The sequence below is a fragment of the Crocuta crocuta genome, unplaced genomic scaffold (genome assembly GCF_008692635.1).
Source record: "Crocuta crocuta isolate KB4526 unplaced genomic scaffold, BGI_CrCroc_1.0 scaffold126, whole genome shotgun sequence".
Taxonomy (NCBI): Eukaryota; Metazoa; Chordata; class Mammalia; order Carnivora; family Hyaenidae; genus Crocuta; species Crocuta crocuta.
This window is the reverse complement of record NW_027531000.1, coordinates 6,749,903-6,894,081: the sequence shown is the minus strand read 5'-3', so window position 1 is coordinate 6,894,081 and position 144,179 is coordinate 6,749,903. Positions and strand designations below refer to the sequence as shown.

General features: G+C 40.7%; 2 protein-coding genes across 2 annotated transcripts in view; both read right to left on the bottom strand.

Annotated features, from left to right (window-relative positions):
• Window positions 1-26,375: 26,375 nt before the first annotated feature.
• On the bottom strand, window positions 26,376-79,882 carry PPP4R2 (protein phosphatase 4 regulatory subunit 2). Its single transcript, XM_077770642.1, has 9 exons — window positions 79,862-79,882; window positions 79,479-79,560; window positions 42,583-42,753; window positions 32,572-32,665; window positions 30,732-30,769; window positions 29,788-29,862; window positions 29,396-29,539; window positions 28,393-28,682; window positions 26,376-28,138 (listed from the first exon to the last, which is right to left on the bottom strand). Coding segments are annotated over exons 2-9 (1,134 nt in total). The 5' UTR covers window positions 79,481-79,560; window positions 79,862-79,882; the 3' UTR covers window positions 26,376-27,818.
• Window positions 79,883-102,588: 22,706 nt separating this feature from the next.
• Window positions 102,589-144,179, bottom strand: part of GXYLT2 (glucoside xylosyltransferase 2) — a 103,816-nt gene continuing 62,225 nt past the window's right edge. Inside the window, exons 7-10 of the mRNA XM_077770648.1 lie at window positions 122,335-122,586; window positions 121,097-121,220; window positions 110,488-110,660; window positions 102,589-104,832 (exon numbers count right to left, since the gene is read on the bottom strand). Coding sequence (XP_077626774.1) covers window positions 104,650-104,832; window positions 110,488-110,660; window positions 121,097-121,220; window positions 122,335-122,586 — 732 coding nt within the window. The 3' untranslated portion in view covers window positions 102,589-104,649. The remainder of the gene's footprint in view (window positions 104,833-110,487; window positions 110,661-121,096; window positions 121,221-122,334; window positions 122,587-144,179) is intronic.

The window sequence follows — 144,179 nt, the reverse complement described above, 5'->3', positions numbered from 1 at the left end:
GAAGAAATACTAAATTAGGATAAAGAGTATTTATAATAGTTTCCATTCATTGAGGCATTAACGATGTGCCTGGAATTGTGCCAGGCAGCTTACATGCGTGACCTCACTCGTTTTCACAACAACTGCACAAGGAAGAAACTGCTGTTACAGTCAGATAAAAAGCGGAGGCTCAGAGAGGTTAAGTACCTTGAGCAACAACACACAGCTACAAAGGCAGGTGTGGACGGATAAATGGATAAACAAATTGCAGAACTTACATATGATGGAATATTCAGCCATACAAAGGACTGAGTAATGATACATCTGACAATGTGGGTGAACATCAAAATCATCATGCTAAGTGAAAACACCAAAAAGTCACAAGTAGTGCGATTCCATTTATATGAAATACCCAGAACAGATAAACTCATTGATTCAGAACTCAAATAGGTAGCTGCCGGGGGCCAAGGAGAGGGAGGAGTGGAGAGAAACTTCTCAGTGGGTATGAGGTTTTACTTTGGAGAGATGGAAATGCTTTGAAATTAGAGAGAGACACAAACCACTGTGAATAAACCAAATGCCACCAAACCGTTCACTTTCAGAGGGTACAATTTATACTATTTGAGAAAATGGGACTTTCCCATTATTATTTTTTTAACGGCACAGCTGGGAGTTTAAACCAGAGGACTCAGACCGAGAAGGTCTTACATCAGTGATTCTCAAAGTGGTCCAGGGACGTTGGTGGTATTGATAGAAATGCACAATCCCAGGCCCCAGCCCAGAGGCCCTAAGGCAGGGGCCCTGGGGACAGGCTCAGCAGTCTGGGTTTAACGAGGCCTCCAGGTGATTCAGACGTGGTGTGCAGGGCACTGCGTGGCTCAGTCAGCTGGGCGTCTGACTCCTGGTTTCAGTGCAGGCCATGATCTCTAGGTTTGTGAGTTCGAGCCCCACATCCGGCTGTGCGCTGACCGTGTGGAGCCTGCTTGGGGTTCTCTCTCTCCCCGACTCATGCATGTGTGCTCTCTCCTCTCTCTCTCTCAAAATAAACAAGCAGTAAAAACCAGAAAGACATGGTGCAGTTTCAAAACCAGCAGCTTATGTCCAGAATTTAAAACAAGTCTTATTCTTAGCGACACTGAGCCGATCTCCGTCTGAACACTTCACACGAAAACGAAGTATGAGCCGATCGCGCTGAAATCAGGATTTCAAGGGCTTGTGCACGTGGGTTTGAATGTACCTAAGTCGTCACGTGCACCCAGCCAAGTTAGGGTCAGAGTGTCCTTTCCTTCGAGGTGAGTGGATGCTACCCAAGCACAAACCAGAGCTGGGCACGGGGGTCCTGGCAGCAAGGTGGCCTCAGCCAGCACGTCTGTCCTCAGCTGCCCGCCAGGAGGTCCGGGACGGGCTGGGGCGTGTGCTCAGCAGACAGCTGAGACCCAACTGGCAAGCCTTTCTCCAAGAAAACACAGAGGACACTGTCAGGGCGTGCCAGAACTCATTCTCATAAACATCCCCAGGCTCCCGGGAGTTCCAAATCCGTTCCTTTCTCAGGACCAGAAAAGCACACGCAGTGAATTTACTAACAAAAACTGTTAGGTATGAAACCAAAATTATTTCGTTTTTAAATTGGTTTATAATTGTACTTCAGTTCTGCTGGGAGCCCTTCATCGATGTGTCCGTTCTTCCTGTTTTCCATAATATTCCTCTGGATACAGGTGCTCTTTAGAACGGTTCCCCCCAAATGCACAGAGGCAAAAAGATAGGAAGTTAAAAGCAAAGACTCTCAATGAAGAGTCCGAATCGAATTCATTAGGCCAAAGAGAAGGAGACAAGGAGTTTGCCCACAGACGACGAGATCAAAGGAACGCCCAGAGATCGGGCCATGACATGGCAGCAGAGTGTGGCCCTTTGGCCTTGAGCAACAGGAGGCGAGGAAGAAAAGCTCCAGTCACAAGAGGCTCCATCTCAGGGGGCCAGACGGAAACACATCGTCTCAGGCAACCAACCCAGTGCCACTCAGGCATGTCACCCAGGACTGCCGCTCCCCAGACCCAAAGGGCAAAACTCCCTTTTCTACATCCACAGGTACGACCTCGAGATTTGCTGCTTCTAAAATAAGCAGAGCAAAGAAACAATAAGCCTCTTCCCCACTTCTGCAGCCTGACAGAATGGCGTAAAGCTGAACCAGCATCTCAGGAGGCACGGGAACTTCTGAATGTCTACCCCGGACACTTGGGACCATTACAAGTGTTAGGTCCCACCCTAGTTCTCGGCTCATGGCAGGGAACAAAACTGTGTCTGTTTTCCTGGCATTTTCAAATGATCAACGCTCCTATAGCCTTCACAATACTCTGTAGCCTGCACACTATTACTCTCTCCACTTAGTATGTGAATCGAGAAATCAGAGAAGTATGGCCACTTGCCCAAGTTCACACAGCTGGTCAAAACTGGGGCCGGGCGGGGGCAAATTTCAGGCAGTCTGACTCGACAGCCCACACTACCCACACCGCAGCCTTCGAGAAAGGAAGGGATAGGGTAATGGCTTACCTCTGCTTCTTTCCTTCTTCCCCCCAAACTAAAAAAGTTCTAGTGTTCTAAAGGCAAAAATGATGTAACAGAGGTAAGTTAACATTCTCTGAATTATCTTACATTCTTGCGATGATCGTGTATTGGCAGGAAGGACGTTCTCATTTTTTATGATTTTTTTTTCTCAAAGGAAGGACAGGGGCTGATTCTAAGAATGCAGGCAGGACAGGCAGGTATTTGCATCATTCATTCAACAGAGCCCTGAGCAGCTGCTGTGAGCATGGGACACACAGTGGACACAGGAATGAGGCTGACCCCGTCCCCACGTTCTTGGAACTGGTCATTCCAGCGGGGGAAGGACTGGGCATTTCTCTCAGCTGGCGAGGGCCCGAGCAGAGGGGTTCAGGAACAGGGCAGCCTGGCAGCCCCGGGGAAGCAGGGGGAGGGGGGTGTCCTGTGCAAGTGACGACGGAGCCCACAGAGGAAGCTGAGGCCACAAAGGTAAAGTGGGTAAGGCAGGTCGTCAGGGAAGAGGATTCCCGACCAAGGGAAGAGCCTGTTCAACGTCCTTGAGAAAGGATGGGGCAAGACTGGCTGGAGAAAGGAAGGTGGCCCACAGGCTCCAATATCAGGGCCCACGGGTGAAGCCGAGCCAAACAGCAGACAGCCTCGTAAGCATGTCCCGTGAGAAGTGTGGAAAGCTTCATCCTTAGAACAGCAGGCAAAACAGGGCTTGATCGCCGCAGCATCACCCAAACCCCACCACCCAGACAGAAGAGCAGCTCATCCTGTCCTGTGAATCCTCTTAACACTTGTCCCTGGCACCCATCGTCACAAGGATGGAGCTAAAACCTCTTCAAATGTGGAGGCCGACGACAGTCTATTCTCCAGTCTTTTTTCTCTTAATNTTTTTTTTTTTTTAATTTTTTTTTAATGTTTTATTTATTTCTAGGAGAGAGAGAAAAAGACAGCGGAGCAGGGGAGGGTCAGAGAGAGAGGGAGTGATAGACTCTGAAATAGGCTCCAGGCTCTGAGCTGGCAGTCAGCACAGAGCCCGACGCGGGGCTCGAACCCACGAACCGCGAGATCATGACCTAAGCGAAAGTCGGACACTCAACCGACTAAGCCACCCAGGCGCCCCTCCAGGACTTTATTTTAATGGCAGCTTGATATTCCATTATATGAAGAGATCACACGTTAGTTAACCAGCTTCTGCACGTGGACGCCTAAGTTGTTTCCATTCCTCCACATCTGTGGACGAACCATGAAGCCCATCCTCACACATGCATCACCTCGGATGCTTCCTTCAAAGTCAGCCGCGCCGTCTTTTCCCTCCAGTCAACCCAAAGGCCTGGCTTGCCCTCGATCTGAAGATTGGGTGTGTGGGCACCAGTTCGGTTAACAAAGATGTAGGGCTTGATTTGGCAGGGGTGACAATGACAGTTTCTACCCTGATCCAAAGCAGATGGAGGAACCCGGAGAGATATTAAAATAAAGAGGGAACTGGCAGCTGGGTCTTCCTTTGGGAATCAGAGGGGCCAGGAAGGATGAATTAAGTGTTTAAAAAAAAAAAAGGTGAAATGAGCTGGAATCCAGCCACAGGCTCATCTTGCATCTGACAGCAGCACATATGTCTGGGAGCTGGACTCTCATGTGGGGACGGTTGAGAGGAGCCATGGGGTGGTGGCGAAGGGCGTGGCATCCACAGGTCCAGCCCGCTCGCCTCCTATGCCGCCTGGGTCCCTCATCCTCCCTCCCTGAGCTCCAGCCTCATTGGCCACCCCTCTCTTACACTGTTGAGCCAGGCCCTTCTCAGAGCTTCTGCCTTGGCTGAGCCTTCCTCCTCCCCAGATCTGGCCACAGATGGAAACTTCTCATCACTCACTCCTGTGTGTGTTTATGTCTGTATGTGTGTGTGTGTGTATATATATACACACACCTCAAAAGTATGTTTTTCATTAGTTTATTTAGAGTCTGCCCTTCCTTCCTAGGGTGTCAGCTGTGTAAGGGCAGGGGTCTCATCTTCCTTATTTCTTACTGTATCCTCAGCACCTAGCACAGAGCCTCGAGCAAAGGGTACAAAACATGTATCTGATGAGTGAATGAATGAATGAATGACTGGAGGCACACACACATGGGTCCATATTCCAGCCCCGCCACTCTATGACCCTGGGTAAATATTACCCATTCTGAGCCAGTTCCTTACTTTCCCAGGGCTCCCACCTCACTAGATGATCATGAGAGGGGCACAGGAATACCCATGAGGCCCAGCGCCCACACCACAGCAAGCATCGGGGGCAGGGGAGGTGGAAGAAGTCTTTCCAGAGGAATCCCAGCTGTGCCGGGCACTGCTGTTACCACCTTCAGTTCTTCCCTGGGCTTTCAAACCCATCCTTTTACCTCGAACACAGCACAGGTCTCTTTACAGCTGCACGAGACAGCTGAAGATAATTATTAAACAGGTTCTGGGGACCAAAATGTTATTGTCCCTTATTTACAACCTTGCTCAAAGATCAGTTTTTAACAATTAACAGGGCCTCCGAGGCAGGTTCTGATTACTCATTAAGGCAGGAAATAAGCTTGTATGCACTGTCCACTCTCAGTTGTAAATACCAGTGATTACAGCCAACCTGGTCCACACGCATGAGATGACAGTGGTATTAATTATTGACACAATTTAATATTTGCATTATTGGACATGTCTCTCCCTAAATTCCCAAATTCCCAGCAAGAAACCGCTTGCTTTATCTCATTAGCTGTTCCACATGTGGAGGGGAGATGACGACTCCTATATTACACAGGATTTGGTTCTCCTACATGACTAACAGCCTCTTTTTCTGGAATGGAGAGGAGGGACCAGGTAGTTTTCAAGTATAGCGCGCCCTCTGGTGGCCATTAGTAACACTGCAGCACCAGCATTCATACTGGCCTGCTCCCAGCCACAATGGGAAGAGGTCTTTGGGATTTGAAGATGACCTTTTACTCCAGATGAATGAAAGATAATTCCTTCTCACACATGACTTTTATTAAATTACACGTGGGAGGGAGAGGGTAATGGGTACAGTTCTCTTAAGATAATGGGAATTAGAGCTTTTGCCAAAAGGCCACACCTCGAATCCTTTGCTGTGGATTTCAAAGCAAACTTGAACCTTGAGGGCAAGGGATGTGGGGGGTTTGGTGCTTGGGTTTGTTTATGCTGAGAAAGAAAGGGCTTCCTGTTGCCAAGAAAACCGGATCTGAAGCGCTCAAAGCCTCAATGGGCTGCCAACATTTCTTATGCAATCCCCTTTGATGACTCTGGTGCAAATTTATGGAAATATGTCGAGGTGATTTCCCCGGGAAATCCACCCAGGAGGGGAGAGATGGGAGAAGAGTAGTCAAGGTTTGGGGCTGGATTCGGTCAAGCCTAAAACAGATGGCAAATGCGGGATNCACCGCTACTGGAAATCAGATCACTGGAGAAGCCCTATCAGGTTCATTCCTCTTAACCTTTTTTTAATCTGTAGGACTTTCCCAAAGAAAAACCAGTATCTTCCACCACTTTCTTTTAAAAAGAAAATTTTTTTCAACATTTATTCATTTTTGAGACACAGATCTCAAGCGGGGGTGGGGCAGAGAGAGAGGGAGACACAGAATTGGAAGCAGATTCCAAGCTGTCAGCACAGAGCCTGACGCCGGGCTCAAATTCAGGAACTGTAAGATCATGACCTGAGCTGAAGGTGGACGCTTAACTGACTGAGCCACCAAACTGAGGCCCCTCTTCCACCATTTTCTTGGAACAAGTGTTTTCTCCTGCTCAAGTTGAAGAGTGCCGGACGTTCTTACCCTCTCTGAACAATAAGTGGCCTCCTCCGACCATCCCAACCCGTCAGAATGACCCCTTGTTTGTCCTAAGTGGCCCCACACACTATGCCAAAGCCCATCGGAGCCACAACAGAATAAATGAGGTGTTCCGCACTATGGAACACTGGACGCTATTAGAACAAGCGTAAGGCACGTCCACAGGCCTGCAGGGATGGTGCGTAGACATTTGGGAAAGCCGTGCCCGTGGTAAGGACACGGTGAGACATATGCGGGCGTGTGTGTGTGATGGACTCTTGGTTTTGGTTCAGGTCATGAACTCATGGTTCATGAGTGTGAGCCCCACACTGGGCTCTGTGCTGATCGTGCGAAGCCTCCTTGGGATTCTCTCTCTTCTTCTCTCTCTGCCCTTCCCCTGCTCACTCTTTCTCTCTCTCTCTTTCTGTCAAAATAAATAAATAAACTTCAAAACAATTCAACATTCATGACCGAAGACTGTCCACCATGTTGTTATGCTCCTGAGTTTTCGTGGGTCAGTAATTCCTGTCGGGCAGGGCGGGGACAGCTTGTGTCTGTCGCAGTGTCTGGGGCTGAGGCTTGGGGTGATTGAGGGCTGGGCACTGGAATCATCTGGAGGCAACATTCACATGCCTGGTGGTTGAAGCTGCCCGTTGGCAAGGGGGTATCCCTGAGACACCTGCATGTGGCCATCACCAAGCCATTTGCACAGGCTGGGCTGCGCTTCCTCACAGCATGGGGGCTATGCTCCAAGAGGAGGCATCTCAGTGGGCGGAAGTGGGTGGCATGTTTATAATCCAGCCTCAGAAGTGCCAGCACACCACTTCTGTCACACCGGAACCCCGGGCCACATTCAAGGAAACTGGGCCTGGGCGCCATCTCTTGTTGGAAGGACTCTTGGGCTCACATTAAATGAGAAGCATGTGCAATGGGAGACCACGCTGCTGCAATACTAGGAAAACCCAATCCGCCACCACAACCCCCAAAAGTAGATTATATTTTTCTCCATTTTAAAATTAGGAGAACTAAGATGCAGGGAAATGAAATGACCTGTCCGGGGTCAGTCGGCTCATCAATGGCAAGGGGAAGACTTCATCTAGGGTCTCCCAGACCTTAGTCACATGAAAAATAGATGGATGCTCATTTACATCCTGGCTTATTGTTAAAAATAATTTAAGATAGATAAATACAAAATCACAGGGCGCCTGGGTGGCTCAGTCAGTTGAGCATCTGGCTCTTGATTTGAGTTCAGGTCGTGATCTCACGGTTCATAGGATCGAGCCCTGCATCGGGCTCTGTGCTGACAGCTCAGTGCCTGCTTGAGATTCTCTCTCGTCCTCTCTCTCTACCCCTCCCCTGCACCCTCTGTCTCTCCCTCCCTGCCCCCTCTCTCAAAACAAACAAATGGACTTTGAAAAAAAGAAAAAGAAAAGAAAATACAAAATCATAGCACCTCATATTTAGGAAACAATTTGCATAACCCCTTCATCCACTACTAGTATTTTAGGGAGCTGAGAAAGGGACACTCTTTAAGTTTCATCTCCCCTGGAGGAGGCTGCGGTTTTTTGTTTCATGAAGTCATGAGAAAGAAAGAACTATTAAACAAGAATCAACCAACTTTGCAAGATACCTTTGGTTCCTCCCTTATTGGTTTGGGCTGCTGTGGGGGCGACAGACGCCCTCCCCTCTGCCCACAGAGCTGCCCTGGGCGATGCCGGTATACCCCCAGCCAGCCTGATGGTCTGGAAACTACCCAGAGGTCACGGACTAGATCCCAGACTAGCCAGGTGCGCCTACCCTTCTTCTCTCCCCTCCCCAGCCTGAGGAACAAAACTAACACCCGCTCCGCGTCCACGTGTGGCCGGAACCCCAAGCACAGGGGGTCACATCACCAAGCTCCTTCTGGAGCCCACACACGGCTCATTTCCAAGATTCCCCTCAATTGCTGGATAGGAAAGGCGGGGGGTGGGGGGCAGAGACACCCTGATCTAGTGGCGCTCTGGCTGGTGGTGGGACCGGAACACCTGGGAGCCCTCACCTACGACCCAGATTGCCAGGTCCTCCACCAGAGCCTCGGATCCTCCGGCTAGGGACTGAGCGTGGATGCTCCAACTCTCTACGTGGGCCCGAGGCACACCCCTGGGCAAGACCCTCCACTTTATCTTACCCCGCATCATACAGCTGGGGAACAGAGACCCCAGGGGAGCGAGTGGCCTGCACACAGCGACCAAGCAGGGTTCTACTAACAGGGTTGGCGCTGAACCTCAAGGGTGGGGCCGCTCACCCAGCAGCCTCACTAGGATATTGTGAAAGTGCCCTCTGTCTGCTTGTACCTCTGACCCAGTCGGTTTCTCAGGCTGAGCTGTTTGAACTAAATGAACAGCGACGACAGACTGCCAGGCTGGAGTCATAAAGGCCACCGGATCTTGGGGCAGGCTGACCTCTCCCGAGAACACGTGTTTGATCCTTACGATGAGGCCAAAAAGCAAAATTACCATCGGGCCCATTTCACAGACTGGGAGAAAGAGACTTTGAGAGGACGCTTGGTTTGGCTCACACAGAACAAGCCACCAACGTGGCTGTGGCCTCCAGTGAGTGGCCCGAGAGCTAAGCCCACCAGCTGCTTATAGCCCTTTACAGGGACTAAAGCATTTAAGCATCAGAGTAACCCTGGGAGGTAGGAGTTGCCATTATGCCTGTGTAACTGATGATTCGCTAACCATCACCCGTACTGGGGTTATGCAGCAGGTGGCTTGCCAGGCGCTGATGCCTGGTGATTTAATTCTTTCAACAGCAAGTCCTGTTTCTCTACCCATTTTAGTGACCAGGAGACTGAGGCCTGGAAAAGTGAGGAGCCTATTCATGTTTGCATAGCTGCTACATGGCATTGTGGCCTACGCTTTGATGCTCTGCATCTGGAAAATGCAAACTCCCTGAAGCCACGGTGCTGGCTTTGCAGTTTTCCGCAGAACCATGCCCAGTAAAAGGCACACAGTAGGTCTTCAAATAATCCAATTCGGTGCAATGAAATCTAATGCAGTGGGACAAAGACTGAAACGATAAACCTCTCCTGGACACCGAGAGTACCTGCTACCCACACCTTGGGAGGCACCCAGGGCCTGGCACCCAGTAGGAACTGGGATTCAGCCAGCGAACGGTGCCGGTGGCTTCTAAGGAAAGATGCTCTGATATCCGCCGTGTCCTTGGAGAGGGTCTGCAGGGAGCCTTCTGCGTTGGCTCCACAGCCAGCCGCCAGCAGGCATGGGGCCCTCGGGGGAAAGCAGAGCGAGAGCAGGCACGTTATTTTGCAAGGGTGGAGGTGGAGGCCCGCTCCCCCCTGCCCCAGGGTCACCCTCCCACGCTACCGGCTCCCTCCCCAGAGCCAGCTACCCAGGGGGCTTCCCACAGTCCATCCTGCCAAGCCGGGGCACGAAGCTGGCTTCTGGCTGGGTATTCTTCAGACTCAGAGCTCTGTGCCCTCAAGGACTTGGTCTCAACCTATGTGGTGCTTTCCACTAAGCCTTTTAATGGGCTGCTGCCTGTCACGCAGTCTCACGGTCCACAGTAAGAATTTACCGTGTGAAGGTGCCATTTTTTTTGCCAGGCAGGGAAATCCAACAAGGATTAGTATTTTTCCTTTCCTTCGGATAAATAGCCAGAAGTGAAATTGCTGGATCGTAGGGTCATTCTATTTCTGTTTCTCTGAGGATCTTCATAAGCTGTTTTTGTTTGATGATGATGTCCTATGATGTGTCCAATTCACTCAGGGACGGAGTCCCCACACTCGGTGTTGTGAATGCATGTTTTGCCCATCAGGGGAAAGGATACGTGAATAATGGTCCTGATAGAAACACTTGGAAAAAGAGCGTTCAGGATCCCACAGGGCCTTCGAGTTAGAATTCAGGATTGTTGCGTTGTCTTCTCCAAAAGGAGACAGAAGCCGGCCACGCTTTGGATCGTGACTGGACAGAGAAACTTAAACATTCTCCATACTCCGTATGCGCTCCAAGTGTTCTTGCACAGGATCCCAGGCCGCTCCCAGGAAGGAGGAAGGAAGGGAGAAAGACAGGAAAAGGGAGAGGCAAGACAGAGCCTGTGACAGGCAGACAAACAGACCAAGGCGAAGGGGGAGAGAGGAGGAGGGGAAGGTAATAGTTATTTCAAAAGCAAATAGCACAACCACTTTGAGCCCGAATTCCTACTTCTAGGACTTTGTCTTACAAATATGGTCGTCTACTTGTGAAATGGTACCTATGCACGGTTATTACTGGAAGGATTCTCTGTATTAGCAAAGAAAAAAATGTTAAGAGCCTAAAAGCCAATTGAAAGGAGATGAATTACACATATTCCGGATTAAATTCATAATAGTAGAGGTAAACTCGTATAATGGAATGACTCAGCAGTTGCGAAAAACAAAAAGATCTTTAGCAAATATTGTGGGAGAAATCAAGATACACTCTTGGGTGTAATTAAAAAAAAAATTACAGCCTGAAGAGTTCTTTCAAATACTTCCATTTGTATGTATAAGAATGAAGTAGAGGGTGCCTGGGTGGCTTAGTCAGTCAGGTCGTGATCTCATAGTTTGTGAGTTCGAGCCCCACATCGGGCCCTCTGTTATCAGAGCAGAGCCTAGTTTGGATCCTCTATCCCCACGTGTCCGTCTCTGCCTCTCCCCTGCTTGCTCTCTCTCTCTCTCTCAAAAACAAATAAACATGAAAAAATTTTTTTTAAAAGAATGAAGCAGAAAGCTATGGGCTCTGGTTATTTGGTTATATCTCCATAAATTTATCTGCAAGGACATAGAAGCCACAGGTAGTCTTCACAGAGTGGCTCAGGAGTGGGATTGTTTTCATGTCTTGAAAATCTTAAATCCTGTGATTGTATGAGCCTTCCAATATAAAGATGAAGACAAATTTTTAAGATCGTAAAGGCAAAAGGAATTCGGGATTACGCTGTGGCAAGGGTTGGAAAAGTTCTTAAAGAACCAAGATAGTGAACACTGTGGGTTCTGCCTTGTGGCCTCTGAGCCATCCCTTCACCCTGTCCCTAACGTGCGAAAGCACCATGGGGTGATACAAAGGGTGCGGCTATGTTCTAATGACACTCTATTTGTGGACATTAATTTCGTACAATTTTCACACAATCTGAAACAATTTCCTTTTGATTTTTTCAATTATTTAAAAATGCAGGGGTGCCCCTAGGACCCAGCAATAGCACTGCTAGGAATTTACCCAAAGGATACAGGAGTGCTGATGCATAGGAGCACATGTACCCCAATGTTCATAGCAGCACTCTCCACAATAGCTAAAACATGGAAAGAGCCTAAGTGTCCATCAACAGATGAATGGATCAAGAAGATGTGGTTTATCTATACCATGGAATACTACATGGCAATGAGAAACAATGAAATCTGGCCATGTGTAGCAGCATGGATGGACCTTGAGGGTGTTATGCTGAGCGAAATAAGTCAGGCAGAGAAGGACAAATATCATATGTTTGCACGTATAGGAGGATTAGGAGGAACTTGACGGAGGAACAAGGGGGAGAAGAAGGGCAGAAATGGTGGGGGAAAGGGAGAGAGGCAAACCATGAGAGACTCTTGAATGCTGACAAAAACTGAGGACTGATGGATGTGGGGGGGAGGGGGGATGGGCATGGAGGAGGACACTTGTGGGGATGAGCACTGAGTGTTATGTGGAAACTAATTTGACAATAAACTATTTGTAAAAAAAATAAAAAAAATGTAAAAAAAAAAACAAACTGACCTGGGTGGCTCGGTCAGTTGAATGACCAACTTTCGATTTAGGCTCAAATCACGATCTTGGGGTTGTGGGATAGAGGCTCCCGAATGGGCTGTGCACTGAGGCTGGAGTCTGCTTAAGATGGTCTCTCATGCTCGCTCTCGCTCACTCTCTCTCAAAAAAAAAAAAGGAACTCTAGAAGCAAAAAAAAACAAAAACAAAAACAAAAACAAAAAAAACCCCATAAATAAAATTTAAAAAACAAAAACAAGCAAACAAAAAACCACAAGCTGTAATTTGCTCACAGTGTCTTTGGCTGATCCTGCTCCGAAGTCGGGAATGGGTGGCTGTCTCTTGACTTGAGCGATTTCACTCTGCTGGGCTGTTGTGTCCAACGCGGGAACCGGGTTGAGAAATAGTAACCAGNCGTCGGGCTCTGTGCTGACTGCCAGCTCAGAGCCTGGAGCCTGTTTCAGTCTGTGACTCCCTCCCTCTCTGACCCTCCCCTGCTCACGCTGTCTCTCTCTCTCTCTCCTAGAAATAAATAAAAAAGAAAAAGAAAAAAATCACACAGGTTTACGATCAAGTGTGTAAATTCTTTTTCTTTTTTAACTTTTTGGAAAGAAATCATAACCTGAGCCTGCGAGCCCTCCCGCCCGCGAGAAGACAGCTTAACCAGCGCGCAGGTGCAGCGGTCAGCAGGTGGGTCAGCCTGGGCATCGCGCCTCGCGGGTGCCCAGTGGGCGCTGCCGCAGCTCCTGGTGCGCAAGACGCGACCGCCGACGGCGGCCCCCGTGGGAGGCTCCGCGTCTCAGATCCCGTGGCGTCACCCTCGCTCCTTCTCTGGTCAGTGTCCATACGCACTCTGTCCACACATCAGGTCGGCAGTTGAGCCACTTCTTCCACCCGGAAGTCTCTCCCCTCCTATGTCTCAGTTTCTGCTGTCTCGTCTCCTCCGCGGGACTGTCACGTCTGGTGCGCGTTTCCTTGTCTGCGTCCTGCGCCTCGGCCTCCCCCGCGCACACACGCACGAATGTGCCTGGATGGAGGAGTTAACAAGAAGGAACCAGGAACTTCCCGCGTTCTTTTTTTTTTTTTTAAATGTTTTATTTATTTCTAGGAGAGAGAGAGAGAGAGAGACAGCGTGAGCAGGGGAGGGTCAGAGAGAGAGGGAGTGACAGACTCCGAAACAGGCTCCAGGCTCTGAGCCGGCAGTCAGCACAGAGCCCGACGCGGGGCTCGAACTCACGAACCGCGAGATCGTGACCTGAGCGAAAGTCGGACGCTTGACCGACTAAGCCCCCCAGGCGCCCCCCGCATTCTTAAAACACGGGCAGCAAGCGGAGCTTTGCCACAGCCGAGAACCGAACATGGAAGCCTGGTTTCGCCTTCCCTTGCATGCTGTGCCTCTCTCTCTCTCTCTCTCTCTCTCTCTCTCTCTCAGCTGGTTTTCTCCCGGCCCCCGTCCGAACGGCCACACACCTGAGTGTAACTTACCCCACTTCTCTTTCCCATCGTATTGGTTTGTCCTTCAAAATGGTTGCGGCACATTTTTCAGCGGGGCTCTGTCACGAGGCTCCAAAATGTGTGTACACATCTTCTGTTGTGGTTCCTTTGAGGTTTGTTGAATTGTTTTGTTTTGACAGGACTGTCACATCTCAAAACTTGTCGCTGACTAAAAACATATGCAAGACCTTTTTTCCTTCCCTTTTTCTTTATTCATATTTGCAAAGAAGAAAGCCACCACTGTCTTGCAATTAAACACATGACCACAAGAGGGCACCATGAGGCCACACTTCCGCTGCATGCAGCCGGGACAGAAATTTAGACTTCAAGGGAGGGAGATAGCAGGAAACCTGGGATAGGGGCGCCTGGGTGGCTTAGTCGGTTGAGCGTCCGACTTTCGCTTAGGTCACGATCTCACGGTTCGTGGGTTCGAGCCCCGCGTCGGGCTCTGTGCTGACTGCCAGCTCAGAGCCTGGAGCCTGTTTCAGTCTGTGACTCCCTCTCTCTCTGACCCTCCCCTGCTCACGCTGTCTCTCTCTCTCTCTCTCCTAGAAATAAATTAAAAATATTAAAAAAAAAAAAACGCGGGATATACTTCATCTCTTTCTTCAAGATCTGCATCTCCTACTGCTAACACACCTGCCGCCCTTTGCCCTTCGGGAGCAGGCTTGGAAAACTAAATCTCGGTACAACGTTGGTAACAGTAATAATAACAAGCTGCAGAACTTCTAGTTAATAGAAAATTAAAAGTGACATATTGGTTCAAATATGCTTCTAAGTTCTTTTATCAGCATTGAAAGTGTATAGATCAACAGCTATAAGCATAAACAGAAGAGATCTGAGACCTCTGTAAATTACAGCCTTCAGAAAAATTGCCTCTGAAATAAAATCTCCAGAGAAGGCAGGGAGAGTAGTTGAAAAGAATAAAGAACACACTGGGACTCTCACCATAGAACCATTCATCTCTATCGCCATCTTAGAGAGCGGCAGCCTCAGGGGAACCTTTTGACCTTGTGTGATCCTGTAAATGGGAGAGTTTGGTTTGGAAGTGGCAGGGTGAGGGGGGATAGAGGAAAAGGTTTTTAACAAGCAGGTAAATGTTATGAGTTGCCTTTACATAGAGTTGAGACGGAGAAAAACTAAGGTTCTGACATGTCGGAGAATCCCTTTCAAAACTGCACTAGCTGTGTGTCATTGGAGAGATTAATTTACCTCTCTGAGAAACTGTTTCTTTTTTTAATCTCTACAAGAAGCATAATAATGGTACTTACTTCCAGGTTGCAAAGATCAGGAAAAGTACATCTAAATCACTCCATGCATAACAGATGCCAAAATGACCACACTAGTGACTGTTTATTTCACATGCCCAGGCCGGAAAGGTGGCATGACTAGAGAAATGCCACTTCTGAGTGTCAGTTTAAAGAGAAATGTCTCTCTTGCTATTAATAATTGGCTCCCTTTTGAAATTCCTCAAGAAATACCAGGAAATATTTCAGTAGTTCTTAATTCAAATAAATTCATGAAAATGATAACCTGTTGCCATTTGCTTCAGACATTCCTGGGGATCAAGATGTACTTAAGGATCTACTTTAAAAATTTTTTTAATGTTTTATTTATTTCTGAGAGAGAAAGAGAGACAGCATGAGTGGGTGGAGGGTCAGAGAGAGAGGGAGACACATAATCTGAAAGAGGCTCCAGGATCTGAGCTAGCTGTCAGCACAGAGCCCGATGTGGGGCTCGAACCCACAAATCGTGAGATCATGACCTGAGCCGAAGTCGGACACTTAACCGACTGAGCCACCCAGGCACGCCCTAAGGATCTACTTTTAGATGGTGATGATATCAGCACCAGGCCAATGGCTGAAATACTTTCGAAAACATTTGAATGACACAGGTGTCATGAGGCTGCTTAGTGCCACGTCTAGGGGCGGACGGGGAGTAGAGGGTGAGGAGGAGTTGCAAAAAGCCCACCCTCTGCCCTAAAGGAGACTCTCTCTATATAAAAAAGACAGGATTTTTAACCAGCAGACACTCAAAAATTCACTTGAAGATCACATCCGCAACATTCCATTTCAGTTTCTAGCAATCACAAGATTTTGTGGCCCAGGCTTACAAGATGCTACTTGGCAAATTTAGTCACCGATACACCATGGTATGGTTCCCAAACTTCTGGATTTTATTTCTGGTTTCTGCCCTGCCAAGCCGTACACACTGGTTTTCACTCTCAGGCTGGTCTCCTCCGAGGAGGTAGGTGGCTTCCAGACGTGGATCTGAGTCACGTGTAGAACAGAAGGTCAGGGGACAGAAGAGAAAGAGCAAAAGGGAAATGACAAAGGGTCCAGAGGCAAAGAACAAAGTACTTCCTCCTAGCGAGGAATGCTACCTGTGAATTTCCGCCTCTGTCGCGGTGGGCTGAGCTGCACAACGCGGCTGAGGGCCAGCGGTCACCTTTCTCCAGCCTTGATGGTACAGGCAGGCAAGAGAAGAGCAAACAATAATAACTCTGGGATACTGACCAACCACCTGCCCAGGGGCCCAACCAAGAGCTCTCAACGTTTTATTTTGCCAAAGATACACACACCACCAACACTCACCTCCGCCACGTTTCGTAAAAGTAAGATTTTAACACTGCAAAGAGAGGAAGAAGAACCTCAGCATAACAATGTGTTCTAGTCATTGCATCCATGTAGGTACGTGAAAAATTCCCCACATCGTCCTTTCCAACCCAGGCCCGGGTTGTGTGTGCGGTACTACATGTACACCAGAGACAATCTGTTTCGGACGGATTCACATACATGACCGTGGAATGAAGTTCACACATGCTACTGGAATGAAGTCTGGGTACAAGCTTTTACAGGCTGTCATGAATGCAGGTATATGTTATTAGGCCAAATCACACATCTGTTTCTCCTCCAGATCGTGATTCAAATTCTATTAATAGAATTCGGGACCTAGATTCGACTCCTGAATGAGAAGGAAGAGCTGGGCTGAGATGAGGGGAGATGTTTCCGGGAAAGGACACAGGAGCAGCCAGCGGGCAGTCGTCCGAAAGCCTCCACAGGAGAAGACGAGACTGTGTGGAGTCGTGACAAAAAGCAAGCAGACACAGAGCTGGTCCTCAGCGCTGGGGAACCCCTGACTTGAGGCTCCTGGCTCAGCCTCCACGGGGGACACAAATGACAACAAAAACATGTGGTGGGGTGGGGGATGGTTGTCATTTCTCCTCTGTGAAGAAGGTCACCTGGTCTCTTTCCTGCCTTTCCCCAAAGATTCTATACCTTTCAAAAGAAATATTCCCATTGACAGAAAAAAACCAAACATCACCTGGAAGACGCAATAGATTTTAAATCTTTTTTTTAACATTAAACAAATTTTTTAATGTTTATTTATTTTTGAGAGAGACAGGGTGTGAGCGGGGGAGGGGCAGCAAGAGAGGGAGACACAGAATCCGAAGCAGGCTCCAGGCTCTGAGCTGTCAGCACAGAGCCCGACGCGGGGTTCAAGTTCAAACTCAAGAACTGTGAGATCATGACCAAGCCTAAGTCAGATGCTTAACCGACTGAGGCACCCAGGCACCCCCAGACTTTTCATCTTTTGTCAGTGGTATTATAGGTATCAATTTTGGTCAAGTGCTCAATTGTCTTAAATGGAAGATGAGGCTAGTCCTGAGTGATCACATGTCTGGAGGATGCAAGTATGCAAGACAATGACCACTAAGGATAGAAGTCAGCAGACGTTCTGCGATGGGTCAAACCTTAAATATTTTAGACTTTGGGGGCCATACAGTTTTCGTTGCCACTTGTCCACTCTACCCTCATGTTGAGGAAGGAGCTGGAGACGGTACATAAAGTGAATGGGCGTGGCTGTATTCCAATAAAACTTTATTACAGACGCTGAAATTCCATTTCAAATCATTTTTCAAACGTTACAAAGTATTACATTTCTTTTTAATTTTTTTCAACCCTTAAAAATGTAAAAACTGCTTTTACCCCATGGGCCATACAGAAACAGGCAGCGGGTCTGAAGCCGACCCACCCTTGAGTTAGAAAAATAAAACAGATGATGTACTCAGGAGCAAGCTTAACTAGAAAAACACACAAACCTGTATGGAGAAATTAAAAAATAACTTTAAGGCACAAAAGTCAATGTAAACAGAAAGATAAACCATGTTCTTTATCTTTCAACATAAGTGTACTCTTTCATCCCCATCATCTGTCACTCCCCCAACCCACCTCCCCTCTGGAGACCACCAGTTTGTTCTGTGTAGTTAAGAGTTTCTTGCTTGTTTCCCTCTCTTGTTCTTGTTTTCCCTTTGCTCGTTTTTGTTTTGTTTCTTAAATTCTACATACGAGTGAGATCATAGGGAAGTTGTCCCTCTCTGACTTATTTTGCATAGCATTATACCCTCTAGTTATGTCTGTGTTGTTGCAAACGGCAAGATCGCATTCTTTTTTATGGCTACTTTTTCATTGTATGTATATGTGTGTGTGTGCACCACATCTTCTTTATCCATTCATCTATCGATGGACACTTGGGCCGCTTCCATAGTTTGGCTACTGTAATGCTGCAATAAACCTAAGGGTGCATGAATCCCTTTGAATCAGTATTTTTGTATTTGGGGGATAAATACACAGTAGTGCCATATTTGGATGGTACGGCAGTTCTATTTTTCACTTTTTGAGGCAACTCTATACTGTTTTCCACAGTGGCTGCACCAATTGACGTCCCCACGAGCAGTACGAGAGGGTTCATTTTTCTCCACAACCTTGCCAACACTTGCCTCTTGTGTTTTTTATTTTAGCCACTCTGACACGGGTGAGATGTTATCTCACTGTAGATTTTATTTGAATTTCCCTGATGAGGAGTGATATTGAGCATCTTTTCATGTGTCTGTTGGCCATCTGGATGTTTTCTTTGGAGAAATGTCTGTTCATGTCTTCTGCCCATTTTTACTTGGAATACTTGTTTTTTTGTGTGTGTTGAGTTGTATCAGTTCTTTATATACTTTGGATATTAATCCTTATCAGATATGTCATTTGCAAGTATCTTCTCCCATTCAATAGTTTGCCTTTTAGTTTTATTGTTTCTTTTGCTGTGCAGAAACCTCTTATTTTGATGTAGTCCCAGTAGTTAATTTTTTCTTTTACTCCCCTTGCCTCAGGAGACAGAACAAAAAAAATATTGCTATAGCTGATGTCAGAGAGATTATTGACTATGCTCTCTTCAAAGATTTTTATGGTTTCAGGTCTCACATTTAGGTCTTTGATCCATTTTGAGTTTATTTTTGTGTATGGTGAAAGAAAGTGGTCCAGTTTCATTCTTTTGCATGTGGCTGTCTAGTTTTCTGTGGATGATACAAGTCTTTTTTCCACTGTATACTCATTCCTCCTTTGTCAAAGATTAATTTACCATGTATTTGTGGGTTTAGTTCTGGGCTTTCTGTTCTATTCCATTCATCTATGTGCCTTTTATGCCAGTACCGTGCTGTTTTAATTACTAACACTTTGTAATACAACTTGAAATCTGAGATTGTGATACCTCCACTTTTGTTTTTCTTTTTCAAGATTGCTTTGGCTATTCGAGGTCTTTTGTGGTTCCATACAAATGTTTGGATTCTTTGTTTTAGCTCTGTGAAAAATGGTGATGGTATTCTGATAGGGATTGCACTGAATCTGTACATTTGCTTTGGGTAGTATAGACATTTTAACAGTATTTGTTCTTCTAATCCACAACCATGGAATGTCTTTCTGTTTCTTTGTATTGTCTTGAGTTTCTTTCATCAGTGTTTTATAGTTTTCAGAATATAGGTCTTTCACCTCTTTGGTTAAGTTTATTCCTAGATATTTTATTGTTTACAGTGCAATTGTAAAGGGACTGTTTTCTTAATTTCATTTTCTGTTGTTTCATTATTAGTGTCTAGGAAAGCAACAGATTTCTGTACATTGATTTTGTATCCTGTGACGGCACTGAATTCATTTATCAGCTCTACACCATGTTCTTACCTGGAAAGATTCAACATCATAAAGATGCCCTTCATTCCACAGTTAATTTTAAAATGTATTATGTATTTACCTGGAATCACACAAGCTGATTTTAAAGTTCATATGATACAGCTAATAAGTACTGTGTTATGTACCTGTTATGTATGTGGTTCAGGAGTAGCTATTAGATGTTGTCAATATAAAGAAGAAATGGCATAAGTGCCACACTGAACACAAACTTCATTCCAGAGACACCCAATTTAAAATAGAACTACCCTCCCTCATTCCCCATGCTCCTCCCTAGCTCCACAGCACTCCTCATGGTCTTACATATATTATACAGTCTTACATATATTTCTACTTACCTTCTCTATCTTGATCGCTGTATGCCCAGGCCCAGGCTCTGAGCAGTCTTAGTAAACACGTATGGATGAACAAAGGCGCCACAGGTTCACTGTTGGGATTGATTGACTGCAATTTCAGAGATGTTTGATTCCAGCACACTGTCATCTTCTCGGAGCTCTGGCTGCATCCGTCTCTCAGGAACCGTGGGCCAGCATGGTTTTGGTAGCGGCCACAAGGTAGCATATGCAAAGGGGCCATCGCTGGTCCCTATTGTTATTGCTCCAGTGGAGCTATGTGCATGGCAGGTACACGACATGGGTTGAAATGAACTGCCGCTGAAAACGTAGCACTGTGATCCTTTAACTTACACGGTGATTCTGCGTTGAGACAAAAACTTATCATGTCCCTTTAGGGAAAAAAGAAACTGTTATGTAGTGAAAGTCACAACAATAAAACAGCAAGTAATTAGTAAAAGAGAGCCATTAGTACGGCAAGTATTTGTCATTGTGGGAGACAAATTCCACACTTTGTTGCCAAGTGACAACGAAAAAGAGCCTAACAAATGAAAATACCCACAAAGACGCAAAGCCGTGTGTTTTGCTTCATTGCAGGATTGCTCAGCACAAGGCAAAGCAGTGCAAACAATGGAGAAATTTCAAAATTCACCAAAAGAGATGAAAATGTCAATCCAGGAGAGACTCTTGTGACTGACCCATGCCCTATGCAGGAATATCACTAAGCATGTGTCGTATTTCAACGGGCAGCTAATGTTCTCTTCCTTCACATAAAATAATAGTGTCTCTTACTATTTTAGATAACTGGAAATTATAGCAGGTGGTTTGCCTAACAGAGAATTCCCCATCCTCTCTTCCACCACATCCCAGGGGCAAGGGCATCTATTTCACACATCACTTAATAATTCTTTAAGGAATACTTAAAGTTCAGTGGCTTGTTTGCTATTTCTTCCCATGGTGGGGGGCGATGGTGGGGGGCGGGGAGAAGCTGATTTCCTACGTCCCCATGTCAGACTGCTCGAACTGAGTGAACAGTGGCCACAAATCAAAGCTTCGTAAGGTCTCTTAAAGGGAAGCTGGTCAAATCAAGTATGGTTCGTCGATATGCTGAAATACTAATGCAGCTGTTAAAATGACGGGGGTGGCTGTCTAGGTACTGATGCAGACCTATTACAAAACTGCATTACACAGAGCAGGAAAGGTAAGGTGCCTCTCACTGTGTATGAGGCGCACTCACCATGGGCAGGAAGTCAGGGGAGACCACTGGAGAGTGAGGACCTCTTGCAATGGTCAAGCCCCGAGATTGGGACCTCATCCTCATCTTCGAGATATGCACACAGCCAACATATGCAGAGCTGGGATTCCAGTCCAGGCAAGCTGGCTCCAGGACCTCTGCTCTCAAGCACTACGGCCCACTAGTGAGAGCACTTAGCTCAGGGTTGAGGGGGAGGATGTAACTGAGGGATATGGAGGCAAGGGTAGTAGAACTAAACCAGCCCAGTATATTCTATCTTATTTGAATTTCTGCCAGGTGCGCACTAGCTTTTAAAATGGATTATGTATTCAAAACGTCTTGTGGAAAAAATCATGGGTGATAGAAAAAAATAAGACAAACGGAAACAGTCAGGTACATGGAGTGTGAAACCAAGTGCTTTGGGTCTGTGACTGGCAAAGCCCTTTGATGTACCTGAATGTGGACGGTCTCAGTGGATCTGAGAACCCTTGGAAACCTGGAATAGCTTCCTTCCTGACCTTCCAAGACTAGATCGGAAACAAACAAAAAGACCCAAACAAACAACAACAACAAACACTGGGTTTTTAGAGTCAGAGCCCCTAATTCTCATTCCAACCTTCTACTTTCAAAGGGTTCCACAGAACCTTTGCCTCAAAAGTCTGTAAAATGGAGATAATGTTACACATCTCAGAGGGTTGATGGGAAGGTTAAGAGATGACATGTGCTAAGGTACGGAGGGGCATAAAGTAAGTGCTCAATTAGTGCTTGCTACTCTTATCCTGTTATTGACCAGGATTGAAGCCTCAACTTTGATTCTGGCAAAACTGTTGTCTTCCCCAGGAACAGTACATATCTTCCCCTCCATGTTTCTTTTTAAAAGAAATGTCAGACCCTGAACCAGATCTAGCTTTATACCCAAAATTACACTGCATGCCCAAAGAGTACTGCTATGCAGATACTATTATTTCCCCATTGCAACAGTGAGGACACTAATGCTCAAAGAAATACTATAACCTACCCAAGGTGCCTCAGCTGGACTTCAACTGCCCACTTAACCTTTATCACTGTGCCCTTCTATTCTGCCCATTCTATCTTGCTACCTCCCTGACTGTCCTGTTCATCTCTCAAGGACAAATCTGGGAAGCCTTCCCAGACAGCCACAACTGCACTAATGTATCTCTCCTGTGCATCTCTTCAAGTCTCAGACCACTTTTAGTTAAAAACTTGCTCTCCAAAAGTGACTGGATTCCTCAAAGATCAGAAAAGGCTCAGTCTACTCTTTTGAGCCCCCAAATACACAACTCCTACAAGGTGCCACCCAACTTAATGTTAGGTACCTAGTCAGGTTGAAAAGTGGAAGACTGTGTGCATTCCTAAGTGCACATGACAATTGTTAGTCATCACCTAAGCCTACCCTTCCATGCGATAGCACTGCAAGCCAAGCAAAGAACATCCGAAGATAGCCCAATACCACATATTTACCCCTCAAATTCTCAGCAAATACAAGCATTAGCACTTGTAAGACTACTCAACTACAAACATTTCTTGATAGAACTTACACTTAATACTATTAATTACTAATACTAGCAACCAAATATCAAGTCCCATTATACTACATTAAAGCAGGACTTGGCCTGTTTGACTACTCAATTTGAGTCCCAGTTAGAAACACCTGTCCCTTATCAGGCGTGGGTGTGTTGTATCTTACTGCAGGCCAGGGGAGGCCGGTCCTACATGAAGTCTTCTGTTATGGAAATGCTTATTTCCTGGTGATTCAGTCTAACTGCTCACAGACTTCTGGTCAAGAGCAGAGCATCCAACTGTGTGTACTGCTCCAAACACCATAAGGCTCACGGCAAAGAGGCTTCAGGGATGAACACAGAATCCTTCAAGTGGGCAGTCATCAAAGGACTAGTAAAATTTAGGAATCACACAGTGGACTGTGTAGACATATACACAAGCCCACTTGATTTCAACTGTTAGCCACTTGCCAAGCACAGAGCTAGCTTGTTCAAGTATAAAAGTGAGGAAAAGAGCAGAATATGCAGACTGAAAAACATGGGATTGCTGGCATTTCTTATCATTTAACTAAAAAAATCCATTGCCTTTGGGAAGAAAAGTTTATAAATCTCAGACCACAAACTCAGCCGAACTTTAATCTTAAGAAAAAAAAAAAATGTCCGGCGGTACCTGGGTGGCTCAGCCCATTGGGCAACCAACTTCGGCTCAGGTCATGATCTCGTGGTTCCAAGTTCAAGCCCCATGCCAGGCTCTGTGAGGACGGCTCAGAGCCTGGTGTCTGCTTCGGATTCTATATCTCCCTCTCTCTCTGCCCCCCTCTCGTTCACACTCTCTCTCAAAAACATTAAAAAAAATTTTTTTTAATCTTAAAAAAAAAAGTTTGTTGCTCTAAAACTTCGACAAGAGGAAAACAGTATACTCTTCATTCTAGATAGGTTAAGTGGTCCAAGATAGTGCTTCTTCCTACTTAGGGCAAGAATCAGTCGTCCTATGATTGGGTAAATTTGTACTACCAACTCTGTTTACTAAATAATAAAGTTGACCAGGGATGAATTAGGGATTAAATAGAAGCTGAAACTCAAAAAATATTTAAATCAGACACAGGTTAATTAGTACTATTTTCTGAATCCAAAGCCTCAAGTGTTCCGATCTACCATCAGCAACTACACAGTACATACGAAGAAACCGGTACCCAGACTAGACCCAGAACCCATCCTCTTCATTTAGGGCAAGTCTACACTTCTAACCAGGGAAGGTGTCTAAATTAACAGAGTTTTAAAACGATTCTAACACAAATGTTGTATATCTGTGCATGCAAATTAGTGCCATATTATTCCCAAAGAATTTTTCACAAGGTAAATCAGGATTTTGTCAGATACCAGGTTTGGGTTGTCACTTCAAGTCAGTTGCACCCTCCACGCGGAAATTCCATTTTCATTTAAGACACAGAGCTGCAATAAAGCCCTGCATTAAGCTCTTCCCCCTATAAACTAGGAAATGCTTGCGAATCCCAAACCATCTGAAATGACTAGGGGAGGAGTAGTTGAGAGAGAAGTGTGAACTATTAAAGGCAAATAAAGTAATTCCACACAAAGATATTCTTCTAATTTATATTTTATTGCATTATGAAAATAATACATTTGGCAAAGTAATCTAGGCTCCAAATTGAAATAAAAGAAAATTCCGAAGAAAGTGTACTGATTATTTTTTAAATGTGAACTATTAGATGTATCCTAACCAATACATACTAGCATTCTTATTAGGCCAATAATCCAATAAACCTAATTATAATAATTCCACATAAAATTACAAGGTGTTTTTGCATTCATCCATTTTATGATTAGCACAAATCTCAAGAGAACTGAGCTTCGTTTAATCAAAACCAAATGTAATTAAACTCCTGTTCAGAAGACAATTTGAAACACTACCCAAAATGTGTATTTCCTTTGGTTCTACAAGTTGCATTTCATCCTTATCACGTTACATTTCTCATAATCAAACATTGTAGCAGCTATAGATTCTGCCCAGTACCTTTATAAGTAAACTAGTATATTACATTATTTGAAAAGTTACTGATTTTACAAATGCAAAAATGCATAAATACATGCCTATCTACACCAGCAAAACAAAGTACTCTGAACCTCCATGCTTTCACAGGCTCTACCTTCTGGCGCAGGATTTCTGGGATGTCTTTCCAAGCCAAAGGGTGACAAGCCCCCTGACGGGGAATTCCACGGCTCTGTCCACACTTGTGAAAGGTGTAGTTACAATAAAACCTGACTGGATTAAATTTATCTAATCATCAACAGTTAAAATAGGACATTTTCCACTACTCATCTCTGTTCTGCTACATTTTCAGACCTGAAAAGATGTATTTTCAAAAATGTATGAGGATGTTTTCACTTTTTTAAAAGGGAAAGTGCTAAAAAACATCTTAACATATATACTCTGTATCATCAGCACTGAAAGTTCTTTTCACATGTTGGGTTCAGAGTCTAGATTCTAACGGTTAAACAATGTGCTCAAGGCCAAAAAAAAAAAAATATTTTTAATCACTGAGGTCTTGATGCTTCATTTAGATCTTTTAATATGACTTTGCTGATGTGTGTTAAGAAAATGTGCCTGAAATTAGCCTTTAAAAAATTTGCATCTGAATCAGTTACTATTAGAACTGATATTTTCATTAAGCAAAGTCTGTGTAAGTGCACCTATGCATACTTGCGGAAATCTACTTCCAAATGGGCATCAATATCTTAAACCAGCTGAACAAGGTTTCCCAATTTAACTACAGAAGTATTCCACCTATCCTAAAGAAGATATTCCATGAGCATTCTACAATTACCTGTATAAACAGCAACAAGTTTGATCTATGATCAACATATGAATATCTAATAAATATTAAAACTATTAAACTATAGATTAAAATGCAGATCTCTCATAGAGTTAAATGATGGCATTTTGGTACATTCACCATTATTGTACTTTATTTAATAAAGAAATACATTTGCCCTTGCAAAAATAGCAATTGCAAGTTTACAAATAAAACCACAGACCGTAAAGTCATGACGCTAAATCTTCAACTTATAACCAACAAAAGTAAATTAATTTGTTTACAAATGGTCCATGGCACAATTAAAATAAAAAATATCAAAGGTCACAGGATCTTAAAGAATAGGTTTATTGACAATAATTTCATAAATATTCTAAAGAAAATTTTAAAATTTCTAAACTTAAAATGTTTAAAATCTGTTCTCATTGGCAAAATATCCCTCAACAAAATAATAGGTCACTACAAATGAATGTCACATTTAAAATTTGCTTCATTTTAACAGTTTTGCAAAAAAATTTCTAAAAATTTACAATGTGTGATTCTTTTCTCCCCTCCTGGACACAGTAATTCAATATTCAGTTTTTATTTCAACTATTAGACATATTCATAAATATATCACCTAGCTGCTGTGAACCTGACAGTCAAGTCAGTCAGTAGTATATTACCCTATAAACATAAACGGAGCCCAATCATTTTGGTAATTATAGCAATTTAAGTAGTCAAAATGCAAAAGTTGTGGTTGCCACCCACATCACCCCAAAGGTTATGATACAGTGTCAGAAACTGTTTGCATCAGTTTTATAAGTTCATCTGTGTACTTCAGATATCTGAAACTAAAAAAGGGATTCTTTTGTATTTTGATAAAAATGTACTCGAATATTTCATAACATTAATATTTATTGCTTTATATGAATACTGTATTGAAAGCCCAAGCATTCAGTTTACACACAGAAATTATACAATTATATACCGCTTCACAAAGGCAGTGAACACATTACATTCTACAAAATCTACTTTACAGAAATTTAAAAATTCTAAATATCAAAAGGTACAGCTGAAGAAACAGGTATAAATTTGGCAGCCAGTAATTTTGACAGGGAAGTTGCAGCTTGCATGACTTTAAATATGTGAATTTGAAAATATTGAGTTTAGAGTAATCATTGTGCTTTGTGTTAATCTGAAAAATATAACACTGGCTGTCGAAGAAGCATGTTCAAAAATATTTAATTCACTTCAAAATGTCATACAAATTATGGTGGTTTCTATGCACCCCTAAAGCTTCAGCCATTTCGCTCCAGTCAGTACATTACTATAGTAATATATTAATTCTTCCAGTACAGTGGGGTTTCACACCAATGACATTTGCATACTCTAGAATAATTTAGAAAGAAATGTGTAATATTCACAATGTTCAGGAAAGCAAGCAAAAGGTCAAGGAACCTGCCGGGTTCTTCTGAGATGGTCTCATGTCAGCATTCATTCTACAAAATAGTAAGCTAATGTTTGAACACAGTTTCCAAGATAAAGCATATTTTCTCATAAATAATGAAGTCTTTTTCTCAGGCACCTCAGAAGTATACAAAAGAATTTTTAGTTTGAACAGATCTCTTGGAATGTGTTTAACCTGGTATTTCAACAGACTTACTTCCAGGGTTTCACAAGGGCCAGATTTTATTTGAATTACTCAGAAGAGAAACTGAAACTGTCTTCTGAAAGAGGTGAACTCAATTATTACCAATAGAAAAAGTATCCACTGTATTCATCTCTTATAGAAACAGAAAAATATAACATTTCCCTCTTAGAATAATATATATATATGTATATATGACTTAAAGTTCCATTGTACATAGTCAAACAATAAAATCTGGAAACCAGCATGAAACCCTATAATTCACATGTTAAAATGTTGAAACTATGACCAAAATATGAAAACTGCTAGAGCTGTCAGAAAGAGACAAGACAGAAAGACTTCTTGCATATTTATAAACTAAATGTGATAATCTCCAAAAGGTTTCAAAATTATAATTATTACCTTCCAGTTTGAAAACTTTAATTAAAAAAAAAAAAAATCTATACACAAACCACTGATTTGACCAGACTGGAAAAAAACAAAAACAAAACTCAGCGGTAAGCAGGACCCAGAGGAGCTGATATTCACAGTTCTTACATGTACAACTCTTTCAGGATTTATCCCATAAAGTACTTTGTTTTACAACCTGCTTCTCTTGTAAAAACTAGAGGTCCACTTTATTACATAAAAGTTTTATACAGTGTAAAACCAGAACTGTATGTAAAATACTGCATCTACAGGTTTCTAAATAGTTAGTCTTGTTCCATTGGTTCATCTGTGACTTCTGTGGCTTCTTCGTCGTTTTCCATGGATGATTCTGAGAGAATCTCTCCAGTTTTACTGGAATTGGATCCTACTAATTCTTCTGTTTCATGGAAATCAGAACCACTACTTACAGGGCCTGTATTTTCGCTACCTTCAGAATGTAAATCTTTCTCAGCTTGAGTCAGATCAGATTCCTCCATTTGATTATTTTCCTCAGAAGTCTCTTCATTCACAGTTAAGGCATCATCAGATTCTTTTTCTTGATTTTTTCTTTCTGGGACCATTTCTCTTGATGTCATAAAAGACTCTAAAAATAAGCAAATGTTGTTGTAGTTAAATTTTATTTTCAAAACACCTCCACAGTTAAGTTTCATGAATTCTGATATTCTACAGTTCAAATCATATCCCCTGACACTCAGCAGCAACTACATACAGGTGGGAGAAAAGCCCAACATCAGCATTATAAGGAGTTCCATTATGTTAAATTCTCTCACGCAAAAATGAAGTACAAGAATTTGAGGATCTCCTTACTCCACCCTTTTACAGATGGTCTCTAAATACCTTCTTCCTCCTCTTCCTCCTCTTCCTCCTCCTCTTCTGTACAGTGCTGCCTGGTACAACTACTTTCCTTGTCTTTATCCTGAGATGGCGACGATGCTTCTGTTTCTTCTACCATAACCGAAGAAATTTCACTGGAAGATGTTTGGCTGGCTGTCTCTCTGACTTCACTTTCTTTGTCAAACCTGAGTCTTTTTACCTCATGCCCCTCAGCCTCCACAGAATCTTCATCTGGATGTTTATTTTTTGTCGGGCTCACTGAGGAACCTTCTGATTCAGATGTTGAAGAGTCACTGTAAATGTTTTTTCAAAATGCCATTAATAAGATTTTCTTCATCTTCCACATTCTCATCACATTTTTAAGGTCTACTAACTTGTTAAATTAAGAAGAGTTAAAGTTAAATTGTAACTTTGTAAATTGTAACATCTGGGCAGAGAAAAACACAAGAGAATAATTTCGAGGGAACCTCAACTCTTTAGGGACTATTTCCTATTAGAACTAGTCAACAAGTTGTATAACATTTCTGTTCAATTCTGCAGTAAAAGGCTTCTCATAACAGAACTACAAGTCCTCCAGACAGATACACTAAGATTGCTCACTTGTTTTGTTTGCTTTCCCTTAATGTGATGCAGAAAATGTGAAATGGGATATAAACAAAAGGTTTCATTTAATAATCTGCAATGAGAAACAACTCACAAAATTTCAACCTTTCAGGTTACTTGCAAAAACAAGAAATAAAAAATATCATGATCACTTTACTTTCTTAAGACTCTGCGGTAAATAGGATCTCCCCAAATTAGAAGTTTTATGCCTTTTTTATGATCATCTTCACCATGTACTAATGCTGGAAACTTCCAGAAGTCATATACCGCTCCTGTAAACCACATTAGAACCTTGCTGTATTCCTCAAAACCACAGTAAATAGTAAACAATGAGTGTTGAAAACAATAAATGTTAACCTTTTTTGAAAACATTTTTGTTTTAAAATATAAATCACATACAAACCTGTGATTTTTGTCCTCATTTTGCTGTAAGTTTGACTCTTTGCTGTCTGTGCTCTCAGGCAAGCCATTTGTTGTCATGGGGACTGACAAAGAAACCTTTGGTCGATTAAGTGGCCTGGGTGTTCCAGGCCCGTTTATATTAGACCTACAGTAAGATAAACAAACATCATTTTCCCATATATATAAAAAATCACCCTCCCAAGATTTCCTTACTTGAACACATCAAGAAGTATTTACTCTAACTTTGACTTTCACATTTATGGCTACCAAATTAACTGTTTAGTTCTTCCTGTATCTTTCGTAAAACATCCAACTTTTAAGAAAGTGTATTGAACCTGCTTCTCAAAATTAGGAAAATGTAATCTCTCTGGATATTAAAATCAATAATCTCACCGTTCAGTATAACTCGGTGAATTTCCAGGAAACATAACACCATTCATTCGATTTAAACTGTTAGAATTGTTTTTCCTATAAGAAAAAAAGAACAAAATACTATTATAGATCATTTAGTCCTTTAATTTTGGTTAAGAGCCATGGCCTAAAAGATCTCTTAGAGGATCTCATGGCCAAAGAACCAAACAAAAAGATTTCTGTGAGAAACAACCTAATTATGGGATTACCTTAATTATCTCATTTCCCACAGGTTTATTCTTGTGAGAGTTCTAAAAACAAGCCCACTGTTATTGCCTATGAAATCACAGATGTTTTATAAACCCAGTGTTTCTCAACAGGAGGCAACATCCTTCTTGCAGCTCTCCTTCCCCCAGCCCACAGCCTCCCAGACACTTCTAACAATGTCTGAAGACATTCTTTGAGAAATGAGGGGAACACTACAGGCATCCAGTGGGTAGAAGCCAAGTACAGTGCTAAACTACTGTAATTCCCAGGACATCCACTTGAAACAAAGTTATCAACAGTGCCAAGGACTGTCTTAAACTGATACATTAATTTACTATCTAAATCTTGACAACTGGAAATACTTTTCCATTATGAAGAGGAATGTCATCAAGTAGCTATTCCAAACCTAGGAGTTATTCCCTAGAAACACCATGGCAAAGTATCTAGGATGGGATCTCAGGGTTCTGAGCACTGTGACAGTAGACAAATCCACAATGTAAAGACTACAGTAAAACACCTAATCACTTTAATCCATACCTCTTTATCAGAAAAACATAGAGGTAATATCATTGGTAATATTCTACTTGGGGGACTGGGTGGTAGGTTCACAAGTATTTATAAATGTTATCATGCTTCATTCCATATAAAGTAAATATAACCTATTTTAAAGACTAATATATTAGAAATGACAGAAGACAAAAATCTATATATATACTTACTCTGAAGAAGGATATACACAGCTAACAACCATCACATTCTGTAATAACAAAAGTTGATGCTTTAATGTGAGGGAAAGCACTACATCAAGTTTAATCATTTGTTTTTAATTTCTCAGAATCAACCTGAGAGATTAAGTTCCTATCTATTCCAATTTTACTGATACAAGGAAATAAATGGTTAGAAGTGATTAATCAAACAACAGAAAGTGAAACAATAACAGACTTATCTTTTTAATGCTGATTTATTGTTAGAAAGCATGCATGCGGGTGTGAGTAGGGGACGGGCAGAGAGAGAGAATCTCAAGTAGGCCCCATGCTGTGGGCAGAGCCTGAGGCAAAGCTGGATCCCACAAACCCACGGACTTTGAGATCATGACCTAAGCCAAAATCAAGAGCTGTACCCTTAACCAACTGACCCACCCATGTGTCCCCAGACAAAACCTAATATAACCTACTAAACCATTTGGTTTTTCTGCCAGTATTATTTTCACTCTACTCTAGCTACTTTAGAGCCCTGACATTATATACATCAATCATAGTGGAACCACACTCTTACATTATATTGAAACCACTCCAAGATATTTAGATATTCGAGTACTTAGACCAAGTATAAAGAATTTCCTTATAGAGCAGTACCCAAGCAAAAGACTGTTATGTAGCAGCATATACCAAAAAAGAGCCTAAGACATTTTTAATAATATAATCTTTCTGGTAATATGAACTTTATTAATAGTCAATACTCATTAAACATGTGCAATGAGCCAGAGTAAGTGCTTTACATTTGATCACCTCCAGAACCCTGTTATTATCCATACTTTATATATTAGAAACTAGCACTTAGCTTGTGTAACTGGTCCATGGTCACCCAAATGAAAACAACGTAGCCCTGATTTGGTGAGAGGGCCACCCCTGACACAACTACTGCAACTGCCTCTTCATCCAAAGAGCCAAAATCTAATTACTGAAAGTCCATAGGCTGAAAATAAGTACTGATGAATCATCTCAGTTTCCTGGCCCTCAGGAATCTTATTAAATGGGGGGCACAGAAGCTGCAACAAAACATATTAATCCAGTAAGGCCCTAAGATCTCCTGTAAATCACCAAGTAATGGTTTTGGGTTCCAGCTTCAAGGGTAAAATAAACTGAATTTGATTTAGATCCATAAAATGAACACTGAACTATGTTTTAGGATCAATCACAGAGGGAATTAAAAACCCACAGTCCAATCTTGGTTCCCACAGGGCTTCTTCATTGGTTCTTTACTCCAGAGAAGTCAATTTCCTACTTTTCATTTTCTCAAAAACCTTGATGTCTTTGTTCATCACAATGTTTCCCTCACCCAAAATGCCCTTTTCTTGTAACTAACACCTCCTATCCCCCCCCTCAAAAAAAACCAATGCTTTCCTCATTCTTAAGTTTGATCTACTTCTTTCTCAGAATCTAACTTAAATTTTTGCATCAGATTTCCCAAAGTTGTACACCTCTGGAAACCAGGCATAAAGAAATGAATTCCATGATCAACAAGCATGCAAAACACAACTATAAAGTTAAAATACCAATTTTAGAACTTTGCAGAGCCTTTAATGTTAATGTACACTATGAATTTTGAAGACTGTAATAAGGTGCTTTCCCCAAACTTAAATGATCACAAGCTCTCATTCTATGCCCCTCCTATTAAATCTCTCTCCAAAACTTATTTTTTTTCGCAAATTAGGAAAACTTTAGGTAGCTTTCAGGAAACCTATTTGAAGAAAAGATGCCTGAAAGAGCACATATACAATGCTCTCTTCTGAAATACATTAGGCTAAGTTTAATAGAACTCCAATAGTAAAATAAATACCTTTTCTACTCCTCTGAGAAATTTGTCTGTTCCTGTATAGTTTCTCCTTGGATCTGTTAGCAACTCACATAGTCGCTGAATAGTGAAAGGGATACTGCAAAAGAATATGATTTTATAGTTTGAGGTCATTAACTATCAAAAGAATAAGAAACATTATTAATCTTGCTATTTAAAGATTTATCTAGTCATCTGTATATTAAGTGACAAAAGAAAGTGTTACAATATGAAGATGAATAGAGGTGTGGCTTAAAAATAAACAAGACAAGAAGCACATTTGTCTTTTTAATAGGAAAATCCCTTGCCTTAAAAATTTAAAAAAAACATACAAAATTTTGAAAGTTTCAAAACTGAGAAAAAACTTTTAACACTCTGAAAATAATTGAACTTTAAATTTACAAGACAGGCAACACAAATAATAATCAAGTTAGTTTATTAAATACAGAAACTTCTTCCTCAAGCATTCCTTTACAGACAAAGATTTCTATACAGTGTCTCCAAAAACAAACAAAACCCCCCTGTAAATGTTGTGTTGTCAGACAGAACAAAGCAAATGATTCAACAAATAATTATTATAATAAATAAGGTCCTGCTCCATAATTACAGTTTCATACACAATCTGTGTTTGATCAGACATAAAATACAAACATCATCATTATTCTGACAAGTACCCTATTAATAACTTTACCAAAAACTTCAACCATAATCAAATTTTCACTTGATCATACCAATACAAAACTGATATACACTGGAAGTAATATCATTTTTAAATATAAAAAAATTTGTCTCACATACTATTAGCATTCCTTAGAGTCTGAACGGCAAACATGAAAGCATCAGACAGACAAACAGCTAAAAAGTACAAACATAAACTTTGGACTTCAGTATTTGCCATTAAAATCTACTTATTCTCCTTATAAACAAAATTACAAAATCTCAAATTAAGAGTTAACATTCACAAAGTTCTCTACTGAGTATAGGCATTTTGACACAATACTCTCCCCAACAGGAAAAGCAGGTAGTATCAGCGCTAGGACTCAAACCCAGTGTCTCTAACTTCAAATCCCTTGTCCTCCTTCCCTTTCCACTATTCTGAACATAATTAAAATGTTATTTTCTAAACAGACAAACTATATTCGGTTCTCATATTTTTAGCATCAATGCTACTCTTTTGTTCTTATGAAAAGTCAATATAAGATTTATAACATTTTGAAAAGGTATAAAGTATACATTTATTCATATGAAAACATTTTACTTAGGAGAGGCCAAGAATCAATCTTCTCTGAAGTAGCATCAAAACCTAAAAAATCAGAAAAAACTATCATTCTGCCAATGAAAGACTGAGCACTAACTAAAAGATGACGTGTGTGTCTGATATCACAAATGCTCAGAAGCAGCTAGAAATTACAGAACTTCTCTGAGGTCATTATGAATGCTAAAGGAAATTCCTTTGGATTTCTGAGACTGTTTCTTCCTCTTGAAAGAAAATACAGCCAGAGTGGAGTATACAGTCCAAATTAAGAATCTTTAAAGTGGAAAAAGGAAACAAGGTGCATCAACAACATTACTAATAACAAGAGAGTAATAAGCTGACACATCTGTTTTATTCATTTGTATAAAGACAACACATAACTGAAAACCTATATATAGCTAATACGTAAGACAGTTAACTACATTGAAAAATTCAAAGAAACATCTCCAAAGCTACATATATAAACAACATAAATTTACTTAAGAATCTCCTCCTATATATGAGGTTCAATATGTAAGTTATTTGTACACATACATCTGAATGTATCTGTATATACATCTACAATATATCTGAAATGCAGTACCCATTATGGATTTCTGAGTATTAATCATATCCCTGTATCTCAGCCCCTTTTCAAGTTCATTACTTTCTAAACCTTCAATACACTCCACCTATGCTATTCCCTAAATAATAGTGACACTGTAAGTGAGTGTATATGTTATTAAAAAGAGGCAAAATAGCATCCAACGTATAGGATAATCAAACTATACTTAACTGACAGATATTAAATAGATGGTATATCTAGCTATGCCTTTTGCTCTGACCAAATTTCATTCAAAAACCAAAACCAGTATATTCTCTTAAATTAAAAACAGCTTTCGGGGGCACCTGGGTGGCTCAGTATGTTAAGCATCTGACTCCTGATTTTGGCTCAGGTCATAATCTCAGGTTCATGAGATTGAGTCTGCTTGGGATTCTCTCCTTCTCCCGCTCACACTATCTCTCTCATAAATAAATATATAAACCTTTATTAAAAAATGGAAGAAGAAAAAAGCTTTATTTATTTACTTATTTATAATATATTATCTTCCCATCAAGGGATGAATCTTTTTTTTTTTTTAATCTTTATTTTTGAGAATGAGACAGAGACAGAGTGTGAGCAGGGGAGAGGCAGACACAGAATCTTAAACAGGCTCCAGGCTCTGAGCTGCCAGCACAGAGCCTGACATGGGGCTCGAACCCACGAACTGTGATGACCTTAGCCAAAGTCGGACGCCTAACTGACGGAGCCACCCAGGCACCCTGAAAATAAATAGCTTTAAAACATAAACACCCTTAAGCAACAATGTTTACCATAAATGTTTTGCCTATTTTCTTTAGGAAGGTAGGTAAAAGTGTAGGCAATTATTAACACTGCATAAGTTGGTGAATAATACTGCTTTGGGGGGTGGGTGGGAATGTATTATGTCTGCATAGCAATATTAGCAAAATAGCCTGTGATAAAATGAGTTTACTTTTTAGACACTTTCAGGAGCTTTTAGAGTTATTTTACCAAGTGTCCAACAGATGGCACTAAAATACCATGTAACACCCCCAACTCCTTACCTGAACAACAGGCTAAAATATAAATATTACCTGCATATGAAAGTATGCATTAGAAACATTAATATAATCTTGATAACTGCGCTGAAGTTCTCTTTAAACACAGTAGTACTTTTTAACTTTTTAAGTAAATATGAAAGCCCACTATAAGCTAGAAATATTTACTCAATAGCAGAGTATATAAATAATTACAATCAATACTAATAAAACTTTGTACACAATGCTATCAGGATAAACTGTATGCCAAGGAAGCAAGTGTGAACCTGGGAACACCTCATCTGAGTGAGGTCTTTAAAAGGAGGAAAAAACAAATCAGACAAATCCAAAATGAATGTTTGGTACAAAAACTGTTATGAAAAGTTTCCCTTCTGTTAATTTTTTCTCTAAAGTAGGCTTCAAAACCAACTTGACAATAAACTATTTAAGAAAAAAAAAGAAAAGTAGGCTTCATGCCCAACACAGCCCAATGTGGGACTTGAACTCATTACTGTGACATCAAGACCATAGTTGAAATCAAGAGCCAGACTCGTGACTGAGCCACCCCAGCACCCTTCTTCTGTTACTCTTCTTAGACACAGCATACAAAACCATTTGTTTTAATTCCTGAAAGTAAAGTGTTTCCAATAAAAATCACTAACTAAATTAAGACCCAGGTGCTAAGAAGAAAAAAGCAAAACTGAGCACAATGAAAAACCTGAACAAGAAACCCTAAATTTGGGGAAATGGGGTAAGGATATTCAATGGAACAAGATACTGTAAAATTAAAAAAAACAATGTAGAAAAATCTTTGGAGGGGGAGCACCTGGGTGGCTCCATTGTTTGAGCATCCAACTTCAGCTCAGGTGATGATCTCACTGTTTGTGAATTTAAGCCCCAAGTGCGGCTCTGTGCTGACAGCTCAGAGCCTGGAGCCTGCCTCAAATTCTGCCTCCCTTTTTCTCTGCCCCGCCCCCACTCTGTCACACTCTGTCTCTCTCAAAAATAAACGAACATTAAAAAAATGTTTTTACAAGAAAAAAAATCTTTGGGGTTATTTGAAATAAAAATGTATTCAGTTTACTCTGCAATGTATTACCTTATTTGCCCACCAAAGATCAAAACTAACAACACATAAGGAATAGGGCGGGACTTTTAAAAAGAACATGATTAGCTAGCATTTTCCACTTTAAAAAAAGATGTCCATAAAATCCAATTAAACTTTAAAAACAAACAAACAGGGGTGCCTGGGTGGCTCAGTCGGTTAAGCATCCAACTTTGGCTCAGGTCATGATCTCATAATTCGTGGGTTCGAGCCCCGTGTCAGGCTCTGTGCTGACAGCTAGCTCAGAGCCTGGAGCCTACTTCAGATTCTGTCTCTCCCTCTCTCTCTGACCCTCTCCTGCTCACACTGTCTCCCTTTCTCTCTCAGAAATAAAAAATTTAAACACAAAACCACACTAAGGATTCAAAAGTGACAGGTTCTTTCAAAATGGTAATACTCAGAAACACTAGAGAACACTGTCAACCAGTGTTGTACAAAACACTTTTGATGTACAAAATTATAAGGTAGTATTAAAAAAGTTTATTTGCTATCCCACTGGGAGACCGTGTCTAAGTGTATACACGTACACGAAATATAACATAACATAATGTATATAAAACCACTCAACAGTGCCTGAATTATTTTATAAGGTGTTCATTAAATCTTAGTTTCCATCATCATCCTGATCCCTTCCACTAAAGAACGGAGACTAGAAAGCAGAAACACTCCAAAGACCAACTACAGAGGAACAAAATCAAAAGTTTACCTGTCTTTAAAAATATTCCTTTTAATTCCAAGGAGAGCAACTAACCCTGATTACAAATAGGATCACACATTTTATATTAGCTACAAAGTATATCTCAATTTGACTGCAATCTCTTCCCATTCACTGAATTAAAAAAAGTATCAAGTCCCATAGACCTGAAAGCTATGAGAATTCAAGTATCAGGAAATGGGATGAATATGAGAGAAAGACATCTAAGCATAAATTAGCAATCCAATGTTATTTTTATTTATTTAAAAACATTTTTTTGTTTTTATTTATTTCTGAGAGAGAGACACACACACACACCATGAGCAGAGGAGGGTCAGAGAGAGAGGGATACACACAACCTGAAGCAGGCTCCAGGCTCTGAGCTAGCTGTCAACACAGAGCCGAAGCAGGGCTCGAACCCACACCTATGAACCGTGAGATCATGACCTGAGCTGGAAGTCAGACGCTTAACCGACTGAGCCACCCAAGCACCTGATCCAATGTTATTTTTAAAAGAAAGCAATTTTAAACAATAAGGCCAATGCCTAAAGGAAGAATTTCCTAGCTTATATTTTAACCTGAGACTATAAATTTGATTAAACTTTATCTTAGTCTGTTTAAATGTTTTACCATTAAGATGTACAAATATTCTGAATGCATACCAAGGCATTCAGTTGGAAAGAAGGCATTCATAAAAAGAAAATGCACATTTCATTCAGAATCTAAGATAAAAATCAGATAACTGATTATCTTACTCCTTTGTAATACAATCAGCTTTCCTCATGAAAAAGATAAGGGAATATAACAGAGGCCATTCAAGTAAAAAACTATGAGATAACCATAAAATCAGACATCCTATTACGAAAAATGCTAAAACAGCCAGCTCGCTTTTCTTCTATGTGTAAAGATGTGGTTTTTACTGTCTTTTATTATCTATTAACGGCTACATTTAGTTAACAGAATTACTTAAATCTGACCTGAACTATTTAGGTAAAAGCTAACTTAAATAGATCTTAGTTATCAAAGGCTGAACTAGGTCCTACAAAAGTCAGAAATACCACTGGACTCATGTGACATTATCTTTTTACATAAAGCAATATGCCTCTATCTGTACTCAGGCTTTAATATTTGTATAAAATATACACATAAACATTCTTATGTATATATTTTCTACCTCAAATCCAATGTTAGAAATTCTGAGACTTACTGAAAACATCATTGTAAAATGACAAGTACAAACAATTAAGAAAATGAAGAATTAGCCTTTTTAAATAATGGTAAGTAATCCTAAACTAGTATCTGCACCATTCCCCATCCCCAAATAAATCTGTAGCAACTGTCAACAGTTTTAATCAACTTAAATCATTTTTTATAGTGCCTACAATGATCTGATTTGTCACTATACTTTCATCAAATATAAAATATCAAGAAAAAATTAAGTTCTGCTATATCTTACCTTCCAATTTGAAACATGTTATTAAAGCATCAAATCAAATGATATCACCAAAGGACAAGACAAGGTGATGGCAGAACAAGGAGGGGAGGTTACTCAATGATTTCAATTCTCAATTAGTTATGCTAAGTAAAAGAGATTGAAGAAAATAAACACAGCTAAAAGATTTAATACACTCAACACAATAAATGCAAAAACTTTTTCCTATCCGACTAGAGAAGAAAATTCAGCAAGCAATAGGTCAAAGTAAGGGAACAAAGTAACAAAAGACTAGAACCCATCTTCTCATCCCTGAGTCATCTCAGTAAAGCAACAATACAGAATCAAAAAAGGAGTATGTTTTGGGGGCCCCTGGGTGGCTCAGTCATTAAGCATCCAACTTCAGCTCAGGCATGATCTCACGGTTTGTGGGTTAGAGCCCTGTGTCAGGCTCTGTGCTGACAGCCAGCTCAGAGCCTGGAGCCTGTTTCAGATTCTGTATCTCCCTCTCTCTGACCCTCCCCTGCTCTTGCTGTGTGTCTCTCAGAAGGAAAAGAAAAAAAGAAAAAAAAAGAGTATGTTTTAAATATATGATGCAGATAGAAGAATATAAAAATCTCATATACGACCTTTAAAAAAAGTATGAAGAGGTGCACATTCAGGTGCAGAGATCTCTGTATGTATGCAACCCACATGTGAAACAATAATGTGAGGTTTTAGTACTAAGAAAAATCTGGTCAGTCATTTATGTTAAAGTAACTTTAGATAAAGAACAAATTCAATAATTAGAAAGACTATCATGTCTAAAGTTGAAAAGCACTCCTCAGTTGTAACCTACTGTACCTGCCTTACAGATGATATATTAAAAGATTTTTTTAGGTATCAAATGGTTATGTACTTTTTCCAGATCTGCTCATAAATATATAATCATACTATTTTAGTCCACTATCCACAATTACTGAAACTTACTGCTTTAGAAAGGCCTTAAATCTAAAACCATTGACAAAGGAGAAGCAAAGACACATCGTTAATTTATATTCATTATTCTTCCACTTCAGTAATTTAGAGAACATATATCTTTTTTAAAACTAACAAAAATGAAAATTACATTCTTTCTACCCTTTGAAATCCCTCTTTGTGTACTACTATAGGAATGAACTACGAGAAACAAAACATTACTATAGAAACATGCTTTTTATCCTTTTCATCCATTTATTCAGTACTTGTTTGAAAACTACTATGTTCAGACACTCACTGTTCTAGGCCTTGTTTGGAAAAGACAGTTAACCCTGTTTTCCAGAATCTTATAGTTCAAGAAATCAAGCCAACAAGTGAATCGACAATTACCACTTCAAAGAGGGAAAATTTAAGTGCTGATAATATATTGAAACAATCTTAGAAAATGGATAATCTATTTTATAGCTAAATACTATGAAGCACACTACAGACCTTTAACTAACTAAAAGCAAAAACAAAACAATAAACTTACCAGTAAGAAAACTGCCCCAAAACAAGAAAAACAAGGGTATGAAGTCACAATTTATAAGAACCAATAAGCACCTTAATAAGATGTTCAATTTCACTTGCAGTCAAAAACATAAATCTATCCATATACACATAATTAACTACTGAAGAATCATAGTATCTGCCCTTTCTTACACAGGCAATGATAAATTAACACATGTTGTGAGGTCAAATTGGCAGGATCATTGAAAATTCAGGTATGCGTACTCTGACCTCTCAATTCCATTTCTACAAATTAAAAGAAAAGCAACAGTCTACAGAAATAAATATTCAATGTATGACATTCATCAACACAAGAAGGTATGTACAAGGATGCTCACTACAAGCATTACTGGTAGTAGTTAAAAACCCCCACCGCCACTGGAAACAAGGCAAATGAATTATAACTTGTTCGTATAATAAAAAATAATGTAGTTATTTCAAATACACAGACAACTATGCATTAAGATAGTAATTTCAAAGCTCTTTGAAAAGGCAATACAATTCGCTATGCCATCATCCTACATTCTTTTATGTACTACTCCTTTGACATCTGAGGATCTGTTTAAAACCATGAACAAGTATCATTTCTGTAACTTAAAAGATAACAGCAGAAAAGGTATACAAGAAAGGACAAATCTTCAATCTGGTTGAAAAAGACGAAAGTACAATTTTATCCATCACTCTTAGCAAATTTTTTAAACAGCATTTATATAGATTCAAAACATGAAAATAAAATTGAGAAAAATCGTAAATATATTTCAATATACCAATATATGATAATATAGACAAAAATGTAAATTAAAACTGAAAATTATTTATCATTGATTAGTAAGACTTGGATCCTGCTTGATTAGGGAAAAAGATTCATAACTACTATTCTGAAAAAAATTAAAAACAATGTAAGTTCAAAATACTTATGGTTCAAGGACGAAAAATGTTTTAAGCGCAATTACGTCTTAAGTATGATTTGGTATTTAAATGACTGCTCAAATCACTTTCAGAAGTAAGTCAATTACCTATTTTATAGACTAAGACATTATAAATATTTAGATTTATTTAATAACCTATCTGTCTTGTCCACCTTAATTTGAAAGAACTGAAAATGGTATTACTGAGAATCACAAGTAAAATAGCTTCACATCACAAAGCAGTAGTACATATATGACCTGTTTTACCTTAACTCTTATTTTTAATTGGTAGCCATACGTTACTGAAACAAAAGATGGGTTATAACAACACCGAAATACTACCTATGCACTATTCATAAATATCCCCAAGAAGTATTCTTACCATGAGTAACTCAGTTCAAGAATAAATCTTATGCAACATATGACTAATATACAGCATGTGACCTTCTTTGGGTAGTTGCATTTAAAATATACTATTATTAATAAAGAAATTAATGTATACAGTTCAGTAACTTTCAGTATAGTACAAAAGTACAACAGGGTACAAAGTCAAAATAAGTCTCCCTCCCACCCTAAACCTATAATAAAGGTAGTTCAAAGACACAGCTGTAAATTCTGCTCCCAAGAAAGTATTTTAGTCACATACGTAAAACCAAAGAGGAAGGATTTGTTACTTTAAGCAAAATCACATAGGCACAAAACATGACATATAAAGAATTAACTGGATTACACTCTTGTTGCAAATCCATGTGTTTAAATATTTGAAGGGAAAAATCAGACTGTTTATGCTACCTAAAAACACTTATAAATGAAACTTCCTACCCCAAATATGAATTCAGTTAACATATCCACAGTTCATTAAATTTGGTATTGCCAACCAACACTCCAAATTGCTAATATCAGTCTAAATACTTAATAATTCAACTTCACAAATACTTCTTCCTTCAATAAAGGAAGCCTAATACAAAGTCCTAAAAAGAAAAATACTTAACATGACACAGAATATGACATGCAGCAACATTTCTTAAAATAGTTTTATTTTAGTGCAGTTATCTTTTCAATGCAATGTTTTACAAAGAGCTAAGAATGGTTACTTGTTACCTTTGAGTAAAACGGCAACTCCAAAAAAAATTTTTTTTAAATAAAAAGTTCTAAGTGGAATATATACATAAATTGTTATTTTTCATTTTTAAAAAGGTGTCATGTATCTCAAGGATATAAAGGTTCTAGATAAAGTATAATGATTATAACCACATAAAATGGAAAGAAAAAACAAACATATTTCCTGAATGTTTCCACTGTCATACCCATTTAAAGTTCAAATGTCACTGATACCCATAGAGGTGGTTCAAGTTAAATAAATTAAATAGATTAAAATGCTGTAATTATTATAAATACTTGTAAGCTAAAAATCAGTAATTACTAAATGTCACCAGAGACACAGAACTTATTTAACAGATAATCAATGAAAAAAGCTTAAATAAAAATCCATAATGTTCCACTAAAAAATAAACCTTTAAAATAGCATTAAGTGCATACCCATTAAATCCAGTGACAATTTTCAGTATTCTTTCCTTCATTTCATCAAAGGGAATATATTCAACATTAGGGTTGGGAGGACCTCTTGGTTCAGGAGCTGAAGTTCGAAAATCATCCATAACTTTCTCCAGTTTGAAAATAAAATAGCCTTTAAATTGGGACCACTGAATCCTAGAAGCAAAAAATTTAAAAAAAAGAAAAAAAAACAGTATCATGTAGCTTTACAATTCTTGAACATACAGCACAAACAGAATTTATCATGACACTAATGGTAACAATATTAAGATTTGAATAAGAAGCAGTGAGAATATCTTTGTTCAGTAGCATGTACCACATCTGCCTCTGATGAAACTGACTCAGAAGCTCCAAAATAGTTACATCCAATTCTCCCCACCCCTGACCCAAATGTAACTCAAATCTCTAATAAAAAGCTTTAAAACGAACTACTTCTGGCTGAAAGCCTACTGTGTGCTATGTCTCATTATTAGCATTTTAAAACACTGATTTGTTTTGACTCTATTGCTAATAACAAACCTCTACCCCATCTTAAACAGGTTATTAGAAATTAGAGCACGTTCACAATTGTAGTTTTAAATAAGTCAAAATTACTCTATACCCCTAAGCTCTTAATATCCAAGCTGTCATGCTTACATAGACTAGTAAAGTTTTCTTGTCTTATATCTGTTAAAAAGCAAAATAAACTTCCATTTCTCCTTTTTCTTTTACTTTCAAGTAGTATTTTCAGAATCTTATGTCTTTTACAAGGTATGTATCACAGGTTCTATCCAACATGCACCTACAAAGTAAAAATACATAATTTCTTTATGTGCTTTTAATATCTATTCATTTACTAAGTTAATATAAATATCTTCTTAGTCCTACCCTCACACATTTTACCACTAATATTAGAAATAATTTGAGGATACCTGCCCGAATAGTCTAAATTCCAGAAGATCCAAGAATCAGGAATGTCAACAATTTCCCCAAACAGAAAGTAAAATCGTTTGTGGCAGCAGATAAATCTTGAGCAAAATAAGGGGGATGTTAATCTGCCATCACTACTCCCTCCCATCCACAATCTTAAAAACTAGGAGAGCTGTTCTCAAAGTGTAGTAGAAGAGGCAAAGAATTAACTTTTTTTTCTTTTTCTTTTTTTTTTATTGTGTTAACAATTGTCCTGGTGGTGCAAAAATAGCAGCGGGGAAAATGAAAATACTTTACTTTAGCACAAATCAAGGCAACAGTACAAAACTCGTATCTACTAGTAGCAGTCCTCATCTTCACCACCACCACCACAAATTCACAGTAAAACAAAAACCCTTTCACTTGAAGTTTAATAAAACAAAAAAAATTACTCATTTTATTAATCTCAACCTTTGAATACACATCGTTCTAATATTCTGAGTGAACAAAATAAAAAGTATACATAAAAAACCTTCTGCCGCATTTGAAAATACTATGGACAGGCCAAGGAACAACAGCTGAATATTGTTGTCAGCCAAACTAGCTGCTTTCATAGAAGGCCATTTTTGCTTGAAAGGACTGTCAAACAAATAAGGCCTTTTTCAAAAGAATAAAAGAATGTGGCAGACATTTTCTCAAAAATGAATGACTTCAAGAGAAAGAAATAAAATATTTGTGGCCAACAATAAATTTTGAACATCAAAACAAAAAATGAAAATTCTTGGCACACCTGGGTGAGTAGGTTGAGTGTGTGACTTCAGCTCAGATCATGATCTCATGTCTCGTGATCACAGGGCTCTGTGCTGACAGCTCAGAGCCTGGAGCCTGCTTCAGATTGTGTCTCTCTCTCTGCCCCTCCCCTGCTCATGCTTTTCTCTCTCTCAAAAATAAACTTTTGAAAAAACATTTTTTAATGAAAATTCTAGAAAATGCTTTTCAGTGTGAGCTTAGAAGGTTTTGGATACATTCCCAAGACATTTCAAAATCAGTCACTGTTGATATAAACAATATTAAGTGACACCAAAAAAAAGCCACAGGCCAAAAAAAATTGTACTACATCAAAATCAAAACCTTTTTTGTGTCTCAAAGGACACTATTAACGAAAGTGAAAATGCAACCCACAAAATGGAAGAAAATACTTGCGAATCATCTCCCTGATGAGGTATTACTATCCAGGAGATAAAAAGAACTCTTACCACTCAGCAGGGGAAGAGCCACAACCCAGTGAAAACATGGGTGAAGTATTTGAGTAGGTATTACACCAAAGATATACTAATGACCCGTAAGCACATGGAAAGATGCTCATCACTTATCATTAGGATAATGTACATCAAAACCACAATGAGACAGAACTTCACAACCATTAAGGTGACTGCAATCCAAAGGAAAAAAACCAGGAAATAACAAGTATCTCTGCCAAAGATGTAGAGAAACTGGAAACCTTGTGCACTGGCTGGTGGGTATTCACAATGGTGCAGCCACTGTGGCAAAGTGCGGTGGTTTCTCAAAAACATGTAAGAAAATAAAAGAATTGCCAGATGATCAGTTACTCCACTTGTGGGTAGATACCCAAAAGATGTGAAAGGAGGGGCTCATTCAGGTATCTGTACGCCAATTCACAAAGCAGTATTACAACAGCCAAAAGGTGGAATCTACCATCAATCAACAGAAGAATGGATAAACAAAATGTGGTATATATACATACAGTGGCATACTATTAGGGCTTAAAATGTAAATTCTAGCATATGCTACAACTTTAATTAATCTTGAACATAATATGCTAAATAAGCCAGAGACAAAAAAAAAAAAAAACCTCCCAAATTTAATGGTTTCACTTATATGAGGTATCTAAAATGCATTCAAAGAGGCAAGGAGCAGAAAGGCATTAGCCAGGGCTGGGGGAAAGCAAGGGTGAGGTGTCATTGTAACTTAGGAAGAGTTTCAGTTTGGCAAGATAAAAAAGGCTTAGACATGGATAATGAAGACGGTGGCACAAGCTCTGAATGTATTTAAAGTCACCAAATTATACACTTAAAATGTCAAAATTTTTATGTATGCTTTATACCAAAAGAAAAGTGTTAGAAAATGGACAGAAGACCCAAATGGGCATTTCTCCCAAGAAGATAAATGGCCAATAAACACGTTAAAAGATGCTTAACATTATTATCCACTAGGGAAACACAAAATACTATTTCACACCCACTAAGGGGTCTCTAATCAAAAAAGATGGACAACAGGGGCCCCTGGGTGGCTCAGTTGGTTAAAAGTCCGACTTCGGCTCAGGTCATGATGATCTCATGGTTTGTGTTCGAGCCCCAATGTCTGGCTCTGTGCTGACAGCTCAGAGCCTGGAGCCTGCTTCATATTCTGTTTTCTCTCTGTTCCTCCCTTACTCACGCTCTGTCTCTCTCAAAAATAAACACTAAAAAAAAAAAAAAAAAAAAAAAAAGATCAACAATAACAAGTGCTGGGGAGGATGTAAGGAAACTGGAAATCTATACATTGTTGGAGGGAATGCAAAATGGTATAGCCACTGTGGGAAAATAGTTTGGCAGTACCTCAAAAAGTTAAACAGAGTTAACATGTGACCTGACAATTCCATTCTATTAAATGAGTAAATTACATGGTGTATAAATGTTTTGATTTAAAAAAAATTTTTGGTGAGGATGATTATAAAAAGCTATTTGCATAATCACCTCTTCCTTCCATTCTCCGGTCTATTTTGGGAAGAGGAATTTAAGGTTTAACAAACAGAGGAAGCATATTATAATGTCTGACATGCCTTATATTAATTTCTGATTAACATACAATTGCCAATGGTTACTACAATTTATCTCAATTTCATGTGACTCCCCATAGGCATTCAGCTAAAACACATGAAGGAAGATTATTCAAAGAGAAATCATATGCTTTTTATTTCTTAAATTAAAAATTCGTTTTGTAGTTTTAATTAAGCCACCAATAAACTGTTTTATGAATTAGGATTTTTATACACATAGGAGTTTTTTTCCCTGTCTTTCCATTAACCACTTGTCAATCCACCCGTGATTTAAAAAAAACAAACAAACAAACCCACAAACACAAAACCCAAAAAAACAGCCACACATATACAGGAATAAGACACAAAACCCAAAAAAACAGCCACACATATACAGGAATGATAAGATAGATCCCACATAAGCAAACTACAGGGAGCTTTAAAGACTATATAAACTTATCAGACAAGAATTAAGTCCCATAAGCTAAAATAAATTTTGTACATACTGTATTTAAGAATTAGATTCAAGAGATGCAATTCTGAAGTTATTACACCATATATAGATGAAAAACCACTTCTATAGAATTTGAAGGATGAAACTTTTTGTTATAATTACATGACTAAAAACAAAAACAAAAAATGCTTCCCTAAATATTATATAACTTGAGCACAAAAACAGGCCATAATCAAATCAACTGAGACTCTGGCAACAAACAAAAATTCTTTTTCTTCAGAATGTATTTAATTGGTTGAGTAACTAGGAATGAACAACAAAACCTTATTTTTCAAATGAAAATAAAATTATTGTAAACAGATGCTCACGAAACACATTTTCAACTTCAGAATCAATTCCTCCACGTACAAAATTTTCAAAGAATAAAATATAATTTAACCTACTTTGCTAAGATTAACTCAAGAATTTATTGAAATTTATTACTCTTTTTTTAAGTAACCTCACCTCTCTTCATTTTCTTTTCTTCTCTTTCCATCTTTCTCTATATGCAGTTTCTCCTCTAGGAAGGCACAACTCACATCACTAATAAAGATATCCTTCAATAAAACATTACACTGACTTTTTTTCTCCATAGGAACTTCCAAATCTATTCCAAAACAAACATGTTTCCCTCACAATTCTCGAGTTAAAGGTATTTTTAGAGGCTCAAGGGCAGAAAAGCCATCTCTTATTTTCTCAGGTGGTTCTAAAACATTTTTGTGGCCAGTGACCACCATCTTTTAACTTGCTGCCTCCTATAGTTCCAAATTCCATTAAGATCACTCCTACTCAGCCTCACTGGGGTTGCCACACAAGTGTGGGAAGATAACACAAGAAAAAGCACAGGAGAGCCCTATTACCTCCAAGGGATACCAAATACTACACCACTTGAAAATATCATAAGGGAATATGGGAAGAATGAATAAATAAGAACAAAAAATTTAAGGAGGTTGAGCATTCATACAAGATGAGACTTACTAAAACAATCTTCACAAGGCAGCAATTTAAGTCTGGTGACAAAGTGTCAGAATTTTTACATGACAGGAGAGAACAAAACCAAGTAAATTTAGTCTGAATACTGAATTACATGAGCAAAAATACATGGCAAAAATAAGAATACATTGTGAATTGCTTACACAAAATCATGACATTTTTTAATAACTTTAAAATACAAATTACTCATTCAGAAAACTTCTCTAAGTGGGGCTCCAATCAAGAAAACATTCCCTTTTCACATGACTATACCATGTATTATATTTCACCAATTAATTGAGCAAATAAAATAAAAAAGAGAGCCCAGAAATAGACCCAACACAAAAGGAAACTTGGTATATGGGAAAGGACGGATTAACCAGGAAATACCCTAAGAAATGATAGGACTACTGTAAAATTTTACTAGAGTGTAAAAACAAATTATTTCTGATTATATTAATAGTACAGTAAAAAAAATTAGAAAATACAGATAGTAATAAAATGAAAACTGCCCATAAACCGCTTGTTAATCATTATTAAAGTACATTTTAGTGTATTTTTCATTAACTTTATTCTATTCTACTCATTTATTAAAATTTGGCATCCTTAGTTTGATATTCTTCTTTCCCTCCTTATTCACTATAGGTATTGTCACATGATCGACAGTCTTTGAAAGTAGAATTTTTAATCTGTATCACATATAGTTGTACTATTACTTAATAGCCACCATTTTAAGAAGAGTTAGGTTTGTTTCCACCTCATTCCAATGCAAAGTAACTGGGGATCATATCCTAATAATAAACATTGGAGGGATCGGTTTTACTACTTTAGGATACATTCCCGTAAGTGGAATTACAGAGGCAAAATTTTAAAATATAAATATCAACTTTTGATATGTACTTTCAAAAGCCTCTCAAATACTATACCACTGTCTAGGGCCATCAGTATATTAACGCCTATTTCACTCAAATATTAAAATCTTTCAAAACTCCTGTTAACTTAATAGAAAACCACTTTAACTTTCATTTCATTCACTGATAGTAAAACTGAGTATTTCAACCTATGTTCATTGGCTGCAAGAACATTTCTCTTGTGTCTGAACAATCCTCTCATCCTGGCGTTCCTCAACTTTCACCCCACTGGCACCGTAAGCCTCATCACTGCTTGTCATAGGGGAATGTCCTGTGTACTACAGAATGTTGAGAGGCATCCGTGGCCTCTACCTGCTGGAAATCAGTGGTACCCAATCCCCTCTCTCTCAGAAGTGTGACAACCATAAACATCTACAAATACTGCCAAATGTTACCTAGAAGACAAAAGTTGTTCCCAATCAAGAACTCCTTTACCTACCCTTTTAAAATTGTCTTTTTCTTACTCTTATGGAATCACAGAAAAAGGAAACTACTATGTGACATAAGTAGGAACATAACTTTCAGATTCCCAATTTGTACTGACTGCTTAAAAAAATAAAAGTTGTTTTTATATAAATGTTGAAGTGACACTAAAATATTTCTCTAATTGTTCCTATTTTGAAATTGCCCTTCAAATGTTACACATTTTCTTGTGCAGAAATGCTTATCTGAAGGTATGTACCGGTTCCAAAGCAATAAAGTTCTAATACAAACACTGAAAAGTGAATTTTTCAAATTAAGAGTACTAGGTATCTCAGGGTGCCTGGGTAACTCAGCTCAGTTGGTTAAGCGTCCAACTCTCAATTTCAGCTCTGATCATGATCTCACCATGGTGAGATCAAACCCCATGCTGAGTCTGCTTGGGATTCTCTCTCTCTGCCCTTCCCCCACGTGTATGTGCTCTCTCTTCCTCTCAAAATGAATAAACATTAAGAAAAAAGAATATTAAATATCTTATGATAATTGTACACACCAAGGATCCAATCTGATGGAAAAGAAAATCTTCAAAAGGTGACACAAACATTCAGATAACACCTCAGCATGAACTTGGGTTTCTTCTTTGGCAACTTATATATTCATGATAAGGATTCTAACCTGTCTGAGGAGTCAAGTTACTTTCCTTCACTCACTCATCTCTCCCTACCAATTAAAGCAAAAAGTTGAAGAAATAGTGTATTCAGGTTAACTTGTCTTATGCTTAACTCTTATATAACCTTTCACCCCTTACTGAAAATCTGTATATTAATAAAATCTAAAATTTATTAATACACAAACATGAACCATTTTCTCCCACATAAACACAGCTGAATCAAACAAAAATTACATCTCCTCTAACAGAACAGCTCAGGCTGAAGAAGGCCAATTCAGAACTAAGAGGGTACAGAGGATTTTAAATAGCACTAGCTTAATGGCTGAGATGGATCTACTCTGCCCCTTCTAAGAGGGAGTCGCTCTTCTCCCCACTTTCACCACCGCTATCACTTTCACCACAATTCTTAAGTTAGCAACTCCAAATTCCCATCCACAGGAAATGGTCGTTTCTTTCACTGCTACATTTTCCAAAGCCTAGGTACAAGACACAATGACAATAAAGTGGAAAGGTACAGGACCTAAAAGCAGAAGACACTTTAACAAGGACAAATTTCTCAAACTTACCATTATTGACATTTTGGGCTAGAGAGTTATGACAGAATGTCCTATATGTTGTAGCGTTTTGTTTGCTTGTTTTTAAAGCAACATCCTTGGCCTCTACAACTTGATGCCAGTAGCACTCCCAACCCTGAGTGGTGACAACCAAAAAGGTCCCCCTAGACAATGCCAGATGAACCGTGGGGGGAAAAGTGATCCCACAACAAACACATTGAGTACCACTGCAATACACAATTCCTTCTGTTGAGGATTACATTGGTTTCTGAAATTTAGTAAGGCTAGGAAAATGACAAGTGCAAGATCAAAGCTTCATAAAATTTGAAGAATAAAATAATATGCATATATATTTTTCAATAGCAGAGAGAAATTCTAAAATGCCAAAGATTCATTTAAAAAAATAAATACAATGTTCTTTAACAATAAAATCTATCTCATAAATCACTTCCAACTGCACAGGACAATGTGCTGTGGAGATCTGACCTTAGTTTTTTTCTCAGGTGTAGTCTTCTGCATATTGAGAAAGGTAGAGGTAAAAAAATAACAACAACAAAAAAATCTTTCTACCCTGACCCAGAGACAAACTCATCTGCTGCAAAGAATCAGTAATTATTTGGGTTTTTTCCCTCTAAAAAGACTGCAATGTATTCTATATTGTAAATGATTAAGGCTTTACAACTTCTGTAACTGAAATATAAAAATGAGTTTACACATCCACATGTGATAGATTACTGTACACTTTAAAAAAATTCTTTTTAAACATTTATTTTTGAGAGACACACACAAACAAACTGAGAGTAAAGGAAGGGCAGAGAAAGAGACACACACACAGTATCTGAAGCAGGCTCCAGGCTCTAAACTGTCAGCACAAGGCATGACATAGGGCTCAAACTCACAAACCATGACATCACGACCCGAGCCAAAGTCAGACACTTAACCGACTGAGCCACCCAGGCACCCCTCATCTTGGAGAATTTTGAGTTTGAAGATGAGGCTCAAAGAGTCTTAAGCAGTATTTGCAATAGTGGCTTTTAATTTTCTGATATGCGTCTATTTTGTGCTATATCACATACGGATTATTTTTATTCATGTTTTGAAGTATGCCCCAGAGTTAAGTGCTACTCTACAATTACTAATTATATAAAAATCTAATTACTTAGAAAGTATTTTTCTATAGCTACATACTCTCCAAAGGAAGAAAAAATATTAAAAGCACAGCATCTACTACAAGAACAATTTATACTTTGGTCTAAGAACTATCTGAACACGTGGAAAACAGAAACATGACACTGAAATAGATAACCCTTCTCAAGAATGCCAATTTATATGTGATGAAACCAAGAAAATAAACTGGAAGCTGGGCTGAGTTCAAATGTCAGCTCAGCCACTTCTTCATCTCATCTAAGACAGATAATTCCTCCTTTGTTTCCCCATTTGTAAAATGGAAAAAAACTATACCTACTTCACAAAACTGTTGTGAGGATTAACATTCCTGTAAGTAGAGTGCTTGAATTAGTAAAGTAACTCACACTTAGTAAACACTGAATGGTTGTTTTTCCTCAGGAAACTAGGGACAGGGAGAGCATCTGAGAATTATAGCAGAGCCATGCAGAGAGTTTTCCAGATGGCATTATTAAGAAAGAAGTAGAACAGTGAGCAAGACCTCTATTAGACCCTAACAAAATGGTTGGGCTAAATCTTATGTACCACCACATAACAAATTATAACAATTTCAAGCAATCTCTCTGGCCTAAGAATATTTCTTTATTCCCTTCATCAGAGAGAGGAAAAAATTCTTTACCCAAACCCAATATTCTTTCCTCCACCAACAAAACTATTTCCTTAAAGAAAATAGTGTTGCAGCTAACAGATAAAAACAGAGAATAGGAAAAACCATCTATACATTACCTAGCATTGTCAAACCTTAGCTAACTGTACTTTTTACAGTTCTTGATGAACTAGAATATATTTCATGTATTACATTTGCTCCAAAGATTCTTTGATTCCACCATGCTCTCCAATCCATTGATCCTCCAACCTTTTTACTGTCCCTCCCATTTGATATCCTCTCCCTTCATTATCCACCTTAAATTATAATAATTATTATAATCACCCCCTTGCATACAGCTGACTCTCTGAACTACACTGGTTAAAGGTAATCCCCACCACATGTGTGCCCATACGTCAGTGCACAGAAAGAGGAAGACAAAATTTACAGAAAAATGCACCACCATGCTGATTAGACTCTAGTCCACTATGAATGCTGACAGATATATTTCCCTACTTTATTCACTCTCAGACTCTTACAGAACTATTTTATATCTTCTCTCCTCAAATCCCCATTGAGTTCTTCCTCACCATCACTCTGACTCTACTTCCTGTTTTCCTTATAAAACTGAAGCAGTTAAAGAGATTTCCAGAGTTCTACCTCATTTATCCACCTACCAGCAGGATCATATACACACATCTGGAATGCCCACCTGTAATCACAGATGAACTATATATTCTTTCATCTATTAATTTACCAGATTCTCCATTTGTGCATCTACTTAAAACCATCATGTGCGTAATTCCCCCCCTTCTCCTATTAACTACATTTAGATCTACTTTTTTTAATCTCTAATTGATAATTTCCACTACCATACAAATACATCAGTATTTCTACCATCTCAAAATGTCCTCTTTCCTCCAATGACCCTCCACCCTCCTATCCCCCATATCATTTATTTGCTTTCCTTGGCAGGAAAATTCCTTAAGAGTTCTCTCCCTGTATCTCTCAAATTCACTCCAATCAAGCTTCCAGCCCCACTACTAAAATTCATCTGCTCTTAACAAAGTCATCACAAAGTCATCAGTGACTTCCATATTGCTACACCCAAAGGTCAATTCTTTTTTTTTTTTAATTTTTAATGTTTATTTATTTTTGAGACAGAGAGAGAAAGCATGAGAGCGAAGGGGAAGAGAGAGGGAGACACAGAATCCGAAGCAGGCTCCAGGCTCCGAGCTGGCAGCACAAATCCCAATGTGGAGCTCGAACCCAGGAACCGAAAGATCATGACCTGAGATGAAGTTGGAAGCTTAACCAACTGAGCCACCCAGGTGCTCCCCAAAGGTCAATTCCTAAACTTCATCCTTAGTTGGCCTAAAGGAGTATTTCACACAGCTGATCACTGTTCCCTAATTATTTTCATGGGTTTTATTTTAACTCATTGGTCTTTGCTGCTCATTTTCCCTTACAGGTTTCCCAAAGTGCTTCATTCTGGAGCAATCCAAAGCTCAGTCTATCTCTTCTCTGTCTACATTTGGTGATGTGATCCAGTCTGGAGATTTTAAATACCATCTATATGGCAAAAATATACCTCCTGACCCCTACGGTTATCCATCCAAGCACCTGCTCCACATCAACATAACTATATTCAGCATATCTAAAAGTGAACATGTTTATCTTTCCCAAATATTGCCTGTGCCACAGCCTTTTCCATTTCAGGTGTAATGAAATTCCATCTTCTATGCTTAGGGAAAACTTTTCACTTATCCTTGACTCCATTCTTTCTCTCATACACCACAGCTTATCTATAGGACATCCTATCAGTCGTGCCTTCAAAATATATAAAGAAGGTGACTAATGCTCACCACCTTCTGCTACCCAAGCTACTATCATTCTTCACTATCATTATCTTCAATAACTTGTGCTTCTAGCTTATTTTACATAAAACACATTTTCAGCACAGACATTTGTAGAACAATCTTCTTAACACTTAAGTCTGATAATGTCACTTCTCTACTCAAAACTCCACGTCTCCCAATTTCTGTCAGAGTAATGGCCAAAGTCCTTACAATGGTCCACACTGCCTTACATAAAGTAACTCTAATCCCCTTTACCTCTCTGACCTCCTCTCCGTGATCAGTCTACGCCAGTACCAGTGGCCTCCTTATTAGTCTATGAACAGGGAATATACACTCTTATTTAAGGACTTTTGCATTGGAAGATTCCTCTCCCTGGAATGCTCTTCTACATGAGGCTTATTTTGACCACTGCATTTAAAATTACAAGCACCTCTCCACCCTTCATTCTCATTTCCCTTACCCTTCTTATTCTTCCATTGCCCTTACAATCACATAACATATAATTTATTACATTTACTATGTGCCCACATATTTGTTCACCAAAATATATATCACAACTACCAGGAATATGTTTGACAAATAGTTAATTGTTCAATAATTATTTGGTGAATATCCTGAAGTGTGTTTGGTGGGAATAATACAACCCACCTACAGTAGGAAAAAAATCAGGAAAATACCACTTTCCAAACAGATTAGGAAACACTACATGTACAACTGTTTTTGCAACAGGAGTAGAGAGATTCAAATTTGAATTGCAATATGTAATTAAAACAGCAGCAAACACACAACCACCAATGTCAAGACACTGGTGTAAGCACTTTGGACATATTAATTCAACCCTCACCATCACCCTATTGAGTTAGGTAGTATTATTTCATTAATCGTATCATCAGCAAGTAACTAAGAAACAAAGACGTTAAATAACCTGCCTATGGTTGCACAACTAGTAAGTGGCAGAGCCAGGATTTTAACCCAGGCATTTTGGCTTCAGAATCTACACTCCTCGAAAGTTGGGACATCTAGTTACAGGCAAAGAAGAAAAAAAGAAAGAATGAAAGAAAAGCAATGCAAACATGCATCTCTATGCTATTCTGCAGTAGGAAGATACCAAAAAAAAAAGTCTAGATGCCTTCACAGAATTCACAATCTAAGCAAAAAAGATAGTCTAACAAAATCTACACACGATAATAATGAAAGCAATCACAAGTACTGGAAATGGGCTAAAGACTTACCCACATGGAGTCAAGTTTTCCAGACTTAGTCTATATCTTAAAAAGATGAGCACAAAGGAAAAGAGACTCTGTTCCAGGGAGAGGGAATAGTATGTAAAGTCACTGACATAACAGAGCATGATCCACCAGAGAACTGAATAGTTTAGCAAAGCAGAAAAAACAAAGGGAGCAAATTGGGGAATAGCAAGTTAAGCAGAGACACAATCATATGCATCTTAAAACATAATAAAGACCTTAAATTCTACGTTAAACAAGGAGAAGGGTGCATAAAAATTTTAAGCAGGGAAACAGCACGTTATTTAGGTTGTAGCATGTCCACTTCGTAGCATAGATTAGGCATTACACTGGGCAAGGGAAACTGCAGTTTCAGAAACCATTTAGAAAAGCCTATATGGAAATTCAGGCAAGACGAGAGTGACTGATAACATCTAAAGAACGATAATCCAATGTTTAAGAATCTCCCATGTCTATTCCCACTAACACTGCCCTATTTCAAGTTCTCATTTCCTCTATCTTAAAACCCAGTAACTCACCTAAATTAGACACTGATTCCCCCAAGACAAAGCTCTGCTTTCTTCTTTCTCTGCTAAAAAATTGTCAATAATTTCTAAGGTCTCCCTAACTGCAAAAGTCTATGTATCAGCAAGATACTCTGATTTATCCCAAATATACCTTCATAACCATCCACTTTATCCTGACCATTCCTTTCCTTGTTGCTCCTTCTAGCTGAATTGAGCTTAACTGCCTCTTTTATCAGGAAGCTTTCCCCTAATCCTCAGAAATCTACTTCTTATTCTACTGCTCTCAAAACACTGTTTATTACTCCTTTAAAACAACTATTACCTTCTGCCCCAGACCATATACCTGGGCTCTCGGGGTTTTTCCCCGTTATGAGGCACTATGAAGCTAAGCATAATGCAACGGATTTCCTCTTTGGGGAGGGAACTGTCTTTTGTAATGAAAACACTCTGATAAGAACTTAAGCAAAAGCAAGTCTTCAAATTGTAAGCATTTCAACAATTCAGAGATCCTGGTAAGAACAATGAATTTTTCTTACAAAAAGGAGTTTTTTCACGAAAGTCAGTTATAACCTCCTAACAGTTTTAAGGTACAATTTTAATACTTTACCTGTATGATGAACTGCGGATACTGTACATGCACATATGCTGATTACAGCACACAGCAATGAGTTGGTTCCCCAGCTACTTTCTCAGAAAGGGATGTAATACACAAAGATGGACCTCCAGAACCAACTGTTTCTCTGTCATGTTACCCTTCCTCCCCTAAAAGAAGAAACGGATTAATCCTGGGGTAGGGCAGTTGGACACTTTCCTCCAGAAATGTGAAATATGGAGAGAACACACACTGGAAGTTATTGGACTAAATCATCTCTTTGGCAGGAACCCAAAGGAGAGATCTAGCAAGTTCTATGGCTGAGGCCCCAGAGGTACCACATCCTCATATCCTTCGCTTGGTAGTTTAACTCTATGATTCCTAAATTCTATCTACCTCAATATCCTTCCAAAAAAATCTTTATCTTCCTTTCTCATTTTCTTTTGGCTTTAAAAGAACCAAAATCAGTTTGTTCTGCTTGCAAGCAAAATAGTTTTAAATGAACTTCATGCTTTCAAAAAGCCATATATTTTTGAGGATTACATCATTAATGCTCTATCTTTAAACAGAAATCTGAGCTGAGAAAAGTCTCTTCTATATTTTCAAACTACACTTAAGTTTACTTCTTATAATTTAATATTTAAAATGCTATGACACTAAAAAATTAATTGAAGTCTAACTGGACATCCCCAAATGAGCCATTTGATCATTCAGTCTAGCAGACTACCCACGGTATTGAGACAATTTGGGTTTTAGTTTTGTTCTCTGCATGTTAACACTCCACAATGTCAAAGATCCTATATGTTGTTATATATACTGACCACCTCTGTATGACAGATTATTGGCAATAAAATAACTTTATTGCTATTTTATCAGCACCTTATCCCTTGGTTATAGTTTGAATTTTATCTTTTTATAAGATAAAATTTGTATTTCCAACATAAATATCCAAGGTGTTCAAAATATATGAGGTTCCTGCATCAGCCCTAAACTTGGTTTCCCTAGATCAGAAATTAAATCTGAATTTATAATTGTATATATTAATGATTTATTAAGTATGAAGAAGGTTGTGCATTTCAGCCAATTGTCTCCATGAAGTTTTTCTTTTTAATGGAAGTGTAAAAAGGTTAATTGCTTAGAAGTCAGCAAAATTATAAACTGAAAACAAATTAAGCTGATAGTGAAACTTTCTATGAAATAAAAATATTCAAACTGAATACGAGAAAGCGAAGTTGATCCTAGCAGTATTTTTAAAGGGCTACTGGCATTTCTTTCCCAATTATTCATGAAAAATATGAATTTAATTCCTTAGAAAACAAAGGTTTACACTCAAGTATGCTTTAGTTTTTCCTGGTGACTTTTTTTTTTTAAGCTACCACCTAATTCTCACTTCCATTTTGTATTCTACTGAAATGAATATAAAAATTTAACACATTTTGGGGCAGAGAAATGGAAGGAATTGTCATTTCTTTCTTTTGTGAAAAACTGCACTGTTCAAGTTGCTTTACAAGGGTATCCTACTTTTATAATAAAAAAATACATTTTAAAAAACCAGCCACTTTTTTTTTTTAAATATTTTTATTTATTTCTAGGAGAGAGAGAGACAGCGTGAGCAGGGGAGGGTCAGAGAGAGAGGGAGTCACAGACTCTGAAACAGGCTCCAGGCTCTGAGCTGGCAGTCAGAACAGAGCCCGACGCGGGGCTCGAACCCACGAACCGCGACATCATGACCTAAGCGAAAGTCGGACGCTTAACCGACTAAGCCACCCAGGCGCCCCTTTTTTAATGCCTAACATCAGTAAGAAACTCAGTCATTTTAAAAACTAGCCTCTCAGGGCCCCTGGGTGGCTCAGTCGGTGAAGCGTCTGGCTTTGGCTCAGGTCATGATCTCACTGTTCGTGGGTTCGAGCCCCATGTCGGGCTCTGTGCTGACAGCTAGCTCAGAGCCTGGAGCCTGTTTTGGATTCTGTATCTCCTCTCTCTCTGACCCTCCCCTGCTCATGCTGCCTCTCTCTCTCTCAGAAATAAATAAAACATTAAAAGAAACAAATACACACACACACACAAAGTAAGTTAATTAATTAACTAGCCCACTAGGGGCACCTGGGTAGCTCAGTCAGTTAAGCATCCGACTTCAGCTCAGATCTTGATCTCACAGTTGCTGAGTTTGAGCCCCCCATCCAGTNAGAGAGAGGGAGTCACAGACTCTGAAACAGGCTCCAGGCTCTGAGCTGGCAGTCAGAACAGAGCCCGACGCGGGGCTCGAACCCACGAACCGCGACATCATGACCTAAGCGAAAGTCGGACGCTTAACCGACTAAGCCACCCAGGCGCCCCTTTTTTAATGCCTAACATCAGTAAGAAACTCAGTCATTTTAAAAACTAGCCTCTCAGGGCCCCTGGGTGGCTCAGTCGGTGAAGCGTCTGGCTTTGGCTCAGGTCATGATCTCACTGTTCGTGGGTTCGAGCCCCATGTCGGGCTCTGTGCTGACAGCTAGCTCAGAGCCTGGAGCCTGTTTTGGATTCTGTATCTCCTCTCTCTCTGACCCTCCCCTGCTCATGCTGCCTCTCTCTCTCTCAGAAATAAATAAAACATTAAAAGAAACAAATACACACACACACACAAAGTAAGTTAATTAATTAACTAGCCCACTAGGGGCACCTGGGTAGCTCAGTCAGTTAAGCATCCGACTTCAGCTCAGATCTTGATCTCACAGTTGCTGAGTTTGAGCCCCCCATCCAGTTCTGTGCTCGCAGCTCAGAGCCTGGAGCCTGCTTCAGATTCTGTGTCTCCCTCTCTCTACTCCTCCTCTGCTCATGCTGTCTCCCTCACTTTCTCTCTCAAAAATAAATATTAAAAATAAATAAAAATTAGCCCATTTAGAAAACTTCATCTCATTAACATAATTCTGTAGAGTTTTATACTGTTCAACTATAAATTTTTAAAGAGTAAAATCTCTAACAGTCACAAATAAGGATATGATTTTATTCACAAATCCCCTAACAACATGAATAACTTTTGAAAACTACCAACTAATTATAAAAGCAATATAAACATTTTTTTTCTTAAATAGCTTATTGTCAAGTTGGGTTTCTTTTCTTTTTAAAAAAAATTTTTTTAATGTTTTATTTATTTCTGAAAGAGAAAGAGAGAGAGACAGCATGAGCAGGGGAGGGTCAGAGAGAGAGGGAGATACAGAATCTGAAACAGGCTCCAGGCTCTGAGCTAGCTGTCAGCACAGAGCCCGACGCGGGGCTCAAACCCACAAACTGTGAGATCATGACCTCAGCTGAAGTTGGACACTCAACCGACTGAGCCACCCCAGGCGCCCCAAGATGGTTTCCATATAACACCCAGTGCTCATCCCCACAAGTGCCCTCCTCCGTGCCCATCACCTCCCTTCCCCTCTCACCCACCCCCAACAGGCTTCAGTTTGTTCTCAGCATTGAAGAGTCTCTCATGGTTTGCCTCCCTCCCTCTCCCCAACTATTTTTCCCCTTCTTTTTCCCCCATGGTCCTCCATTGAAAGGCAATATAACCTTATGTTTCTTAAAACCTTTTCTGACTTGAAATATGCCAATAATTAAATCAATCTTATATTGAATACAAAGAAGCCTTTCTTTCAAGAACGATTCTTTCAAACTGTAGAATCTATCCAATACACCGAAATATGTGCTTTTCCTAAAACTTCCAAGAGCTAACAGCACTATACTCATCAAATCTAAATCAGGATCAATTATAAGATTCCCCAATATTTTAAGAATTCAACACCACTACTGGTGTTTGAAAGATTCAATTTTAGAGCCATTAAAATGTGGAAAATACATACCAATGAAGAAATTTTGCTAAGTTTTAATTTTAAAATATTTTTTGGAGGGCGGGTAGGAAAGAGAGTCTAAGGTTATACCTTTATTTTAATAAAATTTGAAATTATCTCAAAATTAATATCTGGAATTTACATATACAGAGCAGAAAAAAAAAGCAGAAATTTAAAGCAATTTCAATTTTACTCCCATGTAATCTAACAAAGTTCTACTGCACCTCATACATTATGGGGTTACTATTACTATCTCTTGAAACTAAAGCCTTTCCCTCCCTACCCAAAATTTAAATACAAAAACGTATGACAAAAATTATTATTGACTGACCTCTTCTATACTTAATTAGTCTCGGGCTCACAGCATAAGCTAATTCAAGGATCAAATGAAAAAAAAATTACTTCCTCAAGAAACTACATTTAAAGTTTCCCCTTGTCCTAATTTTAAAAATGAAGGTAACATATTTGATACATATGAATGCTAATAAAAGCAGCAAGTAAAATATCATTTAAATATAATACTTTATTGCCAAAATAATAAATATAATCAACTGTGGTTGTTTGCTCACCACTGCATTCCCAGCAACTAGCATAGTACCTGGCACAGAATATATGTCCAATAAGTATTTGCTGATTTAAGTAACACCTCATAGAGATGTGAAGGAATAGAAGGAACATTGAGCAAAAAATGCACAATCAGAAATTACACAAAAACTAAGTGGTGAGAAGATAACCAAAGGAACTTTTGCATTCAGTAAATTTCACACCAGCATATCTTCTATAGAATGTCACACAGTATGGATTATCATAGTATCCTTTCAATAAATCCCAGCCCCTTCTCCTTCCTTCCTTCCCTTTCCCATTTTCCTTAGAAAGGGTACACCTAAAACACTTCAAAAAACTCAATGAAATTCAAAATTTTTCAAGAACGTAACTCTATAAAACAATCCATACCCGAATTCAATCAGTAGATCCAAAAAGAGAGAAAGATGCATTAATTGCACCAATCAGTTACAAATGTTATGGACTGAATGTGTTCACCCAAAATTTGTATTCTGAAACCCTAACATACAAACTTACAGTATTTAGAGATGAGGTCTTTGGGAGGCAATACGGTCTAGATGAGATCATGAGGGTGCTGCTCAAATGATGAGATTAGTGTTGAGAAGAGAAGAGCAAGAGCAAGCTATTACACTTCCCTCATCATCTCCTTCCGTCATGCTTCTGAGGATAAAGCACAAAAGTGGCCTTCTGGAAGCCAGAAGACAGCCCTCAACCGAAGCCCAAATATGCTGGCACCCTGATCTCAGACATCCAGCCTCCATTAACTGCGAGAAAATAATTTCTATTGTTGAAATCACCTATGATATTTTGTTATTGTAACCCAAACTAACACAGCAAATCTACTATTGAAGAAACAGTGACATATGACACAGAAGGATATAAAGATCAAAAACCAAATTATAACCTCTAAAGAGTCTAGGCTGGCAGGAGAAATAATATCTGCATTAAAATATCTGCATAATACACAGGAGAAAATAGCAAATGGAGAATTTTTAACAGCAAAATTACTATCTTTTTTGAAAACCTGCAAAGGCTTAGACACAACAAAGGATATACAGAATCTGGACATAGGGAAAATTTAAAGGGAAGAGAAAGCAAGCTTCTCTCTCACACACATAGTTACCTTATGATTTGGACACAACAGTTTCTATTATTTTCTACGGTCAGAATTTTTTTTAATAGAAGACAAGATTTTTATTCTTCTTCCATTTACACATTTAATCCAGCTCCTATTTTGTGCCACATTCTCAGCAAGGGAGTTTCAGCTCCGTCAACGCTTGGGGAACCACAAGTATAAACAGATTAGTAAGCAAACAGCTACAACAGAAAACTTGATCAATGCACGTCAGAAATATGGCAGTTCCTATTAAGAAAAAGGAATGTGTGGGGCGCCTGGATGGCTCAGTCGGTTAAGCATCCAACTTCCGCTCAGGTCATGATCTCACAGTTTGTGGGTTCGAGCCCTGCGTCAGGCTCTGTGCTGACAGCCAGCTCAGAGCCTGGAGCCTGTTTCAGATTCTGTGTCTCCCTCTCTCTGACCTTCCCCTGCTCACGCTGTCTCTCTCTTAGAAATAAATAAAACATTAAAAAAAAAAAAAAAAGAAAAGAAAAAGGAATGTGAAATTTTCAGCAGATGACTATGTATTTGAATTGAGCTATCTGAACAATGTTAAAAGACAGGTGGAGGTCATGCCATGAGGAAGAACAGAGGCAACCAACAGAAAGATGTTATTAGAATTTATTACTAGCACAAGAGCACTGCGTATTCAGTGAACAGCAAATAATTTGGGTAAGTTACAAATGGTGGCCAAAGACTGAGAAAGTAAGAAAAACCCAAATCAAGAAAGAATTTTAAAGAATAAGACAGGATTTGCTTCACTGAAAGAATAAAAGTGTTAAGAAGGTATGCTATTAACTAGTAATGCTAACAACGCGACTTCAAAGGGAACAAAGAAGAATGACCATACATCCTAGTTAGAAGAGTCCTGGCCTACATCTCTTCATCTGGTGTTCCATATAGTTTACCATTTGTACCATATTTAAAGAAGTATTAGTAATTACATTAAATATGCAAGTTTGGTAGGCCTCTTCACTTTGCACTTTCGGCTTTTGCTAGGATATTGTCAGCTTGTTTATGAAATGCATGTATAACGAATACAGTCCTCACTTTAATGTGCAGTGAAATCTGAATGATGACAGAAATAATTAATTTACCTTTCACTCACCCTTTCTGATTCAATGTACCTAACCCTACCCTCTCAAGCGGCTAAGGCAGCTAACTCCTCTGAAGGTAGAAGTGGTCAACACTGTCACCATTAATGTGCCACTGATGTATGAGCCAAGTTGTAGCCTGGGACTTTGTAACTGAAATGCACATAGTTGTCAAGCTACCAGTGAGAAATAATGGGATATTATAGGTTAGGTATATGCTAATGTTAACACACAAAGCCAGTACTCTTTTAATGAAGTGAGGAATTAAAGCTTCTCTCTCCCCTATGTATATAAGAATGGTCCCATGAAGCTAGCTAATGGTTGTATTTATGAAATAAAATATACATATAGGTCTCCGCCCCTGATTCCTAACACAGAGCTCCTAAAACCCTTGAAAATAGGGGTATGAGGACAATCTTTTGTTCTACTATTTAGCCTTTTGCCCCAGTTCCCGATATAGAGCTCCTAAAATCTCCAGAAATTTCCTGAATGACAGAAACCGCTTTTGTTCTTCAAAAATTTTTTCAACTTTTTCATGTTTATTTATTGTTGAGAGAGAGAGAAAAAGCATTGAGCAGGGGAAGGGCAGAGAGAGAGGGAGACAGAGCATGTGAAGTAGGCTCCAAGCTCTGAGCTGTCAGCATAGAACCCAATGTGGGGCTCGAACTCACCAACCAACTCACAATCATGACCAGAGCCAAAATCCAACAATTAACTAACTGAGCCACCCAGGTACTCAAAGCAGCTTTTGTTCTAATAAGGTGAATCTTGGTGGGCACCTGGACGGGGGTAGGTCACCAAAGACCAAGCTGGGATTAGAAGTTTGGATGTTTCAGCACTCCCCCACCATTCTTCAGAGAGAGGAAAGGGGCCAGAAGTGTAGTGAATNTGTCTCTCTCTCTCTCCTAGAAATAAATAAAACATTAAAAAAAAAAAAAAAGAAAAAAAAAGAATCTATAAACTATGGATTCGAAGAGCTTTCAGAACCATGAGTAAGAATGCATCCACATGCTGGGAGGGTGATGTATCCCAAACTCCACGGGACAGAAGCTTCTGTGCTCAGGACTCTGCCAGACTTCACCCTGTGTATCTTTTCATTTGGCTATTCACTTGTACCTTTCAACATCCAGTGTAATAAACTCGTCATCTAGTTAAATAAACAGTTTTACTGAGTTCTGGAGCAGCCACTCTAGCAAATTAATGGAACGCAAGGAGCAAGTCATGAAAACCTCTGTTTAGCCTGCTGGTCAGAAGCACAGATAACAAGCTGAATGTTGACTGGCATCTGAAAAGGGAGAGAGACAGTCTCGTGAGATTAAGTCCTTAATTTATGAGATCTGACAATAATCCAGGCAGATAATGTCAGAATTGAAGTGCACTGCTGGACACTGAGCAGGTGCTGAGCTGCTGACACACAGAATTACTTGGTGTGGAGAAGAAAGCCCACACAAGTAGTGTCAGAAGTGCTCTGAGGCTGAGAGTAAAGGAGAAACAGAATTTTCTGGGCAGTATTTGGTTAGATAAATGACAAAACTTTGAGATTTCCATGTACTGAACATCAAAAAAAATAAAACCACTTATAATTAGACTATGAATCTTTCTCAAGTATTATTTATTTCTCAAAATTAAAGTTTACGAAGTTTCTCAAAAAGAATTCTGAAAGGTAAAGCTAGAAGCCTTGGTTTAAGATATTGATCATACCCACCATTGTTTTTATTTTACTATAAGACAAAATTTTTAAAAATTAAAAAATTTTTAATTTTGTCTTATAGTAAAATAAAAACAAAAATATAGTAAAATAATCTTACAGTAAAATTAAAAATTTTTAAATGTTTATTTAGTTTTGAGAGACAGAGAGTATAAGCACAGGAGGGGCAGAGAGAGGGAGACACAGATGCGAAGCCGACTTGAGGCTCTGAGCTGTCAGCACAGAGCCCGATGTGGGGCTCAAATCGTGGACCACCAGATTGTGACCTCAGTTGAAGTCAGATGCTCAACCGAGCCACCCAGGTGCCCCTAAGACACATGTTAAAGCTTGATGTATGCCCTTTCCTATGAAGCAGAATCTTCCAATCTGAGCACCACTAACATTTTGTATCTGATCATACTTTGTTGTTGGGAGTTACCATGTGCACCACAGGTTCTTCAGCAGCAACCCTGGCCACTAGCCATTTGATGCCAATAGCATTCCCCCACTAGGAACAACCAAAAATGTCTCCAGTCATTGTCATCCCTGGTGAAGAACCACTGCTGTCTATTTTTGAAAAAGAAAGACATATATTATAGAATTAAATGCAAATTCAAGGAAAAAGCCCACATTCAAAATCTCAAACATCTGCAATTATTTTTACTTCTATTTATTGCAAAGTTCTATAAGCTGACATAAACACTACAGGGGAGATCAAATATTTTACTTGCATTTTTTTAAAAAACTATATATACTCAAAACTAAATTTAAGACAGTAGGAACAATCTTAAGATACATCAATTTTTGTGAGAAGTATTTTCATTTTTCCTGCTTGAGTAGGACCATGATATTTCTGAGATCTCAAAGTGCTCTCAGTATTCAGTCAATCTAAGAGGAGAATGTAGTTTATTTTCCCTTAAACTAAGTGGTTTTTTTCGGCCTATTTACAAAGAAAAAGGCCAGAACCAGACTGCAAAAAAACAAAAACAAAAATTTTTTTACAAGGACAAAATTTCAAATACAGTCATAAAAATTGAAACACTGCTCAGACTTTGTATTTAAAGTCACTGTTACTGATAAATATGACTACGTGTCTACAGAATGTACCTAAAAAAACATATACACCAGAGATAACAATTCAATCCACCAATCATTACAAAGGCTATTCTTTGCTATACAGCTATGACCATCTTTTTAAAACATCTTGCTGGTTGAGACTCTTAAATTCAAATTACTCCTAACACAGTAAAAGTGTAATTATTTAGGGGCACCTGGGTGACTCCGTCAGTTAAGCATCTGAGTCTTAATTTCAGTTCAGGTCTTGATCTCACAGAGGGTTCCAGTTCATGAGTTCTAACCCCATGTTGGGCGCAGCACGGACAGCAGACAGCCCGCTTGGGACTCTCTCTCCTCTCTCTCTGTCCCTCCCCTACCCACGTGTGTACATACTTTCTCTTTAAAAGAAATAAACTTAAAAAGTATAATTATTTAGAAGCAACTTTATCAGCCTGCTTATTATTATCAATAAAAAGCTGAAAAACAAATCACAACTTTATATATGAGGAAGACAAACTACAAATGGTAATAGACAAATGGAAGGGCAGATACAAAATAAAACAAGTTAAAATAAGATAGCATTTTTTATCTATCAGATTTTCAGATTTGAAAGCCTAATAATGCTCAGTGCTGTCCACGGTAGAGATAATTTTCATACGCTGTTGGTATAAGCATAGGTTGAAAAAAATTTTGGGAAGGCCAGCTGGCACTACCTGTCAAAATAATAACACATATAGACTTCAACCTATAGATCCCATTCTTGGCATCTGTGCCAACATAAACATGCTCACTTAAACACTGCTTGACTTGTCTATAACTATAAACAACCTAAAGAACCATCAAAGAGGGACAGTTTAAATTAATTACAGTCTACCCCAAACAATGGACTACTATGCAACCCATGAAAAACATGAGGTAAACTTTTGTGTTTTGCTTAAGGAAAAAAAAAAAGGTAGTCAACACAGCAAGTTAACAGGCAAACTGCATTATGTTTGATATTAGGTGTGTGTTGTTTTTTTTTTTTTAAAGAATCACACATATACATTTATATACACATAGAAAAATCTGTTAATATAGAAGAAACAGGTTAAAGGTACAGTTTGATTTCTTACTGTTAGTGCTTAAATAATAAAAAATTTTTAATGAGACAGGCTTATCTAAAGCAGTACTAATTTCCATAACGTGTGTACATGACTTTTTTTTTTTTTTTTTTACAGTATGGGGACAACAATTATTTAGTTCATGTGATCCATTAAACTCAATATGCAGTTATTCTCACCAAATTTCTCCTTCACCAAAATGGGAACATATACAGAAAATGTTGATGATAGTCTCCATATTAAGATACTTAAAATATTAAAGACTGAAAGTTTTAAGTATTTAAATTTACCACCTAATCACTTACCTAAATTTTGTCAGAAAATGATGTTTAAAGTGGCCACACAGTGGCACTGATTTCTGTCATATCCTATAACAACTAAGATAGCCAAATCAAATGCTACAGACAGTATTTACAAGAAAACTGGATAAAGTGACAGGTATCCTCATGAACCCTCTAATATAAACACGACAAGACGAGAGAGATACTGACATGTACATTGGAGGAAGAGAAAGACTACTTGTCTTAACAACAGCTCATCACCAGGAAAACCCTGAATTCACTAATAATACTTAATTGGGGGAAAAAAAGAAAACTAGACCACATTCTATCCCCATTTAACATTACTCCTGCAGAAATATCCTATTGTTCAAAATCCCTAGAAAAGGTGGACCTGTCTCCAGATAAAGAACGACTCTGATGGGTCCCAGGATGACTCAGTCAGGTAAGCATCGAACTTCAGCTCAGGTCATGATCTTGCAGTCTTGAGTTCAAGCCCCATTTCAAGCTCTATGCTGACATCTCAGAGCCCGGAGCCTGCTTCGGATTCTGTCTCCTCTCTCTACCCCACCCAAACTTCTGTGTCTCAAAAACGAATAAATGCTAAAAAAAAAAAAATTTTTTTTAAAAGAACCACTTTAAGACAAAACAGCCATAATTTCAAAAGTCACCCTGTAGTCACTATGGACAATATTCCTAAAAAAAGACCAAAGTAAGACAACCTCCAAAAATATAAAATTTACTTTACAAAACACAAACAATTCTGAATAGAAATATTTCATCAGTTAACAAAAAAGCTATCTCAACCCCCTCTTCTAGGAGATACACAATAGCACACATTACAAATTCACTTGTAGTAGCTCTTACACCTCTCAAATTTCAAATCCTTCTACAGTATATTTTATTCCAGTTTCATCACCAATAAAGAGAAATATTACCACCTAACCTGCAAGATTTTTCGTTAAGAATAACAAATCCTGGGGCGCCTGGGTGGCTTAGTCGGTTAAGCGTCCGACTTTCACTTAGGTCATGATCTTGCGGTTCGTGGGTTCGAGCCCCGCGTCGGGCTCTGTGCTGACTGCCAGCTCAGAGCCTGGAGCCTATTTCAGAGTCTGTCACTCCCTCTCTCTCTGACCCTCCCCTGCTCACGCTGTCTCTCTCTCTCTCTCCTAGAAATAAATAAAAAACATTAAAAAAAAAAAGAATAACAAATCCAAAATGCATATATTAAAAAGGAAGTCAGATTGCTCATACTTTCAATTTAAATATGTATCAGTCTCATTACCTACATGCTTCAAATTTACACCTCTGCAAAATTATAATTACTACAAGTTTTCAACTTTTGAAGTCACTGGAAAATAGTCTAACTTACACATGTTAAGGGTATGTTAATTATATATTTTCTTACCTTACTGACCCTCTTGACATAGATTTTCTTAAGTCCCAAAATACCACACCCAACCTTTCCATACTTGCCACAATTCCCAGGAAACTATCTATGGTTTCAGGGCTGAGGTGGTCACATTATGGTATGCTGCAATGCAAGGAAAGCTGTACAGGTGTCTCAGATCAGGCTTAGATAAGCAGCAAGAAAATCTCAGAAATAACTAGTAACAGATTCCTATCAAAAGCATAGTTTCAAACTCTAATGATTTTAAACAGATTCTCAGGGTTCTTCAGTAAAGAGCAAAGATGTGAGAAGACAAGGGACAAGGGGTATAAAAAAGTAGGAGTTCTGAGACAGCCTAAAGTTGTATGCCTGAGCTTAAATTCCAATCCTGTCACTCACCAGATGCACAACCTTAAAACTTTTTAAGTTCTATAAGCCTCAGTATCCTCTTTATTTTTTAATTTATATGAGACAGAGGAAGGGAGGGAGGGAGAAAAGGAGGGAGGGAGAGAAAGAGGGAGAACGCTAGGCAGGCTCTATGCTCAGTGCGGAGCCCAAGGCGGGACTTGACCTTACAATGCCAGGATAGTGACCTGAGCTGAAATGAAGATTCACTCTACCAACTGAGCCACCCAGGCTCAGTACCCTCTTTTAAAAAAATGTTTATTTATTTATTTAGAGACAGCAAGAGACAGAGAAAGAGACAGAAAGCAGGGGTGGGGCAGAGAGAGAATCCCAAGCAGGCTCCATACCCAGCCCTTGGATCTCAGGGACTCAAAATCATGACCTCAACTGAAATCAAGAGTTGGATGCTCAACTGACTGAGCACTCCAGTATCCTCCTTTAAAAAGCAGAGATATCTACTTCAGACAGTAGTTGTGAAGATCAAATTAAGATAGACAAAAATAAGTGTTTACTACAAATTTGCCTTTTAAGCAGAAGAAAGAACTTTAACCCAAAACAGAAGTGAAAATTCTAGTTCCTTATAAATCCCAATTTCAGGTTTATGATTTTAAAATCAATCAAAGATTCTATGTAGGAGTATTGAGAAGCACCACAGACAACAAGTAACAATAGGAGAATAAAATTTTAAAAGGGTCAAAAATAGGGTAGCTCAGTTAAGCATCAAACTTTGGCTCATTTGAGCCCCACATAGGGCTCTATGCTAACAGTGCAGGGCCTGGAGCCTGCTTTGGATTCTGTGTCCACCCCTCTCTCTCNCACCCCCTCATGTTCTGTGTCTCTCTCCCTCAAAAATAAACATCAAAAAAAAAATTTAAGGGTCAAAAATACTCAAAAGCTACCCAGCACCTGCAAGGAGTCTAGACAAATCACAGGGAAACAGGAAGAGGAAAGTACAATGTACTACATGCCTGAAAGTCTTAAGACCTGACTATAGCAGAGAAGGAAAATAAAATGGCTAAGGCAAAGTTCTGACAAGCAAAATGAAGAGCTAGCTCAGTCACAACTATAAAGAAGCTTGTAAAGATTTAGGCAAGTCTTGAGACTGAACAGAGATCCCTGTAATTGATCAATATGTTTACATTCTTAGGACTTCATTTCAATATGCTACAAAAATATTAAGTATCAACACTGGTACTAAATAAATGTTATTTTTGGTACTACTAATTTTTATTTTCATATCCATATACAAACAAAATAAGGAAGCTAAGATTTACTGAATGCCTGCTATTTCAAGAAACTCCATGAAATAAGTGTTGTTCACAACTTCAGCTGAAGACTTGTGGTAAAGGGGGCTTAGGTAACTAACTTATTCCATCATGGTCATTCACATCGATTATAATGAAACCAGAATTTTCACCAAGATTGTCCTCTAAGCTAAGGTTGAGCAGATAATAAGCACAGGGACAAAAGGGAGACCATGACAGATATAATTCCAACTCATCTTCACTGTACCACAGAGTCTCTCAATAAAGCTTTTCTCCCCCGCAAAGTCACACTGATAAGTGATAACAAAAAAGCCCTAATGATACTACCACATAAATAGTATGTGCTTTGAAAAAGCACTGGGAGCACTATTACTATTATTTTATATGACTATTAATTTGATATTAACTATTTTTCCCTTTACAGTCAATGTCATAAGTTCTCAATAGTCAATGTAATATGGTAGGAATGGAATCTGGAGGCTGGCTACAGAAGTGCCTATGACAAAAGACAGATTCCATACAAGCAGTGCCAAACCCAGCCAACCTGATAATATGAGCAGGACTGCTGTGGGTGAAACCAGAGAAAGCAAAGACAAGCAACCAAACACCTCTAAAGCCTAGCAAAAATGAAGATCTCAAATACAGTTCTCAGAGTCATGGTTTTTTTTTAAGTGTACTTTTTAAAAAAATATTTTTATTTACTGATTTTGAGCTACAGAGAGCACAAGTGGGGAAGGGGCATAGATAGAGGGAGAGAGAATGCCAAGCAATGTGAGGCTTGAACTCACGAACTGTGAGATCATGACCTGAACCGAAATTGGACGCTTAACTGACTGAGCCACCCAGATGCCCCTCACTGGTTATCTTTAAAGTAAAATTCTCTTACAGACATATGTATTAAATGAAATAACAGCCAATATTCTCCTCTTCAACTGTCTATACTATTTTAGTCACTGAATATATTTAAGGGTTGGTTTCTTTACTGTTTTTGCTATTGATACTGAAATTTGATTTTGGTATAGAAATAATAGATAAACACAGGAAAAGGAGGCAGACAGACACATTCACTCACCCCAATGACAAACTCCTATATCATTAAGGTAAAAGATGTACAGTCCACAAAACAGAGGGAAAACACAGCAAATTCTGGATCATAAATTCCTTAATTTCTTATTAATAAGATGTTTTGAAGTAGCATGAAGTTTTTCACAGACTTCCAGTAATAGACCATCAGTATTATGAGCTCATGCATTCACTGGCAGGCACAAAGAGGATCTGTGGATGTAGATAAAAATCACACGTGTATACACAGGGTACGCTAAGAATTGCATTCTGTGAACACCTCTGTGGCTCTAATAAATTAAGTAGTAACAATCACTCATCTTTCTCATATAAGTATACACAACTGATTCTCCATTTCTTTTGGGGGGGGGAGGGGTCTCCAAACCATTCATCTCTGCAACATGCTCCCAACAGTTAACCATCTTTCACCATCAGCAGACATTTTAACATCAACCACTACCACTGTGCCCCATTTCTACCCTAATCATTACTGCCTCAATACCACCCCCAGATAACTACTGCCCCAACAGACTTCTATAAGCTTTTCAAACCAGGAGGAACCTTGGAGATCATCTACTACAAGCCCCTCAGTCTGTACTGGAACACTGAACACTGCCACTGAACTGTGGCCCTTAGTAATTTAAATGACTTAAATAATGGTAAGTAAAATAGTTATAACAGCTTCCATTTAAAGGGTGGCGGTGGGAAGGGGTAGTCACTGCCAAGCCAGTCACTGTGTTAAGCACTTTAGATGTATAAATTCACTGAAACCTCACAAGACCCCTTGAGACAGATTTTATTACTCATATTTTACATATGAGGAAATTACAGCACAGAGAAGTCAGCCCTGCTCACAAACTAACTGGTAGAGGCAGGAATTCAAACCCAGGTGTTGGTGTCCTCCTGTCTCAAACCAGAGCTCTTTCCACAAGTACCTCAGATTTGTTTCTTAAGCCAAATTCACTGAATTTATGCCCAACATTCAGACAATTCTAACTTTTACTTCCAAATTTTAATATTTATAGCTATAGACTTTCATTTATTTGCGTCCTCATAAGAGCTGAAACTACAGCGTCTAAGCCCCATTCTTCAAGTGAGGAAACAAGTTTACAAGTAACATGCCCAAATTCACACAGAGAAGTCGCCAAGCTAAATTCAGAATTCAAGCCATCTTCCTTCCAAGAATGATATTACCACATGCTAACTCTCATGAAATTATGAGACTGGCCAACTACTAATAAAAATCTGAAATGAACATAGAAAATATGAGCTCACTTGCACACCAAGGAGACGGAAGATTTGAAGCTAAATTTACTCAAAAAGCAAAGCTGACATGTCTATCTTCCAATGCATCAATCAACAGATTTTGTGCAGTGGAGAGGACACATCCAGATTACAGCATGATGTGATCAAACAAATGAAAACGACGCTGATTTTCTTCATGTTCGTATCTCAATCACTGCAGTTCTTGTAACATTTGAAATAAAAAAGCATGGACTTAACCATATTTATTGAAAATCTTCTGTGCTTCCTGTATACCACTGTGATAGCGGTACATGAGGACTTTAGGTGGTACATGGAAAACTCATATTAAGTATGAGTTTTAGTATTTACAGATTTTAAAATAACTTAGACATAACAAATGCAACAAACCAGTGGTTTTAGATCTTATTTCTCACAACGGAAATAAAATTAACATAGTGATAGTAAGAGTAAAATGAGCACTTAACTGTAGTATTTTTCTAATTGGAAAAAATCTGAAAAGGAGCACTTGCCTGGCTCAGTTGGAAGAACATGCGACTCTTAATTTTGGGGTCATGAGATCATATGAAATCATTTAATAAATCTTAAAAAAAAAAAAAAAAAATCCGAAAAAAGGCAAGCCAACCTAGAGAAGAGTGATAAATAACTGTACAGAAAAGTTACAAGGATGTGGCAAAAATCAGGAAAGCAGTATAGGAGAATGACATTTTAGAAACTATGCTAACAAAAAGTCCCTCCCTTAAGAAATTCACATAAGAAGGATCTAACAGCCTCTTCCATAAGATTCTATTTTCAATAATGTAGGTTTAGTTGTTGCCAACTACTTTTATGTAACTTAGCTTTTATTTTCCTACTCACATGTCAAAATTGCTCAACAAAGAGAACTTGAAAGTGAGGGTGGGGGGGACAAAGCAGACTCAAAACAAGCACTGTCAACACAGTAACGACGACTGCTTATTGAGCATTTATTCACTGTACTACTTATACTAGGAGATACCACTATTATTCCCACTTCATACATGAGGAAACTAAAGTTTTCAAAGGAAGTGTAATTATGAGAGGATAACAGTGGTGCTATAGTTTTCTATGTCTCCAAAACTCTATATATCAGACTTAACTAGACAGCAAAACCAAAAGCCAATGAACAAAAGTAAACTTAAGAGAAATGAACTGACAATAAAACGAGCTGGCAAATCAAACCAAACAACCCTAGCTGACAAAGTAGTCCATTTCTCAAGCCCCAAAAGTAAAACAGGTGAGAAGTGACAGTCACATGACCTGTACCTTATGAGGTTCTGAATAAGAGAAAGTAGAGAACTCAGGGTACACCTGAAGGCCTAGGAACAGGACCACAAAACAGCTAACAAGCATCACTAGAAATCATGACAGGCCAATCAGAGAACAGTGGCTGAAACTGAAATGGGTTCTGCCCACTACACTAATGAGAAAAGAGAAGGGACCCACAATGAGAGCCAAGGAAAGCAGCAGTCTTGCTCCCGTGTGCTCCTAAAAATGACCCACCAAAGCTCCCATTCAGAGATGACCCCAGTATGAGAAGAGGACAATAAAGAGGAAGGAAAGACAGGGTCCAAATAAAACCAGGAATTAGAAAATAGAAGCTGGAAATGTCAGAAAGCAAGCTCCATATTCTTAAAAGCCTTAAAACAACGAGAGAGCTCTGCAAAGTTAGGAATGCTACTCTGAACCCTATCTCCTTCTCAAAGGTCAGGAAAACTTATTTCATGTAAAAAAAGTACCAGAGAAAAATATCAAGGTTAAATCCAGTACAAGGTAATTATAAGAAAAAGAAAGAGAATAAGGAGAACAAACATCCCTACAATGAGAAAGAATGACTTGTCAACAGGCCAAATCTGTATGATTCTATTTCTAAATGAGCCAAAGACACTTAAAAAATGATGGAAGTCAGAATTAGCGAAACTCAGAAAATGAAGGAATAGAATTTGGCCAACAATTAGATAGAAACTTAAAAAATTACTTCAGGAAATAAACTACAAAGTAGATGAGAACAAAAGAACATAATAGGTAACATAGTAAGAGTTCTTCAAAGAAAGATGTTTTTTAAAGCCGAAATAGAATTAGAATTTCAGGGGCACCTGGATGGCTCTGTCAGTTAAGCATCTGACTCTTGATTTCAGCTCAGGTCATGATCTCACGTTTTTGGAATCGAGCCCCACGTCGAGCTCCATGCTAAGCCTGGATCCTGCTTAAGAGTCAGTCTCTCTTTCTCTTTCTTCAAAATAAAAAAAAAATTAGAAATTTCACTTTGAAAGACACTATCAAGAGAATGAAAAGCCATGCAGTTGTGACAAGTACTTGCAAATCATGTCAGATACAGGTCTTGTATCTGTAACATAAAAGAACTCTCAAAATCCAGTAAGAAAACAACTCAATTTTTAGATGGGCAAGATTTGAAAAACCAATTTATCAAAGAAGGTACACATATAGCAAACACATGAAAAGATACATAACATCATTAATCATTAGGGAAGTACAGATTAAAACCACTAGGCAATATGTGCCTATCAGAAAAACTAACACAAAAAAGAATGGCATACTAAATGTTGGAAAGGAGGTGGAGAACTGGAACTCAACTCCCAAAATACTACTGGAAATACAAACTGGTGCAATCACTCTGGAAAGTAGTTTGGCAGTTTCTCACGAAGTTAAACAGACATCCACCATATGACCCAGCCATTCCACTCCTAGGTATTTAACCAAGAGAAAAGAATGCATATGTCCATACAAGGATTTGTACACAAATGTTCACAGCAGATTTTGTAACAGAAAAAACTGAAAATAATCCAAATGTCCATCACAAATGAATGTATTAAAAATCTGTAGGATACCATTATAATGAACACTACTCAAAAATAAGGAGGAATAAGTTGCTAATATCTGAACCCGGATCTCAGATGAGTAAAAGAAGCCAAAGATTACAAACTGTATGATTCCATTAAGATGAAATTGAGAACAAGCAAACTAATCTAAAATGATGAAAAGTAGATTGTTACTTGCCTGTGGGGAGGGGAAGCATACCAAGGGAAGAAAGATTACAATGGGGTACGAGGCAACTTCTCGGAGTAATGAATGGATATGTCACAATCTTGAGTGTGGTCAATGTTTGAACATAGATGTCAGAATTTAGCAAACTATATATTTTCAATAAATGAAGTTTACTCTGTGTAAATGATACCTCAATAAAGCTGTTTTATTTAAAAAAACAGGTATAAGGAAGAATTCAAGACAAGATGACAAATACTGAAGACACACAAGATGATTTGACACATAGGAATACAAGGAGTACCTGAAAAAAAAAAAAAAAACATACCCACAGAACATAGTTCAATTTCCTGAAATTAAAAGATATGAAAAATCTGAAAATACAGACTGAAGGAGCACACTACATACCTGAGTATTCTGACCCAAAATGCTCAACACTAAAACAAAGTCCAGAAAAATTACTGCACTTAACAGAAAATTCTTTGGGAATCTAGGCAAAAAGAGTAGATGGCCTATAATGTAACGAAAATTAGATTATCATCAGATTATTGACAGTAACTGTGAATTGCAGTAAACAATGATATTAACATATTTAAGCTATCAAGGACAAAAAATGAAAACCAATGGTTTTATTTCCAGTCCAAATGACCTTCAAGAACAAACAGCACAGACTCTTAACAATATACAAGAACTCAGGAAAGTTCCCGAGAGTTTTGCCTGAAGAATCTAATAGAGAATGAACTTCAGATAACCAAACTGACTAAAGATATTGACCTAAAGACTAGTGGTGAGCATCTGAAACAGAGCTACTTATAAAAGATTAAATGATGGTTAAGAGAGACTTCTGTAATAGTTATATGCCCAGATAACTTAGAGACAACTACGTTTCTTAAATGAGGGCTACAAATTGGAAAAGATATGAAATACTTTTAATGTTCTTAATAATTACATTGGTGATATTATTATTAGACTTTTCCCCTGTTTCCTTGGAATCAAAATGGTGGAAGAAATAAAACACTGTAGTTCTGATTTTGAATCTGAACCATCAGTATGAACCATTAAGTATTTCACTAGTTTCTATCCATTAAAGAGGATTGAAACAATGACCAACTCAGCTAAGCAGCTCTTGTGTCCAGGTTGGAGTCTTTAAAGACCATTTCCCACTAAAAGACGACATGCCTTCTTGAGAAAAGGTTGATTCTGGGTCTGGGCAGGAATGAGCTCAGATCGTATTCTAATACCAGGGAGTATGGATACTATCAAGGACTACTAAGGTTAAGTCAAAAGGATTCTGGAATCAAATTAAAAAGGCTCCCACAGGACAAACATGGGACAATATGACCACCAAAAAGAGTAACCACAACTAAGCTTATCAAATATGTTTAAATCTACAATTGAAATCCATCAAATGTTTAAACTCATGATTGAAAGTCACCACATATGTTTCTGTCTATTCAGCACATAATACACACTTGGCATTAAGTTACCAACTGTTACCTTCAGAAGTGTTGTTCAAGGTAATGTCCCATTTTCAGAACCAAGTAACCTTTTCAACAGAAAAATAATTTTTTGAAGTAACGAAAAACAAAAAATTTGGGGATTGTTTTAGATAATCTCTGTATTCGCAACAGTTGAGCATACCATGTCTTGACATTGTTCCCAACTTCCTATATTAGGTGTTTATAGGTAAGTTAACAGATCAGAAAGGAAAGTTTTTCCAGGGCTCTTTAATTTTCTTACAACCTCCTGCTCAGTAAAAACCTATACTTAGAATTCTAAAATCTCTCCAAAGCTAAAAACACAAGGGTCAAATCAATTGTTGGGGTTTTTTTTTAAATGAAAAATAAATAGCCTAAGCTGTCCCTAATCTTCATCCATAAACAAAGTTCAATTTTTTTTGGTTAATGATTTTTTGCTACAGTGTATCAATGAAGATAAAAACAGAACTAAGGAATTTTTATCTTAAGCAACCCCATCCATCCTAAAACATCAAAGATATGATCTGCTGTCCTTTAAGTTTTCTTGTTAAAATCTTAGAAGTTACACAAAGCTCAGTTTAACAACAAATGGATGACAGAAACTTTGCAAATTTCAGAGTCAAAATTAAGGCATGTTAAGGGCACCTGTGTGTCTCAGTCGGTTAAGCGCTGGCTGGACTTTGGCTCAGGTCTTGATCTCGTCGTTTGTGAGTTCAAGTCCAGGATCCTGCTTTGTGAGGACAGCTCAGAGCCTGGAACCTGCTTCAGATTCCATGTCTCCCTCTCTCTCTCTGCCCTTCCCCCACTCACACTGTCTCTCTCTCTCTCAAAAATAAACATTAAAAAATAAATTAAGGCAAGTTTAAGTAACAAAAACAAAGGCTAAAGCTTTATAAACACCAGCTACTTTATAATAAATTTAAAAATACTTTCCAAACACTATAAGAAATCTAATACCCCCATATTAATATAAAACACTATTAGTAAATATAAAAACATTGGGGGCGGGGGGAAGGAGTAAGGTGGTGGACCCTGTTTAAGACCCCTATCAAGACAAAATAACTGACATAAAAATCAGATTAAGTTTTCCTAGCCAGGTGGTTATCCAGACAGTATATTAAAAACATTTCTTTCAGAAGTTTTCAACTATTTACACATTTACAGCCAATGAAATTTATCTAAAGGGAAGACAGTTTGACCAGACATGATAAGAAGAGGTTTTAAGTATTTATCTCCAAATAGTTTCATATACTTTTGTGTATCAAAACCCTGAAAGTAAAATGCCTTTCCTCTTGATATTCTAGAGGGGTAAGTTCAGACCAACTAACAACTCAAAAGAAACAGTAGCAATCTGAGTACATACAATTTAGGGATTAATTTATTTCTGAAAGCTGGCATCTAGTCGTTTTGTTTTTAAGTGTATCTGTATAAATACCAGTGAGTTATGTTCCATCAGTTTTTAAAATTAAGATGCTCTAAGAAAGACTAATTCAGAGGCAAAAATGATTTCTCCCCCTAAAGGGTCCATTTTTTAAGTGGAATAACTAAAAAAAAAAAGATTGACTACATCACAGTCACATTCTTAAGCTGACGGGTCATTTTAATAAAGGACTACACAGGTTCAGCTTGTCTACATGACCACTTTATCAGAGTATCTTTTTCCTTTCTAAAATTAGGCTAGTTATTAGAAGGCTACATACACTACAGACACAAAAAAATCTTGAGAAATGAACATTGGCTAATAAAGCCAAAGAAAGTATACCTTACTTAGTAAAGCTTACACTCTTATAGGCCTCAAAAGAAACTGTAAAAATAGGACATAAGGGAGCCAAAAGAACGCTCATTTACTAACAATGCACCCAAAGAAATGTACAAGGAAGTCACTAACTTGCACTACCATCTACAAATTAACTTGGTGATGGTGAAAACAACTCCTGCAACACCAACCACACACACAATGAAACGGATCGATCTTTTTGAAAATGAACCTCATAGTGTAAGTTTCAGACTCACAACATTTGGAAACAAGCCTAATAAAATGCTGAGCATATGTAACAAGTTAGCTATCCTAGAAAGTTTACAGGGCAGTCAAAATTGTAGCATCTGGAATTTGTCAGATAATCACCCTAAGTCCTCAAGAGAATAAATAGAAATGACACTTCAAACACTCATCTATATAAATATGACAACAAAAGGCTGGATACAGGACAATATTGGAAAATACCACCAAAAAAAAGAAAAAATCTGAGAAAGAATCAAAGCCACAAAATTTTGGAAATAAGCCTGTTTGTTATACCCAAAAGGGTCATAACGGACAGGATAGGCATTCTTTTCTCTAGCTCTTCAGACTAATAAATTCTCAATGTACAGAAGCATAGATATGAAGAAAACTTCAACAAATTTTTAAAATTCATTACAGAGTATGCATAAACTATATGCATTTAGTAAATGCTTCAACTAACTGCAGCTTGTGCAGCTTAGACAGATGTATTATTCAATTCTTCTGAAATACAGTTTTTTCCCTTTCCTGAACAATCCTGAATGATGCACGGGACCACAACTAATACGTGTTTTCAACTCACATTGTTTCTCCAGTCTTGGCTACATGACAAAGAAACTGATCCAGAACAGGACAAACTTCCTTTTTTCCCCTCTTCTCAAAATCTAGACAAGGGAAGAAAGAAAAGTTATCAGTGTATCTCAGAGTCCAGCAACCATTTCCAGGGCACTACAAACACAAACTTTCCTCCCAGTCCTTCCTCAAATACTAAGAATTATAAAAAGAAAAAAAAAAAATCCGCCTCTCAACCAAATATCTACCTCTCACTCTCAAAGTTCTACTTCCAACATGTGTCCCTTCACACGTGACAAGAATCCCCGTAAAGGGGGCACTCAACCTCTCCACAAAACCTTAACGCGGTGTTTCTCAAAGTGCGGTCTGGAGGAACACCAACCTCAGATTTACCTGGGAAATCAGTTCAAATCCAAATCACAGGCCCCAACCTCCACACACTGTTTATGAGGGTTAAGTTCATAAACCCGCGTCTTAAGAAACTGCAGCTACCTAACGTAGCCGTTCTCAAGTGATTTTGGACGTCAATTCATAATTCCGAAAAACGCTGAAATCACACGCTATTCTAAGTTTGAGAACCACGGTTCTCAAGCCTGTTGCGTGGAAGGAGACCACCTTAGAATTAGGGAGCGTGGAGGAATGACTTCAGAAGCTCTGAAAAAGACTTCCTGAGACACTTTAAAGTTGCTCTGCCGCCCTCGCCCTCTCCCCCTCACCCCTACCCCAAACCTTCTACTTTTTCTCTCACCCCGACGCCTGGCGTACGGGGGCCTGACAGAGAACCGAGCCTGCCTGGAACGGGGCTGCGGGCCCACGACCTCACCCCGGAGGGGTGGGCGAGAGGCTGGGGCCCCTACCAGAGCTTCCCCGGCTCCCCTCCCCCAGCCCAGACGCCGGCGGCCGACACAAAGCCCAGAGCGGGGCGGGAGGGAGCTGCCCACAGGGCTCCCCGCCCCTAGGGAAGTGGGAGGGGGATGGGAGCCGGGGAAGCGCAACCCCCCTCCCCCAGCCCGGCCCGGCCCCTCGGAGCCCCCTGCCCAGAAAGAGAGGAGAGGGAGCTGCGGAGGGTAAAGAGGAAGGGAGAGGGGGCAGCTACCCCCACCTTTGGGTGTGTCCACAGCGGTCAGAGTACGCACTAAAGAAAAAAAAATAATAAAGCACTCCGTGTTACTAATAATCGTAACAAAAATTCCTCCCTGTCTGAACCCAAAGGCTCGTCCTTGACCCACCTTAAAAAAAAAGCAATGCATACAAAAAAGAGATGAAAATCTCGGGATTGTAACCATCTGGATTCAAAGCATAACTCAACTACTCCCTGTGTGACTTCGGGGTAGTGGTTTAAACTACAGAGCCTCAGTTTCTTCACCTATAAAAAGGAGGGTTGTAAAACCGCCCCCCAGAGACTTGAGTGAAATGGTGAATATGAAACATGTAGCATGGTGCCTAGAACTTGTAAGCACCCAACGTGACTGCTGTTTTTATCATCACGATTGGGATTACGTTGCATAAGCACCCAGGAAGTTAAAGAGGGCGGGACCTCAAGTCCTGTCCAACCCTGACATTTCACAAATGGGAAAGTTGAAGTGTAGAAAGCTAGTCTGGCAAAACGGCATCAGAACCCAAACATCTGGCTCCCTGCCAGTGTGTTCATTTCTACTACCTTCTCTCATCTGTGAGCTTTTCAAGGGAAGATACAAAATTGTTCTACCTTGTCTTCTGAAAGCCTAGCACAAAGCCATGAAAGGAAGCAAGGGGAAAAGAGGGAGGGAGGAAAGAAGGCAGTTTTTGACTTGTCCTAGAAGGCACAAATTTGGATACAGTCATTACAACTGCTGCTCATCTTAAAGATAATGGCTCTGATCCTGACCCTAAATGGCAGATGTAGGCAAAAGCTCCCCCAAACCCAAAATACTTTTCATTTTGCCATCAGAGAACCAGTCCCTGGTGTCTTTAGACCCTTTCATTGTTCAGAGCATTCTGCTAAATAGCCTTGTAGGGGAATGTATTAAGGTAGGTGATGGCATCATGGAGTACACATGTACCATGCACTTACCATGAGTTAGTTTATCATGGTCCCTTCCAGTCTAAAGGGGCCTATTCTCGAGATAGCAAACCTTAGCTTCCTCTTCTCCCTACCACCCTGTGCTCTATTCAGGTGGGTCTCTTTCTTGTAAGACCTGTGTGGGACTATACAGTTCCTGCTGGCCATGTGTGGGTATTTAAATTTTGATTAATTAAAATTGTTTTAAATTTAAAATTCGGTTCTTGAGTTTTTTGATAAAATTCTTTTCCTCAGTCACACTAGCCACATTTCAAGAGATCAGTAGCCACATGTGGCTAGTGGTTTCTGTATTGTCCAGCACAGATCAAGAAAAGCCCATGATCACAAAAGGTTCTCTTGGAACCTTCTGTTAGAGCACATACCATGCTAATTTCTCCCACCTTCCTTTGCCCCTTTTCAACAGCTGTTCTCCTCACCTGGAGATGCTTGACTTCCAAATGCTGGAGGAAGTCTATGATAGGAGGCAAAGTGCACAAAACAGGGACAGCCAAAGGGAATCAGAAAAGTATCCCAAGAGGAACTGTTGTTGAAGTTGAGGCCTGAATTATGGGAACAAGCTACCCAAATGAAGTGGGGGGGAAAGCTTGCAAACAGGAAAACCATAGGTGCACAGGCTTTGAAACAAAGAGCTAGATGGTTTCTGAAGAGTCCTGAGAATTTCAGTCTGCCCTAATTTGAGAGTCCAAGGGCTACAGAGGCAAAGCGTGAGGCTGAAGCATTACTTCCTTGGTTTCATTTTTTCCCTCTTCCTGGCAGTTCTCCTCTGGCCAGCAGGCATCCCAGTCTCCGCGATTGCTAGAGCCTCCTACTGCTTCTAATGCCCTTGGAGGAAAACAGAATACCAACGTGACAACCAACCTCCACCACTGCCCTCAGTGATCCTGGCCTCCTAGGCTTCATGCCCTACAGTCTTCTCCCACAGTGAGTGACAGCTGGTTAGCAGGACCAGCAAGGGATGGCATTGACTTCTGAAGCCAGGCCATAGAAAGTGCTGTGGCTTCTGCCTTGGGCTGTTGGATTGCTCACTGTAACAGAAGCCAGCTCCTGTGTCATAATAACATTAGAGCAGCCCTGTGGAGGGCGCAAGAGTTGAACTGAGGGCTTCGGGGGCACCTGGGTGGCTTAGTCGGTTAAGCGTCCGACTTTCGCTTAGGTCATCATCTCGCAGTTCGTGGGTTTGAGCCCCGCGTCGGGCTCTGTGCTGCCAGCTCAGAGCCTGGAGCCTGTTTCAGTCTGTATCTCCCTCTCTCTCTGACCCTCCCCTGTTCACGCTGTCTCTCTCTCTCTCTCTCTCCTAGAAATAAATTTAAAAAATATATTAAAAAAAGAAAAAAAAGAACTGAGGGCTTCGATGTGGGTCTACCAGCTGGAGGAAATCCTTTGAATGACTGCAGCCCCGGCTGACATCTGGGCCTCAGTCATAGGTAAGCCCCTTCTCAATTCCTGATCCACAGCATCTATGAAAGATGAAAACTGTCTATAATTGTTCTCAGCTTCTATATTCTGAGAAAATTGTTACACAGCAAAAGATAGCTAATGTGAGAAATGAGAATATTAATAGTAATAACTAACAGTTATTAAGTATTTTCTACATGTCTGGTATTCTAAACACTTTACAAAAATGACTAATTTAACCCTTGCAAAAATCCTATAAGATTGGTGGTATTACCTCAACAGAATAGAAAAGAGGTATAAGAGGTGAACTAACTTGTCCAAGTTCACACGAGTAGTTAACTGTACAGGGAAGTGACTGACCCATGATTGAAATCTAAAGTGATTCCAGAGCCTTGGAAAGCTTTCTTTCCCTCAGCAAGGTTGCACACTACTCGGTGAGATAAGACAGGAGCACAGACTCTGACGCAAAGTAGGAGGCAAGTATTCAAATCGGGTGGTCAAAGGCCTGTGAAACTTCTTCCAGGACAGGGATGAAAGTTGCCTTTCAGAAGGGCCTCACTTAAAGGCTGGAAAATATTTGCACCAATAGAGAAGAAGCTTCCAGACAGAGGGAATGGGTATGAACCAGGCAAACAGTCCTTGAGGGCCTCCTAGGTACTGGGGAAAAGAGGGACCGTAAACAAACACGAACATCCGGGAAGATTGGCCCCTTGCTCTGAGCGTATGCAGGAGGGGAACAGCTGAACTTGAGAAGATACGCAATAGGAAACAGAGGAAGGAAGCAGAGAAGTGGGAGGCAAAACACCTGTAAACTCTGTCAGAGAACAAGCACAAGGATGTTCTTAGAGCCCCAGGGAAAATTACTGGAGTTGGGCCATCCCTTTGAGGTGAGTCTGTGGGAAGGGACAAGAACAAGGGACTGTGAAAAAGTCTGGAAAAACCCATACCCCATCTATAAGAGCTGGAGAACAGGGAACAGGCTGGGTTAAAATACCACTATAGAAAAACATGGAGGCTCTTTGATTTCCATGGCCTTTTACTCATGCCTTTTAGTCTTTTTTTTTAAAGAAATACTGTCCTATTTGAGTTTTTTTTGTTTGCTTGCNGGAGGCTCTTTGATTTCCATGGCCTTTTACTCATGCCTTTTAGTCTTTTTTTTTAAAAGAAATACTGTCCTATTTGAGTTTTTTTTTGTTTGCTTGCTTGTTTTTGAGAGAACGAGAGAGAGAGAGAGAGAGCACGTGCCAGTAGGGGAGGGGCAGAGAGAGAGGGAGACAGAGAATCCCAAGCAGGCTCCACACTATCAGCACGGAGCCCAATGCCGGGCTCCAGCCCACGAACCGTGAGATCCTGACCTGAGCCAAAATCAAGAGCCCGATGCTTAATCAGTTGAGCAACACAGGCGCCCCCATGCCTTTTAGTCTTTATTTGTACATGACCGTGGGTACCAAGATGAAGCTGAGGTAGGAAAGTGAACAAAGTAAGGTGAATACAGTTTTCTAAACAGGAAAGAACATAGCTTCACGTATCACCAGGGTTAACTTTCTTCCAGACATTTTCAAGAGCGAATTGCTTTTTTATTGGACTTACGAGGAACAAAGGGTCTGCTCTGAAAGCCCCTGGGTTGCTTTCTCTGATGCCACAAAGGGTGTGGATGCTGGTGGCACCCATATTGGCCTGAAGAGAACACTTAGGAAATGAGGCCGGCAAAGAGTAGTAAGAACTGCTCAAGTGAACACATTAAGTAAGGCCTGCGATCATGAGTTCACTTTACATTGTATGAAAGAAGGGGCGCCTGGGTGGCTCAGTCATTGGAGCGTCTGACTTTGGCTTACGTTGTGATCTTGCAGTTTGTGAGTTCAAGCCTCGCGTCAGGCTTTGTGCTGACAGCTCAGAGCCTGGAGCCTGCTTCGGATTCTGTGTCTCCCTCTCTCTCTGCCCCTTTCCTGCTTGCGATCTGTCTCTGTCACCCTCCTTCAAAAATGAATAAACATTTAAAAAATTGTAATTATATGAAAGAAAAGGAGAATGTATTAGGAGAGAAGGGTATTTTATGGATCCAGGACTCTCACCAAACCCATTTGCTATTCTCTTTTTCAACCCTGCACATCCTCCTCTCTCCTTCTTTCTCTGAATCCGTGTTAACTGCTCACAAAAGGCTGTTTTCACTTCTGAGGACTTGCTACCATAACTGACGGGTATCTCTCAGTCACAGCCTGGCATGGGCCAAGTGTCCACTCAACTGTGGCCTGGAAAGCAGAGTCTCCTGGTATAAACCCGATTGCTATGGCCATGAATGTGGGGCAACAGGGCCAGGCAATGGAGAATTTCCAGAGAGGTGAGGGGAGTAGTGATCAGAGACCCCAAGAAATGACTACAGCAAGGGACCTGATTGGCCCTAACCAAAGTCACACGGGAGGCAAGGTGGTGTCATGTGGCGCCTGAGCCAATGAGTAATCTGAGAGAAAGTTTGTGCTGACTGTGCATGTCGTTTAGAAACACCAGCCCATCCTATGTGAGAGTACAGTCTTCCAGGGTGTGCAAGACACCACACCTTCCTCCCTCCCTCAGGCAGGGCTGGAAAGGTGCAAATCAATTCTTGCTATCAAAGTCCACTTTTTAGCCTAGTGTCTATCTCTCTTTCTCTGTCTCTCTTGCTCTCATATATTTTATATGTATATACACATATATATATGCTGTGATGGTTAATTTTGCATGTCAACTTCTCTGGGCTACAGAGTGCCAAGATATTCAGTCAAATCTGATTCTAGGTGTTTCTAGATGAAAGTAACATTTAAATCAGGAGACTAAGTAAAGCGAACTGCCCTCCCTAATTTGAAGGGCCCTCATCCAATCAGTTGAAAGCCTGAATAGAACAAAAAGCTAACACCAGCCTCCTGCCCACCCCACCAAGTAAGAGAAAATTCTTCCTGCCCCATGCCTCTCTAACTGGATTGTTGGCTTTGTTCTTGCCTTTGGGCGCAAGTTGAAACACTGACTTTTCCTGGGTCTCAGGTCTATGGGCCTTTGGACTACAACTATAGCATTGGCTCTCCTGGGCCTTTCAGCTCAGACTGGAATTAAACTACTGGTCCCCCCGGGTCTCCAGCCTGCAGAGTGACCCTGCCAATCTTGTAGCCTTCCAGCCTCCATCGTAACCAATTATTGTAAACCAATCCCTTATGATAAAGACACACACACACACACACACACACACACACACACACACACACACACACACTTGTGGTTCTGTTTCTCCACAGAACCTTTCTTAATACCTATACGCATATAACATTCAATAAATGAAGATGATAAAATTGAACGGTGTACTAGTTAAAAGAAAAGGGTCTAATATCAAATAGATCTGAGTTTAATTCCTAGCTTATCACGTCCTTGCTGTGGGAACTCTGGTAAATGCTTAATATCAAAATGCCCCAACTTCCTCATCTACCAATAGGAGATAATAGGAGTACCTCACTCGTAGGTTTGCTGTGAGAATCAAGCAAGTGACCTGATTCAATCAACATTAGCTATTGTCACTTAGATTAAGAATTACAACAGTAATATTTGAGATTTTGTTTCCTTTTCTTAAAAACACGTCAAACGCATAAAAAAGTTGCAAGTACAACACAAAGACCATTTTTTTCAAAAGCACTTGAGTGTAAGTGGTCAAACACATTCCCCCAAATCTCCTGAAATTACATTCCCCTTCATAATCAAGTCCTACAAGGTCATCCTGCTTCATAACCACAATACTATCAAGAGCAAGAAGTTATCAGTGATAGATTATCTCCATCGATCCTCAGAACCTATTTAAGCTGCACCAATTGACTCAGTGTGTCTGTTCTAAGAGAAGAACCCAGTCCTGGAGCACCTACTGCATTCACTTGGGAGGTCTCTTCAGTCTCCCTCGGGCTGAGGAAGGCTCTCAGTCTTTCCTGGACTTCCTTTACCTTGACTCTGTTGAAGATTACAATTGTAGACTGTCCCTCATTGTGGGTTTGTGTGACCTTTCCTCGTGATTAGAATCAGGTGATGCATCTGTGTCAGGAATGTCATAGAAGGGATGCTGTGGTCTTCTCAGTCCATCCTAGTGGGCAACCCACAGTTTCAGTTTGTCTCATAACCGATGATGTTATGTCCTCATGCATCATGTGATTAAGGTAGTACTTGCCAGATTTCGCCTTTCTAAGATTGCCCTTTACCCCATTGAAATTCTGTTAGTTTACTGTGGCTGCTGTAACAAATTGCCACAAACCGGGTAGCTTCCACCGGCAGAAATATATTTTCTCACATGTCTGGAGGCCAGGAATCCGAGACTGAGGTGTCAGTAGGGCTGCACCCCCTTGGAGGCTCCAGGGGTGAATCCATTCTTTACCTCTTCCTCTGTTGACTGTTGGCATTCCCTGTCACGTACCTGCCTGCACCAGTCCAATTTTTGCCTCCGTGGCCACTTGCTTCTTCATCTGTCTGTCAAATCTCTCTTGACCTTACTCTTAAAAGGACACTAGTTACTGGAGTTAGGGCACACCTAGATAAGCCAGGGTGGTCTCCTCAGCTCAAGTGTCCTTTTTTTTTTTTAAATGTTTATATGTTTTTGAGAGAGACAGAGCATGAGTGGGGAAAGGCCAGAGACAGAGGGAGACACAGAATCCGAAGCAGGCTCCAGGCCCCCAGCTGTCGGCACAGAGCCCGACACGGGGCTCAAACCCACAAACCGTGAGATCATGACCTGAGCCGAAGTCAGATGCTCAACTGACTGAGCCACCCAGGTGCCCCTAAAGATTCTTAAATTACATCTGCAAAGACCCTTTATCCCAGTAAGGTAACAATTACAGGCTCCAGGGATCAGGACATGGACATATTATTTCAGGGGCTACCCTGCAGCTAACTACAGTAATTAAAAGTGCTTTGTTGGGGCACCTGGGTGGCTCTGTCGGTTAAGTCTCTGACTTCGGCTCATGTCAGGATCTCACGGTTTGGGAGTCTGAGCCCTGCATCAGGCTCTGTGCTGACAGCTCAGAGCCTGGAGCCTGCTTCGGACTCTGTGTCTCCCTCTCTTTCTGCTCCTCCCCTGCTCACGCTCTGCTCTCTCTCTCTTTCAAAAATAAACAAACATTAAAAAAAAAAAAGTGCTTTGTGGCAAGGGATTTTGAAACTTTGTAAATATCCCATTTCTCATCAAACTTGCACTCTTACTCTTCAGTTTTCATACCCATTGATGTTTCTTGGTTGAATTAAGTATTACCATGCTGGTTGCCAAATGGTGGTTTTCTAATTCCATCATTCATTTTACATTTACTCGTTGGCAATATAACATAAGGGAAGCATCATCTCCTCTCATTTATTCATGTTTTAATTTATAGTAGTTTGGACTCATGGATTCCTATTTAACGGGTCATAGTTCATTACTATAATTATTTATTTTAATACCTAAATTGTTCTAGACTTGGCCAGTAGGGCCTTCATCCAGCTGGCTTCTGCACCCTCCGGAAATGTTCCCATCATTCTCGGAGCACATCTTCGTTTTCTGGTACAACACTACTCCAGCCTCATCTTGCATCTCTTCCCCTCCTCAGTCCTGGAATGGGTCATTTCTCTAAGAAATCCTGATTCCTCTTAGTGCTATTTAGGAAGCTAAACAAGCTAGGATATTTGTTGCCATCAATATGTTATTGCTCCCAGACCCTCCTGGCAGACAGACCTAGAGAGAATACACATATATTCATATACGCACACATCCACGTTTATTTCCGTAGGCTTCTATATAAACGTATATTTGGAACCAAGAGTTCACAGCTTCCAATTCCAATCCAACACTGGGGACTCCTTCTAATTTTCCCCCTTTCCGTATGTACAAGTCTCCAACAGTAAAAACCGGCTGCCACTATCCTCAATGTATTTTTTTTCTTGGAGCAGTCTTCCTGTATGTGACCAACATGTTACCATTGCCAATCCACTTAAGAGAGCCCCTTCTTACCTCTCCTGGGCCCTGACACCCTGCCCCAGGCTACCTCTCCCCAGTGCCCTTGTAGATTCCTTCTTTCCTTGGTGACACTTCACTGGCTTGAGAGTGAGTTTTCCTGAAAGGAGTGGTACAAATTATTAGTATTTATAATAAAAATAATAACAGTAGCTTTTAATTCCTCAAATAGTGTTTCATCAAACAATTCAAAGAACACAGGGCAAGTAGAAGGCTCTTATGACCCTCTGCCCCACCTAATACCCACCGCAACTATAGGAAGCAGGAGGAGTTTGCTGTAAGTACTTGCGACATGTACTAGGTGTTTACATATGTCTCACATTGTATTATTACAACAGCGTCCACCAGCCCTCCTGCCTTCTAGTCTTGCTTTCAACACAACAGCCAGGGTCGTTTTAACAAGAAGATGAGATCATGTCGTCCCACTCTCCAAGTAACTCTGCAGTTACTCTTCAATTCACTTAGAGTAAAAGCCACAGTACATACAGCAGCCCACTCTGTCACTCCACACCCCTCCAACTTCATCTCCTCCCGCCGGACCCCTTCTTCAAGCTGCTCCAACCACACTGGCCTCTGGGAGATACCCCCACCTGTGGTACACTCCCCCCGCTTAGGACGATGCCCTTGCCCTTGCTTGGATCTGGCTATTTTCTGGCTTGTCACCAGGTATGTCACATTTGCCTTTGCCTCATTGCATGTGGGTTTTATAGTGTGACCGCTCGCAAGGGGGCTGGAGTAGGCAGGGCCTGAACATTTCCCGAGTGTGTACTTTACACCAGGAACCGATCTGTGGAGACAGCGGTGAACAAGGCAGACAGGATCCTTGTCATGGATCTTACAGTCTAGTAGGACAGACAAATGTAAAGAAAACAGACAATTACATAAAAGCCCGGGTATTGTAGATTTTTGTAAGCACTATGAAGGAAGTAACCAGGATAATGTGATATGAGGGCCATGTGTGCAGGCCAGTCTGGTTGAGTGATCCGGAAAGTTGTCTCCGGAGAGGTGGCATTTGCGTTAAGACCTAAGCCATGTTGGGGACAAGCTGGGGAAACAAGAGACAAAGGCTTTGAGGAAGGAAAGGACATGGTGTGTCCTAGGAACTGGGAAGAGGGCTGGAGCACCATGGGTGACTGGAGAACTGAGCAGGGGGAGCGGGGGGGTAAGCTGGGCATGGTGGGCCCTCCTAAGGCGTCCTAAGCAGCTTGGTTCTCATCTTAAGGTGCCAGACAGTGGATGGGGTGCCTGGGTGGCTTGGTTGGTTCAGTGTCCGACTCATGATCTTAGCTCAGGTCATGATCTCACAGTGGGGCTCTCTGCTGACAACAGGGAGCCTGCTTGGGATTCTCTCTCTCTATGCTCTATCTCTCCATCTCTGCCCCTCTTCTGCTCATGCTCGCTCTCTCTCTCTCTCAAAATAACTAAAAAAACTTAAAAATAAAAGTGTTAGACAGCGGAAAGTTTTAAGCAAGGAAATGGCATGATTCAATTTATGTTTGTCAAAATCACCATGGTTTCTTGTCTAGTCTTCTCTTTTAGAAGCCCAGAGTGGCACACTCTTTTAGTGATGTCCTAGCTCCTGTCATTTCCTCTGGCATCCTAAAATCTCCAATGGATGACATACCACCTAAACCTGTGGTTCTCAAAATTTAGCGTAAGTTAGAATTACTAGGAGAGCTTGATAAAAATAGGTATTCTGGGTCCTTACGCCAGAGATTCTGATTTAGCGGTCCTGGACCAGGAGAGCTAGGAATCCCCATTTTAGCAAACTCCTAAGTCAGTGGTTCTCAAATTTCAGTCTGCATCAGAACTACCTGGAGGGCTTATTAAAGTACAGATGTCTGGGTCCCCTGAGTGGTTCAGTTGAACATGTGACTCTTGATCTTGGCTCAGGTCACCATCCAGGGTTGTGCGATCAAGCCTCGTGCCGGGCTCTGTGCTGAGCATGGAGCCTGCTTAAGATTCTCTCTCTCTTCCTCTCTCTCTCTCCCCCTCCCTCCTAGTCACACATGCAGGCTCTCTCTCTTTCTCTCTCTCTCTCTCTCTCTCACTCTCTCCAAACAAAAAACGACAGATGTCTGGGCCTCACCCCCAAAATTTCTGATGCAGATCTGGAGTGAGGCCCAAGGTCTCTATTTCTAACACTTCCCAGGAAATACCAACGCTACTGATGTTACTGGTTCCAGAACATTTTCAGAACTACTGCCCAAGTTGAGTCTAATAAAAGTGATCTTGGGAGGAGCACCTGGGTGGCTCAGTCGGTTGAGGTCCGACTTTGGCTCAGTTCATGATCTCACGGTTTGTGGGTTCGAGCCCCATGTCCGGCTCTGTGCTGACAGCTAGCTCAGAGCCTGGAGCCTGTTTCAGATTCTGTATCTCCCTCTCTCTCTGACCCTCCCCTGTTCATGCTGTCTCTCTCTCTCTCTCTCAGAAATAAATAAAACATTAAAAAAATTAAAAATGAAAGTGATCTTGGGGCCCACACTTTGAGAAACACAAGCCCAAGGACTAAAGCCAGTCTTCCCAGTATGTCATAAAGGTCCTTTGGAGTATCTCCCCAGACTATCTTTTTGGTCTCATCTGGTTACACCCCTTCTCTGCCCTGGGACACCTGCTGACATTCGTTCCTTCTGGCACAGAATTCCAACCATTCCTGGAATTTGCCGTGACTGTGCCCACTTCCAGGCCTTTGCACATGCTACCCTTTCTCCCCGCCCTGCCCTTCCCCTAATCATTCCCTTAAGATCCTGCTCAAATGTTGTCCCTTCTGTGTTGAGTATCCCCCAACTCTGTGCCAGGTATTTATCGCTGCTTTCATTGGCTTGCCTAACACTTTGTGTATATCTCTAACATAGAGACTTCAAAACATTTTTGACCAAGAACTGAAGAAGACAATTCATTTTATATTGAAACCCAATAAACATATAAGAAATATATGAAAGATATAAGAAATTAAAATGTGATTTTTATAAAATAATATTTATATTACTATGTACCAATATTCTATTTCATTTTTTAAAGTGTTAGCTAGCTGTGACTTTTTATTATTTTTTTAAATGTTTCTTTATTTTTGAGAGAGAGAGGTGGGGGGAGGGGCATAGAGAGCGAGGGGTATAGAGGATCTGAAGCAGACTCTGCACTGAGTCTCACAGCAGTGAGTCCGTTGAGGGGCTACTCCCTAATGGTGAGATCTTGAGCTGAGCTCAAGTCAGATGCTCAACTGACTGAGCCACCCAGGCATCCCTATTTTTATTTAAACATTTTTAAAATTTATTTTTGAGAGGTGTGGGGCAGAGAGACAGAGACAGAGAATCCCAAGCAGGCTCTGTGCTGTCAGTGCAGAGCCCAATGTGCGGCTCAAACTCATGAATTGTGAAATCATGGCATGAGCTGAAATCAAGAGTAGGATGCTTAACTGACTGTGCCACCCAGGCATCCCTATTTTTATTTTTTAAATGTTTACTTGTTTATTTTGAGAGAGCAAGAAAGCAGTGGAGAGGGTCAGAGAGAGAGGGAGAGTCTTAAGCAGGCTTCATGCTCACCTTGAAGCCTGATGCGGGGCTCAATCCCACAACTGTAAGATCATGACCTGAGTCAAAGTCAAGAGTTGGACACTTAACGGACTGAGGCACCCAGGTGCCCCAAGCTGTGACTTTTTAAATTGACCTTGAAATGAACACACAGCTCCAGTACACTTCTCTCCTATCACATTGTAATTTTATATTTGTCTTCTCAATAAAAATGTCATCTATTTGAAATGTAGGGTTGTATCTTACTTAGCATGTGTCTCCAAAGCATACTAGTGACTTTAGCACTTAATAGACACTCAATAAATATTAATTGAATGAATGAATGCATACAAGAGCCTATTGCCTTTGATCCTCCTTATTCAATATTGATCTAATCATTAATGTCTAGCTAAACACAAGTCAGTAGGATCAATTGCTGAGTCAACTGAATACCATATGGAAATCAATGAATGTCAATCCTTATCTCATGCCATATACATAAAAATTAACTAAAACTGGATCATGCATCCTCACATGGCTGAGAGAGAAATCACGTCTCTTATGTTTCTTTTTGTAAGAGCACTAAACTACCCTCATGACTTAATTATCTTTCAAAGGACAAACCTTCTAATATCATCACAAGGGGCTTAGGACTCCAACATAAGAATTTAGGAGGGACACATTCAGTCCCTACAGTATAAAATGTAAAACTATATAACATTTGGACAAAAAAAAAATAGGAGATTATCTTTGTAACTTGGGATAGGCAATCATTTCTTAAAACACAAAGCATGAAACAGAAAATATTGACAAATTGGACTTTACCAATATAAAAACTTTTGCTCTTAGAAAATGCATTAATGGAGGGGCACCTGGGTGCCTCTGTTGGTTGGGCATCTGACTTCAGCTTGGGTCATGGTCTCACGGTTCATGGGTTTGAGCCTTGGGTTGGGCTTTGTTCTGGCAGCTCGGAGTCTGGAGCCTGCTTTGGATTCTGTGTCTCCCTCTCTCTCTGCCCCGTCCACTGCTTCCTCTCTGTCTCTCTGTCTCTTTCTCTCTCTCTCTCTCAAAAATAAACATTAAAAAATTTTTTAAATATAAAAAAAAAAGAAAATGCATTAATGGAGCACCATTAGGAAAATGAAAAGGCAAACCGTAGGTTAAGAAAAAATATTTGCAGCCCATATATCAAAGGACTTATATCCAGACTATGTAAAGACTCCCAAAATTCAATAAGACATTAACAACCCAATTTTTCTAAAAAATGGAAAAGAGGTTTAAATATTTTATCTACGAAGACAGATGAATGTCCAATGAACACGAGAGGATGCTCAATATCATTAGTCACTAGGAAAACACTACTTAAAACCACAATACGAGGGACGCCTGGGTGGTTCAGTCAGTTAAGTGTTCAACTCTTCATTTGGCTCAGGTCATGATCTCATGGCTCGAGAGTTCAAGCCCCATGTCAGGCTCCACACTGAATTTGGAGCCTGTGTTGGATTCTTTCTGCCTCTCTCTGCCCCTCCCCCCACTCAAAATAAAAAATAAACATTAAAAAACACACACAATAAGACATAACTTCATACTCCTTAGGTTGGCTGCAACTAAAAAGATTGTCCACACAATCTTAGGAAGAATGTGGGGCAGGTGGAACTACTAGAAGGAATGTAAATGGCACAACCAATTTGGCAAACAGTTTAACAGTTCCTTGAAAAATTACACATATACCTACTGCAGTACTCACCTATTTTATTCCTTTTTAAAAATTTTTGTTATGTTTATTTTATATTTGAGAGAGAAAGAGAGAGAGAGAGACAGTGTGAGCCGGGGAGAGGCAGAGAGATGGGGACAGAATCCAAAGCAGGCTCCAGGCTGCGAGCTGTCAGCACAGAGACCGATGCGGGGCTCGAACCCACAAGCTATGAGATCATGACCTGAGCCGAAGTCGGACTCTTAACCAACTGAGCCACCCAAGCGCCGCTCACCTATTTCATTCCTGATTTTTGCCCCCCACAAAATAATGTCCAAAAACTTGTTTGTGAATGTCCATAACACCTGTATTTGTAAATCCCCAAACTGGAGACAAGCAAATCTATCAACAGGAGAATGAACAAACATATTATGGTTAATCCGTAGGAAAAAAACATTACTCAGTAATGAAAAGGAATGAACTATTGATACACACAACAATGTGGGCTAATCTCAATTATGCTGAGTGAAAGAAGCCAGGCAAAGAGTCCATATTGTGTGACTTCATTTATATAAAATCCTAGAACCTGCAAATTCATGTACAATAACAGGAAGTAGATCAGTGGTTAGCCAGGGATGGGGATGGGAAATGCGATAGGTTGAAAGGGGTCTGAAGAGACTATTAGAGGTGTTGAAAAATTTGTTACCTTGTGAAGATGGTCTCAAGTGAGCATACATAAGGTACAACCAATCTAACTATTCCTTTTAAATATGAGTAGTTTATGGTATTTCAGTTATTACCGTAACAAAGTTGTAGAAAAATATTAATGACTGGCTAAATATAAGTCATAAACCTAACAAACAAACAAACAAAACCCAAGTCCAAAATGCAATGTATTTAAAATGCATACCTTAAAAAGGAAATAAAGGATAATGGGACTCAAAGCATTTGGGAATCTTTGGAGATCAATAAAATAAATCACCCCACTATGCTTATTTATTATATAATTGAAGTAATTGCCATGCTCCAGATCAGGGTGTAAATGTTACACAGCTTGAATATGTATAATAATAATAGCTAATAATATCCAGTGATGAGAGAAAAGTCAATAGGAGGATGTATAAGAATGCTACCATCCAAATATTTTGTGTGTGGGGAGGGTTAATTCACATTTTCCCAAATATAAGCAGAGATGAAAAATAAGGCAAAGGGGAAGAAGAAGAAAGAGAAGGAGGAGATAGAAGGAGGAAGAAAAGGAAGAGGAGAAACAGGGAAAAGGGAAGAAAGTGGGAAGGGGAGACACAGTGGATGAAGGAGAAGAATTATTTTCACAATAAGTAAAATAAGACCATAAGTATTAATTTTGATTTTTTTATTGACATGAAAAAATCAGTTTTCTGCCATATCAGTTGCAGATGATGAAATAAGGATTTGAATACAAGTGGTTTATTTGGGGCCAAATCCAAGGAAACACTGGTAGAAGAGTAGAAAGTGAGACAGAGAAGGGAAGGAAGCCAACAAATTGGATGTTAGCCAACTGGACAATAAATTGTATTAAAAATAAATAAATAAAATGTGAATTTCATTGTAAAAAAGAGAATATATTATCAAGGAAATTACTGTAAGAGTAGTTTGACCTCTACTTCAGGGGAGAATTCCATGTGAGTAGTTTGAGCTCTCTCTCTCTGTGGGGAATTCTGGGACAGAAAACCAAGAGTCATTCAACCTGAGAGGAGAGGGAGCTGGGGTATGTATCCACCAAGCCCTGTCAATCAATGGTTGAGGGCTACTCTCAAATGTGTTAATTTTCCCACACTTTCAGCCTACCCATAGGCCAGCGGGAGTAGGCCACAGTGGAAATGTAGCCTTCAGGCAGACTCCCAGGGACTGGAAATTAGATTTCGAGCTGGCATGCATGGAAATAATGTGTGTTAAGGGAATAGAGGGAGGGGGCATGCCGTAATTGTCACCCATTACACGCCAGATGCTGTAAGAACTAAACAGACTGATAGCATCCTTGAGAAGTTTAAATTTCCTCTCACTTGAACACAGCCTCTTAGTTTGATGTTAGCTCTCTGCTATACCACCAGGCACATGCAAACAATAGCAGAATATCAGGGGAACCCTTACAAACAACTGTCAAGTTTTAACCATGTAATATGCCAAAGCTGGTATCAGCCCTTCTATTTTTACTTTTACTCTGTCTGCTTGCAATCATATCCAGCAATGATCATTTAGATGCAGAACTCAATTTCCTAACATGATATTTAGACTTGCTCTGTCACTAGGCCCAAAGTAGTAATCCTTAGGGAAAAAACAACAACAACAAGAAGTCCTATTATTTTGATAAGATCTAAATGCTCAGTAAAGAGATAGGCAAAGGTATTCCCAAGAGTCTCTTTATACTCATAGCCTAAGAAGACACATCTACGCTCATGATTTTGAGTGTCATCTCTGAAAGTCTATGTGGACTGTGGAGTGGAGGGATGGTGATAAAACACTCTTGTCCAATAGTTGATGAGAATGCACCACCCCCACCTCACCATCCATTCATATTAGTTGGTGAATCATTTCTGGTATGAGAACTTTATTTGGTCAATGGTAGTTCTCAATGGGGGGAAAAGATATATTGCAGCTATTTTAAAACAAACACCAGGAGAACAATTTTCTTGATGTCTTGACCCAGGTGACAATATAATTTTTCAGCTGGACACAGAGACAATGTGTTTTTCCAAAGATGGGCTGATTCTATTGAAATGACATGAAAATTTTATGGCTGGAATCCTAGAAGGATGTGTGGTTTTCAATAAAATATTAATGAAAAAAAGCATTGTTAAAATGATACATTTCCGTTGGCATCATTTAAGCCTTGAATTCAGAGCTATTTCTGGGCTTTTCACTTACATGAGGCAATACATTCTCTCTCTCTCTCTGTCTCCCTCTCTGTGCCTTTTTCTCTGTATTAATTTGAATTGTATTTGCTGTCACTTACAATTGAAAGAGTTTTAGTTAATTCAGAAATTGGTACCACATGTGGTTTCTAGGCAGCCAAAATCCTACAAATGTCCACAACAGAACCCCAAAAAACAGATGATGGAAACACAGAGCATTTAAGTAGAAAGGAACTTAAACATTATCTAACCCAACCATGCCACTTTTTGGACAAGTTAGTCAATCTCCAAGAAGTGCAGTGAATCAATATACTTTCAACGAATGAGACTAGAGGATAAGGTGTTATAAACTAGAACCCTGAACATTTAGAGAAAAAAAGTGTTTGAGAACAACACTCAAAAGTCAACAGAATGTGCCATGAAGGTTTGTGGATAGGAATTGGTCCCAAGTCATGATGCAGCACAATCACTTCATTTATTCTCAGTAAGTATATTTTGAGCACCAGAAATGTATTAGTCATTGAGTTAGGTGATGGGCATAGAATGGGGAACAAGATCAGCAAGGACTATACCCTCAAGGAACATCGTGTGTAGTGAGGAAGGCAGTCAATCAACTCAAAGTTTTACACAAGGAAGTGTTGTTGCTATTATAACATACACTGCACTGGAGAAAGTTGACATGAATGAATTTAAGAAGAGGACCTGCCCCTATGGGGTTAGGGGAGGACCCAAGAAGGTTTCTGAGAAAACAGTATTTAAGTCAAGACTTGAAGGGAAACTAGAAAGTTGCCAGGTGAATTTGCAGGTTGGAGGATTCCAGGCACATGCAGAGCCCCTTGATGGGTAAGAGCTTGGCTTCTTAAAGAAAGAGAAAACAGGCCAGCAGGAGTGATGATTAGTGAAGTGGAGAAGAATAACTCAAACAAGGCCAGGGAGATAGGCAGGAGGTAGATAGCACAGGGACTTGCTGGGAAGTTTGAACATTATCATAGGAGCAAAGGAACCACTCTTCCTTCACACAAGGTTGGGTGGTTGTGGTTCTGAGGGGGGCAGAGTGAGTGCAGAGATAAGACAAACATTAGAACGACAATCCAGGCCAGAGATCAAAAGACCCCAGACAGTAATAATTTGAAAGGAGGCAACAGTAAAGATAAATACAAGAAGCAGACTCTGTTAATATTCTGGAGGTAGGTACAATACATTCTCTGTGTTTCTGTACTAGTTGAAGTTGTGTGTGGTCACTTAGAATTTGAAGGCTTTTCGGGGAGAAGAAGGGGAAAAATAGTGGGAGAGGGAGGGAGGCAAACCATGAGACTTGTGAAGGCCGAGAACAAACTGAGGGCTGATGGGGGGGGAAAAAGGGGGTGATGGGCATGGAAGAGGGCACTTGTGGGGATGAGAACTGGGTGCTATATGGAAACCAACTTGACAATAAACTATGTAAAAAAATAAATTAACCTAAAAAAAGAATTTGAAGGCTTTTTGCTGCTGCAGAAACTGGTATCAGGAGCAGGGTGTTTTAGTGGGGAAGTGATGATTCAGCAAGGAGGGCAGGGTGCAAGGGGAGAGAGGAAGCCGATGAGAGTAAAGAATAATAGCCAGGTTTCTGGGAGGAGGCCACTAGGGGTGGATGCTGGTGACGATTATCAGCTTGTAAAACAAAGGAAGAGAAGGAAGGGGAATACCATAGGATCATGATGAAGTATCAGAGAGATACTTTTTTTTTAATTCTTTTTTTTTAATGTTTTTTCATTTTTGAGGGACAGAGAGAGACAGAGTGTGAGCAGGCGAGGGTCAGAGAGAGAGGGAGACACAGAATCTGAAGCAGGCTCCAGGCTCTGAGCTGTCAGCACAGAGCCCGACACGGGGCTCGAACTCATGGATCATGAGATCATGACCCGAGCCGAGGTCAGATGCTTAACCAACTGAGCCACACAGGTGCCCCCCAGGGAGCTACTTTTGAACTGTGTTCCAGCTTAAGGACTTGATAAGGATTGCTTCGGGAAGGGCAAAACTGCTGTAGCCAGAGTCTCAAATATTTCCCCCATGTTCCTGGAACTTCAGCACGTGCATGGTCTGGTAGGTAAACCTCTCACACAATGGCAGACAAATCAGCTGCCGTTCCTTCAATCTGATAGCTGCTAAAAATCCATTAGCTGGGGGAGCCTGGGTGGCTCAGATGGTTAAGCCTCCAACTCTTGATTTTGGCTCAGGCCGTGATCTCACGTTTCCTGAGTTCAAGCCTCACGTCGGGCTCTATGCTGACAGTGCGGAGCCTGCTTGCGATTCTCTCTCTCTCCCCCTCTCTTTGCCCCTTCTCTGCTTGCTCATGCACGTGCACACACGCTCTCTCTCAAAATAAATAAATGAACTTTAAAAAAGTAAAAAAAATCCATTAGCTATTTACTTAGTAGAGTAAGAGGACCACAAATGAGGCATTGAAAAAAGTTTGAAATTTTGTGTTTCTGTGTTTATTTCTCCCCACAGTCCAGAAGGAGAGTCGTCCTCGGCTCTGTCCTAGCAGGGGTGAAGTCTGAAGTGGAAAGAGGGTCAGGTTGAGAACGGTGGGGCTCGGATTTAAACTCAGTGTTATCTGCACGTAGTTCCTAAGCTTATATGTCACATAATAATTGGATGTGGTTCCCACTTATTCCAGAAAACCATTTCCAAGGATCTTAGGGTTTTAAATGTTTTAAAATAAAGGGGGGGAGGGGACTCAGTAGATGCATGGAGTTCTTTGTGCTGATTTTAAAAATGAGATTAGGGATTTGGGGGGAAACAGTTATAAAGACTCAAGAATTCATGGTATAGCTCAATTATTTTTGATATGCGTTACTAGCTTAACAAGTAAGGTTCAATTTTGCTAAATAAAATGTAGGAAAGGGGACAACGGATTTTTATATCCTCCAAATTCTCCTCATTGTGTCTCAAACACAAAACACCATTAAGACCGAACAGCATATATAGTATGGCATTTGAAAAAATATTAAAAAAAACTTTTTTAATGTTTATTATTTTTTTGAGAGAGACAGACAGAGCATGAGCAGGGGAGGGGCAGAGAGAGAGGGAGACAGAATCTGAAACAGGCTCCAGGCTCTGAGCTGTCAGCACAGAGCCCACAGCCGAGGCTCCAATGCAGGAATGGAGGGATCATGACCTGAGCTGATGTTAGACGCTTAACCGACTGAGCCACCCAGGCGGCCCCATAAACTTGAAATCTTAGAAAAGAAACACATTTTCGAAATAACAACAAAAAAGACATGTCTCTTTTAAAGCTTTTAATTAAAAAAAAAAGAAAAAAGGGTAAAACAGGAGATGGCATTCAAAAGGACAAGTGATTAAATCATAATATTTCTGTTTCTTTTCATTTGCTGTAACAATTCATTTTCTTTGGAGTGGTGTTTTTTTTTTTAATGCTCATTTCTTCCCAAAGACAAATCACTGAAAAATAAGTTTTCCAGCATAAAAAATCCACTCAGGGTCTCCTTGGGAGCTATAAACAACGGGCACACTTTTCAGTGACAACTAATGACGCAAACGTGAAACTAATGACGCAGAAACCGTACCAGATTCTTACACATTCACGCGAAAGGTGACACAAACACAAGTGCTTTTTCTTGATGACTCACGAGACTATTTCCAGTTTTGACCCGGGAAGAACAAAAACTAGAACTTTCTCTGTTTGGCATGGAAATCTCATCAGCTTCAAATACCAGCGCTGCCAGTGTGAAATGAGCTGACCTCAGGCGTCACTCTCTGTAATTCAATTCACAGAGCACAACGGATTCACGGAGCTCTTTCTCAGAAAGGCAGGTGCGGTGCCCGTGTGTATATGTCTATGTATGTGGTGTGTGGTTTTTAGTTTTTTTTTGAAAAGTTCTTATCATAAAGATTCCATCTAAGGATGAGAACTTCCTTCTGCCTGCACAGGGTTCCCAAAGGTCTGTCGCTCCGCCACTAACACCAAGCCTCTTGGTAATGCTCAGAAGCTTGCGTCAAAGACAGGAAGGGAAAAGCAGAAGTGAAAAAGAAGGAGATGAAAACAGAGGACCCAAGAAATAGAAAAATCTAAGAAAGCTTGCTTACCATACTATTAAATGAGGATAATGATTTGTACCCCCAGGCATCCAACATATTTCTGAACTCATTGTGTTTCTAAATTCAGTCATAAAATCCTGTTCATGTTGGCCCATCCAATACAAGCAACCTATCTTTTTTTTTTTTTTTTATAACAAATATCAGGCCAAATTTACACATAAACCTACATTTGTATGAATGTCGTCCTGTCCTCCAGGGTTGGATTAACGGCTTTATTACTGTATCACTATTTTGGGACTTGTGAATAAGGTTTTGTATGGCTTGCTTGTTTCATGAACACCCTAACTGTAATAAGAGAAATACTCTCAAATCTCGATGAGTCCATATAAATACCCATTTCAATAATAAATCCACCCATGGTCACAATTTGCAATGGAAGCCTTCAATATGTGTTAGAGATTTCAAATAAATAGCAAAGCTAGCGTGTTATACCTTTAAATGCTAAGCTGCCATTCAGGAAGTTGAAGGAAAACTTGAACAGATTTTCTAGCCAGTTGATTTTTTTTTTAATGTTGAAATTTTCAATGGAAGTCACAATTTCTGAGATTTATATTTGGAAGAAAAATGCAGTAAGAAAAATATTGTAAGCATTTCTGGTGACTCTATTACTGAATGTCTCAATCTCAATGCAGACAATAATACTGTTACATTTTGCTCTGAGAAAGTGTTCTTTCATTCTCCAACGGGACTCTGTAGTCATATGTGTTTGAACAGAATTCTGAAGGAAACGAGAAGAGGGGATGAAAAAACGAGACTCATGCTCTTCCCGTATAGATTCAACATGCCATACAGAACAACCCAACCTTTGGCTGACTTCAGACCACAGAGTACATGTTTTAGGAGTCCACGAAATTAAAATCTGTGGTTCCCAGACTTCCAAGGCATTAATGTAGTCAGTGTCTGGAAATTATCGAAGGCAGAGAAAATACTGCCTCGTGGTAACATCCTAGATGGAAACCAATTAGCTCTTTCAGGTACCAGGGACTGCAAGAGGAAATTTACTACAGATTCTCCACCAAACTCACCTCAAATTTCAGGATACTGTGAAGAAATTTCAAGGCAGAAAACAACACCAAATTCTAAGGTTTCACATGCTCACCATGCATCATTCTAGAATGTTCTAGCATTCTACCATGAACCTTTGCTGGAAATCTGATTCTTTGTATTCAGATCAGAACCAATAGTTAAGAGTTGTGGGTAAGATTCCCATAAAAGAAAAGGCATTGCTGTATTCAAAGTCTTTATAGCAGATTTTTTGGTGGGACTCACCTGAGGAGGAATAGAACTTCTTTAGGTCTATAAGCCACCAAAAAATGTGCATGACATTTGTAGGGTTTGGTGGCCATGCTGAACAAGTAGAAAAACTGGAACAGAGGTCAGGCAATCATGTTCAGATCCTGGCTCTTTCACTAAAACCCTATTTGTGGGTATGCAGGGTACTTTTCCTCCATCCACAAGACAATCCAAAAATTGTTACACAGACTTTAGGTATAAACTAACGAATGACATCACCTTTAATGCTGAAATGAGGAAACATAAAATATAACAGTGAAGAGTTCCACATCTTCATGGTAATTTCTTTAACAAAAATAACAAATCACATGCCATCCAACTGATCAAGAGGAGGAAATGGGCTACTTCTCTAACATTTTACAATTTGTTACCACCATAATGGTGCTGTATGCCAATAGTGATTGCCATCTATATACTTCTTTGTAGTGCTGAGATTTTCATATATTTTTTTCAGAGTTAAGACTTCCGTGGCTATAGTACCCACGATATCCTACTGGGTTCCAAAATACAGAATACCACATTTGCATTAACAAATATTATTTTTCATTTTATACCTTTAGATCACAGTCTATATATGATGAAAAGTAACATCTTTGTTTCCAAAACTTTCTCTGTAAAATAGGATGCATCTTATCCACACTTGTATCTCGCAGAACAGCAATGATATCGGGTATGGTTGTTTCTTTGGGTTATGATTTCCTTGTTTGTCCAACGGAGATGATATAGGCCCCTACTAGCTTCATTAGGCTGTTGCAAACATCGAGATCATTTAGGCACAAGTTTTCTGAGATAAATAAAGCATTATGCAAAATGCTCTTACCCTGTTACAAGCTACAGGAGCAACTAGGGATTAAGTCAGAGTCCTTTGGGGAATATAGAATTTCTTCTCCTGTCGCTAGGTGATAACACCTGCCTGGTTCCTTGGCTAACGGCTGGGTCATTCTAGAGAAGAAAAAAAATTTTAAAGAGACCTTTGTCAGGCTGTTAGGACGCTGAATTTTCTTGCCAATGGAATCAACTGAACGATCTATTCTGTACACGTAAGTTTGAAATTGGCCTTCAATTTCCACCTGTTGCCCAAGACTTTAAAGAAGAGAGAAGGTCACACCTATGAATGTAAGAGATAAAATGTTTTTGTATGGAGGTAAACACAAAAACACATCTCTGTTAAACTGACCCCTTGCATTTAACACAATGACTGAACTTCCTTTCAGAAGGTATGGTTGCATAAATATTTCTTATGGTTTACTCTTCCACTAATCTAAGACATTTTTCTTAAAAAATACCCCCAGATAGGCTTCATCTTTTAACACTGCCCAATTATTTGAAATCTGAATACTTCTTCCAACTCTGTAAATACAATCATTTTGTCTAAATTTTTGTCTCAACATAAAAATCTCAGCATAGGGCCAGCTTTTACTCAAACTACCTGTTTCAGGTACATATTACAATGGAAAAAGACAGCCAACAAATAAACATACAAGTAGGAAAAGAAGGCTGTAAGGAACTACCTATTAAAATTGGTTGGTAGGATTATGGCTAATCTAATCTTGATTTTGGTCCACTGGCCTACATCCTCTACATCTTTTTTTTTTTTAAGGTTGATTTTTATTTATTTTGAGAGAGAGATAGACAGCAAGCAGGGGAGGGGCAGAGACAGAGAGAGGGAGACAGAATCCCAAGCAGGCTCTGTACTGTCAGCGTAGAACCCAAGGCAGGGCTTAAACTCACCAAATGTGAGATCATGACTTGACCCAAGATCAAGAGTCACACACTTAACTGATTGAGCTACCCAGAGGCCCCTACCCTGTACAACTTTTGAACATTTTTCTGCTTAAGAACAAGCATGTTTTACTTTTACAAGAAGGGTTGGGGGGGTCATTTACATCGAAAGAGTCTCAAGAATACTAGATAAATATACAATACGAGATGCCTCCGACACTGTCTCAGACACTGAACAGGAACTGGAAGGCTCACAAAAGTTCCTTTTCACAGCTAGCTCAACCTGCTTAAACAATGCTAAGTGTGTCATCATATTTTTTTTTAAAAAAAGAGAGAGATAAATACCATTTTTGAAAAAATGAAAGCACATTTCCTTTTAAGGGCAACGAATTCAGCAACATTTAACGAAGCTTTTAAAACTCAGTTGTCACAGAGCACCATTAAATATTCACACGAAAGAGATCCAGGCAGCTTAAAGATGGACATGTCCTTGTTCTCGAGATGTCCACTCCGCTTGCGACAATATGAAAACTATTCAGTGCATCTGGTTGGGGCCCACATGGATGATGACGTGTTTCTCATAAGCCCTTTTCATTGTTTTCTCGATTTGCTTCAAAAACACTTGTGGGATTCGTCCACATAAAGTGTGCACAGTCTCCAAAAACTTCAGCTGGAGAGGGTAATACATGGATTGAAAGAGATTGTCTTGAAAGGGAAACTGAAAAATGATTTAAAAAAAATGAGAGAAAATGTTTATTTTAGTTACTGAAATGCAAACAACATTTACTAAAAAATGAAGCAGGGCAATTAAGCATGCAAGCATCGGTTTGGATGTTCTTAGCCATAGTGGAAAGGAATTCTGAGAATAGAGATTCAAAACCTGATTCAATCCTGTGCAACCCAAGGCAATTGCTTACCCTCTCTGGGCTTCAGTTTCTTCCCTATTTTATTTTTATTTTTTTCCAGTTTTTATTATTTATTTTTTTAATAGTTTATTGTCAAGTTGGTTTCCATATAACAGCCAGTGCTCATCCCCACAAGTACCCTCCTCCATGCCCATCACCCCTCTTCCCCTCTCCGCCACCCCCATCAGCCATCAGTTTGTTCTCAGCATTCAAGAGTCTCTCATGGTCTGCCTCCCTCCCTCTCCCCAACTATTTTCCCCCCTTCTTCTTCCCCACGGTCTTCTGTTAAGTTTACCCTAATCCTCCTATACGGCAAACATATGGTATCTGTCCTTCTCTGCCTGACTTATTTCGCTCAGCATAATACCCTCCAGTTTCATCCATGTTGCTACACATGGCCAGATTTCATTTTCTCATTGCCATGTAGTATTCCATCGTATAGATAAACCACATCTTCTTGAACCATTCGTCTGTTGATGGACACTTGGGCTCTTTCCATGTTTTGGCTACTGTTGAGAGTGCTGCTATGAACGTTGGGGTACATGGGCCCCTGTGCATCAGCACTCCTGTATCCCTTGGGTAAATTCCTAGTAGTGCTATTGCTGGGTCCTAGGGGAGATCTATTGTTAATTTTTTGGGGAACCTCCACACTGTTTTCCAGAGGGGCTGCACCCGTTTACATTCCCACCAACAGTGTAGGAAGGTGCCTGTTTCTCCACATCCTCAGTTTCTTCCCTATTTTAAAAATAGATGGTTTATTTGGGTCCTTAAAACTCTTAAAATTTAAGACGAAAATGTATCTTCAAGGACGGGATATTCTCTATATAATATGCTGTCGCTGAGGAAAAGCAAAGCTCAAGTAGAGACGTGACATCTACAGCAATAAAACACTGAATTCTTCATATATTTTGTGTTTGTCGCCATCTTTTCTTTTCCTGTTTATTTATTTATTTATTGGGGTGGGGGGAGGCAGAGAAAGAATCCCAAGCAGGTTCGTGCACTGCCAGTGCAGAGCCTGATGTGGGGCTCGATCCCATGAGCCATGAGATCAGTATATGAGTCGAAGTCAAGAATCAAACAAGGAACTGACTGAGTCACCCGGGTGCCTTTGTATTTGTCTCTATCTTGAATGAAGAAACTCTAGGGTATGTCTGTAGTGATCTCATGAACTCCACAGTTTAGCAACTACTAGTGAAATTTATCGTCAATGAAATTCATTTTATAAGTTAGGTACCAAATACTGCTTGTTGAGTTTTTTCCCATTTAATATTGTGCTATTTTTTTTTCTTTTAAAGTAGGCTCCATGCGGGGTGTGGAGCCCACCGCCGCAGGGCCTGAACTCATGACCCTGGGGATCAAGACCTGAGCTGAGATCAAGAGTCAGATGCTTAACTGACTGAGCCACACTGGTGTCCCATTAAAATAAAAAAAATTCTCTTCTTTTCCCATGAAAGGTGTCTATAAACAAAATTTTCCAAAATAAATCTTCCAGACGACTTAGTTATGAGCATGCGTCAAATTTTTATTACAATCTGCTTGAGATGGAAAAGGCCTCTAGTAGATAAAGTTAAGGATTCTTTGTTGGCGAGGAAATTTTATACAAAGAGAGTAGGGGGAAAAAAAGGAAGAAAAGAGAGTGAAAAGGTCGGTAAGCGCCTGCGTGGCAGCCGAGGGGGTGGGTGTCTGGTTTCCTAGAACAAGTCTTAATCCCTTTAAAGTTCATCAGAAATATTGCATAAGCGTGTTTATCAGAAACACGAATTTCTTCCCAGAAGGAGATTATGCATTATGTAACAACGTAAGAAGGACCCTGTTTGCGACAGCTGTTTTCTTTCACAGCACAGTTTAGACTATTGATCAACTCCTTTTTCACCAGGGCATCCCTCGTGATAGGAAAATAGGTCAAAACCTCGAAGTCATCCTACTCTTTCTTTCCCCCACATCTCTCTTCCCATCAACCTGCAAATGCTGTAAAATCCGTCTTTACAACGAGTCCAGCATGTGGCTGCCACTGCCCACCTTCTGCGGCCACGCAAGTGCGTGGCAGCCCTCCTGGCTCTAACTCTCATCGTAGTATGGCCGCAGTAACTCTCATCGGTAGCCCTCGCGTTCTCACTCATGCCTCCCAAGGTGATATTTTTAAAGCATAAATCAGACCATCTCACTTTCCTGCAGGGGCTTCATAGTGCAATAATAATAAGATTCCAACTCCTCTCTTGCATTCTAGGCTCCATATGACCTGGAATTGTCTGTCCTGGCCACCCTGAGCTCTTCCCCGTCCTTTGAGCTCACCAAACTCCCCCCTGCCTCAGGGGCTTTCCCTGGGTTATTCCTCCTCCTTAGCTGGAGCCTCACCTAGAGCACCCCAGGGCCGCCTCCACCGATCACTTTATTAGGCTGCGGAGGCCCCCTGAGCACCCCAGCTCACCAGCCCTCCTCCCTACCTGTGACTCTCAGCCCATCACCCTGCTCCAGTTCCCTTTTAACGCCTTTCACTGCACGGTTCAAGTTTTCTTTCTTTCTTTATTTACGTGAGTACAGCCTGGCTTCCTCCACCACAATATATGCGTCATGGGGACCGGGCTTTGCCAGTCTTGTTAACTTCTGAGTTTCTAGAGCCTAGAATTGCTCCTGCCTAAAAGAGGCTCTTCAGAGATGATTACTGGAAGAAATGACAGAATGTCTACCTGATAGGTCAATTCCTTGGGTCACGATGGGAGGAGACTGTACGGCCCCTTCTCCAGACACAGACACACAGGCTTAGGGTATGTGTGAGAGAGAGAGAGAGGAGAAGGGAAGGGAAGGGAAGGGAGGGGCAGTGAGATGGAAGGGAAAAGAAACAGGGAAGAAGGACAGAGGGAAAGGGGGAAGGGAGAGGGACAGGAAGAATATTTTCAGAGAGGGATGAAGGGAGAAAGAAATACAGTGTGAGAGAGACAGAACACTTCGGAAGAGAGAGAGCAAGTGACGCAACGTGGACAAGGTAGAAAAGGAAGTAAGTGTGAAACTGTTACAACCATATGTCACGTGCCATACTACAAATGTGAAAACCATCAGTTTGTTACATTCATACAAGAGGTAGATACATTATCACCTATATTCACAGATGAGGAAACTGAGGCCCAGGAAGGTAAGAGCAAAGAGTTAATGACTAAACACCAGAAAGGGACAAAAATTGGGCCCTGAATCGAGGTCTGCTGACCCCTACCCCAAGCCCTGGCCCCACCACATGAGCCCAGTCCGGCGGGGAAAGCAGGCAGACATGTCTTCCAAGAGAGAGTCTATTTCTGTTCAGGTTTCAGAATGGGGTTAGTGATATTCCTGACTGAAATGCTTCGGTGAAAATGGTCCCTTTAGGCCCGGGGGAGGATCATCACTGAGTGTATCTGGCAGGATCATTTATGACACAGTTATTGGTTTTCTTCCTTCTCCACCAGAAAGGAAACAAGATGCAGTGTAACTTAAGAATCACAGTTGCTCAATTCCAGACTCGAGCTGACAGATCACAAAAGAAACCCAAGAACAGCTCTGAGGTCCACATACTTGCTGCATACTCACTGAACCTCTATTGGTACTTCTCAGTGGCTTTGCCCCTGACGCCAGTGTTTGAATACCTAAAGTGGCGATATCACTAAATACAGAACAAATTTTCTGTGTAATTAAGTCACCTGGTCTTTGAAAACCACCAGCAGGAAATGCAGAAGAAAGCGGTGTTCCCTTACATGCAGGCTAACCTCATTCCCTGCGGAGAAAATTCTGGGAATTCCAGAGACCCTCCTTAGCAAGAGGCATATTACTCACACACACAAAAATGTATTGCCGTATCTCGGGATTCACTCCCACCAAAGCCCACTCGTGAAACTGTGAGGGTTTCTAAATTCTTAAGAAAAAAATCCTCAAAATCTACATACTTTATGTTGGGGGCCAGCAAACGTTTCCTATAAAGGACCAGATACTAAATATTTTAGGCTTTGGGGGCCACACATGTTGTTACAAATACTCATCTCTGCCACCGTGGCTTGAAACGAGCCACAGATAAACACATAAATGAATGGGTGTCACTGGGTCCCCATAATGCTGTATTGATGACTGCCGAAACTGGAATTTCATATCATTGTCTCACGTTATGAAATAGTCTTTTCCTTTTTCCCCAATGACTTACAAGCCCGTTCAGAGCCCACATGTCTTACAAACAGAGGCAGCGAGGCAGATCTGGTCCCAGCTTGCTGACCCCTATTCCATGTCTTGGAATTACCCTTTCAAAAGGGGCATCTCTGAATCTCTGCTGCTGGTTTTCTCGTAGCAATCTCCAAAGCAACGTGGAACGCAGCGTTTCCCACAGTGTGGGACGCAAGGCAGAAGCAGGCAGGATTTGACATTTTAGGTAGTGAACCCCAAAGTGAGATTTTTTCCAACTTTCCCGTTTACTGCAAGAAAATAGTTCCCGGGGGTCTTTAATTTCCCCACCCTTGCTAATCAATCCCTTCAAGGTTGTAAGAGGGGACCTCAGGGGTGACAGGTCCAGCTCCAGGCCAAAATTCTCTGTGTGATCTTTCAGACTCAACTACAAGGCCTCTGGCTGGCTCTGGTGGGGCCGCGAGCTGCCCTTTGAACACCAGACTTGGTGCGCAGGCAACACCCTACAGTTTACCTGAAGGAAGTGTAGTCAAGAACTCGGGCCCCTGCCCTGGGCCAGCCATTCTCCAATGCATATGTGCATTCCCATCCCAGGCACCTCTGTTTTGATGTCTGGGGGTGGGGGGAGAAAGGGACAAAGGATGGGCAGGATGGACACAGGAGGGGGGTTGGGAGGGTGTTCTCTTTCCACTTCTCCCTCTTTCCCTTCTGCTTCCTCCTCCTCTGGTCTAAAGTAAGGGTCCATAAGGATGCAGGGGCTTGGAGAGGACTTTTGCCTCTGGGCAGCCCTCTCCTGATCAGTACCCTTTGCGGGGTAAAAACGCAACATGAGGGCTAATGCCTCTTTTTGCCTCTTGACGGCAATATGTAACTAAAGACTTGGGTTTTACTTTCTGTTGGACCCCTTGCCCTAATCGACCACCTCCACGCCCACACATTCAACAGGACGCTGGCAACCAGGCAGCACGCGAAGCCTGAGCTGCGTCGTTTTCATTTTGTTCTTATAACGTCATCGTTACCCTAACACATTCCCCTCTATTATGGCAAATGGCACCGGGTTTCCTCCTGATAGCTAATTTCCTCCTTAAGTGAACTGATGTAAGGACAAAAAAAAAAGAAAAAGAAAAAAAGGAGTGACTTACTTGTAAATATTGAGTGGATGCAATGCGAGGGGGCAAGTGGATATAGTGAAATAGAGACGGAGATTGGGGAAAGGGATATAGCCCAGTGCTTGCAGGGGATTCTTTGCCTTCCAAGGTACCAGTGACCGAATGGCCCGTCCCGTGCCGAATAAGCGCGTGTTTGCTGAACAGCGGCAAGAACACACTTACATCCCGTATCGCTTCATAGAGGGCTTTGAACGTTGGCTGCTTTTCATCGTGGTAGACGCCTCGGTTCCCGTGCAGAACAGACACGCCTTCCCGCTCAGCTCCTTTGCAGTTGCTGCCGTACATGCAGTGATCGGGGCGGTAGTTCCACTGGCAAGGGAACACGTAGAGACACTCTGGCGGCGACAAGAGAGAGACGGGTCCACAGTCAGTGCCGGCTCTCCCCTGCATGGCTGGCGCTGAAGCCAGTGTTTCCAGAATCGGCGTGCCCCACGCAATTTCAGTGCACGTGAGCATGACTGTGACCCACAGCCCTGATGTCACCACACTTCGTCCTTATTTTGAGGTAGGGAATTGAAGGGGCACATGCTAGTGATGCTGTAGGTCTCACCCAAAAAAGGAGGGCAATACATCACGGACCAGGAGGCAGACAAGGTCGGCAGGTGGCCTGGGTCCTAATCCCAACCGCCTCACTCAAAAACAGTGCAACCTAGACCTGGTGATTCAACCTCTCTGTGCTTCACTCTCCTCATCTGTAACATGGGCACAACAGGACCACCCTCTTACTGTGAGGATTACATTTAAAAAACACTCAGCAGAACGCCAAGCACACAGTGGTGGCCAGCAGTGTTAGTACGGACAATGCACTCTTTGGAAAGGTTTTATGAAACAGACAAGACTTGAAGAATGGGAATCAAGATCCAAGCAAAGATTCCTCTTTGGATTAAAAACCAACCAACCAACCAACAAAACAAAAATGAAGGAAAAACCAAAAACACTACAAGACTAAAGAGGGGAAATCCTCCCCAAAGAGCAAAGCAAAACAAAAAATGCCCTTGGGTCAAGGTGACTATATACACTGCGAGCGATCGTGTGCACACTTGTGCATTTGCAGGGGCGTCTCTAATCTGGTGGTTCTTTGGCAGGGCTCGCCTGGGGCCATTGGGCCATGTCCGGAGGGAGGTATTGGTTGTCATACATGGCAGTGGCCACTGCTGGCATCTAGCAGGTAGAAGCCACCGATACTGAAACATTCCACAACGAACAGCCCCCGTAAAAGGAACTGTGCCACGGTGGAGAAACTCGGCTCTAATCCTGTTGCACTCAGGAAATTTCCTCTTGGGAGCTAGGATTATAAAATTAGCAATAAAGTCATGACCGCTGAGCTTCCTGGCTCCACAGTGTGAGGCCTTTCAGGGGTGGGGCTAGAGAAGTATGGATCAAAGCTCTCTGCGGACATTTGTCACTGCTCATGAGAAAGGCCCCCTGGGAGGACACGGAAGCATTAGAGCAAATCAGTTACCATTGTCAGAGGAGCAGCACAAAGCCTTGCTGGGCTGAGAGCTCTCCCGTGCTTGTGTAAAGGACCACAGCTTAGAGACTGCCTACAGAGAGCTTCAAGATGGAAAGCACATATCCTCTCCAGCGGACTGTGTACGATAATTCTACCGTTCAGTTTTTACAGGCCATGCTGACAACCAGCCACACTCCAATTCCTAAGCGTTCCCAACACCCTGTGAGCCCTTCCTTTTCTTGAAAGAACCCCTCTCCACCAAGATGTTGCTCTTACTTGCATGCACTTCCACGCTTACAATCCATAGCCGGGAGAGAGTAGTGCTCATCCTGAAGTCACAAGATCTAGATTCAAACTCCTCTTTTAGCTGTGTGACTTTTCTGCACTACAGGGCAGAGGGGGGGACGTAAGGATTCCATGAGGGAAAGTATCTAAAAATGCTTGTGTGCTTTTATTTTTTAATTATTTTAAAAGTTTATTTATTTTTGAAAGAGAGAGAGAGAGAGAGAGAGCACGAGCAAGCAGGAGAGGAGCAGAGAGAGAGGATCCCAAGTGGACTCTGAGGTGTCAGCACAGAGCCGGACATGGGGCTCGAATTCATGAACCGTGAGACCACAACTTGCACTGAAACTAAGGGCCGGCACTTAACCAACTGAGCCACCCAGGTGCCCTGCTTGTGTGGCTTTAAACCGTGTCTGACCTCAGCCCAATTGTGGCCTTTTGTAACCCCGTGAATCCCAACACTCATTTCTTTTTTTTTTTTTATGTTTATTTATTTACTTTTTAATAGTTTATTGTCAAGTTGGTTTCCATATAACACCCAGTGCTCATCCCCACAAGTGCCCTCCTCCATGCCCATCACCTCCCTTCCCCTCCCCCCCATACCCACCAGTCCTCAGTTTGTTCTCAGCATTCAAGAGTCTCTCATGGTTTGCCTCCCTCCCTCTTCCCCCGTTTCCCCCCTTCTTCTCCCCAACAATCCTCCGTTAAGTTCCTCCTAATCCCCCTATACGTGCAAACATATGGTATCTGTCCTTCTCTGCCTGACTTATTTGGCTCAGCATAACACCCTCAAGGTCCATCCATGTTGCTACACATGGCCAGATTCCATTCTTTCTCATTGCATGTAATATTCCATTGTATAGATAAACCACATCTTTTTGATCCATTCGTCCATTGATAGACACTTAGGCTCTCTTTCTGACACCTGCATGCGTATCTGCTTAAGTAGCTGCTAATGTTCCCTGCTGAGTGAATCGCCCTAGAAGCCATCTCTGTTTTTTGTAAATATGCTGATTTCATCAACAAATATTTATTGAGTGCCTGCTATGTATTCAGTGGCCAAAGGAAAGGCTGGTTCCTGCCAATGTGTTGTCTGAGATGGGTAATGGGAGGGTTTTGCCTCCTCCCAGGTAATGAGGGACCCATTGCAAAGGGAACCTTCCCTCTCTTTGCAGTCTCCTTAGACGACCTAGCCCAGTGAGGGCACTCTAAGGCAGAGGATGAATAGAAAGGCTTTGGAATCAAACAAATGCTATGTTCAATGTTGGCTTCTATTACCTCCTGGCTCTATAACTTTGGTAAGTTATATGGACCTCAATTTAGAGCAATAAAAGGAAGCAAAATTATCTGGGGGCTGAATTCCAGCTTTATCATGTGTCAGCTGTGACCGTACAGTGTAATGGCTAAGGAAGCAAGCTATGGAGTCAACCCACTGGGTTTGAATACGGGATTGGCACCACTTGTATGTATTCAGGCAAGTTACATAATTTTTGTGGGCATGAGTTTCGTCATCTGTAAATGGAGGAGGGCTGTAAATATCACTTGTCCAGAAGGATTCTGGGGAGTCCTAACTGAGCTTGTAAGTGTTTAGAACAGTACCTAACACATTAGAAAGCATATGATGACTGTAAGCTGTAATAATTACTATCACCACTGTTATTGTTATATGAACTATTGCTTGAGGTCACCGGTAGGATGAAGCAAAATCAAGAGAATGAGCCTAGCATACATAGTTCCCAACACATAGTACATTGGTAATAAATGTTTTACTCCAATTGTTTCTAGATATGCAGGTGGCCAGTCATTCTTAACTTTGATGCATCACACATCTTTCTCAGAATCTAATGAAAGTGTGGGGCACATGGGTGGCTCAGTCCATTAAGTGTCTGACTCTTGGTATCGGCTCAGGTCATGATCTCGTGGTTTTGTGAGTTTGAGCCCCACATCGGGCTCCAAGCTGACAGTGCGGACCCCGCTTGGGATTCTCTGTCTCTCTCTCTCTCTGCCCCTCCTCCACTTGCGCAGTCTCTCTCAAAATAAATAAACTTACAAAAATTTACATAAAAAAAGAATCTAACAAAAGCTTTAGAGCCCATCAGTGGAAAAGTACAACTGGATATATCTAAGAACACTGGCTCATAAGTTTAGGGGTTTATTGATCTCCCAGAGACCAGCTAAGAACCCAGCTGTTGAACCTTGAATATGAAACTGGATTCTAGACAGAATTCAATTCACATCTTTTACAATCCCCTTCAGAAATCTGCAGAGGAAGAAACGCAAAACACACAGAGCATATACACTGAAGCAAACATTTTTTCACACACTGCAAGGCATGGTTGTTGCTGGATGATAAGGTGCTGCTCCTGCCCTCGGAGAATTTATACTCTTGTAAGGGAGACAGTATATAGTATAGTAAAATAAACAAGTTTTTATCAGGTTTCACAGAAAGGAGGACATTATGTAAAGTTTCATTTAAACTCAGGCTTACAGACTAAAACTAGGATTTTGACAGTCAGAATGGAGGCCTGGAAGAGCATTTGAGAAGAAAATGGCCCGATCATGGTGAAGAGTTTGGAAATCAGAGTATGCTTTACAAAAGATAAGCCATTTAATTTCGCTGGGATAAATTCAATCTCTTCAAAGGAGAAGATAGCGGTAGGAGACTTGTCATACAAATAGGATGCTTTGACCTGAAATATTCAAGAATTACCAATGTTCATAGCAGCACTCTCCACAATAGCTAAAACATGGAAAGAGCCTAAGTGTCCATCAACAGATGAATGGATCAAGAAGATGTGGTTTATCTATACCATGGAATACTACATGGCAATGAGAAACAATGAAATCTGGCCATGTGTAGCAACATGGATGGACCTTGAGGGTGTTATGCTGAGCGAAATAAGTCAGGCAGAGAAGGACAGATACCATATGTTTGCACGTATAGGAGGATTAGGAGGAACTTAACTGAGGAACAAGGGGGAGAAGAAGGGTGGAAATGGTGGGGGAAAGGGAGAGAGGCAAACCATGAGAGACTCTTGAATGCTGACAAAAACTGAGGACTGATGGATGTGGGGGGGAGGAGGGATGGGCATGGAGGAGGACACTTGTGGGGATGAGCACTGAGTGTTATGTGGAAACTAATTTGACAATAAACTATTTGTAAAAAAAAAAAAAAGAATTATCAATCTATGTTGGATTGCAAGTAAGTAACTTCGATTCTAGCTTGAAGAAAAGAAAAGAAGAAATGTTTCCTTTGCAAAGAGAAGGTAGCTCATAAAATCAGAGGTAAAGCTGAAGTGGGTCAGGAAGTGGGACAGCTCCTGGGCTCTGAGAGGTGGGCACTAATTCAGTTCAACTTTTCAGCACCACAACTGTGGCTACTTTCTACTCCTAGATCCCACTCGGGGTTGGGAGGACCTGGTCTGACTGGGTACGGGGGAATCAGCAGCAGACTAGGCTCTAAGTCTGCATGCAAGAGCAAGTGGGGACAGAGGGAGAGACGGTGAAGAAAAGATGGGGGGGGGAGGGAGAGAGGGAAAAAGAAAGGGAAATCAAGAGTGGGCAGTTCAAAGTTAACAGATGTGTCTCCATTCACAGGTAAATTTTGCATGCATTACACTTTGCAATCTCCATTTTTTAAGGCAGAGGGCAGGAGGAGAGGGGTCAAACTTAGAATCCCAGGGCGGACTGAAGAGGGAACACCTATGGAGATCAGTAGAACATGCAGTGGACTCATGACGGCTCTTTGGCATGTGATCAATAACCATTCTGAAATGGATCTATTTTAAACACGATTATCAGGGCTGTCACAATCTGACGGTTCAGAATGACAGCAGGGGGGGAACATGTTCAAGCACTGCCGTTTCCACTGCTCAGGAAATAATACGGTGAATGGTTTTAAAATTCCAAATCCCCAGAGCCTCAAACCAGTGCAATTTGTTTTAAAATACTTTTTCCAAGCCATGCCCTCTTTAAACCCCAAGTCTTTGATATTTTCCTCTCTTTTGACATAGATAAAGCAGCTCATTAACTGATTATCTATGGCTCTGAAGTCCATCAGCAATCCCTTCAGGAGTCTACATTCATTTCCAGAGCCTCCTAACTGTTTGCAAAGTACTGTGTGAATTGACTGCTCCTTACGTTTCTGATTATTCTGTACTCTTGAGATCTCTGAGATTATGGAACAGCTCCTGCCTGATCACTTTCACTTCATGGTGAAACAGGCTTACTACGCATGTCCTATATCACCAAAGAATGGAGGCCATTGAGTCGCATCATTAACGGTTGTTTTGTTTGGTTTTGTTTTGTTTCTTTCTGGACCTGAGCTTTCCTGGCATCCACTTCTTCCTTCTTCCAGAATGCACCTTGTTCCAGAGAAGGGCAATTCATTCTTCCAAGAAGGCCTCCCTGACCACACAATCAAAAGATGCGATCCTGTCCCACCAGACAGGCTGTCTCTCTCAACCTCTCATACGTTCCCTTGACAGCATTCACCACAATGTGTGATTTGGAACAACCAGTTGCTGTTCTTTGGAAGTCTACGTCTTCCAACCGAAAGGTAGGTTTCCTGAAAATAGGAACGTGTGCATTCTGTCTGCTCTCCTAGCCCCGTGCCCACCACTGTGGCTGGCACATAGCAGGGGCTCCCAAAGTATCTGCTGAATGAACAGGGGCATGGAACCTGTGTCTTCCTCTACCACGCGTGTCCTTCTGCTTTCTCTTACTTTCTCCTTCTCTCTTTCCCTCCTGTGGGCCTTGTCCTCCATTCACTTCCCCCCTTTTCACTCCATTCTCTTCAGTCCATTTGTTCAACCAACCAACACCTCTGAAGACCAGCTCCACTTCAGGCACGAAGTCTTGCACGCAAGAGACAAAAAGCAGATACAACCCCTTCCCGCAAGGATCCTACAAGCTTCATTGTTGTGCTTTGTATCTGATTCCCCAAACAGAAAGGAGTCTCCAATTTTCCAGAACAGTCCTAGCACCACACAGTGGGGCCTGTCACCTCCACAACACATTCCCTGCTGCCAGCGGCTGGGACCTCCCGGTGGGGGAGGGTCCAGCGTGGCTGCACACTCGACCGCAGGGCTCCCGGGACCTTGGCAGTGTGAGACCAAGGCCCTCCTGGGGTCACTGAGGAGACCTGTGCCACGTGAGTGTGTGTCCTGCTCCCCGTGGCCCCGCCAGACCCCTCACGCGACTACCCTATGTGGTATCCATGACAACCTATGGATATTCCAGGGGTATTTCAGCTCTCCCCTCTCCCTGTGGGCAGAATCCCACTGTTGCTGTCTGGCGGGCTGCCCTGCCTCGTCACGCATACTTGGCTGCTTCCACTGCCTTCCCTGCACACAGCCCGCCTCTATGGAAATGATTCCCAAAGAAAGGAGAGACCTAGGCGCTCCTGTCTGAGAAAGGAATATGCCACATGGCCTTGCTCCTCTGGCTCCTGATGGCCAGATGGTGGGTAGTCTCCCTATCCAAAGAGAACTCATTTTCAGCTGGGCTGGAAATCAGTTCATAGGCTGGGCTGGGCAAATCTCTCTCACTCTTTCTCTCTCTTTTCAAGAATGTGAATTTGGGTTTTTGTCAGCATTCAAGCTGACAAAAACTGAGGACTGATGGATGTGGGGGGAGGGGGGGATGGGCATGGAGGAGGACACTTGTGGGGATGAGCACTGAGTGTTATGTGGAAACTAATTTGACAATAAACTATTAAAAAAAATAAAAAATACATATTTAAAAATCGGAAAAAAAAAAAAAAGAATGTGAATTTGGGAACAGAGGGGGCTGTTAGGCATCATCATCGGCTGTGGGCTGGTGAGGCTGGGTAGCCTGAGGGTTGGGCCACATGTAAACAGAATGCTGAGGAACAGAACGGAATCGGGTGGGCCTGGAGAGAAGCAAGGACGGCAGAGACCCTGGGGCCCCTGGAGGATAGAGACACGGCTTTGGTCCTTAGCAGATTCCCAAGAGGCCCGGCACACTGCCCCGTGTGTTCCCAGGAGTGTGTCCGGTCCCTGACTTGCTTTGTTCCCTGCAACCTAAACACACGAACCAAAGCACATCTTTCTGTGTAGGGTGCTCTTCTGACCCGGCCAAACCTACACTTTCTGTAGAACTCGGCTCTCGACTCCAGCTCACACATAAAGTTGGGAGCTCAGTCTTCCACCTTATGAAGGAGCTATCTGGGCTCACCTGCCAGGAAACGTCCTGTGGTCTGCAACCCGCATGTCCCACCCGAGTGCAGCTCTCTCCTCTCGTCTATTACCCAGCACTGCAATTACACACCCACAGAAATCTACTATCTCAAATATTTTGAGGCCAATGACTTTTCAATACATTTTAAAGCGTGCCTGGGTGGCTCAGTCGGTTTAAGTGTTCAACTCTTGATTTCAGCTCAGGTCATGGTCTCACGGGTCATGGGTTTGAGCCCTGCATCGGGCTCTGTGCTGATGGCATGGAGCCTGCTTGGGATTCTCTCTCTCTGCCCCTCCACTTGCCCCTCCCCCCATACTTGCTCTCTCAAAATAAATGCATAAACATGAAAAAAACCACACTTTTTAAAAAGTGGTGTTATTGGCTACAGGAGGCTATAATAAAAGTAACATTCCAGACATGTGTTCAAGTTTTTTGTGCATTGCTTCTTTGTCCATGTTTATGTCCTGTGCTGGGGCCAATCTCCTCTCTCTCTCTCCTTTCTAGGGATAAAGGTGATACATCTTTTTTCAAAATACTTTCCTGGTTTGGAGACAGTGATCACAATCCATACAAACAAGGAAGAGGCTTATAATGTGAAAGATATCAATGGATTCCACTTCAAAGATCTCATGTTTAATAAAGTACCTGAGTAAGGTATGAAAAAGGAAGATCCAATGCAGATGACACAAAGAACAATCAAGGAGTTACCTAATAACTCGCTGATCTAAAGCCAGAAAACTTGGTTATTGGTCCTGCTCAGAACCAGGTTTTAGAACAACTTGAAAATTATTTTATGATGTTCGAGTACTCAATGGATTTAGGATGGGGAGTACCGAGAAAACCAGCTGGCTTTCGGCTCCAATTAAAGACAAGGGCTCCTGTCTAATTGCAAAGCTGCTTACAACTGCCTTCAAGTATTATTTACTCATTGATCACATCCTCAAATAATCTGCAACAGGCTAAGAGGATTTCTGGGGAAGAAATTGTACGAATCTTTTGAATTCCTATTTGGAGGCATGTATAGAGGTGCTTATAAAAGATAGTTTTAGCCACATCACAGAGAGAAAATTGCAATATTTAAAGGACAAGTATTTAATATTGCAATATTTAAAGGACAATTCAGTGGAGAGATACATTTTGGGACGTCTGCCCAGCTCTATAGGATTCCCCTTGTTTAGAATTTCTCATCTCTCCCAAACCCAGAAGGTTGGAGTGGTCTGGGGTTGCATCCCTGCTCTGTCACTCATTAGCAGTGCTGCAAATTATCCAACAAACTCTCTGTCCCTTGATATCTTTGTCTGTAAAATGGGGATTATATTCTCGGGTGGTTGTGAGGATTAAAGAAGATAATGCTTAGAACAGCAACTGGCATTTAGTAAATAACAAATGTCAGCCATTATTTCTGAGCTCCACGCTCCTAGCCTGGCTACCCATGCTGGAAGCGTCTGATTTCTCCCCCTGGGAATTTGGAATCGGGACGGCACTGGGGGTTAATCTTCCCATGCAGCTGCACCTGGAGTATGAAACCTTGGTACTTGGCTTTGAGGTCTGAGGAGCAGAGAATGTGGTCCACACAAGAGAAATAAACCTCAGTGGGAGAAAGCAAGTCCAACCTGGGGTCCTCATCATTTTCCCTGTCCTGCCTCAGGTCCTGGGCTGAGCCGGCTCGCCTTCCTGCCCTGGCTTCTAGCAGACGCCAGTCTGCTTATAAAAAAGCATCCTTTGTGCTTGGACTAACTTGGGGCGGGGGGGCTTATACAGGCAACCAAGAATCCTAACTAATCCACCAACACTAGAAAAAAGATGAAATCTGCTTAGGAGAAAAAGGAGGAGGTACAGAGGGAAATGAATTACAACGTGCCACCAGCGAATAGCCAAGACAGTCTCTTCATCAATGAATTCGTAGTGGGAATTTTCCCCAGAAACTCGGTTTCAGTCTGCTTTTTCACTTTTCCAGGATTTGCTCCTTTTAGATCCAAAGACTTTGACATCAGGTTTTAGTTTGGAGTTTTGTTTAAAAAAAATTTCAAGTACACAGTAGGTGCTTCCAGAGTGACATGACAGGGAGAGAGAAGTCTTTATAAACAGGAGTCTCTACCTTGGGATTTTTTTAAGGCAAAGAAATGGACTGAACAGGTCAAAGTGGAGAGTGCCTTCCCCACCCCCTCAAAGATCTTTCTCGAGGAGAAAACATGGTTTTGACTTTTAACAACATAGATAATGGTTTTAGCAAAGAAGAAAGAAGGAAATTTTATTAGGTTTAGGTGTCAACAAGGGCCAAGAAACACCGAACAGAAACATTTTTCTCCCTCCCTCCGCCACCTCCGCCAACTCACTGATGGAACAATATAAGAAGAACTCCTTTTGCTCCCGTGGAAAGAAAAAGGAGTTGGGGAGAATCTAAGTCCTTATTCTAGGCTCATTTAACTCTCCAACAAGTCACTTAACTGTAGGGATCCCAAGAAATCAATTCCCCTCAATCTAGCAATTGTTCAGCTGCGGACAGCCTCGTGCTTGGCTTATAATGTTGTCATTCAGCTCTGTGCCCCGCCGTCAGTTTTGACCACACTTCCGAGAAGAATGGGGTGGCAAAAATCAAAAAGACATTCTCAAAGAACGGAGTCCGGTGTTGGAGGGTTCAACATTTGGCCTTTTGTGTCAGCCGCGTGTGGGCCGCCTCCGGGAGAAGGCCAGGGGGGTGAATGAAAGGGCGCACTTCACAGGGGGACACAGGCACAATTCAGGCTCAGTCAATAGCAGACCCGGCTGGAATGCGCTCTGAGGCGCGAGGTGGGCGGACTCCCACGCAAAGGGCATTCTCACAAGAGAGCCTACCTGGATTGAAATAAAAAATAATATTTAATAAGTCCTGGTCTCCCCACGTGATGGCATTCTTGTACTTCTGGTACAGAGGGTATAGCATGTCCTCCCAAGCCAAGCCTGCTGGAATCATGCTGTTCTGGAAAAGAGAAAACCAGTAGAGCGGCTGAGGCCCAGCGAATACATTTTGTCCACGGAGAAACCTGGTCCCCCAAATCCCCCAGGAATGAAGCAAAATAGAGGAGGGGTCCTGCTGGCCTCAAGACACAGGACAAAGCAAAACTAGGGCTGGAAACTGTGGAGTTCTGCCAGATGGCACATGGATACTAGATGGGCCAGGGACCACGAGCTGGGGCTGCAGTTTCCGCTCAGAAAACTATGCCCAAACGGAACCTCTCTTTCTTATGCTGAATTCCTGCCTCAGACAGCAAGGAACAAAACACAGATGGCAGAATTAAGGCATCTAAGGTAAAACACCTTCTCCTTGTCTTAACGTAATTTACTTTTAAAATAAAAGCAACACATTCATAGACTAAATATTCAAATAGCACACAAAGATAAAATTACAAAGTAAAAATATTTTTCCTCCATCCTCCTACCATTTCCACCCCCACTCCTCCCAGAAATATCCGCAGTTAACAATTAGGTATTCTCTTAGGTATTTCTTCTGGAAATTTCTAAGCCACAAAGGAGATCATACTTTATGGTACCATGCTTTGTTGCATTTTAACTTTTGCCCTTAATATCTTTTTAGTCTTACTTATCTTACCTATAGATTGATCTACCTCTTAGTAAGAGGAGGATTTTTTTTTAATTGACTAGATCTCTACTGATGTTCATTTAAGTTCTTTCCAGTTCTCTACTAGGATAAAAGATGAGGCCATGAGCAGTCTTTTACCAATATCTCTGTATGCTATGTAAATATATCCCTTGGATAATTTCACAGATTTTTCTATGGCTTTTGCAGTTTTGGGTATGCACAGAATTCAAACATTATAGAATTCAGAAATGCAACATAACATTCTTGAATAGTAAGCGTGCTGAAGCTTTAAATTCCTCCATAAATACCTGGGCTTTTCCCGAACAAACAAGTATTTCATAACTTTCCAAATGCTCTCCTCTTACCTGGCTCCTTCCTTCCTCACGTACAAGCCCCTTAACTTCCAAAATCAGTACACTGACAATCTAGGAACCTCACTGTTGAAATGACAAAACCCCAAATTCTAAACACGAAATAGAAAGTACTTCCTTACCTTAAACTGGGCACTTCTTATACGAGTTAAATTCATCAGCATGACTCCTGAATTAACTCCTGCAGAGCCATAGTAAGGGTGCCGAGCAAAACGGCTGTACCAGCCAATCTTGGGGATTTCATGTTCCGGGGCCATGGCTGCAAGCTGGGTGGCATTAAACTGCCTCAGAAGCTTCCAGATGTCATCGACAGGTCTCAGAAAGAGAACGTCGGTGTCCACATATAGAAGGGAATCCACATCCTTTAAAATTACCTTTGTGTATTTGGGGAGAGGGGAGAGAAATCAAAACAAAAACAAATCAGAAACAAAGGAAATGATCTGATAGGTCAACAGGGCCACCAATTTCACTGGTCAATGCTGAATTCCAGAAAGGTGTTATGACTCTTGGCTTTCATTCCTTCCGTCTCCTTTGACTTCCGGGATGAATATTAATTGAAGGGTAGAGACTCAAAGGAAGATGAATCTTCATTTAGTCTGGTTCAATTCTAGGACCCTAGACTATATTGGGGAAGGGTTGAACCTTCAAAGGAATGACAGCATCAGCATATGGACCGAGGGTCTCTCATCTACTTTCATCCTTCCATGAAGCCGTCTGTCTTTCTTAGTTTTTTCTTAGATCGTGGGTCTGGCATTAGACAACTTGAAGTGGACAATCTCTAGATCAGCTCATGCCAGCGTTTGGGGTAAATACTCTCTGTCTCTGGATCCATTTCTTCTAGTGTTGATGGGTATAACTGCACCTTTTTGAAATGACATTTTTAGCTAAGATTTAGTCTTGGGAACAGGAGAAACAAATCATTGGCCAGCTTTGTTTGTAGATCAGAGATTGGCAAACTTTTCCTCTAAAGGATCAGATAATAAATCTTTCAGTCTCTTCATGGCAACAAAACAAAGTCTGCCATGGTAGTATGAAAGTTACAATAATGCATAAAGGAACGGGCATGGCTGTGTTCCAATAAAACTTTATTCAGGGGGACTAAAATCTGCATTTTATAGGATTTTCAGATGCTACAAAATCTTTTGCTTTTATTTATTTTTTTTTAACCATTTGAAATGTAAAAGCCATTCTTGGCTCATGAGCTGTGGTTTTCAACTTCTGTTGCCATTCATTCAAGCCAGCCTTCTGAAGCAAATGAATTCTCCTGTCCCAACTACTTGGCTTACGAGAGTTTTACCTTGGAGTTAGAGATTTCAAAGCCTTAGTTACTAATAGTGTTATTTGCCTTATTTTGCCATTATTCCCCAAATATTGTGGTAGCTTGATTAAAGAAGGATTTGAATATTCCTGTATCCCTTGGCCTAACATTATCCGAACAACAACGTAAGACCTAATACCATAATGACACTTGCAATGGGGTCAGCGTCTGTATCTTCAAAATTCATATGCTGAAGCCCTAACTCCCAATCTGATAGTATTTGTGGATGGGGTCTGTGCAAGGTAATTGAGGTTCAATTAGGTCCATGAGAGTGGGGTCTTCATGAAGGGATGAGAGCCCTTATGAGAAGCCAGAGACCCTGTTCTCTATCATGAAAAAAAGAATGAGAAGCAGCTGTGTCAAGCCAGGAAGAGGTACTTCTTAAACAAAACCCGACCACGCTGGCACCATGATCTCAGACTTTCAGCCTCCAGGACTATGAGAAAAGACATTTCTGTGGTTTAAGCCCCCAGTCTTTGGTATTTTGTTACGGCAAGCTGACTAAGACAATATTCCACTGGGATCCCCAATATTTAAAATTGGTGAACATGTATGTGCAGTATATGATGGATTATCATGCACATTTCAGACTTGAACGGTTTCAGAGCTTACATGATCAGCCACAGGATTTAGCTTTCTTTCTCACTAGGGGAATAGATTTTACAAACCAATAAAAAGAAATTAAGAATAACGATTACCAAAGAAAAAAAAATAATGATCACCTATCATTTCATAAAAGATTATCTTGACATCTATCTTAACAACTTGAAAATCTTAATTTCAGACTTAAGATGAATTTTTCAAATTGGACACACAAACTTAAAAAAAATATCCCCTACCCTATCCTTATTTTTTTCTTTTTTTTTTTTATTTTTTTATTTTTTATTTTTTTAAATTTTTTTATTTATTTCTAGGAGAGAGAGAGAGACAGCGTGAGCAGGGGAGGGTCAGAGAGAGAGGGAGTCACAGATTGAAACAGGCTCCAGGCTCTGAGCTGGCAGCCAGCACAGAGCCCGACGCGGGGCTCGAACCCACGAACCGCGAGGTCGTGACCCAAGCGAAAGTCGGACGCTTAACCGACTAAGCCACCCAGGCGCCCCTATCCTTATTTTTTTCTTATTTTGCCATGGAAAGGTAAAAAGTTTGTCACAGACTAGCATCTATGTGATCATTTTGTTTTGTATTTTTGTTTTTGTTTTTTTAAATCACAGTTCCAGAGTACTGCGGAGCAAAGGCAAGCTCTCGACAGAAGTATTAGTAACTGCATTTTATGATACAAACTATGAATTACATGTAAATACAGTCATGATGCCTTGAATGCCCAACACCATGCCAAGGGCTCAACCTCCTGTCAATTTATTTTACTGGGAAGAAAAGCTAAAGCAAAGTAAAGGGTTCTGTCCAAGTTCATGTGTCAAATACTGCTAACGATTGCTGCATTTGGGCTAATAAGGTTATAGCAAGATTAAGTCACTTTCTAGAATGGGTATTCAGGGAAAAGAGACTGTATGATGTTCCAATAAAAAGCTAATTTAGAATTACAGAATTACAGAGGAAGAGGAACCTATTTAAACCCATGTGAAATAGTACAAATTTCTCTTTATGGCTGATTATCTAATAAGGCCTGAATAAAAGCACATAATTTAATGCTTTCATAAATTAAGGGTTATGCAGACCTCTACCCAAAAGAATCAAGCTTGATCTTAGCCAAAAGGCTAAGAAGTGATAAGCTTGCTGACTTGATTGCCCTATTATTTTCTTGGCCTTAAATTATCATTTTTATTAAAGTTATCATAACTGTCTTTTTCAAAATATTACCATTCCTCATCAAAAGAAAAAAGAAAAAAAGAAAGACTCTTCTGAAGAAGGTTTGGAAAAAAATTAAAAAGATCTGAAAAATAGAGATATTCCAATATGAAGTTATAGGCAATATCATTAATCAAGAAAGACAAAGGAAGAAAGTTGTATTGGAAATTTATAAAACCAGAATAAGCTTATATAGGGTAAAATTTTTATTTAACCAATACCAATTATTTGATACACAAGACTGCTCCCTTTTTTATTATCATAAACAATACTACAATAGGTGCCTTTTTTGGGAAATTTCTAAGCACATAATATGGCATTTCTTTTTCTCCTTTTTTTCATTTAATTTTTTAAAGTTTGTTGCTTGCTTATTACTTGTTTTGAGAGAGAGAGGGGTGCTTGGGTGGCTCACTCGGTTGGGCGGCTGACTTCGGCTCAGGTCATATCACGTGGTTCGTGGGTTCGAGCCCCGTGTCGGGCTCTGTGTTGAGCACTAGCTCCGAGCCTGGAGCCTGTTTCAGATTCTGTGTCTCCCTCTCTCTCTGACCCTCCCCTTCTCACACTGTCTCTCTCTCAGAAATAAATAAAACATTAAGACCCATATCTAATCCCTCCTCTGTGGGATTCTGGAGACATGTCTCCTGGAGTAGGACTGAGGGACACAGAAAAAAAATTTAGGAATACAGTTCCTGGCTACTAATTTTGGGAAACTTGCAAGACTTTAGTTAAGAAGGCAAAGCCATCGGCGCCTGGGTGGCTCAGTCGGTTAAGTGTCCGACTTCTACTCAGTTCATGATCTTGTGATTCATGAGTTCAGGCCCTGCGTTGGGCTCTGTGCTGACAGCTCAGAGCCCGGAGCCTGCTTCAGATTCTGTGTCTCCCTCTGTCTCTGCCCCTCACCTGCCTGCACTCTGTGTTTTTCTCTCTCTCTCTCAAAAATAAATAAGCATTAAAAAAAAAATGGCAAGGCCAGTTCAACTTCCGCTACAGATTACAAACTAGGGCCTGTGGGTCAAATTCAGCCAGTGAATGGATTTCTTAAAAAATTGACCACATAGCCTTTTTAAAAAATTGAGTTAGTTGCCAAATTTTTTTTAAACTGAAGATCTCTCAGAAATATCCGCATTTCTGTCTTTAAAAAAAAGAAATCGACAGTCCCGACAAGAACAGTCTGCATCCCACACGGGAACCATCTGCTGGTGCTGCTTTACAGGCACTCCTTGCATTTCCTGCTCATTCATACAATCAACATTTATGTAGGGTCCACTAGGTGCCAGGGGTGACCAGCAGTGACCAAGACAGACAAAAATCTCTGCCCTCAGGAGGGAGACAGATCCTAAATAAGATATATTGTTGACATAGTATATAAATATAAAATTTATTTATAGTATATAAATAAAGCAGGGAAAGGGACCAGGGGTCCCAGGGATAGAGGAGTTTCCAATTTTGAATAGGGTTGGAGAGAAAGTGGTGCTTCGAAGAGGTGAGTAAGTGGGAATAAAGCAGGCTGGCATACTTCCAGAACAGCTGGGGACCAGTGTGGCTGGACCAGGGCTAATCAAGGGAAGAAGAGTCAGGGAGGAAGACAAGAGAGGTATGTGGGCCACTTAGGGCTTTGTTTGCCCTTGGAAGAACTTTGGCCTTTACCCTGAGTAAGATGGAAGCTAGTGGGGAGATTTAACAGAGGATGACAGGATCTGACTTAGCGAAATGGTCACTGTGGATGCCACACTGAGAGCAGGTAATGAAGGTACGCAAGGGAAGCAGGGAGAGCAGTTAGGACATTATTTTAATAATTCAGTTGAGATGTGATGGTGGTTTGGCTCAGGGAGTAACAACCCAGCGAGTGGGTAGTGGTAGAATCCTCGATATAGTTTAAGGGAAGGGCCAACAAGATTTCCTGATGGACTCTACGTGTTGTGTGAGACAAAGAAAAGTCAAGCACAATTCCAGGGATTTTAACCTGAACAAAAGGTATGACAGAGTCACCTTTAACTGAGATGTCACCTGATGCGTATCATTCCCAAGTTACCTGTCTGGCCCTCGCGGGTAAGTATCAGCATTCGTAGCCGCTGAAGCCTAGCTCCCTCACTCCCTCCTCTGTATCTGCTCTCCTTGAAATGTGAAGAAGCCATAGGTGCCCTGGGAAGGGATCCACGAAGGGTGGGATTCTGGGGCAATGGTCAGATCACCTAGTTCTTGACCGTCATGGTGGTTACAAAGGCGTGAGCTTATTAAGCATATAGAGAGTTTGGGTAGGTAGGTCATATTTCCAAATGGACACACAGAAGCAGCCCTAATGGCACACCTCGGAGAAGTGACAGTCCTTGAAAGCTTGAGTCTGGTATTTGTGAGTTCAATTCCTGGCAGGATGACCTCCTAGCCCTGTGGCTTTGGACAAGTTCCTTCCTCAGTCTTTCCAGGCCTCAGTTCCCCATCTGTAAAACCTGGAAAGCACGATCTCCACCACCACCACCCCTGTCCCCAGGTCGTCCTCGTGACCCAGTGAAATAGCACACACAAGGGACTTGGTACAATGGCTGGTACACAGTAAGTACTCAATAACTAACAGTGCGGTGGCTGTAAGAAGGCTCTGTGTTTTCCCTTGTCAAGTGTCAAGTATAATTAGCTACCATTGCTAGCAATATCCACAGCACTTCAAAACATGCCGACCACAAAAAGCCTCTTACATAGAGTCAGGCGAGAAGAAATGAAGTTTTTGAACTTTCTGATATCATAATCTACTTATTACCTTGAGTGAAAACAAGTCCAGAAGGCCTTTTTACTCTTTATCTGAAAAAAAAACAGAACACCAGGAAAAAAAGAAAAAAACCTCACTCGTTCTGTAACATTGTGCCTCTGGAGGCTAATTCTGTAGCAATAACTGCGGTATTAATTTAAAGAGGATCATTCAGCCATGTGATAATGGGAAGAGGAATATTTACTGAAAGGATATAAAATTAGCCACTCTAATTCCCTTATGGAAATCAGTCAGCACTAGAAATGAGTTGTTTTCTTAGGAAAGAGGGGCAGACAGGCAGCACACAACTTTGACAGTACAACTTCTTGGTTAAAAGCTTTGGGTTTGAGGGGCACCTGAGTGGCTCAGTCGGTTGAGAGTCTGACTTCGGCTCAGGTCATGATCTCACTGTTTGTGGGTTCAAGCCCTGCGTAAGGCTCTGTGCTAAATGCTTGCTCAGAGTCTGGAGACTATTTCGGATTCTGTGTCTCCTTCTCTCTCTGCCCCTCCCCCGCTCATACTCTGTCTTACTATATCTCTCAAAAATGAATAAATGTTAAAAAAAAACATATATACACATATATATATATATATATAAAGCTTTGGGTTTGAAGTCTAATTACAGTAGCCCCCACCCCCAGTCCATGAGGGATACATTCCCAGATCCTCGGTGGATGCCGAGGGTTGTACTGAGTCCTCTATTGATACTGTGTTTTCTCCCACGTGCATATATCTATGATGAAGTTTAACTTATAACTTAGGCACAGTAAGAGACTAACAATAACCAATAATAAAATGGAACAATTATTACAATATACTGTAATAAAAGTTATGTGACTTCTCTCTCTCAAAATATCTTAGGGGCACCTGGGTGGCTCAGTTGATTAAGTGTCCAACTTTGGCTCAGGTCATGATCTCACAGCTCATGAGTTTGAGCCCCAAGTGAGTTTGACAGCTCAGAGCCTGGAGCCTGCTTCGGATTCTGTCTCATCTGACTCTGCCTCTCTCCCCCCCTCTCAAAAATAAAAATAAACATTGAGGCGCCTGGGTGGGTCAGTGGGTTAAGCGTCTGATTCTTGGTTTCAGCTCAGGTCTTGATCTCACAGTTTCATGTGTTTGAGTCCCGCACTGGGATTGTCTCTCTCTCTCTCTCTCCCTCTCTCTCTGTTCCTCCTTTCCTCCTCCATTTGTGCTGTCTCTCTCTCAAAATAAGTAATTTTTTTAAAAACCTGAAAAATAAAAATAAATATCAAAATATCTTATTGTACTGTCCTCACCCTTCTATGATAATATGAGATGATAAAATGCCTACGAGATGACATGAAGGGACAGGAGTGACGTAGGCACTGTGACGTAATGTCAGGCTACTAATGACCTCTGGCCCTATGTCAGAAGGACTTCTGAACTGAGGCTGACCAGTAATCGAAACTGTAAAGAGCAAAACATGGATAAGGGGAATGATCCCTTATCAATTCAAATTCCGTTTCTACTACTAACTGTGTGGTCTTGGGCAAGACCACTTACACGTTCTAAGCCTGTGTCTCCTCCTGTAAGTGGCGTAGGGAACCCACTTCACAGCACTGCTGGGATGATGAAATGCGACCGTGCACGTGGCAAACACACAGCAAGCGCTCAGTCACTGCTCTGCAGTCCATGCTCTGCACCATTATGACAGTGGTGCTCTCTCCATGGCTAGGATCCTACATTCACAGCCTGGGGTATGTACCTGGCTACTGCAGTAGTGGCAGCTGTCGTAGTAGTAGCGAAAGAATGAGGCATATTCTCTGTTCTCAAGGAGGTCTGATGGGGGAGGCAGATAAGAGGCAGAGCAAAGTGAGGTGTGGGTGATGACAGGGGAAGCAGGGAAGCACATGGCAGAGCCCCTAATCTCATCTGTGGTGAAAGCAGGGAAGACTTCCCAGAAGAAGCAACATTTATGCTGAGCGATAAGTGAATAGTAGGGCAAAGAGTACTGAAGGTAAGTGGAACAGCATGTGTGAAAAGGTCCACAACCAAGAGACAGAGTGTGACACAGAATGGGATGGCCAGGTGCCTGTGGCAGGAGAGCCAGGCTGGTGAGCTATTAGACTAGCAGAGTGGGCAGGGCCCAAACAGATGCTATGCTGACGGGATCCTGAGAGCAAAGGGGTGACGTCAAATGATGTGAACCATGGGGCGCCTGGGTGGCTCAGTCAGTTAAGTGTCCGACTTCGGCTTGGGTCATGATCTCACGGTTCATGAGTTCGAGCCCCATATTGGATTCTGTTGACAGCTCAGAGCCTGGAGCTGCTTTGGATTTTGTGTCTTCTTCTCTCTCTGCTCTTCCCCTGCTCTCTCTCTCTCTCTCTTTCTCTCTCCCCCCACCTCAAAAATAAACATTAAAAAAAATCATGTGATGCATACAGGCACATGTACCTCAATGTTCATAGCAGCACTCTCAACAATAGCCAAAACATGGAAAGAGCCTAAGTGTCCATCAATGGACGAATGGATCAAGAAGATGTGGTTCATTTATACAATGGAATACTACATGGCAATGAGAAAGAATGAAATCTGGCCATGTGTAGCAACATGGATGGAACTTCAGAGTGTTATGCTGAGCGAAATAAGTCAGGCAGAGAAGGACAGATACCATATGTTTGCACATGTAGGAGGATTAGGAGGAACTTAACAGAGGACCATGGGGGAGAAGAAGGGGGGAAATAGTGGGGGAGAGGGAGGGAGGCAAACCATGAGAGACTCTTGAATGCTGAGAACAAACTGAGGACTGATGGGTATGGGGGGGAGGGAAAGGGGGGTGATGGGCATGGAGGAGGGCACTTGTGGGGATGAGCACTGGGTGTTATATGGAAACCAACTTAACAATAAACTATTTAAAAAAATAAACATTAAAAAAATAAAATTTAAATTTAAATTAAAAAAAATAATGTGAACCAGAAAACCTAAGGTGAGATGCTTCCTCTTCTACTCACATAGCCCACCCACACCAAGCCCTAGAGGGTTCCATCAGCTTTTCCTCCAAAACCATGTGAAGCTCCCCTTTTCTCTCTCTCTCCTAGGCAGGATTACAGCTTCCTTACAGTCTGGAAAGGTCTGTTTGCTGGTCTCACTGTGTCCACACTTACCCCCATCCCACGCCCCACCATCTATTCCTCACAGAGTAGCCAGAGGGATTTTTCATCCTTGACCCATGGGTTATTTACAAGCCTGTGGTTTGATTTCCAAACATTTGGGATTTTCCAGATTTCTTTTTGTTATTCATTTAAAAAAATATTTCTTAATGTTTATTTCTTGGAGAGGGACAGAGTATGAGCAGGGGAGGGGCAGAGAGAGAGGGAGAGACAGAATCCAAAGCAGGCTCCAGGCTTCGAGCTGTCAGCACAGAGCTTGATGCGGGGATTGAACTTGTGAACCGTGAGATCATGACCTAAGTTGAAGTTGGACACTTAATCAACTAAGTCACCCAGGTACCTCATCTTTAGTTATTCATTTCTAATTTAATTCTCTTGTAGTCAGGGAGCAGAGACTACATGGCTTCAATCCTCTCAAATTTATGGTCCAGCATATGGTCTCTCCTGGTGAATGTCCCCCATACATGTGAAAAGACTGTTTATTCTGCAGTGTTGGGTGGAATAGTCTATAAATTCTATAGCTGTCAATTAGGTCACGTGGCTTGATAGTGTTGTCAAGGACTTCTATATGCATACTGATTTTCTGTGTTTGTTTATTCTAACCAACAAAGGTCCATGGAATTTTACCTCCAGACATTAAGGAAGGGGTGGAGAATTATGAAATAACTGAAAATTCACTTACATCAACAGATATGATGAAGTCTTAGTAGTTTACTTTTTCTTTTGTTTCCCTTGCCTCAGGAGACATATCCAGTAAGAAGTTGCTTCACCCGAGGTCACAGAGGTTACTGCCTGTGTTCTCTAGGATTTTAATGTGTTCATGCTCCACATTTATGTCTTTTTAAAAAATTTTTTTTTAAGTTTATGTATTTATTTTTTAATATATTTTTAAAACTTTATTTATTTATTTAAGAGAGACAGAGACAGCATGAGTGGGGAGGGGCAGAGAGAATTCTAAGCAGGCTCCATGCTGCCAGCACAGAACTGGATGCAGGGCTTGAACTCACGAAACCTTGAGATCATGACCTGAGCTGAAACCAAGAGTCAGATGCTCAACTGACTGAGCCTCCCAGGTGCCCCATGTTTATTTATTTTGAGAGAGAGAGAGAGGCAATGAGCATGTTTGAGGGGCAGAGACAGAAAGAGAGAGAGAGAATCCCAAATAGATTCCACACCACCAGTGTGGAACTTAATGTGGGAATGAACTCACCAACTGTGAGATAATGACCTGAGCTGAGATCAAGAGTCAGATGCTCAACCAACTGAGCCACCAGTCACCCCCACGTTTAGGTCTCTAATCCATTTTGACTTTACTCACATGTGGAATTTAAGAAACAAACAAACAATCCTGGGAGTAAAAAGAGAGAGAGAGGCAAACCAAGAGACAGACTTTTAACTAAAAAGAACAAAGTGATGGTTACCAGAGGGGAGGCTGGCTGGGGGAATGGGTGAAATAGGTGATGGGAATTAAGGAGGGCACTTATTGTGATGAGCACTGAGTGTTGCATGTAAATGTGAAACCACTAAATTGTACAGCTGAAACTAATATTACACTGTATGTTAGCTAACTAGAATTTAAATAAAAACTAAAAAAAAAAAAATCCAGCTATGATTTTGGGCCATCATTCATTTTCATACTAATCAGTCAGTTACCAAAAGGAAAGCGCTGAAGTCTCCAACTCAGCCTGTGGATTTGTCTATTTGTCTAAGTATGTTTTTGCCTTGTAGATTTGGACGCTCCTTTAGGTTGGTGGTCACTCATTTAGGTTAGCGACACCTTCCTGGTGGCTTTTACACCATTAAGAACTGTTCGGGAGGCTTTTTAAAAAAATCTGCATTAGAGGATGCCACTTTCATTCTTAAACCCCTTTAAGACCTGTCACTGCACTTGAAACAGTCACACACATACCACGGCCCGCAAAAGGCCCTGTAGAATGGACATGCTCTGCTCACCTCCACCCTCGTTTGCTTTCTGTGGTGTTCTTTCATCTTCTAGCCGACCTAAGGTATTTTCTGGCTTCAGGGTCTTAAACTTTTCATTATCACTCTGTTACCGTCAAATTCAGCAGAGGCCGGGGAATGAAATAACTAACTTAACTACGGAGCCAATAAGCATTTAATTCTCTTCCTACAAATGGCCAGAGTCTCCTCTGTCAGAGAGGCTCTCACGTCTTTGCTGAGACTGGTACTAACATATAAATCTCTTCTTTCAGAACAAAAATAAATGGAAAGAGGGGACTTCTTATTTACCAAGGAATCATCTTTTGGAATTCCTCATTTACTAAGTTCATGACATCTGACGTAAAGAAGATAAGGTCTCGAAATATGCTTAAAAACATCATGCTTATTGGAGCACCTGGGTGGCTCCATCGGCTGAGTGTCCGACTTTGGCTCAGATCACAATCCCACAGCTCGTGAGTTTGAGCCCCACATCAGGCGCTCTGCTATCAGCACAGAGCCTGCCTGCTTGGGATCCTCTGTCCCCCTTCTCTCCGCCCCTCCCCTGCTTGCTCTCTCTCTCAAAAATAAATACTTAAAACATGAAAAAATTTTAAAAAGAGCATGTTTATTGACTATGAAATACATGTGCAGCCTCTGATGCATTAGTCAGTTTCAAGGTTTGTGAGCTATTGTCTTAGATAATTGCCTAAAGAACCAAAACCATGATTAGTGTGAAAACGGACAACGTTCTCAGATCATACCTGCTGCTGTAAATGAGTTGGCAATGACTTGATGTTTCTCTCCTCCTTGGGAGTCTGTCCATGAAGCTCCACTGAGCTTCTGTGATTGGCCATAAGCAACTTCCCTGGCCTGTCAGTGAAATGCTCCCAAAGGCTTCCCCCAGGTGAAGCAGGGTTTTCCCATTCACTGTACTAGAACACCCAGTTCTGACTTATCCTTTAGATCTGAGCTCAGATGTCACCTCCTCCGTAAGGCATCCTAGAGAGTGCCCGCCCCTCCCCCTTCCCAGTCTCCTCATCACCCACGATCCTTTTCTCACCACTTCTTACACAGTGGCCTTTGTTGAATTATTTTCTATTTACTGCTTGCTTCCCTGAGTAGAATAGAAGCTCTGTGAGGGCAGAGACCCTCTGTGTCTAGTGAAGTTCTGAAGTCTGTGTGCCTCGCACCATGCCTGGTATAGAGATTAGGCATCCAATACATAGTTATAGAAACCAAGGAATTCAACTGCTGACCTGCAGCAGAACCACTAAAAAACTTAAAATGCTTCAGGGCTGATGGGTAGATGAGGACAGGTCCTGACAAACAAGATGATCTGTCAACACATGAAGTCTAGGAGACCCAAGTTCCAGAAGAGAAAACCAACATAACACCTCCCACACCGAATGAATGCCCCTTTGTTTGCATGTCCAATACATCCTCCTCTGCCGAGGGGACAGCTCGGGGCTAAGCATGTAATTCCAACCCCTTACCTCTCAAGCTTCTCCACAAGGTTCTGAAAACTGAGGAAAAGGTAAAGGAACCAGAGGAGGAAGAACAGAACAGAAGGAAAGACAAAGGAGCCATTCAGATCCAAGTGGAACCAAACTCGAGAGAAGGAACCTTTGGAAAATGCCATCAATGATACTCACAAGAAGGTAAAAATAGGTAAAGAGGGTGAGAGCAGGAGGGGGAAGCAGAAAGGAGGAAAGGAGAAGGTTTCAAGAAATAGGAAAAAAAAAAACCCCAACCTCTTTTTTTTTTTTTTTTCCGGGTGAAGAAGACAGCTATGCATATTAAAAAAAGAGAGAGAGAGAGAGAGAGACCTTCTTACAACGAAAATAGCCACAACCCATTTACTCAGAATGGGCAAGGCACAGTCTCCCTATTTACCGAATCAGATCACGAGGAAAGAAAGGGAAAGGCAGATGTGGAAAGGCCCGAGAAAGGCAGACGCTGCTGGTGTGGGGATGGGAATGAGCTCTGGAGACGGATGGTGGTGCCCAACTGCATGGACTCAGGCCCACAGCGCTGGACGCCTCAACCCCGTGCAAACAGCTAAAAGCGTTTTATATTGTATATATCCTATAATAAAAATAAGGAAAAGGAAAACACAGGCACCGTTAGCACACCTTTTCAATTAAAGTGTGCTTTCTGCAATGCACTCCGTGGTGTTACTTAAGCTATTTCTACCTTTGTGAATTTTCACTTCCCTAAGCCAAACATATTCGAGGTGTTTTTCCAAGGTATTCTTTCATTCTTTCATGGTTCAACCAGGTCGCTGTCCTTTTTTCTTTTTTCTTTTTTTTCTTTTCTTGTTGTGAAATATCAGTCATATAGCACACTCTCCCCCAGGCCAGATGTCTATCAGAGCTGACCAAGAGCACATCTTGGGCCAAGAAAGGAGCATGGGAGAGTGTTGTCCCTTCTGCTACCTGCCTCCTGCTCTCTCACAGAGAGCTTTCCGGGCGGGGGGGTGGAGGGGGGGGGGATGGGCAGACTCTGGGAAAATGTTAGGTGACCCCTGCCCCTTCCCACTCTACAGCAAGATCAATCGGATGGAAGAGAGCGTCTAACGTTATCTGGACCTTCTGCTCTGGGACCTAAATTCCAAAGTCTCCACACCAAAAGCAGAAAGGAAAGAAAATTCTACATAACCACATAAATCCGCAATTCAATAAGAATAAGTACCCTTTCCCTCCATCGTTTTGCCACGTTCCTTTCGAAAAAAACCCCACACTGGACCTAGAGTGACACAAGCTATTACAGAGACAATAATTTTTGAGGAAAGAAAGCTGAATAAATAACAAACATTTCCACCAACGTCTAGGTAGTCTGGAAGGTCCTCTAGTAAAGAGAGGTGGAAATTTGAAGGATGAAAACTGATCCGAATGGGTAATAGCCCGAGACCCATGTAAACAATAATCCCATAAAATAATTAGGTAGGTAAGATACTACCACTCTGTGTAAGGTACTGTTCCACCAGTTGAACCTAATGAGGTAGTAGTAGTATCCCCATTTTATAGATGGCAAAACTGAGACACAGAAAGGTTAAATTACTTGCCAAAGTCACAGAACTCTGAGATACTGAATCAACAGACTTTTTTGTCAATAAACTAATTTACAAATGTAGAGGAATAATAAACTGATCCTTTTGCTTACTCAGTAGCTGTTGCATGTTAAGCATCATTCCGGGCCTTTTATATACATTGGTACCAGTGCTTCCACAGCCTTGCTAGAGTGGTATTGTTACCTGCATTTAACAGATGAGTTCAAATAACGTACCCAAGGTCACTGCTAAAAAACGGCCATGGCAGAGTGAAACCGGGGCTCTCTGATACCAAGGCTCAGGCTGATTTTCACCTAATGCTAACAGCACATGTTCACATAATGTGAATGGTGGATGTTGTCTGTCATAGCGCAGTTATTCTTGAACTTCTGTGTACATGAGAATTATCTATGAAGTTTGTTTAAAATGCAGATCCCCCGTCCCTTCCCCTGGATTCTGAATTATTAGGCCCCTGGAACCTGTCTATACGTATGTACGTATTTTTAAATGTTTTATTTTGAGACCATTTTAGACTTTCAAAAGAGCTGCAAAGAGTCCAGAGAGCTCCCGTGTACTCTTCACTGAGCTTCCCCAAGTGTTAATAGGTGTCATGACCACCGAGAACTTGTCAACACTAAGAAATTCACCTTGTAAAACACTACTAACTTAAAACTAAAGAAATGACTCTGATTGTAGCAGCTTTTCCACTAATGTCCCTCTTCTGGTCCAAAATTCAATCAAGAATCTCACATTACATTGAGGTGCTATGTACATCTTCCTAGTTTCCTCCAATCTTTCCCGGTCTTTTCCTCAGTCTTTCCTTGTCTTTTCATGATCGTGATACCTTTGAAGAGTACTGGTCAGTTACTTGGTAAAAGGCATTCAATTTGGTATCTGGTGTTCGCTCATGATTAGACTGAGATTATGCATTGTCGGGCAGAACACGGCAGAGGTGAAGTACCCTACTCAGGGTATCATATCTGGACGTACATGATGTTGATATGTATTACTAGTGATGTGAACCTTGATCACTTGGTTGAGGTACTGTCTGCCAATATTCTCTGCAGTAAGCATATTATTTTCCCCTTCATAATTGCCGAATATTTTGGAGGAAATACTTTGAAACATGCAAATATCCTGTTTCTGGTTAAACTTTCACCCCCTAATTTTAGATCTTAACTATAGTCATTAGTGCTATGGTGTTCTAATGGTCATTTTCTATTTTCTGCATTCTTTCTACAAATATTAATTAGAATTCTTCTGAAGGGAAGAGTTGTCATTTCTCCCACGTATGTATCCATTTAGTTATTTATTTATATTAGTATGAACTTATGGAAAACTATTGTATTTCAGGGGTTATAAGTCAATACTGTCATTGTTTATTTTGTTGCTCATGCTGTTTCAACTCTGGTCAGATGGGAGCTCTTTCAGAATGGTTCCCGTGCCCTTTCAATATGTCTCCCTCCTTCCCTCCCTCCCTCTATCCATCCGTTTTTTATTTTAGCACATTGTTAATTTCCAGTACCACAATACACTCTGCTTCCAACCTCTTTCACTGGATACAGTTAGGAAGTGTACCTATGTATACTAACCAATGCATACACATATAGCTATAATTATCTATCTATCTATCCATCCACTCATTCATCCATCCATCCAAAAAAAAGAGTCCAAATGGATACCTGACCTCAGGAGACTGTGTGTATGACGTGTGACTTTGAGAAATGATATATGAAAGGCAAAAAGAAATTTGAGCTTAGATTATTAGGGTGTTGAGCTGAGTTTTAAAGAAATGGGTATGATCTTAATAAGCGAGGCTAAATGTGTGGGAGTGAAGTGGTCAGGCATTGTCCCCAAGCAAAAGCATGGAGAAGGATAATATGTTCAGGGGGGCAACGGCAAACCAGCCTGGCTGGACAGGTAAATCATGATTTGGAATAATGCTGAAGAATTAACAGGTGAGCTCAGTCAGAAGGCAAAGGGCCCTGAACAAAAGGCTGAGGGTTTGGACTTGATCCTACATGGGAACAGAGACTCTGAAAAGGTTCTGAGCTCAGCATTCACATGCTGAGAGTAACATTCAAAAACCAAACATCCAGGAGTGGCCTGCAGGAGGGAAGGGACACAAATGGCAAGGAGAGGAGTAAACAGGGCAGTACAATGACACTGTTCTCTACTATCACTGCCATGTTTACTTTTTTGTATTAAGGTAATTACAGCCAGACCCAGAACACCTGGTCAGAAAGAGGCCTGTACTTTCACGGTGAGTCTATGTCTTTGCAAATGTGAACAGATAGTGTCCACACATTATGAAAAGCTTTGATGTTCTTGTTTTCTTCTCTTTCTTGCTGGTTTGCCAATTTAAGGAATTCTCCAAATTACACAACACACTAATGCCTGTTTGTGTGTTATAGAAACAGACAAGGCAGCAGTCTGTGGTGTCAGAAATTCACGTTCCTCTTTTCCTGTCTATCCCCTACACACCGCTACTCTAAGCCCCCACACCCTCTCTCTTTTCATTAGAACGAACTCATAGTAACACTTCAATGAACATCACCTCGACTGTTTCTACACATTTACCTGTATGTGTGATTGTAGTAGTAGAATGGCTAGACATTCTGATCTCAACTCACTTGTCACCTCTTCACAGATCTCCACTCCCCATTACTCTCTAAACTTACTAAGTTTTTTTCCCATAATTCTTTTTACTGCCTGAAATAAAATGTATTAACTTACTTTTTTTTTTTGTCATTCTTTCATGGTTTGGATGTAAGTTCGATAAGAGGAGGAAATGTAGCTCTCTTGCTCACGATCATATTTCCAGGGACAGACACATACCTGGGGCTCAATAAACACTGTTGAATGAATTGCTGTGTGTATATATACACTCACACACATACATGCATTTGGATTTTTAAAAATAGTAGTGGAATCATTCTAAACATACTTGTTAACTGTCTGCTTTGAGATATTTTTCTGCAAAGGATGTTCTGTTCGAAGCTGAATATTCTCAAACATCCTATTTGATAATGTTAAAATAGCTTAAGATAGGAGAGAATCATGAACACTTGGAAAGTATTGTTCCTATATAATAATTTTTTCCTGTTTTTTAAACAATTTTTTTAATATTGATTTTTAAAAATATTTTTGTTTATTTTTTGAGAGAGAGAACAGAGTGTAAGCAGGGGAGGGGCAGAGAGAGAGGGAGACACAGAATGTGAAGCAGGCTCCAGGCTCCAAGCTGTCAGCACAGAGCCCAAAGCGCGGCTCGAACTCACGTGCAGTGAGATCAAGACCTGAGCCAAAGTCAGATGCCTAACCAGCTGAGCCACCCAGGCACTGTTTTCCTGTACAAACATTAGGAGTTTGTACAAAAATAAATATCCATTTTTTATTAAATACTGATACACCATTTTAACTGTTTTGAGATGTTAAGGTTGTTCATTAAATTACCAGCTTAAAATTTGGTGGCACGGAAGAAAATTACTACAGCAATTTGTATTTTTGCTTCTATTGTGCCCTCTTGTGGAATTATATGTAACTTACATACTCATTTTTGTGAAGTTCTAAGAAAGAGCAGAATGTACCAATGTCATGACTGCATTCACACATGCTCCCCATTAACAGACTCCTCTTATCAGTTTAATCTTTGATCTCCATGCAAACAACAATTCAGGCTGCCTCCGAGTTGGACAAATAAATGATGGCTTTGTTTAGGGTAGTTCTCCTAAAATTCTGGCTCATCAAACTTGTATTTGGTCTTTGATTTCATCATCTCAGCTGTGCGGCCAACTGTTATATTTGCATGCAGGACGTTTTCCACAGGCCTTGCGTTACCAAAGGTATCTGATTTCTCTGGTGCGCTCTGAGATAATGGCTCTCTCACATCTTCCATCTGGTTCCATCCCTTTTGGCTTTCTTCTTCCTGTTATCAGGTGTTGCAATCCCAGCCAGCAAGTACACACTATCTTTTCCTGTTGACTGCAGACATCCTGTTACCCATGGTAACTGTCATTTAGAGCAGTCTAGTCTTTTGGGTGTGTTCTCTGCAAGGGAGTTGCTGAAAACAGGGTCGATCACTGGGTCTCCAGAACTCCAGGTCTTCACTAGAATTGGACTAGTTTTCTAAGAACGTTTTCCCTTTCCTTATATTTGAAAATCAAATCCAACCAACATTTACTGAGTATTTACTGGGGGTGAGGCTAGACACTTTTAGAAGTGTTATACCCTCAAATCCTCTCTGTTGCTCTTTGAAGCACTTGCTAAAGCCCTGATTATAAATCCATGCTCCCTCTCTTCCTCTCCTCCTCCCTCCCTCCTTCCTATCTTCTTTCTTACCGTCCTTCCCTCCTTCCTTCTTTCTCTCCTTCCTTCTCTCTTTCACCCCCTCCTTTCTTCTTTCCCTCCTTTCTTCCTTCTTCCTAACCTCCTTTCCTCCTTCTCTTCCACTCGTCCATGCATCTAACTAATTTTACAGAGTGCCATCTCTTATTATGTGCCATGTACTATTCTAGGTGCTGGAGATCAAAGATCTTTCTCCTGATAGGGCTCACATGATAGTGGAAGAAGTAAAAAAAAATGAAACAAATAAGTACGTTGGGTAGTACTCTACCTCTGAAGAAAGCAGAATAGGGGGAAAGCAAAGTGGAACAATTTTAAATATAATAGCCTTACTAAACAGCAAAGCAAAGACATATGAGCTTTAGTCACACCTACTTAATAGTGGAAGAATGGAAGGTTCGGGAGGTATTCTGGAACACTGTGGTAATGTTTTCTGTAAGTACAGGAGAAAACTGTGGCCCTTTGAAAATGCAAGAAGTAGGGCAGAATAACTATATTATAGAAGAAACTTGGGCTTGTTTCAGTTTCCTTATTTATAAAAAGGATACAAATCAGAGTTGTGAAGAGTTAATGAAACCATAAACCTCCAGATCCTCCAGGTGTTGAGAGCAACAGGCATTGCATGGTCTTTGGCCACGTAGCATGCATTCTTCTCTCGGTGGCCTGTCCTGAAGACACATCTCAAAGCCCACTTCTCAAACTACTTTCAACTGCATCTCACAGTAAGAAGTCCATTTGCATCATGATTCTAGTACATGCATAAATACATGAAACAGAAACAGAAAACTCAAAAATAATATTTGTCCTTGTTCTCTGCAATGCATGCTCACTATTCTATTCTACTTTATTTAATTTTCTGGAAATCTGATCATAATCCACTGAATGGATTTCAAGAGTTACCAGTAGATGATTTTCCACAATTTGACAAATACAGGGGTTGAAGTTAACAAAGGCTTGGTAAATAATTAAATACAGATAGAGAGACAAGTGGACACATAAAAAAATTCCACGTCTCTCACTGCATTTACTACTTTTCACAACTAACAATCAATTCCAATTCTTCAAGTGCTTTTTTTGAGGGGCACCTGAGTGGCTCAGTAGGTTAAGCATCTAACTTCGGCTCAGGTCATGATCTCACAGTTCTTGGGTTCAAGCCCCATGTCCGGCTCTGTGCTGACAGCTCAGAGCCTGAAGCCTACTTTGGTTTCTGTGTCTCCCTCTCTCTCTGCCCTTCCCCTGTTCACACTCTGTTTCTCTCTCTCTCAAAAATAAATAAACATCAAAAAATTTTTTTTAAATAGAACTTAAATTGTTTTGGATGTGTGCATTCAAGTCACTAAATAATATGCTAAAATAACAACTGTTTCTCTGAATTTACAGCACTTCTGACACCAAATGTCTCAATCCTCCAACAATGCAAATCGACTAAGTATCCTACAATTCAATTATGACACTAACCACCTGAGTACAGACACCACTGGGTAAGGGCCCAGTCTGTCAAGATTGCACCTCACTTGAGATGCTAATCATGGTTCTTGGTTCCCAGGTACCCACACTTCTGTCTAACTTGGGTACAAGTACATGAGCGTTCCCATGATCTTCTCCTCAAGTTAGATGATTTGCTATAACAACTCAGAAACTCAGGAACTAACATTTTCATTTGTTTATTATAAAGGATATAATAAACGATATAGATGAAGAAGTACATAGGGTGAGGTCCAGAGGGGTCCCACACACAGAAGCTTCTGTCTTCACAAAGCATGGCGTAGGTTACCATCCAGGCACACGAATGTGTTCATCAGTCTGGAATCTCTTTGTAACCCACAGTCTACACATTTTTATGGAGGCTTCATCACTTGGGCATGATAGTTTATTAATTCAATCTCTAATTTCCCTCTACCCTTCCTAGAGGATGGAGACTAGGGTTGAAAGTTCCAAGTTTCCAGTCATGACTTGGTCTTTCTGATGACCAACCCAAGAAGAGTCACCTCAGTGGAACAAAAAACACTCCTATCACCCAGGGGATCCCAAAGGATTTAGAAGCGTTGTGTAAGATGCTCTTATTAACCCAATCATACAGGAAATTATAAGATTTTTTTAGGAGCTCTGTGTCAGGAAAAGGGTCAAAGACCAAATACTAGAACAAAAGGTATGCCTAGCACCCCTATCACTCAGGAAATCAGAAGAGTTTTAGGAGCTAGGTATCAAAAACCAAGGGCAGAGTCCAAATACGTATTTCTTATTATGTCACACATGTCCTATCTATTGATTCTCTACCCTGGAAGATAATTTAGCTCCCTTTCACACAAACTCCCAACCCCACCAGCTTCTCAAATACACCCTTTTTAACCCCTAATACAGCACATCAAACTACTGTTTAGCTCAATACACATGTTATCTTATGATGGCCATGTAAACACTATTTCCAAGCAAGCCATGGAGTGAACCACAATACTTGACCTTTCTGTACAACACTAGTTTCCCTGGAATTAATAATTGCCTTTTTGGCTGTTATTTTGCTTACTTTTCCACATATTTAGAAAAGTTCCCTCATAGCTTCCTGAGATGCTTTAATCAATGCTATGCAGCTCTCGCTTTCTTTCCCCTGAAACTCCTTTTATGTCTTTTGTGGGATTCCTTCTTCCAGGATCCTAAATCTTTTTTACTGATCTACTCCTTCATTCTGGTGGAGCGGTCTATCAGCAGCTCCCTGAGGGAAGACTCCAGACAGAAGAGGTAACTATTTCAAAACTGTTCACATTTGGAAATGTCTTGGTTCTATCCATGTGGTTGATTTGTAGTTTGGCTGGGTATGGAATTCTAGGTTGGAAATTATGTTGTTCTGAATTTTAAAGGCATTAGTCCAATATTTTAGCAATTCCATTATTACTGTAAAGAAATCTGGAGCCCTTCTGGTTTCTAGTCCTTTGGATGTGACCCCTTCTCCCCTAGTGACACTTAATATGATATTCTCCCTATTGTTCTCAAAGTTCAAGTCCTTTCTGCCATGTGATCTAGTCTGCTGTTGAATCCCTTGAATTTTTTGGTGCACTTATTGTATTCTTCAGCTCTGTGATTTCTGTTTGGTACTTTCTCATATTTTCTAGCTCTTTGCTGAAATTCTCACTTTGTCTAGGCATTGTTCTCTGAGTTTGGTGAGCATCTTTGTTACTGTTATCTTTTTAATCAAGCACTTATTTCCATTTAATTAAGGTCTGTCTCTGGAGTTTTACCTTGTTCATTTATTTGGAACACATTTCTCTGTTTCTTCATTTTCCTTGACTCTCTGTTTTGGATTCTGTGCATTAGATACAACAACCACCTCTCCCAGTCTCCTATACGTCTCACTATAATGTATAGATGAACCTTTTTAATCAATCTCACCCAAGCTCTAGGTTGTCTCTCAAACATTCTTGATGATTCAGTCCACCTTCTTTGTTCTTAGTGGCTCCCAGTAGTTAAGAGTGCCAAGACCCATCTCAGTGTGGGTGAAATGGGTATTTTCTTGCTTGATAAGTATGTTGGAATCACTCAGCAAGCTCCTAAATTTCTTTCAGAGAAAATTATCCCATGTGTAGCTGTAGACTCAGAGTATCCATGAGAGAAGGTGAATTCAGGAGGCCCCTATGCTGCCATCTTGG

What these genes read in the sequence shown, in the direction of transcription:
- PPP4R2 (XM_077770642.1), bottom strand. An exon ending in TTCTCAGAGGAGTAGAAAAG is followed by an intron (nt 30,770 to 32,571) that starts GTATTTATTTTA and finishes TTGTTATTACAG; the next exon opens with AATGTGATGGTTGTTAGCTG. An exon ending in AATGAGGACAAAAATCACAG is followed by an intron (nt 28,683 to 29,395) that starts GTTTGTATGTGA and finishes AAACATTTACAG; the next exon opens with TGACTCTTCAACATCTGAAT.